Below are 133,632 nucleotides of genomic sequence, written 5' to 3' on the forward strand. Positions count from 1 at the left end.
AGTGAACCTCCTTGAGTCAGTTTACAAAGGAAAACAAAATAAAATGAGAAAGGAGTTGAAAAATGTTAATTAAAAAAACATTAAATACCTTCTAAGAGCTGTACAAAAACAAAAAAAAGGATTAGTTGCCTCAAATGATTTATTTATTCAATATTTATGCCACTTTTCTTCAGTTCTCAGTTAAGGCCTCGGGGTATAATAACAATATCCAAAGAACAACCCCATGTTTAAAAGTCTGGATAAAAAGAAATGTTTTGGCCTGGTGAGACTCAACGTGAAAGGCATTCCACAGGTTTTGTGGCCACCCACATCATCTTAATTGGTGGGGCCCAAAGTGACCCTCGGCATTGATTATGGCCGAGAGCAGATAGGCAGGTCATAGAGACCTCTGGGCACAGGGGTGAGATTTTCCCTGTATCGAGCCTCTTACCCTCTCTTGCTTTCAATATATATTAGTTTAGCAAATATAAAGACAGTTTGAGGTTGAGGATAGTAGATACAGGGAGAAGAAGAGTCAGCTGGAATGATAAGACCGTAGCCAAAGTGGTAACTCCCATGGTCTGCTTCAAGCACTGCCAGAGAAAGAATACCATGGCCGTTTCCACACTACTTACCTTCATCCAGAATGCTGCAGAATGTTGCGAAAAAAATGCAGAAGATCTTCTCACACGAGTTTTGCGCGATGTTGTGCAAAACTCACGCGAGAAGATGCTATCTTCTGTGTTTTTTTCACGACATTCCGCAGTGTTCCGGATGAAGGTAAGTAGTGTGGAAATGGCCCAGTAAGAAGTTTTCAGTTCCGTACATCAAGGAGAGTGTAGCAAACACACTGTGATTCTCCCAGCTCTTATCCCATGACAGCTTGTTCAGAAGTCATGTCGCCATTCCTGACTGGTCATAGAGAATTCTGGGCACAGTCGTGAGATTTCCCGTGTCCAGCACCTTACCTTCTCTTGCTTTCAATATATATTAGTTTAGCAAATATAAAGACAATTCGAGGTTGAGGGTGGTAGATACAGGGAGAAGAGTGAGCTGGAATGATAAGATCATAGCCAAAATGGTAACTCCCATAGTCTATTTCAAGCACTGCCAGAGAAAGAATACCAGTAAGAAGTTTTCAGTTCCATACATCAAGGAGAGTGTAGCAAACACACTGTGAGATTCTCCCTGCTCTTATCTCACCACAGCTTGTTCAGTCGTTGTGTCATCAATCCTGGCTGGCACCAGAGGGGTGTCCTAAGCCTCTGAAAAAGAGAGTGGGGTGGGTTAACATCACCCAATCATCCCTCACTGCTCTCTTGGATAGGTTCTGACCTCTGTGCATCCTCGCCAGACATCTTTCTCTCCTCCCCAGCTTGTTAGTGGACTTCCTTTTTATCCTTTCACCACTCCCAGCCTCCAATTCCAGCAGTCTTGATGTCCAAGCTGCCTTAGACAGCCCTGATTGAGCCCTGATTGAGCTTCCAGCTGATATCATCCAGCCTGCTCCTTCTCCTTGTCCATCTGGTTGCATTCTGCCTACTTCTCCCTGTTGTCTGTAACAGCACTGGTCTGATCCTCTCCCATGTATTTTCATTTTCTTTTCCTCTGCATACTTAGAACACCCAGAATTTGCAAAGCCTCCATGGACTGCTGCCTTCAGCTTCCAGTTAAGATTAACAAAAATGGCTAGTCCCGAAAGCTAAGCACACAAGTAGGCGAGAACCGCCCAGGACTACAAAACAATCAGTTGTTATACTAACATACCATGTAAACAATGTGTATGCCAATAAATACAAGAAATATGATAACAGTGCTTTCTTTAGACCTTTAAAGTCATATTGGACAAAATGTTCAGTAGCTTAGAAAACTGCTTTTCGTATATGATATTAAGTACCACAATTACAGCTGTAACATACAAGTCTCACACAAGGAGACCTCGGGAGTGCAAGGTAAGTCCAGAAAGGTTCATACAATTTTTGTAACTTTAGTAGCAAGTTTATAATGATGGCTCTTTGCTGTTTACTTCACTGCAGATGGAGTAGGTGCAGATCCAAAGTGTGCCCAGAGCTGGGGTCAACAAAATTCTCCACAGCTTTTCATCTGAGAAGACTTCCTCAGGGGCAACAACCTAATTCACCATCCTCATTTCTAGTTTTTCTTGCAACTTTGCCAACACCTGGAAGCGACGCCAGAAAGAATAAATAAGAACCCCAAACTGCTGTTGTTAAATCTGAAATTAGAAGAGATTCCCAGGCAACAAAGAACTTTATTATTCTATATGACAACAGCGGCAAGAATTTTATATGCTCAGAAATGGAAGACGCAAGAAGTACCATCTATCGAAAGTTGGATCCAAAAATTGCTGTACATGGCAGAAATGGACAAAATGACGAGAAAGTTGAGAGAACAGAATCCAGAAGAATTTTTTAATGGCTGGGGGAAGTTAAAACAGTATTTGGAAAAGAAGTGGGACGTAAAGGGAGAATTATGGTTGTTAGATAACTATTAAGTTTACAGAAAGGAAGAGATATTGATCTTTACAAGAGAAGAGAGGAAATAAGTTAGAAATATAATGTAATTGATAGTTTGATGTTTGGTTTTGCTTAATTTAATATATATTATCTATCTTAGTAGCGTATTAAGACAGTTAAGAATAGAGAAGGAGATATAAGTAGTAGGTCTAGACAGTGGGTTGAAAAACTGTTGGAAGTCTTAGATTAAGGGGGGAAAGGGTGGGAGAATATGGAAAAGAGGGTTTCAATTGAAAATCTGTAATATTAACTTTTACTCACCCAATAAAAATTTCTCTAAAAAAAAGAAAAGAAAGGGGGATTATGCCTGTGCATGTCTGTGGGGTGCGTGCACTGTGGGGTGCGTGCACTGTGAGTGCTCAGTGGGGTCCATGTCATTGGGGCTGTAGGGCTGCTGGGGGGGTAAATGGAAAGAGGTTTATGCCTGTAGCCGTGGATGCCACATTCCAGCTGTGAGAGTCTGTATTTTCCCACAACAGGAACCAATGGAGAGTGGCTGGCTAGTTACTGTAGGGATGGTTATTTGGAGGATGGGTGGTTCTGCTTCGGTGTGTAGTGTAGCTGGACTGTGACTGCACTACCGAATCCATGTGTTTCTGCTGTGTGTGGGGGTCTTCCCCACAGTAGAAAAAAAATGGTGTGGTGGGAGAACCCTGACATTTGGGGAGGGCATGGTAGGACAGGTAGGAGCAGGTCCCCTAACACTGGGTGCATTTTGCCTGCAAAATGCCACCTCAAGCCACCTAGAAAGCTCCCTTGTTTTTCCCCTTAGGGAATAATGGAGAGTGGAGGAGGATAGGGACACCTTCTTTAGGAGGCCATAAAATGGCCCCTCAAAGTGCAATCTCCCTGGAACTTGGGAGAGGATGGGAAGAGAGGTAGCAGCAGGTCCCCTGAAAATTGGGTGCCTTTTCTTGCAAAATGCCACCCCAAGCCACCCAGAAAGACATTTTAAACTGTGAAACTGAATCAACTTGCCTACTCAATGCTGATATTATAAATCTTTCAGCAGCAGTTGCTTTCTCACAGGAAGGACCTGAATGTTTGAATATATAACCTCACTCAGTGGTAGACCACGCTTTATTGCTGTTCAGTACTGGTAAAGGTGATTTGTCAGCCAGGTACTTTGTGGCATCACTCACCAGGAGGCCCAAGCTCCTGGAGAGATCCCCTCCCCATCTCACCTCTACACCACAGACTAACATTTCCACATTGTGGACAGCCAAGTTGGGCCTCTCTATATCGCCCCCAGTGGGAAGAGCCCGTGTGAAAACGGCCAGTTCAGTGACTTATTTTTGTTTTTTAATACAATTGTCAGTGAGGGTCATAAAACACTTAGGTTATATGTTACCAGCGGTGTTCCTCGTAGAATTCTACACTGTCATCTGTATATTGAGCTTGAATCTCAACTTTGAGTAGATGGATTTCAGTAAAAGAGTGCTGAGATCTTAAGTTCTCCACTGTCGATTTCAGCAGTCTCTACCTCAGAGCACCCTGAGAATTTTAAGTTTTGAATATTCATCTGACTTCTTCAGATTCTATGTCAAATCAGTCTATCCCAGGTTGCAATCTTATTACACTTGTCTTAATAATGAAATTCCAATCCCTCTGCTAATTGACATGCACTACTAGTTTCTGATGTATATTCCATGTAGCTCATTGAGTTAAAAGAGTACAGTCAGCCATTCATTAGGGAACACAGCAGCAGCATATGAGTTTCTGGACCAGTTGCAAATAAATATTCTTCTTTCTTTAATTTTTTCCCATTTCTCTTCAAAGAAAAAAATAGTAGTTAAAAGAAAAAAAATGTTAGCTGAGTTCACATATATTGCAAGAGGGTGGCAAAAGCGTATCCGTTTACTAAACATAGCCTGTGTGAACCACAGTCCAGATGGCTTATAGTGTATTGTGTGCATTATCTTGTTTGTACTGTGTTGCTTTCAAATGAGCACGAAGGCATTTTTACAGAGGGAATAAAGTTATAGAAAACTGAATTGGTCAGGTCGGCATTTCCACGTAAGGAACAGGGTTGTCATCTGTTGCTCCATTTGCTGTATATATTATCCTGTTTGTACTGCCTCGGTTTTAGAATTTTTCATAACTAATTGCTGCATTGTTTATGGCATGGCATAAACTGTTTTCTTTACTCCATTGTTCATTTTAAATTTGTAATCTGATATTGTAAAATTGTTAAACTTCATTAAATGCTTCCTGTTGATGTTTGCTGTTGGATTCCTTTGACCAACAAGTGTGCATGCTGTTATCCCAAATCGCATCACTCAATAAAGACGTGGTTCAAATAAAAGAAGTGCCATAAATATGCTTTTGATGTCTGACTTGCTTCCTTAAAACATGAGTTTTATATATTTTCTTTATGCTATTGTTCATTATGCTATTGTTCATTATAACTTGGTAATTTGCTATTGAAAATTTTTTAAAACTTTATTAAATGCTTCCTGTTAATGTTTTCTGTTGAATTCCTTTGACCAACAAGTATGCATGTTCTTATCCCAAATTGCATCATTCAATAAAGACATGGTTCAAAGAAAAGAAGTGCCATAAATGTACTTTTGATGTCTGACTTTAATGCTTAAATATGAATTATCATCAGGACCTACTGTCCCTAGTTGACCTGGGTTTGGTGCCTTTCCCTCACTGTTACCTGAATTGGTCTCCTTGCGAGTAATAGAGAGTGGGGGAATTAGCAGCAAGGAAGATGGCTATGTGAGAGGCTACAGGATCTTTTTTACCCAATTTTATGGGGTGCCTTCCAAGATAGCAAATGAGACAAGATAGCAAACGAGTTTTTATTGAGGAGGTAAAACACACACACAGGAGTAATTAATAAAATGATTACACAGAGAGAAAGAGTCCTAAGAAGCTAGTCAGAAGTTGGAATAGAGTGAGGAAGGGCAAAGTATATCTACCTATCCTGAAGAGTAGTCCAGTCCATGGGGGAAGTAAGCAGCTTCAAACACCAGCATACTCAGCCATGAGAGCAAGAGGCTTGGAGCAACCTCAAGGAAGCAGCACTTCGGATCCAATAAGTGTGCACAGAGAGTGAGTCTTAGGGAAGAGGCCCTAAGGCAGCAGCATCCTGGAAACAGGGGTCCTGGAAGCATGCACAATTTGAATGGGGCAAGGGCACTACTCTTATAGGGTAAAACGTGCCATGAGATGGGATAGCCCAACTAGCTGTTGGAACAAAGACTCCAATGGTCAGTTCCTGGGAGTAACAAAAGGTTTCATGACCTTGATAGCTAGCTGCCAGGGCACATGAAAGAGAATGTAAAATCTCTCTTGGAGCTGCACAAAGGGGCAGTTTGTTAATGAAATCCATCAGAGCTAAGTTGATTAATTTAGTTGTGGATGTACCTTCCCAGGAATGAAGTATAAATATTTATCAACGCCAGTTGATTTTCTCCTCGATCATGGACAGGAGATCTCATCATGGAAGGACGGAAAGGAATGTGTTAAGTGAGGTGACTCTGGGAGACCTTTGTTGCTCTGGATTCCTTTTGGGGGCTGGGGAGACTGTAAACTAATCACCGCTGGTACCTCCGCATTTACATGCGGCCATCCATTTATGCCTGGGTCTCCCAGGCGGGACTCAGCAACTGCTAGCTGGAATTCCCGTGGCTGCAATCCAAACTGCCATTTTAATCCAGGGGTCTTGTGATTTTATATCACAGGTAGCCATGTTAAATGACTATTAAAAGAAGGCGGAGGCTGGGTCAACTGCTTACATTACCTCCAAGATCTCTGCCTTCATTCATTTCATTCACAAAGCTGAAGTTGGTTCCCAGTTCCTTATTCACAGTTCCTAGTTCCTTATTCTCAAAGCCAAACAAATATATTAGAGGAAATTGAAAAGCTCTGTACCCCAAAATAAACAATGTAGGAGCACATATCATACACCTCCATATTCAGTGGACTCTACCCTCTAAGGGGACCTATACTGAGTACTCTTACAAAACCCACTTCTTGTGTCACCAGCTTCAAAGTAGGGTGTCCCCAGAACAAATCAATAAGCAAAAGGGGGGCTGCACCCCCCCCCAAATCTTTGGATCACCCCAAGTAAAACAGCCCAGCAGTCCAGAGAATGTCCCATACTTAAGGACATGTGCTGGTGCTGATCCAAAAACTGGTTCTGGATCTGAGACTTCCTATTTCACCTGCTCCCCAGAAGGGTGTATTGGGAATTGCTATGAATAAGGAACTCAGAAAGATTCAAGTCCTCTACCCCCCAAAACAATCTTTGGATCACCCCAAATCACACAGCCCAGCAGTCCAGAGACTGTGCCTACAAGAGGATATGTGCTGGTGCTGATCCAAATACTGGTTCTGGAGCTAAGACCTCCTATTTTGCCTACCTCCCAGAAGCACATGCTCCTGGCATGTGAGTGATGACTTCACTTCTGGGGGTTAAGTCAAAATTGGCCCACAGGAGTGTTCTCACAGCCAGTGCAATGATGTCACCCCCGAAAGTGATGTCATCACCCCCTCCCCTGAGCATGCCCATCATGCATGTTCTCAGGGTACCTGCCAATGGCAAATGACCTCTGCAGGGCTTGCCACTTCCTACCAATCACTGTTGGATAAATGAGCAAGGATGCAAACCCCTGAAAGTTTACCCACCACTGGTGGGCACTTGAGAAATCTAAATACAAGCTGCTGGAAGGCAGGCCAAATAGGAGGTCTTAGCTCCAGAACTAATGTTTGGATTGGCACCAGCACATGTCCTCTTATAGCGCACAGTCTGTCATGGCCCAGTCTGAGAGTGAGGTCTCCTCTGGAGGAGAGGAGCCTCGTGTAGCAAGGACTCCTCAGGAGAAGAGGAGCCCTGTGTAGCCAGCCCTAGCCCTGATTCAGCAGAAGCCAGCAATCAGGAGCAACAGCTGCTGGCTGATCAGAGCTTACAGCCAGCAGCTGAGGCACCAGCACCCTCTAGCTCCAATACTACAGAGGAAGCTCAGCCAGGGACTTCTACAGGTGCAGCACAGCCAAGAGCCTCCACCCCCCCCCAGGTTCACCCATGCCCAAGGAACGCCGCAGGCAGCGCCAGAGACTGGAACTGCAGGAGAGACGGCTCAGTGCTCACCTCTTGAGCCAACGCCAGCTGCTGGAGAGTGACGATGAGTAGTGGCAGGATAGAGCCCCAGCAGCTGGCTGAAAACCACACCTGGCTATAAGAGCCAGTCTGGAGGAACTGCTGGGCATGGAAGCAATGTGTCTACTGCCTGCAACCATGCCGTGGTCTGTGAACCTTGCCTGTGCCTGCTTTTGGACCTGACACTATTGGTGACTGACCTTGGACTGTGTCTGACCTTGCTCTTGGACTCTGGACTCACTCCTGGCTTTATCTTGTGCTCTGACCACCGGTTTGACTTGGCTTTTGCTCTTGGAAATCCCCTTTGACTTTGGCCTTAAGGTTTGGATTTGAACCACCCTGCTTGGGCTGGCCCAGCCTGTGACACAGTCTCTGGACTGCTGTGCTTGTATTATTACTCAAATAGGTGGCTTCCTAATCAATTGGGAAATTTAGCTTTAAAAGATACAAGTGAGAGGTTGTCACTGGGATTCTCCACCTATGTTTACAGGGATTATTCCTTTAGAGAACTCTCATGGAAAGGTTTTTTTTATTGAAGAGACATAAAATGGCAAGTGTTCAGAAATCACACTCAGCAAACATACAAGGCTAATTAAGAAAATGAGATAGGAAAGGGTGAGAAAGCAGTTTATGATTAGTAATAATTAGTCTTGAAAATAGAGGTTCATGGAGATAGCAGGAAAACAACCATTGTTTCATTAACAGCACAAACAGATCTGGAGGTATATGGCACACACAGCACTTGGCTGGGGAGCCCAGTTATAGGGTGAAATGCTCCCTGGGACAAGTTGACATCTCTGCTCCAAAAACAATGGCTTAATGGCTGTCTCTGAAGGTGGACAATGGAGTTGGAAGAGACTTCCTGAAGTGGACTATAGGAGCAAAAGGAGCTTGATGACCCTTTGAACACCAGATGAAAAAAGCTACCAGGTTTGCTAAATAGTTTGGGTGTCACTTGGTATGTTGTAGAAGCGATTCCACGCATTGGGTGTTGCTTGATTTTAATAAATGTTTCATTTAATTTAGAGTAAAAGATCAGATGGTTTGTAACAACAAAGAATGTGCAAGCTAAACTGAGTGGAAAGCCTTACACAGAAATTTCCCTGTGTGTTTTCTAATCCATAGATGGAGTCAGCCAGTAAAAGATGGTTATCTCACAAAAAGTGTAAAGGGGTGGGGAGTAGGCAGCTGTTTCAGGAAAAGGCTATCATCATTCCAATCAATCTGTGGAGAGATGATGGACTGCATCTCAAAGCATGCTGTGAAGCCCATGGGTGTGATCACTGGGGGAAACCACATGTTGAGCTGTCGCTGCTCCTTAATAAAAGGCTCAGATGGCTTTTAGTCATTAAGAGAAACTGAGGCAAATGGCTAGCATGGCAACTTGTCTACGTTACCCAGGCAAGGTGGTGATAGTGACTGGTGGCACCAGAGGCATCGGCCTGGCCATCATGAGAGAATTTGGTGAGCATGGAGAGAACTGGTTATGGATGGAGGAATGGGCAATTTCTACCAGAAGGTGCTAGGGTGAAGCCAAACAGGAAGACTATGATGAATGGCTCCCTAATTATCCAATCTGGCATGGAGAGAAATTGGGAGGGAGGAAAATGTGTTTTTTATACCCTAAGAGGCACTTGTGTCTGTACTGTGAGCACAATAAAGACTCACTGGAACCTTATGGCATAAGGCCTTGTGGAGTAGAGACTATTTGCTATAAATAGTTGTTTTTGTTGATGTAAAAGCTATCATTTGCTTTTTACATGTTCCTGAAGTGATTTGTTGCATTAAAAACAGCTGAAAAGAACTATCCTTATCCACCATGGTTCAAATTCTAGGAAGAGCAGGGCGGAGACTGGAGGAGGATGGTTTCTGTTTTAATAGCAGGTGATGCTACACCTCCTGAATAGCAACCTCGAGTAAAGCTCTTGAAGCCCAGCCAGCCAGAATGCAAGGTGATGATCATACTTCTGGATCCCTTGTCTGACACTCAGACTGTGAGCCTGTGGCTGAAGAATTGGGTGCCCATATTTCAGGAGTAAGAGTGGCATTTTTTTCTGGCTGGGCCTCAGTGTTGGGGTAGGCTTGACTTGTTGAATGCCTGCTTCTGAGGCTGCAATTAATTTTCATTGGGGGAACGGCAGCCATACTGGTTTAAATAGGATGAGCAGATGCAAAAGGAGACCCAACCCCTACTCTTTTAGACGGTCTAGAAGAGGGTTCCCCACCATCAAGGTGCAGTTGAAAGAGATCTGTTATCCTTATGCCCTCTTTGACAGTTCCTGAGGATATTTGGTTGGCTAGAGAAGGAAAGAGGATGCTAACCTGGGTGGCCCTTTAGAATGGTTGAATAGGGTCATTTTGATATTTTATTTATTTCATTAATAGCCCAGTTTTTCTCCCAAATTGGGACATAAAATGGTTTACAACATTCTCCCCTTTTCCATTTTATTCTTACAACACCAACCCTGTGAGGCTGAGAGTGTGGGACTAACCCAAGGTCAACATGCAAGCTTCCATAGCAGAGTGGGGATTTCAGCCTGCCCATCACAAATGTAACATGGATGACAGGATTTTCCCATCCCATCATCTGAAACACAAGACATTGCAATGGACAGTTCGTAAATTCAACTGAGAGCCGGTGAGATGTGATTAGAGCTTGACTAGGTTCCAGGAGAGCTGTGTCCCAATTCCCTCTCTTCCATGGATGTTTGCTGGGTGATCTTGGGGCAGTCACATTATTTCAGCCTAAGCTACCTAAGAGAGTTCTTATTGTAAAGAAGAAATGGAGAAAAGGAGAATGATGTAAGTTGCTTTGGGACAAACACTAACACCCCAGGGGAAACGCCAGGTATTAATGAAATAAATGAATAAACTGTAAGTCACTGTGTACAAATATCTAACCATCTGAAGAAAAATGGGGCTAGAACAGTTCTGTCCACCTTCCTTTTGCTATCCAACATTGCTATTTGTTCAACTCCCAGGATGATTCCTTGTCTTTGTGTGCGTGTGCATGCATGCTTGGCTTTTCCTCCTGCCGCTGTTGAAGTGTTGTTCATGATCGCTAATGAAAGATCCTGTCCCTCAGGCATGGGTTTTGGTTGGTTGTCAGGGGAAAGTAAGAAAGTCTCTTGATTAATTTTTTCTGGAAGTTCTATCTGGAAAGGATGCTGCTGAAAAAAAATGTATTCTAATAAAAGGCAATTTAAAAGGTAGAGCTCTGTATGTGCATATTTTTTTCCTAAGAAAACTTGTTTATCAGCCTATAATACAAATTAAGGATATTTGCACTGATGAATACGCAAGGTGGCATTTTATTCCACCGTAATGAAATTTACTTTGTACTCACAACATTTTTTTAAATAAAGGCAGCTGAGGGATGACTTTACAGGCCACTCTAGCCTGTTTCAAGTCTCAAAGTTTAGTCCTAGAGCATATTCTTGGTTGCCTTATTGAAATGTCAGCTAACAGAAGAATGAGTAAGTCAGACTCAGTTTGGTGCAGTGGTTAAGAGTAGAGATGGGCATGATCTGAAATATGAACCAAAATTAAGCACAAACCAGGCCAGTTCATGGTTCGCAAACCTCGGTTCATCAGATCCCATTTCTGATGAACCACCACAAACTTTAGGCCGGTTCGTTTGGTTCGTTTTTTGGTTCGTGACTGCAGACAGCCTGGTGCCAATCAATAAGTTTCCTAGGCAACAGGGGATGGACTTCCTGCAGACTTTCTGATGGCCTGGAAGTGACCTTCTGCTGAGCCAGAAGTGGCGATTTTCTGACCTGGGTGTGACATTTTCACGAACCAAATGAACTGGATCATGAACCAGGGGCAGGTTCGTGAAAGTTCGTGATTTGTGAAATTTGACAAACCACGAACCACATGGTTTGGTTTTTTCCCGGTTCGTACCCATCTCTAGTTAAGAGTGCAGGACTCTAATCTGGAGATCTGGGTTTGATTCCCCACTCCTCTACTTGAAGTCAGCAGGGTAACTTTGGGTCTGTGACAGCTTCTAGGAGCTCTCTCAGCCCTAACGACCTCACAGGGTGTTTGGTTCTGGGGATAATAACATACTTTGTAAACTGCTCTGAGTGGGCGTTAAGTTGTCCTGAAGGGCAGTATATGAATCAAACGTTATTGTTGTTAAAGGAAATGTGCCCCACACAACCAGCAGGACATTGGGAGAGCCTTCTATTCTCTTTATTGGAGACAGTCTAGTGGTTTGTTTGTGGTGAGAAGTTTTGCCTCTGGAAGGTTGCCCTTCCTGAAACACTTCCACAGGCAAAGTGTTTGTGAGTTTCTTTGAAGACTTAAATGGTACAAAAGGCAGCAACTGAGTCTTATAAACAAACAAAGAAATCTAGTGATATACATCTCTGTGTCTGCCAAGCATCTGAGTTTTGTCTTGCATTCCTTTCTCCCCTTGCCCTTCAGTTCGCCAAGGCGCCAATGTGGTCTTCTGTTCACGAGCATGTGGAGGTGAGTCAAGAGCCACTTTCCTTTCCTCCCATGACAGGTTCCCCTTATTTGCTTAAAAAATGACACCTCTATAGTTAAACATCTTGAGGCAGCCTACAAAGGAAAACTAATTAAAATCAGAAAGGCACACAGAACTGATAGTTAAAATGCAATAAAAACCCAGGAAGATCATTACGAAAACATAAAATGAGGGTTACTTACCTAAAATGTTTTATTGATTCAATTTTTATATAGCTTCTCTTCAGTTAAGATCTCAATTAAGACCTCAGGCTAGAAGCTGACTATAATAACAATATCCAAAGGAAAAAACCTGGTTTAAAAGTCGAAGTAAAAAGAAATGTTTTGGGCCTGGTGAGGCTCAAGGGGAAAGGCATTCCACATGGTCCGGTGGCCACCTGAAGCAAGGCTTCAGGAGAGGATCTTAACTGGGGAAACGTGCAGCTCTTCAAGGACCCTGGCTCCCAGCCATTTATGGTCTTGGAGGTAAGAAATGACCTTCTGCTTTGCTTGTGGCCTGGAACTGACAGGGAGCTAGTAGAGATCTCTGGGCACGGGAGTGAGATGATCCGTGTACCCAGCCCCTTACTCTCTCCTGCTTCCAATATATATTAGGTTAGCAAATATAAAGAAAATACAAGGTTGAGAAAAGTAGTTACAAGGAGGAGAGGAAGCTGGAATGATAAGATTGGGGCCAAAGTGGGAACTCTCGTCTTCTCCTTCAAGTACTGCAAAAGAAAGAATACTGGTAAGAAATTTTAAATTTCTTTCATCAAGGAGAATGTTGCAAACACACCAAGAGAAATATGCAGATGACGGGAGGTAGGATTGTCAGACATTTTCTGGCATCTGTATACTCATCCGTCATTAAGTCGTTTCCCCCTATTTAGTAGGCAACAGGAAACAGAATCTGTTCCCCCAAGGAGCTTCCACCTTTCCAAATAGACAGTATTTATTTAATTTTGCAGCACTTCTAGTCTACCTTTCTCTAAAAAGAGAAAGCAATCAAGCAGGGGGGGGGGGACAGGTACACATTTAGCAAATATGCTTGTGTGTATTTGGAGTTTTGGCACAGTTGGAAAAACAGACCCAGGGATAAATCAAAGGCTATGAAAAAAGGGGGGGAAAGGCATTGCAGATTTATTCCACTGGCAACTGTTCTGTTCTATCTCCTTGCAGCGGAAAGGGGACAAGCAATTCAGAGGGAGCTGCAGGATTCTGGGTGCCCAGGAGAGGCGTTCTACCAAGTCTGTGATGTCACCAATGAGGCAGACATTCAGGTAGGTTAAAATTGGGTAAACACTGGTGCTTCTTTGGGGGTTCTTCAGCATTTCCTAGAAATGTTATTTCATATCTGTACCCAAAACCATTCTCCTTATGGTTGTCTGAATAGGTTGTGACAGAGTTGCTTTTCCTCTTCATTTATGCTCTTCTTTCATATATTCCTTGTCCCCTTCTGAGTCACATATCTCTCCTCTGCTGAAGGCCTTGTATGGAGTCCCAATTCCTCCATGAAGGTTAAACTTCTAGTCCTCACTGTCATACATTATCCTTCCCTTGACTGGTGCAAGAGGTTTCTGGAGTCTGACAATGGGTTGGGCACAGCAGTTGAACACAAACATTGCCTCTATGACTGTGGACCCTGTCAGGTTTGAGGCAGGTCACACAGTTCAGAGTTCCTCATCAACCAAATACCTGAGCACCCCCTTCCCAAAGCCGCAGCTTGCTTTGCCCCCCACCCTTCATATGCACCCTCTTCTTTAGTTGCTGGGTTACACCTCCCAACCTCTGCCACCATTCACCTGGCTGATGGAGGGGGGAAACCAGGGGAAATAAGCCCAAGAGCTCCGGAGCTCTTCCTTGTCGTGCAGGAAATGATGTCATTCCTGGAGCAACAAGGAAGAGCTCTGGAATGCTTTCATTCTTTGTACTCACATGAAGTATGTTCCCCCTGAGTGCCTCCTCTCGGGCCCCCACCCCCCATCCCCAGGTTGAGCCCCAAGAGATCTGGCAATCCTATTGGTCACTCCTCTCCTCCCCTCCCATTTGCTACCCATCCTTCTCTGTCTCCCAGGCTTCAAAAAGTTTTGGCCAAGGGTAGTTCCAATTGTTTCTTGCAATTGAATGACAGAATCATCAATACTGTACTTATCCTTGCCTGATTTCTCTTTATCCTCTTTTCCTACAGAGGCTGATTTTGGTAACTATAGAACGTTACGGATGCCTGGACTGCCTGGTGAACAATGCTGCAGATGGTGAGTGATTTTCAAACTGTTGGGCTCAGGGAAGAATTTGGGATGGATGAATCTGGGCACAAGTGTATTCCTTGACTATTCCAGTTCACAGATTTCATCTGTTCGAAGAAGAGAAGAAGATCCTGCAGAAGGCAGGAAGCTCTAACTAGATTGGGCAATAAGAGTGTATCTTCTTTCTAAAAGGGTTTTTGCTTGCCTGTCTGCAGAATAATATATTTAGGCAGAAGGCTTTAGCTCTTCTCTTTGCAACCACTTCTTAGCCATGATAATCAAAAGAAACCTCCATATTTCTTTTTTAAAAAAGATTACTTCCCAAACAAACAAACATGAAAACCATAAACATATTCTGCTGCCGGGGATCTGTTCTCTTGCTCTTTCTGGACCTTTCCTCTGTGAAACTCACTTCTTTTTTATATCCACTTGATCCTCTTCTAAACAGTTGAAACTGGAACGATAGATGATGTGACTGCCGAAGACTTCCGCAACATGATGGAAGTCAATGTTGTGAGCTGTTTGTTAACATCAAAGGTGAGCGATTCTAATGTATAACTACTTTTCCTCTTCCCTGGGGCTTAACCTGGGGGCATATATATAAAAAAGTGAAATAGAGAAACCCCTGGAGTGGAATACGTATTAGTGGTGCAATGCTTTACCTGCCTTAGTCAGTTCTCTGGTGCCCAAATCAGAATGACAGGAGTAGGGCCAAGACTGTACAACTGAGGACTTGCTTTGCACCCTGAGCATTCACTCTCACCATCTCCAGCTGCAAGAATGTTCACTTGTTGTGCTGGAAAGGGTCTTTCCCAATCAGCACTTTTAAAGTAGGAGGATTAATGTTCTGACTCCAATATATGACATCTTTATAAGTTTCTCTTTTGAGATCAGGCATGCTGTTTCTCCTCATATTTTGTATACAGTACTCTCTGCCCTACTTACGAGAAACAAGAGGAAACATCATCAACATTGGCAGTCTCCGAGGTGTTATCGGAGGGAAGAATCTTTTGTCATATAACACGAGCAAGGTAATCCGATTCCTGACCCAAGGATGTTTTTGAACATTTCTGCTCCTGTGCCTTTAATCGCAACTTGATTGGCAGCTGAATGTTTTCACAGCATGGTGGTGGACACTTTCACGGACTTTGAATAGCTCCACCTGCTGGCTCTTGTAAATTAAGTCGCGACAAAAGTCACCAGAGGAAGCCAGGTTCAGATTTTTCAAGTCAGTTGGCAATTCTCATACATGAGGCTAAATCCAGTCTGTAAACAGTCAAGGTTTTATGGAATATACAATGTAATATACATTTGTCTTCTTTTCACTAACAGGCTGAGAAAAGCTTAATTAAACCTCAAAAGTAAAAACATTGTACGTCTTTCACCCTTACCTACAAACCCCAAGTTGGGTTGCCAACCATTTGAGAATAAAAATGGCATGTGTCTTCTAACATACGCTTAATAGGAATGTCATTTACTAAGTGATGTCATTTACATCCATCCTATGAACAGTTTGGTGCCTGAAGTAATTCAGATCAGGCCCCACTAACTTGTCCAGATGGAACAGACCTTTGAGGAGGTGGTGATGCTGAAAGTCAATGCTGACAGATGAAGAGGTCTGGCCCTATACCCTGGATCGTCTCCTCACTAGGTTGCCAACAGGCCTTGAGAAAAGTGCCCTGTCCCAAGAAAAGCTTAGTAGCTGCTTGGATTGTAGACATGATCACAAAAAACTTCTTATGCTCATCAGACTCTAGTTAATGGCATAAAAGAAGGCCAAGCCATTTCTGGTCAGTTGGCAACCCTCCTTTTGTGCCTTTATCTTGCAGGGTGCTGTGATCGCAATGACCAAAGCCCTGGCCATAGACGAGAGCAAATACGGAGTGCGAGTCAACAGGTAAAAATAATTATCCATACAGGATCTCCATAGTGCTCATTGCAGTGTGCAGAGGAATATCAGGAAAGAAGGACAGGTCCTCCATATCCCAGTGCCAGAAGCTAGCTAGCTAAGAGAGAGAATGAATATAAGATGATAAGGAACGGAAAATGGGAATTGGCATTCTTTGAATGCATCCAGACAATTTGAATGGAATCAATTTCTGGAGAAGGTATAATTAGTACAAATCCCCACATTTCCTTTCTCTTTTAAATATTGTTCTTTATGAAAGAGAAACGCAAAGCATAGATCTGGTGCCAACTATAACTTCTGCAATTACAACTTAAGAAATTAATCCCATTGTTCTCAGACCTGGTTTTCCTTAAAGCGGTGTTTAGGAAGAGTCTCTAAAGATGAGTGTTCATATCAAACCATGTGACATCACCAAAGCACCAAAACTACTGCACCAACAGATAGAGAATGTGGGAGGTTGTCTTCCTACTAAACGGGTCTCTCCCAGGGCCGAATCCACATTACCTTCGCGCGTCCCGGTGTTGCGCTAAATGTCCGCGAAACACCCGGAAGTATAGAGTCTTTCAAGCGCGATTTCAGAAATCGCGCTTGAAAGACGCTATACTTCCGGGTGTTTTGCGGACATTTAGCGCCGCGCGGAGGTAATGTGGATTCGGCGTGCAGAAAAGTACAGCTTTGTAAATCAACTAAAACAAAAAGAATCTGGGGGGTGAGGGGAGGAATTCAAGCTTCAGTGACATCCAAATCTGCTCCATGAAGCCCAGAAAGTAAAAAAGCAGCAGTTAAAGGAGAAAAAGTAGTGGGAGGTGGGGACGGGGAGAAATCAACCTGCCTAAGAGCTTCCAAAATCCCGAGGAGGAGATTTGGTGAAGCTGATAACAGCCCTCCAGTGATTTCTTGAACGCCTGCATATTGTGTAGCAAACTATCTGTACGTTTTAAATAATTGATTTACATTACTTCCACTACTTTTTCTTGTGCCATAACCAAAGGATTTCTTAATTATCCATGGGCTGCGATTGCAGAGGCTGCATTCCATTCTGTATTTTTCTGGGATGTATAAAGGAATAATCATGCATATGATTGTAGGGTGCATCAATCCATGTAGTGAGTTAAACTGTAAGATGGAACTTAATGTCCTTCTAGAAATTTTAATTCCAAAGCATTTTGAATTCTAGCCTCTCACCAGGTAATATCTGGACTCCTATGTGGGAAAAGTATGCAAGTCAGAACATGGATCCAAAGGCAACAATTCGGGAAGCCGAATGTCATCAGGTAAGTGTGTTGCAGAAAAAACAGGAGCAATGGGGCTGCCCATCTGATTCTGCCATCCTTAGGGTGTGGCCTGCAGTTACCCCTGAATGACAACTACAGAGATCAGTGCCCAGGAGAATATGACAACTCTGCATGTTAGTGGAAGCAGAAGTCCTAGAGTGCCTGGTTACAGAGGGTGGATGCTCAGACTTCTATTTGTCCTATGGCAGCAGCATCCTTGCTGAGCCCCCTCCCCAGGCACTGTCTCCTGATCTCCCAAATCAGAACTGGCAACCCTAGCTCTACCATGGCCTCTACCCAGATGGCCCAGACTTGTCCAGTCTCAAAAACTAACAATGCAAAGAGAATCACAAGAGTCAGTACCCAAACAATATATTCTAAGGAAATAAAGTACTTACAAAATCAATTGTTTGTTATTATTTCACACATACACAAATTGCCTTCAATATATTATAGTACACGCAATCATCCACCTTCAGACCTGTACATAAAGTGCTGCATCCAGTACAATTGATGAAAATTCCTATGAACAATCATTTGACATCATTTAAAGTGCTATTCAAAACAACTTATAATGATGGTGATAGAATACATAAAGTTCATAAAGTTCATAGGATCATTGCCAAGTACAGATCAGAGTGTGCAGGATGGAATAAACCATCTGACGGGCAGACTGGTTCGCTATATAGGTCCCGTTTCCATTCTTTATCAAAGATGGTTAAAGAGCCGACGTTAATTGCACCATTCCAGAAACATCCTATTCAAACACTAATAACCCAGACGTCAGGTAGTGCTCCTAAGGAACGCAGCCTTCCTTAGGAGCACTACCTGACATCCGGGTTATTAGTGTTTGAATAGGATGTTTCTCAGCTCTTTAACCATCTTTGATAAAGAATGGAAACGGGACCTATATAGCGAACCGGTCTGCCCATCAGATGGTTTATTCCATCCTGCACACTCTGATCTGTACTTGGCAATGACCCTATGAACTTTATGTATTAATGTAATAATAAATAAATAAATAAATAATGTAATAAATGAATATTCTATCACCATCATTATAAATCGTTTTGAATAGCACTTTAAATGATGTCAAATGATTGTTCATAGGAATTTTCATCAATTGTACTGGATGCACTAGCACTTTATGTACAGGTCTGAAGGTGGATGATGCTGTGTACTATAATATATTGAAGGCGATTTGTGTATGTATGAAATAATAACAAACAATTGATTTTGTAAGTGCTTTATTAGTACTTTTTTCATTAGGACATCACAATATATTGTTTGGTTACAATCTCAAAAACTAAGCTGGGACAGCTCTGGTTTGTACTAGGATGGGAAATCACCAAGTAAATCTAGAGTTTCTACCCAGAGGCAGGTAATGGCATATGGCATAACCCTCTGAACATCTCTTTCCCTGAAAACCCTACAAGGTCACCGTAAGCCAGTTGTGGCTTGATAGCAAAAAAAAAAAAAAGTTCTCCCACATGTAAGATGGTAATAGAAGGTCAAGCTTTGAATACACTGCTAAAAAAATTAGTCAGAATTTGGCATCAGAGGAACCTAATTCTACTGCTAATAAATCCCACCTTGCTGAGATTCAGCTCATGATCTAATCTCACATTAGAAGAGTATAGAACTCTACCTTTCTCTTCTTTTGTACTTATAGCTTCTTGGACGTTTTGGGACCCCAGAAGAAGTGGCCTTGGGCGTCCTGTACCTGGCTGCTGATGGAACTTTCTGTACTGGTTTCAACCTCGTGATCAGTGGTGGAGCGGAAGTTGGCTTTGGGACAAAGGACGTGGTGGATCCTCAGCCTGGCAAAAGTGTGCGTGGGAGCTTTCAAGGTCCCACTAGGAAGCCTTAAAGCTGTAAAGAGGGTGGGGATAAGAGCTAACAGTCCAGCTGTCATTTATTCAAAGTCATCCGTCCAAGAAGAATTGCTTCAAAGAGTCGTTGCATCATGAAGCTGTAGCAAAAGGGGATAAAAAGTGAGAGACTCACGAGTCAGTGTGGTGTAGAGGTTAGAGTCAGACTAGGAAGGTCTGGAATAAAAGATGGCAGCCCCATCTTGGATTCAGCTTCAACTGGCCCAAACTCTGATACTCTAAGCAGAAGCTCAGCTGTGGAATGTCCCTTCTCTAATTAGGCTTTATTTTGTCAGATGCATGCTCCCAAGGACAACGGGACCGTGAAATGGTTGAACTTCATTAAATGCTTCCTGTTGATGTTTTCTATTGAATTCCTTTGACTATCAACTGTGTGTGTTCTTATCCCAAATCCCATCATACAATAAAGAAAAGAAGTGCTATAAATATGCTGTCACTTTGATGCTTACGCATGAGTTTTCATCAAGATTTGCCCTTTCTAGTTGAGCTGGGAAGGCGTGGAACAATCTATCAAGAAAGCTGAAAGAATGAAATCTCTTTTTTTCAAAAAAGAGGGAGATCAAAGTAGAAGAGCTTACAAACATAGGATGGAGGGTAAATGTCCATTTTGAAGGTATTACTGAGTTTTGGGGAGGGGATTACATGGAAAACATTAAGTCAGGATGAGTAACCCTACAAATGAAGAGATGGCACAACAAGCCTGCGGTATAATTGCACAATTCATTCTAATTCTGTAATTAGAATATCAATTCTCTCTTCTTCCAATTCAAGAATGTCCATGTTTATCAAAGTCTTTCTCTAGAAGACTTAGAGCAGTGGTGCCCAACATTTTTGCGTATGAGACCCCTTTCTAATCTCAACAAATTTCCTAGACCACCCACATGATAGCAGTAGACAGTTCTATTACTATCCACTGATTGAGAAAACCATTGACAAAAAGATGAAAATTACAGTTCTTAGAGCACATATGGATTTCCCAACCCCTTGCAACAACTCCATAGCCCCTCTGGTGTCTTCAGCCCCCCACATCGGAACCACTGCCTTAAAAAAAGGCCTTGTCAGACATTCCATCCACAGGTGGTTCCCTTTTCATTAAAGAGTACAGTTTTTAAAGAATCACTCTGCTGATGTGATTCATACCTTTAAAGAAGGCTTTACAATGGACATCTGCACAATTCCACTGTGTTTCCTGGCGCCCACATTTTTCTTTCCAAAACAAGGAATCAGTCCTGATTTTCTCCACCTCATTGGAGCAGGAGAGGCCTCAGGACACTTAAACAACACTAACAACCTCATTTGTGCAACGGGGCTCAAGTCTTGGACAGAGTGGCCTCTGGAGCTCCAGGAATGGTCACTGCAGACCCTATGGTGCCCCCAGAAATCACACAATTGCACATTCAAAAGCAGTACATCCTGATTAATGTGATATTATTTAACTCCATGTGATGAAAACCTTCAGCTGCTCTTTCTGCACATTAAGTCTTTATTCAGGGGGTGGGATATTTTTTTCCAGTCTTATTGGTAACCTTTAAAAAAGCACCGATAGATTCCTCATGACATCATCTGATTTTCCTTTTTCTGGTTGCTTTGATGGAAGTGTGGAGGGGGAGGTATGATTTCTGCATTCCTCACCCTCATCCATGCTATTCCCCAACGCAACTGCTGGCAGGCTTTTTTAAAAGTATTGGTTGTATATTAATTATTTTTATTATTTTATATTTTGCAAAACAACCGAAAATAACAAGAAGATAAGACAAAACGGGGGAAAGCTTCCATCCAAACTGGCTATTATTTATATATATTAATTGAATCCATTTCTAAATAATAATTCTGTAAAATAACTATTCAGTACCTTCATCAACACTTACTTAATTGCTAAGTTTTGGTAGTAGGTATATGGCCATACCATCTCTTATAGATCAGAGGGGGGTGTCTTTTCTTCTTCCTCTTGATCCACAGTTTCTCCACTAGCACTGCCACCACCCCAACTGAAACAGGTTCTTCCCTTTACAAAGTCTTCGAGCAAGCTGGTGAACCACTGAACATGTACAGAGTTCTAGCACATGACTGAACAAGCTGCACATATGTGAGGCCTAACAAAACTTATCTTAGCCAAGAAAGGTCTTTAAGTATAAAAGCCTACAGAATATAGACAGCATATAGGATGGGGAAAATAGAACTGGGGCAAGGTTTGCAGCCATAAAAAGGAAATGAAACAAGTTGCTACAGTCTATCTACCACATTAAAGGTTCCCACAGAGTAATCTTGTTAATTACTATTTATTTATTATTGTTGTTGTTGTTGTTGTTGTTGTTGTTGTCATTTATAATCTGCCTTTATCACTGAGACTCAAGGAAGATTACATAGTGTGAAATTAGCACAGTCAATATCAAGGATATTTCCATAAACAATGCCATAGGGAAAATAAAGGCAAGTTTATAAAGATGTAACATTAGCAAAAAAAAAATGCTGAAACAGAGCATAAGCAATTCTAGGACTGAGATTGGACAACACAGAACTAGCCAGAAGGATCATATTTAAAGCAACAGACAGGATGTAAGGCAATATAGTGTGAAGTCTATGGTACCTAATTTTTTTACTGAAGCCTTCCTTCTGCGCTCCCAGGGGCGAGGCTGAGATGTGGACTGCTGTGAGATATTGCTTCCTGGGCTGGATCCGAATGTCACTCACAGAGGATTATGGGGGGGGGGGAGGAAGCAGACATGCTTGGTCGGTCATCGTGCCTGCAAGAGAAAGACACATGTGGGCTTTGCCCCGTCCATGGCCAAGGCAAAGCCTGCACTCCAACATCTGAGAAGATGCACATAGTAGAGAGCGGCAGCGGCAGGAACCGGCTGATGTGAGACCCTCTGGTGAGGATGTGAACTGCCTTGGGGTGCTTTTACCTTTAAGGGAGAGAATGAGCAGGTAGTTACGAACACTTGGTCAAGAGTAGTTTCCTGGGCAACTGCCTCTGGGGCAGGCAGGGGCTGCTGCCACCATCCTCTCCCCCACCACGGCTAGTGGTCAGGTGAGTTTAGGTGATGGGACAGCCAGCACAAATCAGCTGGCTTAGCCACTGCCCCATCTCCTTCTTACCAGTAAGTACTATCTCTCCCCTTACTGAGATGGAACTTCAGAGTCAGATAACCTGCAAGGAAACATGAGTGGTTATTGTTAGTAGCTATTGTTTGCTCTTCTTCCCTTCAGCAAGCGCAAAGTCCCCAAAGTGCACCCAGTGCCTGCCACCATGGGCACCCTCTCTCCCGCCTCGCGTTCAAACTGCCCATGGCACACAGCAAACAGACAGAGCTTCCAGCCATGTGCTCACTTACCTGAGAGTGCGGGGGGGGGGGCTGGCCAGATGTTTTATAGGGTGCATTTGCGGGTGATTGGGTGCGGGGAGGAGGGCTCATCCATGCCAGGAGCACACGCTGATTGGTCCCCATGATAGTTCCCATCCTATGCTCCTTTTGGCCATGGGGGCAGGGCAGGGAGCTCTGATAGGGGGCTGAGTTTTCGCCATTCCATGGGAGCCTATGGGATACACCTTGTTCTTTCGTGGCGTAGCTCTTTTGCGCCACTGTGGGCATTCCTGCTTCTGGAAGGGCTTAGGGAGCAAACTAACTCCGGCCCCACCCTGCTCCCCGCCCCGTCCTGTGCTGACTTGGGGCTCTATGCCGCTTTTCCACTGCCGCCCAACCACCTCTTGCTTGCTGCGGCGCCAGCCTGCCAGCGGTGCTGCGCCTTGTGCCACCACCAACAGAAGGGCATTTACGCTCATGTAAGAGCCAGTTCCGCCATCGCAAGCCTTAGTTCGGTTCCTATTCACTTTCCCTGCACCCCTTAGGACTGCACTGCCCTATTAATATTCACTAAATTCGCATCCTCTTTTTAACCTATATACCTTTTTTCTTCTAAACTTAAGTAAACTAGGATTCTTAACTCAAATATTTTCTCCTTCTCCTTAATATATTTTTAAAAAGAAAGTAAATTGATTGGTTATTTATAGATCTAAATATCATTTATATTGTTTGGAATTTTAAAAATAAAACCTTTGAATCTAATATGTTGCTTGATGGTGTGATAATTATGTATTTTTTATAAAATTAACTGTATAGTAAGCAAATGAGAAGTCTATATCAAATATTTATAGGAAGGAGACCAAAGAGATGACACAGAATGTCAACATGTCTGAAGGAAAAGAAAAAGGAGCATGTAGTAACGACACGAGACAGGATCTGGATGCAAAGTCTGTCCCTCCAAAGATGGAGGCGAGAGTTTTATTAGTTTGTATTCAGGAAGTCCCGGATGCCCAAATATGGTTATAGCAACAGTTACAAGTTACACATTCCATTCTCAGCCAACTAAGCAAAATATGCTGTGATCAGACTTTTGTCTTATCTAGGAAGTATAACGGAAAGAAAGGTACATCATGAGCCTCTGAGCATAGGAGAATGTTACTTAGAGTGTATGGGAATGTTGTGCTCTGTGAATGGTGAGAGACTTATTGTTACACATTTAAACTACTCCCTGAGTCTTCCCGTGTGGCATGCCAACTGACCAGGAGATCAGGAACGTAGAAATGTAAAGAGCAATTAATGGAGGCTGTGTGGCATGCCTACTCCGGCCTACAGGAGCACAGAGAATTAGATGAGGAATTAGATTTCTCAGCCCTCATGGAAAAAATCTGAGAGACTTTGGTGATACAATTGCAAATTATTACTTCTCAAATTAAAGAGTCAACAGAATGTACTCAAGAATGAATCAAGCAAGCTGAAAAAAGTACTTATGATAAGATTAAAAAAGACATTTCAACCCTAAAACAATATTTTAGAGAAGGTACTAGCAGAAGTTCAAAAGAAAGTTCAACAAAACTCACCGGAGATTGCCAAAATTAAAGTCCAGCATAAAGATTTAGAATTGCATCAAGCAGTCTTATTTCAACAGTTGGAGGTGGCAAATCAAAAGACTGAAACTTTATAGACACAGAGTAGAATTTGCAATCCTTGATTCACATTTATCCCAGAAAATTTTGGGAAGACAAATATTGCAGACACTCTCTCTACGGTGCTACAAGACCATTTTATGACTGAAGCAGACTTTCCAGATATCGCTCAAACAGTCAACTCAAAATTTGTATTCAAAAATAGAAAACCCAGAGATATATTAGTTAAATTTACCCACAAGAGAACAAGAGACTTTATACTGAACAAACAGAGAAATCTCCACTTAACGTTCTGGGGACAGAACAGTTGAGGGGCATTGGTTGCTCCCATCGCATCCAGTGGTCCTTCCAGTCTCCCCTATGGTCTCCAATGAGCAGCGCTGGCAGTTGTTGTGGCACCCGCCCCCACTTGCCTCCACATAGCTGCCTCTCCTGGACCTTGGGGGACTGATCCTGGCTGCTGGGTCCCTCTTCACTCTTTGCAACCTTTCTGATCCCACTTTTCAGGAAGAGGGAACCTGTTTCTCACAGCTTGGAGGCAGATTTGCAAGCGCACGGAACTGCAACCACCTTATTGGAAATGGGGGTTGGACTGGCACGAGGGTGGGTGCCTTGTCTGCACATTCAGTGTTACCTCTGCCTTGCCCTGACAAGGATACCTGCTCCCTGATGGGGGGGGGTGTTGGTGGGCAGTGGAGATCATGGCCTCTCCATTGGCACATTCTCCCCTTCTCCATTTTACTCTTACAACACCAACCTTGTGAAGTAGGCTAGGCTGAGAGTGTGTAACTGGCCCAAGGTCACCCAGTAAGCTTCCGTGGCAGAGTGGAGATTTGAGCCTGGGGTCTCCCAGAGCCTTGTCTAAACAGTAGAGATGGGCACGAACCACACAAAAAAGAACCACTAGGTTCATGGTTTGTGGGTTTTCACAAACCAGGAACCACAAACTGACACAGAACTGGGGCCAGTTACGAACCAGTTCGTGGTTCGTGGTTCATAGGGTTTAAATGCCCCAGGGAAATGGCCATGTAAACTGTCCCTTTACGACCAAAATGAACCAGTAGACCAGTTCATGGAAGTTTGTGGAAAGGAACTTCCACGAACCACAGGTTCGCGAACCACAAACTGGCCAGGTTCATGTGGGTTTTTTTGGTCGTAATTGGATTCGTGCCCATCTCTAAACACTACCCCATGCTGGGTTATGTTCTGTGGGGCTAAGGGAAGCGTCAAGTCCCATTGACTGGGAAAAAAGCAGGATAGAAATCTTTTAAATCAATAATGGTATGCAAAAAATGTCATCCTCTGTACTGCCATTAACAGTTTCTCTAGAATACATCTCTCATCACAGATTAATCACTGGAAGAGCATAGCTTATGTGTAAAGTGCAAGGAAAGAAGGCAGGGGACTGTTGCTGCAGCCTTCTCCCTGGTATAAATAATGCCCTGGCCCTTTAATATGACCTGAATGGACAGTATTTGCCAGGTAATGTTATTCATCTCCATGCTGGGAAAATCTTTAGGTGCCCATTTTTACATATTAAGCTTCTATTAAAGTGATTGGACATTTTTCACCAGGCCTGATGCCAGGCCTAGATGGGAGGGGATACAGCAACGGTATCTCGTGTGTCTTAACCAGTACATGCGTTGAAAACGTTCCCCATGTGAGAAAACATTAATTCCTGCCTCCCTTCCCCTGGAACAAATGAGAACTTCTTTTGTCTTTCAAATCCAGTTTGTGTCTCTTCTGCCACCCCTTCTCAGTTCATTGCTGTGACCGGACTGGGGAATTTTAATTTCCTTCTAATGATCCAGGCTACTGTCAAGAGCAGAAGATCTTATTTCCAGCGTCATCTAACACGGCATAGCCATTGGCAAGCACCTGTGAACCCTAACTCCCAGGATGGTCGACTGTGTGTGCGTGTGTGCATGCTTGGCTTTTCCTCCCACCAGTGGTGAGGTGTTCTTGATGAGGACTGGTGAAAGATTTGGGTGGTTGTAATGTAAGGAAGACTCTTCATTTTTTTCTCTAGGATAGTTCTACCTGGGAAGGATATATATAAAAGGCAATTTGCAAAGTAGAATGAAGTTTATACTCCCAACATATACTCCCATCATGTTCTTGTTTGCATGATAGAAAGAAATCAGCTGACAGAACAATGAGGAAATGAAATGTACCCCCCACATAAGCAACAAAGCTTTGGGGAGGGCCTTCTCTTTATTGGAGACACTCTGGTGGTTGGTTTGTGGTTAGAAGATCTGCCTGTGGAAGGTTGCCTGTCCTGAGACAGAAAATACCTCTTCCACCCACAAAGTGTTTGTTGGTTTTTTTGAAGACTTAAAAGGTTGGAATGACAGGAATTGAATCGTGTAAACAAACAAATCTCATGATGTACATCTCTGTGTGTGCATGTGTGTGTGCCAAGCCTCTGAATTTTGTCTTGTGCTCTGTTCTCTCCTTTTCTTCAGTTTGCCAAGGTGCCAATGTGGTCTTCTGTTCTCGAACATGTGGAGGTGAGTCAAGAAGACCCGCTTGACTCACCTCTCAAGACAGGTTCCCCTTGTTTGCTTAAAAATGCCACCTCTACAGTGAACCTCCTTGAGTCAATTTACAAAGGAAAACAAAATAAAATGAGAAAGGCACTGAAAAATGTTAATTAAAAAACTTTAAATACCTTCTAAGAGCTGTACAAAAACAAAAAAAAGGATTAGTTGCCTCAAATGATTTATTTATTCAATATTCATACCACTTCTCTTCAGTTCTCGGTTAAGGCCTCAGGGTATAATAACAATATCCAAAGAACAACCCCATGTTTAAAAGTCTGGATAAAAAGAAATGTTTTGGCCTGGTGAGACTCAACGTGAAAGGCATTCCACAGGTTTTGTGGTCACCCACATCATCTTAACTGGTGGGGCCCAAAGTGACCCTCGGCATTGATTATGGCCAAGAGCAGATAGGCAGGTCATAGAGAGCTCTGGGCACAGGGGTGAGATTTTCCCTGTATCGAGCCTCTTACCCTCTCTTGCTTTCAATATATATTAGTTTAGCAAATATAAAGACAGTTCGAGGTTGAGGATAGTAGATACAGGGAGAAGAAGAGTCAGCTGGAATGATAAGACCGTAGCCAAAGTGGTAACTCCCATAGTCTGCTTCAAGCACTGCCAGAGAAAGAATACCATGGCCGTTTCCACACTACTTACCTTCATCCGGAACGCTGCGGAACATCGCAAAAAAAACATGGAAGATAGTGTCTTCTTACACGAGTTTTGCGTGATGTTGTGCAAAACTCACGCGAGAAGATGCTATCTTCTGTGGTTTTTTCGCGACATTCCACAGTGTTCCGGATGAAGGTAAGTAGTGTGGAAATGGCCCAGTAAGAAGTTTTCAGTTCCATACATCAAGGAGAGTGTAGCAAACGCACTGTGAGATTCTCCCGGCTCTTATCCCATGACAGCTTGTTCAGCCGTCATGTCTCCAATCCTGACTGACACCAGAAGGGCCTCCTAAGATTCTGAAAAAGAGTGTGGAGTGGGTTAACGTCACCCAATATTCCCTCACTGCTCTCTTGGATAGGTTCTGACCTCTGTGCATCCTCGCCAGACATCTTTCTTTCCTCCCCAGCTTGTTAGTGGACTTCCCTTTTATTCTCTCACCACTCCCAGCCTCCAACCCGCAGCAATCTTGATGCCCGGGCAGCTCTAGACAGCCCTGATTAAACCCTGATTGAGCCTCCAGCTGATGGCATCCAACCTGCTCCTTCTCCTTGTCCTCCTGATGCATCCCACCTGCCTCTCCCTGTCGTCTGCCTGACTGCTGTGGTGCTACTGCTCATGGAATCGCTCTGTGGCCAGCTACCCTCTCCATCTGACCCACACCACAAAGCGTCTGGTCAGTCTGGGCCTCTAGGGCTCCCCCTGTCTCCACCTCCACCCTGAGGCAGAGGGCCTATCAGCTTTGCTGACTGCTGCTCCCTTTCCCTTCTCAGCCATGGGTCTTGCCCAGTGCCGCAGCTGTGGAACGGATGGCCATGAGGACCCTGCAGCTGCTGGGCAGCCCACTGGGATTCTCACTGTCACTGCTGCCTTCGCCAACATACCCTCAGCTCCACCGAGCACTCTGGCCTCTCCACCTACCCCCACGGCCTCCTCAATGTTCTTGGGCACTGCTGCCTCTGAGAGAGTCATGAGTCAACAATGACTTGATAACCCAAAAAAGTTCTAGCACATGTAAGATGGTCATAATAAGTAGGGCTGTGAATATACTGGTGGGAAAAAAATGAAAGTCAGAATTCCCCACCAAGGAAACCTAAATTTTATAGCTATTAAATCATACCCTGCTGAGATTCAGCTCAGGATTTAATCTCACATTAGATGAGTATAGAATTCTATATTTCTCTTCTTTTGTATGCTTATAGCTTATGGGACATTTTGGGACCCCAGAAATAGTGACATTGGGTGTCCTGTACCTTGCTGCTGATGGAATTTTCTGCACTGGTCTAATCTTGTGCTCGGTGGTAAATTGGAAATTGGCTTTGGGAAGAAGGACGAGGTGGATCCTCCTGAGGCTGGTCCAAGTGCAAGTGGGAACTCTGAAGACTCCTCTAGGAAGGTTTAAAGCTGTAAAGAGGGATGGGGATAAGAGCTAAGAGTCCAGCTGACCTTTATTCAAAGTCATCCTTCTAAGAAGAAGTGCTCTGGAAAGGTGTTGCATCATGATGCTGTAGCAAAAGGGGTTAAAAAGTGAGAGACCTCGCTGTCAGGCAAAGGTGAATGTCTGCAAACTTCCCTTGAAGTTTTCACAGGAAAATATTTGGAGAGACATGGTTTTACAGCCAGTTGTTTGGCCTCTAATGCCAAGGTGCCACACTTTGGTATAGAATTTTCCTTATTTAAACTACAAACTCTAAACAGTAACATAAAAGCTATAAACAAAAATCACAGAGGATAAGAAAAACACAAGGTTCTAAAAAGGCACCACACTTTGAAGAAGATACCAGATTTGCTAACTTGCAAACATATTCAATTGCACCCTTAAATCATAGTTAATCAGGTCAGGCTGATTGTGTACTTTAGCAAAATAGGAAAGAGTCCAGTAGCACCTTTAACCAAGTTTATAGTAGCATGCTTGCATCTGAAGAAGAGAGCTGTGGCTCTTGAAAGCTTATGCTACAATAAAGTTGGTTAGTCTTAAAGGTGCTACTGGACTCTTTCCTATTTTGTTGCTACATACTAATGTGGCTAACTCCTCTGGATCTGTATACTTTTGGGTTGCGATTGGATTTTGCAGCTAAACCAGTTTACACTTTGCATTGGATGGAATGCTGAACACTGGAACTCACGTAGAAATGTCATCAATTCCTTGAGTTGAGTCCTTCAAATAGCTCTAACTGCCATTAATTGGCTGACAAGGACGTCAACAGTTAAGAGGGTGCTTTTGACTTTCAAACAAGCTACTCTCCCCTTAATATTGTTAAAAATGAAAACTTTTCTACTGTCCCATCAAATCACTCCCATTCGGGTGTTTTGTGATATGACTGTTCAGCTGCATATTCCCGCTAAGGACTGTGAACCTAAATTATATGACAACGTTTTAAACTGTGAAACTGAATCAACTTGCCTACTCAATGCTGATATTATGAATCTTTCAGCAGCAGTCACTGACTCACAGGAAGGGCATGAACATTTGAATATATAACCCCACTCAGTGACAGACCACGCTTTATCGCTGTTCAGTACTAGTAAACATGATTTATTGGCCAGGTACCCTGAGGCATCACTCACCAGCAGGCTCAAACTTTAGGAGATCCCCCCATCTCACTTCAGCACCACGGACTAACATCTCCATGCTGTGGACAGCCAAGTTGGGCCTCTACATGTCGCCCCACTGGGAAGAGCCCATCCAAAAATGCCCAGTTCGGTGACTTATTTTTGTTTTTAATACGATTGTCAATGAGAGTCATAAAAGGTTACATTTTACTGTGCTGTGCTCATCACAGAATTTAACACTGTCATTTGTATATTGAGGGATTCCGAACTTTGAGCAAATGGATTTCAGAAAAGAAGGCTGAGATCTTAAGTTCTCCACTGTCAGTTTCAGCCAGTCTCTACCTCAGAGCACCCTGAGAATGTTAAGTGTTGAACAGTCATGTATCTTCTTCAGATTCTATGCCAAATCAAACCAGGTTGTAATTTTATCACAAGTGTCTTTAGTAATACAGTTCCTATTTCCCTGCTAATCTGCATGTACTAATAGTAATTGCTGTATATTCCATGTACCCCATTGTTTTAAAAGCCATTCATTAGGGAACACAGCAGCAGCATATGAGTTTTTGGACCGGCTGCAAATAAACATTCTTCTTTCTTTACTTTTTCCCCATTTCTCTTCAAGGAGAAAAATAGTAGTTAAAAGAAAAAAAATGTTAGCTGAGTTCACAAATATTGCAAGAGGGTGACAAAAGCGTATCCATTTACTAAACATAGCCTGTGTGAACCACAGTCCAGATGGCTTATAGTGTATTGTGTGCATTATCTTGTTTGTACTGTGTTGCTTTCAAATGAGCACGAAGGCATTTTTACAGAGGGAATAAAGTTATAGAAAACTGAATTGGTCAGGTCGGCATTTCCACGTAAGGAACAGGGTTGTCATCTGTTGCTCCATTTGCTGTATATATTATCCTGTTTGTACTGCCTCGGTTTTAGAATTTTTCATAGCTAATTGCTGCATTGTTTATGGCATGGCATAAACTGTTTTCTTTACTCCATTGTTCATTTTAAATTTGTAATCTGATATTGTAAAATTGTTAAACTTCATTAAATGCTTCCTGTTGATGTTTGCTGTTGGATTCCTTTGACCAACAAGTGTGCATGCTGTTATCCCAAATCGCATCACTCAATAAAGACGTGGTTCAAATAAAAGAAGTGCCATAAATATGCTTTTGATGTCTGACTTGCTTCCTTAAAACATGAGTTTTCATCAGGACCTACTGTCTGTAGTTGACCTGGGTTTGGTGCCCTCTCAGCTTCCTTTCCCTCACCTCCAAGATCTCTGCCTGCATTAGTTTGCTTCACAAAGCTGAAGTGGGTTCACAGTTCCCAGCTCCTTATTTGCAGTTCCTAGTTCCTTATTCGCAAAGCCAAACAAAAATATCAGAGGAAATTGAAAAGCTCTTCACCCCAAAATAAAGATTGTAGGAGCACATATCATACACCTCCATATTCAGCGGTGTCTGCCCTCTAAGGGAACCTATTCTAGGTCCTCCTTCAAAGTCCAGTTCTTGAGTTAACAGTCTCAATGTAGGGTGCCCCCAGAATAAATCAATAAGCAGAAAGGGGGGTAGCTGCACCCCAAAATAATCTTTGGATTTCCCCAAATCACACAAACCAGTAACCCAGAGAATGTGCCCTACAAAAGGACATGTGCTGGTGCTGATCCAAACACTGGTTCTGGAGCTAAGACCTCCTATTTGGCCTTCCTCTCAAAAGCTCATGCTTGTATTGGGAATTGCTGTGAATAAGGAACTGGGAATGGTAAAAGCCCTCTGCACCTCAAAACAATCTTTGGATAACCCCAAATCACACAGCCGGGAAGTCCTGAGAATGTCTCCTACAAGAGGACACGTGCTAGTGCTGATCCAAACAGTGTTTCTAGAGCTAAGACCTCCTATTTGGCCTGCATCCTAGAAGTGTGCACTCCTGGCACATATGCAATGACTTAACTTCTGAGAGTGATGTTAAAATCAGCCCCAAATGAACCAACGGAGCATTTGCATGGCCGGTGTGATGGCGTCAACCCCCGGAAGTGATGTTGTCACGCCCCCCTGGAGTGTACTCATTGTGCATCTTCTCAGGTTACCCGCTAGTGGTATGCAACCTCTGAGGGGCTTGCTACCTCCTGCCAATTACTGTTGGGTCGGCAAGCAACAAGGTAACACCCCAAAAGGTTTCCCACCACTGGTGGGCACCTGAGAACCCTAAATACAGGCTGCTGAAAGGCAGGCCAAAAAGGAGATCTTCGCTCAAGAACTAATGTTTGGATTGGTACCAGAAACATGTCCTCTTGTAGGGCATAGTCTCTGGACTGTCCTACTTGTTTTGTTACCCAAATAGTGGTTTCCTAATCAATTGAGGAATTTAGTTTTAAAAGATACAAGTGAGAGGTGGTAACTGGGATTCTCCACCTACGTTTACAGGGATTATTCCCTTATAGAACTCTCAAATAAGCCAGGCAGATATCCAACCAGAAAGATTTTTTTCTTGAAGAGAAATAAAATGGTAAGTTTACAGAAATCACACTCAGCAAACATACAAGGCTAACTATGAAAATCAGGGAGGAAAAGGAGAGAAAGCAGTTTATGAAGAGCAATAATTACAGTCTTGATGACAGAGGTTCATGAAGACAGCAGCAAAACTACCAGCATTTCATGAAGAGAAGAAGCCCAAATGGATTTGTATGTGTGTGGTGGGTCCCAAGTAGACATGGGCATGGAACAAAACAAAAAAAAACACGAACCACGAACTACAGAACTGGATCAGTTACAAACCAGTTTGTGGTTCATGGTTTGTGGTGTTTAAATGCCCCTTTCTAGCCTTAACAGCAGCAGGGGAAGGGGCAATTAACAGTTTAAAGGGCCCTTTCCTGCCTTGCAAGCAGCAGGTCCCTTTAAACTATCAGCTGGCAGGTGGCAGGGGGGGATCCCTGGTCCCAGCCCCAGCCCCACACTTACCTTGTCTTGCAGCGCAGTCATTCCTCTCCTCCCAGGAGGGGTGGGAAGGCCGTTTTTGGCCTCTTCTGTTGTCCTGGGGGCCTGCAGGGCCCTTAAAGGGGCAGTTTAAATGGCAATTTCCCTGGGGAAATGGCTATTTAAACTGCCCCTGTAAATACAACCCAACGAACCAGCATGGAAAGGAGTTTCCATGAACCCTGGTTTGCGAACCCCGAACTGGCCTGGTTTGTGGGGTTTTTTGGGTCGTATTTAGGTTTGTGCCCATCTCTAGTCCCAAGATGCACACACACACAGAGCACATGGCTGGGAGCCCAGTTACAGGGTAAAATGCTCCCTGGGGCAACCTGACATCTCTGCTCCAAAAACAATGGCTTAATGGCTGTCTCCAGAGGTGGACAATGGAGTTGGGAGAGGCTTCCTAAGGTGGACTATAGGAGTGAAAGGTGCTTGGTGACCCTTTGAGCACCAGATGAAAAAAAGCTACCAGGCTTGCTAAATAGCTTGGGTGTCACTTGGTATGTTGTAGAAGTGGTTCCATGCATTGGGTGTTGCTTGATTTTCATAAATATTTAATTTATAGTAAAAGATCAGATGGTGTGTAACAATAAAAAATAATATGGAAGCTAGACTGAGTGGAAAGCCTTACACGGACATTTCCTTGTGTGTTTTCTGATCCATAGATGAAGACAGCCAATAAAAGATGGTTATCTCAAAAAGGTGTAAAGGCGTAGGGAGTAGGCAGCTGTGCCAGGAAAAGGCTATCAGCATTCCAATCAATCTGTGGAGAGATGAAGGACCACATCTCAAAGCATGCTGTGAAGCCCATGGGTGTGATCATTGGGAGAAACCACGTGTTAAGCTGTTGCTGCTCCTTAATAAAAGGCTCAGATGGCTTTTAGTCATTAAGAGAAACTGAGGCAAACAGCTAGCATGGCAACTTGTCTGCGTTACCCGGGCAAGGTAGTGATTGTGACTGGTGGCACCGGTGGCATTGGCCTCGCCAGCGTGAGAGAATTTGGTGAGCATGGAGAGGACTGGGTCTGGATGGAGGAGTGGGCAATTTTGCCAGCAGGTGCTAGGGTCAAGCCAGCCACAAAGACAGGGAAGGCTTGCTCCCTAAATATCCAATCTGGAGGGGAGAGAAATTGGGAGGGAGGGAAATGTGCTATTTCTATCCTGAGAGGCACTTGTGTCTGTCCTGCAAGCACAAAAATGACTCATTGGAACCAGCAGCAGTGCCAGGGTTTTTGGCACCTGCAGCCAGCTGGTGGGCCGGGCGCCTGTGCGCGTGCACACAGACACATGCACTGGCCTGCATAATGTCACGTGTGATGTCATCATGGGTGCGCGTGCGCCGCCAGCCCGATCGCTGCAGTGGGCAGCTGGGACGGCACGCGGGCGGCTTCCGAGCTCTCCTGCTCGGTTGCCCTGTGCCGCCGCAGACTCCTGCCCGCAGCTGCTGCCAGACGCATGTGCTGGTGGCGGTGGTGGCAGTGTGGGGTGGGAGGGCCAGGAGGCTGCAGCTCCGTGGCATGTGCTCCTGCCCACCAGGCCTCCTCGGGTGCCCCCTCCGGCACCCCGCGCTCCGAGGCCACTGCCTACCTGGCCTCAATGGGCGCGCCGCCCCAGATTGGAACCTTGTGGCATACGGCCTGTGGACTGGAGACTTGTTAGCCTTTGACATACTTGATGTAAAAGCTGTAATTTACTTTGGGTATATTCCAGAAGTGATTCCTTGCATTGAAAACAGGTTCCAAGAACTATGTCTTTCTGCTGTGGTTTAAAAAGTGGGAAGGGGAGGGAAGAGACTGGAGGTGGCATTGTTTCTGATTTAATAGCAGGAGAAGCTACACCTCCTGAATATCAACCTTGAGTAAAGCTCTTGAAGCCCAGCCTGTCAGAATGCAAGGTGATAATTGTACTTCTGGATCTATTGTCTGACACTTTGACTGTGAGCCTGTGGCTGGAGAATCAGGTACCCATGTTTCAGGAGTAAGAGTGGCAGTTTTTTCTGGCTGGGTCTCAGTGTTGGGGTAGGCTTGACCTGTTGAATGCCTGCTTCTGAGGCTGCAACTAATTTTCCAAGGGGGTATGACAGTTGTGGTTTAAATAGGATTAGCAGATGTAAAAAGAGACCCAACCCCTAATATTTTAGACGGTGTAGAAGAGGTTTCCCCACCACCGAGGTTCCGTTGGAAGAGATCTGTTATCCTTATGCCCTCTTTGACGGTTCCTGAGTATATTTGGTTGGCCAATAAAGGAAAGAGGATGAGACAAAAAGGAAGAAAAAGGAGGTAGGGGGAACCCCCACAAGCTTAACCCAAACAAGCAGGGGGGAAATATAGAGGGGTCAAGTTAAAACCTGAAATGTAAAATATTCCTAAAGAGTATTTATTATGAATGTGAACAAAATATAGGTAAAAAACAAGTTTAAAACATAAGGCCTGAATGACAGTCTACATGCATATGCTAAGAATTGCTAAAACGATTTCCATACACAGATGATACAGTTCAATGACCAACACAAGGACAGACCATAAGCGTTTTGGCCCTAAGGCCTTCCTTAGTGGTCAAACACACTCACACATTCAGAAACCAATACAGATGCTTTATCTAAAACTCCTTCTGAGGAGCAATCTCTGCGGGCTGGGGAAATTGACAAAGCCTCCTGATCTGTCTTTCAAAACTCAGCTTGCCGGCTAACATTGCAACTCCCTGCCCATCCTTGTGTAATTCATCTCTTGTAGTTTAGCTCTCATTCTTATAAACAAACAAATAAATCTAGTTCTGTACATTTCTCTGGGTCAGCCAAGCATCTGAGTTTTGTCTTGTGTTCCTTTCTCCCCTTCTCTTCAGTTCGCCAAGGTGCCAAGGTGGTCTTCTGTTCACAAGCATGTGGAGGTGAGTCAAGAGCCACTTTCCTCATCCCCCCGGAAAGGTTCCCTGTATTTGCTTTAAAAATGCCACCTCAACAGTGAAACCTCTTCAGGTTACAAAGTAAAACTAAATCAAATCAGAAAGGCACACCGAATTTATTTAAAAAACAATAAAAACCCTGCAAGGTCATCACAAAAACATAAAACGAGGGTAGTTGCCTAACATGATTTATTTATTTTATGTATCCAATATTTATACTGCTTCTCTTCAGTTAACATCTCACTTAAGACTTCACACTAGAAACTGACTATAGTAACAATATCCCAAGAACGACCTCTGGTTTAGAAGTCCAAGTAAAAAGAAATGTTTTGACCTGGTGAGGCTCAAGGCGAAAGGCATTCCACAGATCTGGTGGCCACCCATATCATCCCTGAAGGCACGGAGAGCAAGGCTTCAGGAGAGCATCTTAACAGGAGGGCTGGACAATATGGGAGGAGGTGACCCTTCAAGGACCCCATTTATGGCCTTGGAGGTAAAAACCAACACTCTGCATTTACTGTGGCCAGGAACAGATAGGCGGCTAGTGGAGAACTCTGGGCACAGGGGGGAGATGATCCCTGTATCCAGCCCCTTACTCTCTCATGCTTCTAACATATATATTAGATTAGCAAATATACAGAAAATATGAGGTTGAGGTTAGTAGATACAGGGAGGAGAGTGAGCTGGAATGATAAGGTCGGAGCCAAAGTGGGAACTCCCATCTTCTGCTTCAAGCACTACAAGAGAAGGAATACCGGTAAAAAGTTCCGTTCATCAAGGAGAGTATAACAAACATACCAAGAGAAATATGCAGATGATGGAAGGTAGGAGTGCCAGACATTTTCTGCCATCTGGATACTCATCTGTCATCCCGTCGTTTCTCCTTGTTCAGTAGGCAACAGGAGACAGAATCTGTTCCCCCAAGGAGCTTCCACCTTTCCAAATAGACAGTAAGCAATCAAGCGGGGGGGGGGGGGGACAGGTATTCTCAACACATTTAGCAAATATGCTTGTGTGTATTTGGAGTTTTAGCACAGTTGGAAAACCAGATCCAGGGATAAATCAAAGGCTATGAAAAAAAGAAAAAGGATTGCAGATTTATTCCACTGGCAACTGTTCTGTTCTATCTCCTTGCAGCGGAAAGGGGACAAGCAATTCAGAGGGAGCTGCAGGATTCTGGGTGCCCAGGCGAGGCGTTCTACCAAGTCTGTGATGTCACCAATGAGGCAGACATACAGGTAGGCTAAGATTGGGTACACAGTGGTGCTTCTTTGGGGGTTCTTCAGCATTTCCCAGAAATGTTTTTTCATGTCTGTACCAAAACCATTATCCTTATTCTAATTCTCAGTTGTCTGAATGGATTGGGAGTGGCAGTATTCTTCTGGGCCTTTCCTCTTGATTTATGCTCCTCTTTCATACATTCTCTGTCACCGGCTGAGTCCTACATCTCTCCTCTGCTGAAGGGCTTGCATGGGGTCCTACTTGATTCCTCCATCAACTTGGAACTTCTAGTCCTCACTGTCATACATTATCCTTCCCTTGACTGATGCAAGAGGTTTCTAGACTCTGACAATGGGCTGGGCACAGCAGTTGAGCACAAACATTGCCTCTATGACTGTGGACCCTGTCAGGTTGGAGGCAGGTCACACAGTTCAGAGTTCCTCGTCAACCAAATACCTGAGCACCCCCTTCCCAAAGCCGCAGCTTGCTTTGCCCCCCACCCTTCATATGCACCCTCTTCTTTAGTTGCTGGGTTACACCTCCCAACCTCTGCCCTCTGCCACCATTCACCTGGCTTATGGAGGGGGGAAACCGCAGGAAATAAGACCAGGAGCTCTGGAGCTCTTTCTTGTTGTGCAGGGAATTATGTCATTTCGGGTGCAACTTGGAAGAGCTCTGGAGCACTCGCATTATTTGTGCTCATACAAGGTTCCCCCTGAGTGCCTCCCCCAACCCTCCCCCATCCCCAAGCTGGGCTCCAGGGTGGGGGGGAGGTGGATCTGGCAATCCTATTGGTCGCTCCTCATCTCCCTTCCTATTTGCTACCCATTCTTTGTTTCCCACGCTTCAAAGAAGTTTGGACAAGAGTAGTTCCAATTGTTTCTTGCACTGAATCACAGGACTATAAATACTGTTGTTATCCTTGCCCTGATTTCTCTTTATCCACTTTTCCTGCAGAGGCTCATTTTGGTAACTATAGAACGTTATGGATGCCTGGACTGCCTGGTGAACACTGCTGCAGATGGTGAGTGATTTTCAAACTGTTGGGCTCAGGGAAGAATTTGGGATGGATGAATCTGGGAGCAAGTGTATTCCTTGACTATTCCAGTTCTTGGATTTCATTTATTCAAAGAGGAGGAGAAGAAGATTCTGCAGGGGGCAGCAAGCTATAGCTAGACTAGGTAATAAGGGTATGTCTTCTTTCTAAAGGGTTTGTTTCTTCTCTGCCTGCAGAATTATATTTTTAGGCAGAAAGCTTTAGCTCTTCTCTTTGTTACCACCATTTTGTTAATACTAGGGGTTTGCGCTTCGGGTTTCCGATTCAGGTAAAATACCCAAATTAGACCCAATCTGTAAAGATTCAGGATTCCCAAATTGAAGCCAGCATGGTGGCCCCAGTTGGGAAATCCTGAATCAAAGATTCCCCAAAGCATTTAGATTGCTTCGGGGCCTGAGTTTAAAGGGCCCTTTCCCTGCCGCTTGCAAGTGGCAGGTCCCTTTAAACTTCAGCTGGCAGGCTGCCCTTTCCCAACACCCTCAACCCCCAGCCCCAGTTCCCCACCTCCACACCCCACTTACCTTGGCCCTGCTGCTGAGGTGGTGGAGGTGGTTGGCTGCCCAGCAGACGTGCTGGGGTGGCAGCAGCGGCAGTGGCTCTGGCCTTTCCCACCACCCTGCAGGTCCTTCTCGGTCTGTGGGCCCAGAGGAAGTGGTGCAACAGCAGCAGTGGTGGCAACTCCAGCCCTCCTCACCACCCTGTGGGGCTATGCAATGGCAGAGGAGGCAAAGAAGGCCCTTCCTGCCCCTCAAATGGCTGCCACAGTGGCCATTTGAGGGGCAGGAATGGCAGGAGGCAGCGGCTCCAGCCTTCCCTTCCACCGTGCGAGCCGCTGCGGGCCCAGAGAAGGAGGTACAGTGGTGGCGGCAGTGTTTCCGGCCCTCCTCACTGCCCTGCGCGGCCGTCTAGTGGTGGAGGAGGCAACAAAAGCCCTTCCTGCCCCTCAAATGGCCACCGTGTTGATCCAGAGGAGGTGGTGCGGTGGTGGCAGCAGGCCCTCCGTGCCACCCTGCAGGGCCACGCAGTGGCAGAGGTGGTGGTTCTAGCCCTCCCTACCACCCACCTGGTCACGGTGGGACGGGTTGGCTTGAACAGCTCTGGCATTCCCTGCCCGGCCAGTTAAGTGGGGTGTAGGGGATAGAGTGCTAAATGGGGGGTGAGGGGTGGGGGTGCGGGGAGAAAGCCTCCCCCAGAATCACTTTTGTATGCTCTGAATCTTTTCGGAGCATACCAAAGCGATCCAAATACCCAAATCCGAAGCAGCTTGCTGCTTCAGGTTTTGGGTATTCCTGAATTTTTTTCTCGCTTCGGGTAAACCTGAAGTGGGAAACCCAAATAGTTACTACCCTATCCAGTTTATTAATTTTCTATCCAGTCTATGAATGAAACTAATAAAGTTTTAATAAAGTATTTGTTCCTCTTCATTGGTTCAATGTCCTGGCCACTGCGTACACACTCTGCCAATACTAATAAAGTTTCAGGTAGCTGTGTACAGAGAAACTAAAGGAATCACAGTATCCTATTGTTTCTAACAATTTATATAAAGCTCTTGGAATTCCCTTCCCTGTGGCACAATGTCTCCCACACTAACACTTTCTTTAAAAAAAATAGTATCTTCTTTTAAAGAATAATTAAGTTGTGAATGTCTTCCAACATGTAGTGAGGGCCATTAGTTCAATTGGAGGATTAGACTGCTTCATGGAGGATGGATCCATTAAAGCATGATGATGAAACAAAACCTCCATATTTCTTTTGTTAAAAGTATTACTTCCCAAACAAACAAACAAACATGAAAACCATCAACATATTCTGGGACTGGGGATCTGTTCTCTTGCTCTTATTGGATCTTGCCTCGGAAAAACTCACTTCTCTTTTATATCCACTTGATCCTTTTCCAAACAGGTGAAACTGGAACAATAGATGATGTGACTGCCGAAGACTTCCGCAACCACATGGAAATCAACGTTGTGAGCTGTTTGTTAACCTCAAAGGTGAGCGATTCTAATGTATAACCACTTTTCCTCTTCCCTGGGGCTTAACTGGGGGCATATATATAAAAAAGTGAAATAGAGAAACCCCTGGAGTGGAATACGTATTAGTGGTGCAATGCTTTACCTGCCTTCAGTTCTCTGGTGCCCAAATCAGAATGACAGGAGTAGGGCCAAGACTGTACAACTGAGGACTTGCTTTGTACCCTGAGCATTCACTCTCACCATCTCCAGCTGCAAGAATGTTCACTTGTTGTGCTGCAAAGGGTCTTTCCCAATCAGCACTTTTAAAGTAGGAGGATTAATGTTCTGACTCCAATATATGACATCTTTATAAGTTTCTCTTTTGAGATCAGGCATACTGTTTCTCCTCATATTTTGTGTACAGTACGCACTGCCCTACTTACGGGAAACAAGAGGAAACATCATCAACATTGGCAGTCTTCGTGCTGTCATCGGAGGGAAGAATGTTTTGTCCTATGCATCAAGCAAGGTAATCCGATTCCTGACCCAAGGATAGCAGATTGATTGATAGCAGGTTGATTGACAGATGAATGTTTTCACAGTATGGAAGTAGACACTCTCATGGGCTTTGAAAAGCTCCACCTGCTGGCTCTTGTAAATTAAATTGCTACGAAAGTCACCAGAGGAAGCCAGGTTCAGATTTTTCAAGTCAGTTGGCAATTCTCATACATGAGGCTAAATCCAGTCTGTAAACAGTCAAGGTTTTATGGAATGTACATTTGTCTTCTTTTCACTAACAGGCTGAGAAAAGCTCAATTAAACCTCAAAAGTGAAACCATCGTACATCTTTCACCCTTACCTGCAAACCTCAAGTTGGGTTGCCAACCATTTGAGAATAAAAATGACACGTCTCTTTTAACATACACTTAATAGGAATGTTATTTACATTACATTACATTCACAAAGTGATGTCATTTACATCCGTACTATGAAAAGTTTTGTCCAGATGGAACAGGCTTTTATGGGGGTCGTGATGACAGATGCTGAAAGTCAATGCTGACAGATGAGGAGGTCTGGCCCTATACCCTGGATCGTCTCCTCACTAGGTTGCCAACAGGCCTTGAGAAAAGCGCCCTGTCCCAAGGAAAGCTCAGTAGCCACTTGGATTGTAGACATTATCACAAAAACTTCTTATGCTCATCAGACTGTAGTCAAAGGCATAAAAGAAGACCAAGTCATTTCTGCTCAGTTGGCGACCTTATTTGTGCCTTTATCTTGCAGGGTGCTGTGATCGCAATGACCAAAGCCCTGGCCATAGACGAGAGCAAATACGGAGTGCGAGTCAACTGGTAAAAATAATTATCCATACAGGTTGCCCGTAGTGCACATTGTGATGTGTGGAGGAATATCAAGAAAGAAAGACAGGTCCTCCATATCCCAGTGCTAGAATCTTAAAATCCAGGTTTTTTGCTAGAGAGAGAGAGAGAGAGAGAGAGAGAGAGAGAGAGAGAGAGATTGTAAGGAATGGTAAATGGGAATTGGCATTCTCTGAGTGCATCCAAATGATTTGGATGGAATCAATATCTAGAGAAGGTATAATTAGTACAAAGTCTCCACATTTCTCGTTCTTTATGAAAGAGAAACACAAGGAATAGATTTGGCACAAAATATGATAACTTCTACAATTACAATTTAAAAAATTAATCCCATTGTTTTCAAACCTGGTTTTCCTTAAAGCTGTGTTTAGGAAGAGTCTTTAAAGATGAGTGTTCATATCAAACCATGTGACAACACCAAAGCACCAAAACTACTGCACCATGTGGGAGGTTGTCTTCCTACTAAACGGGTCTCTCCCAGGTGTTGCACCAATATAGATAAAAGCACATGACAATAATCAATACTGAGCAATACTAGGCCAAATTCTTGATGAACTTTTAAACTTTGCATGAACTGTCTGTGTGTTTTTTTTTTCTATGTGTTAGGCAATTCTAACAGGTGTACTTTCATCCTTTGACAGTCAATTAAAATAGTGGACTCTATCGAGATTAATGTTCCTCTATCAGAGATTCAACCAACGATGATCTCTCAACTTAACTTTTCCTGACACTTCTCAGAGATTTATAGTTTTGTTTATAAGTTTGAGTATGGCGTAATTTTTTACTAATTGGAAGGTTGTACAATAGAAACTATGAATATTCAGTGAAGCATCAGACCAATCATTGTTTGTTTGTGCTATCATGTGAATAGACCTTAAATATGGTGAGGTATAAAATTGCAAACACAGATAGAATGGTAGAGCTCTGATGGCAAAGTAGAAGCTTAGTTTCAGACATGGGCAAAAGCTCGTTACACAGGTGTGCAGAAAAGTACAGCTTTGTAAATCAACTAAACAAAAAAGAAGAAACTGGGGGGTGAGGGGTGGGATTCAAGCTTCAGTGACATCCAAATCTGCTCCATGAAGCCCAGAATGTAAAAAGCAGCTGAGAGTCAGATAAAGGAGAAAAAGTAGTGGGGGGAGAGATCAACCTGCCTCGGAGCTTCCAGAATCCCGGAGGAGGAGATTTGGTGAAGCCGATAACAGCCCTCCAGTGATTTCTTGAACGCCTGCACATTGTGTAGCAAACTATCCATACTTTTTAAATAATTGATTTAAGTTACCGCCACTACTTTTTCTTGTGCCATAACCCAATGATTTCTTAATTCTGCATGACCTGAGATTTCAGAGGCTGAGTTCCCTTCCGTATTTTCCTGGGATGTATGAAGGAATAATTATGCATAAGATTATAGGGTGAATCAATTCATATATAGTATTAAATTGTAAGATGGAACTTAATGTCTTTCTAGAAATATGGAAGACACTTCTTTAAAACTCATTCATTTGGAAATATGTTTCTTGATATTACATGATACCCCTGCCCTTCTTGTTTTAATTCCGAAGCATTTTGAATTCCAGCCTCTCACCAGGTAATATCTGGATTCCTTTGTGGGAAAAGTATGCCAGTCAGAGCCCCGATCCAGAGGCAACAATCCGGGAAGCCGAATGTCATCAGGCAAGTGCATTGCAGGGAAAACAGGAGCGAGGGGACAGTCCTTCTGATTCTGCCATCCTTAGGGTGGGGGCAGAAGTTCTCCCTGAATGGTAACTATAGAGACCAGGAGAATATTGCAGCTCTGCATGTCAGTGGAAGCAGAAGTCCTAAAGAGGCTGGCTACAGAGGGTGGATCCTCTTGGACTTCTGTTTCTCCTATAGAAGAAGCATCCCTGCTGAACTCCCTCCCCAGGCACTGTCTCCTGATCTCCCAAACCACAACTAGCAACCTTAGCTCTACCATGGCCTCTACTCAGATGGCCCAGACTTAGCCAATCTCAAAAGCTAAGTTGGGACAGCTCTGGTTTGAACTAGGATGGGAAATTATCAAGTATATCTAGAGTTTCTACCCAGAGGCATGTACTAGCAAACCCCTCTGAACATCTCTTTCCTTGAAAACCCTGCAAGGTCACCATAAGTCAGTTGTGGCCAGGGCCGGTGCCACTATTGAGGTGGTGAGGCGGGCGCCACGGGCACTGGAGTGCCAGAGGGGGTGCCGGGGGTGGAGGTGCATGCCATGCAGCTGGTGTGCCTGGCCCACAGATGCTGCAGCCAGCCAGCCTTGTGCTGCTGCTGACGCCAACGCCGACGCCACATGCCCCCGGCCAGGTGCAGCAGCTGCAGGCCAGGCACGGCAGGCGTCTGGGGTGGTGTGCGGAGTGCGGGCAGCTGCCATGCTCCATCCCAGCCACCCGGCAGCCAATGGGGCCGGCTTGCTGCATGATGATGTCATCACGCGGTGATGTCATCACGCAATCCGGGGGAGCACGTGCACGCGTGCATGTGCATGTAGGGGTGGCCACAAGTGCCAGAAACCCTGGCGCTGCCCCTGATTATGGCTTGATAGCAAAAAAAATGTTCTACCACATGTAAGATGGTAATAATAATAATACACTGGTAAAAAAAATTTTAAAGTCAAAATTCGGCAACAAGGAAGATCTAATTCTACTGCTAATAAATCCCATTCATGATCTAACCTCACATTAGATGAGTATAGAACTCTACCTTTCTCTTCTTTTGCACTTATAGCTTCTGGGACGTATTGGGACCGCGGAAGAGGCAGCCTTGGGTGTCCTGTACCTGGCTGCTGATGGAACTTTCTGTACTGGTTTCAACCTTGTGATCAGTGGTGGAGCGGAAGTTGGCTTTGGGACAAAGGAAGTGATGGATCCTCAGCCTGGCAAAAGTGTGCGTGGGAGCTTTCAAGGTCCCACTAGGAAGCTTTAAAGCTGTAAAGAGGGTGGGGATAAGAGCTAACAGTCCAGCTGTCATTTATTCAAAGTCATCCATCCAAGAAGAATTGCTTCAAAGAGTTGTTGCATCATGAAGCTGTAGCAAAAGGGGATAAAATGTGAGAAACTCGTGAGTCAGTGTGTGGACAGGTTCGTGTCAGACTAGAAAGGTCCAGAATGAAAGACAGCAATACCATCAGCAAGTGGATTGAGTGGAAGGCAAGTGAACAGGGAGAAATACACTTGCTGTTCAAGTGTCATTCGTCACTTGTAGCTTGGCCCTCAGACTCTGATATTGTAAGCAGGTGCTGAGCCTTGGAATGTCCCTTCTGTAATTAGGCTTCAGTTTGTCAGATGCATGCGCCCAAGGAGAACAAGACCATGAAATGGTTGAACTTCGTTAAATGCTTCCTGTCGATGTTTTCTGTTGAATTCCTTTGACTATCAACTGTGTGTGTTCTTATCCCAAATCCCATCATACAATAAAGAAAAGAAGTGCTATAAATATGCTGTCGCTGTTTGACTTTGATGCTTAGCCATGCATTCTCATCAAAAACTACCCTCCATAGCTGAGCTGGGAAGGTGTGGAACAATCTATCAAGAACGCTGAAAGAATGAAAGTTCTTTTTTTAAAAAAATGGAGATCAAAGTAGAAGAGCTTGCAAACATAGGATGGAGGGTAAATGTACTTTGCTTGCTTGCCCATTTTGAAGGTGTTTCTGAGTTTTGGGGTGAGGATTGCATGGAAAATATTAAGTTGGGATGAGTAACCCTACAAATGAAGAGATGGCACAACAAGCCTGTGATGTAATTGCGCAATTCATTCTAATTCCATAATTAGAATATCAATTCTCTCTTCTTCCAATTCAAGAATGTCCAAGTTTATCAAAATCTTTCTCTAGAAGACTTAGAGGTGCAAGCACCAAGTCATTACTGACCCATGGGGGGACGTCGCATCACGTTTTCTTGGCAGACTTTTTATGGGGTGGTTTGCCGTTGCCTTCCCCAGTCATCTACACTTAACCCCCAGGAACATGGGTACTCATTTTACCAACCTCAAAAAGATGGAAGGCTGAGGGCCAAGCTACACATGACGAATGACACTTGAACAGCAAGTGTATTTCTCCCTGTTCACTTGCCCTCCACTCAATCCACTTGCTGTTCAAGTGTCATTCGTCATGTGTAGCTTGGCCCTGAGTCAACCCTGAGCCAGCTACCCGAACCCGGCTTCCACCAGGATCAAATTCAGGTTGTGAGTAGAGCTTGGGATGCAGTACTGCAGCTTACCACTCTGCGCCATGGGGCTCTTTCGAATATGAGACCCCTTTTTAATCTCAACAAATATCCTAGACCTCCCATATGATAGCAGTAGACAGTTCTATTACTATCCACTGATTGGAAAAAAAAAACGTTGACAAAAAGATAAAAATGACAGTTCTTTTCTCCTCCTCATTGGAGCAGGAGAGGTCTCAGGACACTGAGACAACACTCACAACCTCATTTGCGCAACAGGGCTCAAGTCTTGGACAGGGTGGCCTCTGGAGCTCCAGGTTAGAGCAACACAGACCCTATGGCACCCCTAGGAATCACACAATTGCACTTTCAAAAGAGGCTAATCCTGATTAATGGGATGTTATTTAATTAATTCCATGTGGCAAAAATCTTCAGCTGCTCTTTTCTGCATGTTAAGCCTTTATTCAAGGGTTAGGAATTTTCCCCCCAGGCTTCTTGGCAACCTTAGTAAAAGAACTGATGACTTCCTCGTGACATTATCATCTGGTTGTCCTTTTTCTGGCTGCTTTGGTGAAAGCATGGAGGGGAAGGCATGGATTTCTGCACTCCCTACCCACAGCCAATGCTATTCCCTCTCCCATTCCCCAACTCTTGGCAGGCTTTTTTAAAAGTATTGGTTGTATATTAATTGTTTTTATTATTTTATATTTTACAAAACAACAAAAAACAAGAAGATAAGACAAAGGGGGAAACAGCTTCCATCCAAACTGGCTATTATTTATATATATTAATTGAATCCATTTCTAAATAATAATTCTGTAAAATAACTATTCAATACCTTCATCAACACTTACTTAATTGCTAAGTTTTGGTTGTAGGTATATGGCCATACCATCTCTTATAGATCAGAGGGGGGTGTCTTTTCTTCTTCCTCTTGATCCACAGTTTCTCCACTAGCACTGCCACCACCCCAACTGAAACAGGTCCTTCCCTTTACAAGGTTTTTGAGCAAGCTGGTGAACCACTGAGCATGTACAGAGTTCTAGTACATAACTGAACAAGCTGCACATATCTGAGATCTAACAGAACTTATCATAACCAAGAAAGGTCTTTAGCTAGAAGAGCCTACAGAATATAGGCAGTATACAGGATGGGGAAAATAGATCTGGGACAAGGTTTGCCGCCACAAAAAGGAAATGAAACAGGAAGCTACAGTCTAACTACAACATTAAGGGTTACCACAGAGTAACCTTGTTAATTATTATTTATTATTATTTATGTCATTTATGGTCTGCCTTTATCACTGATACTCAAGGTGGATTACATAGTGTGAAATTTGTATCATCAATATCAAGGGCATTTTAATAAACAATGCCATTGGATAAATAAATGCAAGTTGATAAAGATATAACATTAGCAAAAATCCAATATATAGTTGAAGAAATACTGAAACAGAGCATAAGCAATTCTAGGACTGACATTGGACAACAAAGAACTAAGGACGTAAGGCAATATAGCGGTGGTGAATTCTATAGTACCTAACTTTTTAGTGAAGTATCTTTTGAGAGCACCTCCCTACAATACAGCCCTTCCTGGAATGGGCTTCTAGTGCCTGGTTGGGAAAGCAAGTCCACCAGTCAGATCCTCTGACTCCAGAACTTCACCTTCTCTTCCCAAAGTGGGGGGAAAGAATTCCCTCCCCCAAATCCAGACCCTTTCCCAGCCTCCATAACTAACTGGCTCTCATATCACGTTCTCTTCGTCTTACACGTCTCTCGTTTTATGATAGTACCAAAAGGCTAGAACAACACACAATTATTAATCCCACGTTGTCAATTACCCAAACATCCGAAGGAGTAGTGTCAGCTTGAGCAAAGGCATTTCATTGCCCCGCTCCTCCTGGCTCTGCAGGCAAACTCACAGCTTGATTATGGAAAGGCAAATCAGAGGCTGTTTTGACATTAAAACGCCTGGTCACAAAATCCTCCCCATAAGCTGGAAAATGGGGCAGAAATACTTCCAGAGAGTTCTGCCTACAGTTGCAGATTCAGCTCACCGAAGACGAGTTCAATCTGGCAGCCATGGGAGGAGTGAGGGACAGCGTAGCCAATGGCCAGGTCATGATCCCCGTGGGCCAGCGAGTTCGACACGGGCATGGGCTGCTGGCCCAGCCAGGGTCAGACAGCGATGCCCCAAGCCCGCCCACTAGAGCCACCCCATGCCAGGGGCACCGTGGGCCAACGCAGCCAGGAAGGACTATGGAAAGGCAGAAGGAGTCCCTCAAAAGCAGCTGGGGGGATGGAGGGAGCTCAGTCACTCAGCTGGATGCTGGACAAGCAGGGAGCCGGTGAGCACAAAACAGCGGGTCAGGCCCCGGCACCCTCAGTCAGAGGGCCCGGCCAGGCAACATCGGCAGGGAGGGTGGCCAATCTTCCAAATGCATCACTGGGGCTGCCCCCAGCCACAGCCCACCCCACCCCCCTAATGAGAGGAGAGGAAGGGGGGCACTGGGGCAGGGCCAGCCTGGACAAGAAGTTTCTCTAACCTGCCAATCCTGCCAAGATTCTCTAACCTGCCAATCCTGAAGTGTCTCCAGCCAGTCCCGTTCGATCACTGCCCAAATGGCAGCCAGGGGAGATTTTCTATGCTGGTTGCAGATCCCTCAGGTCCCGTCCCCATCCAACCCCGAGGAGGGGAGCCCCACCATGGCTTCTGGGGTCAGGAGAAGTTACCAAGGACCGGGACCACTCCCGTCCAATGTCCAGCCACATCCCCCTCCCCACCACACTGTGCAGGCCTCCTCGCCTCCATCCTTCCCACCTGCGGGCAGGTGGGCCAGCCATCGGGCCCCCACAGGCATGCCCACAACTGACCATTGACACCTAACCCCCCTCCCCCACTGGTGGATGGCTTATCAGATGCCAGAAACACCATCCCTTGTAGAGTGTGGGCCCAATGCAACCCAACTTGCCCACTCGGGACCCTGACCCTGACCCTGCCAACCACCATCACTACGGGTGTCAGTTTATGGAATTCAAGTTACTCTGATTTCATCTCCCACCCCTTGCTGCAAAAAATCCAAGGTCTCTTGAGTCAAAAGATTCTTTATTGAAAGATTATATTCAAAGTACAGGTGTCCATAATTAATCCAAAGGCATGAAAGCTTCTGGCTGGCCATGAAGCTTTGTTGAGAATGACGTGTTAGTTACATGTTGCAATATATCAAAACTTCCTGCTATTCTCCTCCCCCCACTGCCCATCTACAATGGATGCCTGGGAAGGCTTGAGATAGACTCCTCCAAGGCCATCATCTTCTGCTGGTAGATAAGGCCTTGCGGGGAACACAGCTGGCTCTCTGTGAACCTGCGAACAAGTAACACTGGAAAACTACAGAATGAGAAAGCATCAGAAAGCAATATGGCGTTACTGTGGCTACTCCTGACAATGGGGGAGGTGGAGGGCCACCCCACATCCTCTGGCTGGGGCCCCCCTGAAGCAACATAGGGCATCCGGCCACAGGCGCATATGGAGCCTTTTGCGCCCTACCCCCTGGACGGTTGGCACTCGTTGAAATGTGCATGTGGTCATCTCCGGCCCAACCCCCGCACTCTAAGACAAACAACCAAGAGTCGAGCTGTAAAGCAACACTTTTATTGGTCTTCGTTAGGAGGGGGTGTATGTTCACGCATCTTGACGCTGTTCATCGACCAAGTGGGCGGGGGTTTCCCATCACAAATGGAATACGGAAGACAGGATTTTCCCACCTCTTCCCATAATTTAAAACTCAATACAATAGACAGTTTGTACATTCAAATGAGAGCTGGTGAAATGTGGTTAGTGTTTTTGAGTAGGATCCAGGAGATCCACGTTCAAATCCCCACTCTTCCATGGGCATTTGCTGGATGATCTGGGGGCAGTCACACTCTTTCAGCCTAACCTACCTCACAGAGGTACGAATGAAGTCAATGAATAAATTGTAAGTCATTGTGTACAGAAATCAAACCAGCTGAAGAAAAATGGGGTCTAGAACAGTTCTGGCCTCCTCCTTTTTGCTACCCAGACATTGTTGTTTGCTAATCTCCCAGGATGATCTGCTGTGTAAGTGTGTGCATGTGTGCATGCTTGGCTTTTCCTCCCACCAGTGCTGAGGCATTCTTGATGAGCACTGATGAAAGATACTGTCCCTCAGGCATGGTTTTGGGATGTGTCAGGTTAAAATTAGGAAGGCTCTAGAATTCTTTTTTCTAGGATAGAAGTTCTACCTCAGAAGGATGCTGTTGATGAACATTATTCTACTGTATATAAATTCCAATTTAAAAAGTAGAGCTCTGTATACACACATTTTTTAAAAAAAAAGTTAATTCTCAGAACCAAGAAAACTTGTTTACCTGTCAATAACACAAATTAAGGCCATTTGCACTGATGATTCTGCAACGTGGTGTTTTATGTCACCATAATGAAATTTACTTTGTACTCCCAACATATTTTGTGAAATGAAAAGGAGGGGTGACTTTACAGGTTACTCAAACTGTTTCAAGTCTCAGTGTTGTACCCTGGAGCATGTTCTTGGTTGTATGATTGAAAGAAATCAGCTGACAGAACAATAAGAAAATGAAATGTACCCCCCCCACACACATAAGCAACAGAGCTTGGGGGGGGGGCGCTTCTCTTCATCGGAGACACTCTGGTGGTTTGTTTTGGGTGAGAAGATCTGCCTGTGGACAGTTGCCCCTCCTGAGATCGAAAACAACTCTTCCACCAGCAAAGAGCTTGTGGATTTCTTTGAAGACTTAAATGGTGGGAAAGGTAGGAAGTGAATCTTGTAAACAAATAAATAAATATAGTGATGTGCATCTGTGGGTGTGTGCCAAACCTCTGTGTTTTGTCCTGCGTTCGTTTCTCCCCTTCCCTTCAGTTCGCCAAGGGGCCAATGTGGTTTTCTGTTCACAAGCATCTGAAGGCGAGTCATGAGCTGCGGCTTTCCTCACCCTCCATGACTGGTTCTCTTTATCCGCTTAAAAATGCCACCTCTACAGTAAACCTCCTTGAGGCAGCTTTAAAAAAGGAAATATAAGAAAGTTCCATAAAAGTGTTTTTTAAAAAAACATTAGAAACCCTGCAAGATGGTTACAAAAACATAATACAAGGATTAGTTTCCTCAAATGATTTACTTATCCAATTTTTATACTGATTCTTTTCAGTTAAGGCCTCAGGCTAGAAACTATAGTAATAATGACAAAAAGAACAACCCCCTTATCCAAAAGTCCAAATACAAAGAAATGTTTTGGCCTGGTGAGGCTCAAGGTAAAAGGAATTCAACAGGTTTGATGGCCACCCACATCATCCGTGTAGGGACAGAGAGCAACACTTCAGAAGAGCATCTTAACTGGGGGGGCTGGACAATATAGGAGAAGGTGCCCCTTCAAGGACCCCATTTATGGCCTTAGAGGTATGAACCAACCCTCTGTATAGATTGTGGCCAGGAACAGATATGCAGCAAGCAGAGAACTTTGGGCACAGGTATGAGAGGATCCCTGTACCCAGCCCGTTACTCTCTCCTGCTTCCAGTATATATTAAGTTAGCAAATATAAAGAAAATACAAGGTTGAGAGTAATAGATACAAGGAGGAGAGTAAGCTGGAATAAGATCGGGGCCAAAGTGGCAACTCCCATCTTCTGCTTCAAGCACCGCACGAGAAGAATATTGGTAAGAAATTTTAAATTTCATTCATCGAGGAGAGTGTTGCAAACACACCAAGAGAAATATGCAGATGATGGAAAGTAGAATGGTCAGACCTTTTATGGCATCTGTATACTCATCAGTCATTGAATTCATTCTTTCCCCCTGTTCTAGTAGGCAACAGGAGAAAGAACCTGCTTCCCCCTTCCAAACAGATGGTATTTGTTTATTTTCACAGCATTTTTTTTTACCATTTCTTGGAGAAAAGAACCAAGAAATACTCTCAATACATTTAGCAAATGTGCCTGTGAGTATTTGAAGCTTGGGCACAGTTGGAAAAACAGATCCTGTATCTGGCTGCTGATGGAACTTTCTGCACTGGTTTCGACCTTGTGCTCAGTGTTGGAGAGGAAGTTGGCTTTGGGAAGAAGAACAAGGTGGATCCTGAGCCTGGCCCAAGTGGGAGTGGGAGCTCCCAGGACTCCTCTAGGCAGTAATGAAGCTGCAAAGCAAGGTGGGGATAAAATCTAAGAGTCCAGCTGTCATTTATTCAAAGTCATCCTTCCAAAAAAGCAGTGCTCAAAAAAAGCGTGGAATCATGATGGTGTAGTAAAAGGGAATAAAAAATGAGAGTCTAGAGAGTCACTCTGATGCAGAGGTTAGTGTCAGACTAGGACTACTCAGCAATTAAATTTACATTGGGTGGGCCACAGTTACTCAGATTAAGTTTCTACCACCTGGAGATGATGTGAACAGAAAGGAGAGAACCATGTATATCGTGTAAAGCTTTTTTTTTTTTATTTGAGGCAAGGATAAAAATAGTCCTTTAGAAACACACCAGTTCAGACATGCCACACTGATAAAGAAGGATCTGATATGTTCATTCTTGCAGGTAGGTTTGCAAGGTTTGTTTAATCCCTTTGACTAACAACTGTTGTGTGTTCTTATCCCAAATCTCATCATCCAATAAAGACATGGCTCAATGAGCAGAAGTGCCATAAATGTTTTTACTGTCTAGTTTTGATACATGTATGTTAGTTTGTAACAGAGCTACCCTTCCTAGTTGAGCAAGATTAGGTGCCCTTTCAGCTTGCTTTCCCTCACCTCCAAGCTCTCTGCCTGAATTAGATTGCTTCTCCCCTTTCACCTCCTTTCAGATTGTTTTTGGGCAAATTGTGCTTGCTTGCTGGTGAAGGAGCAGCGGTTTTGCATATCCTTCAAAAGTCGGGCTTCTGACCAGAGCAGTGGTGGAGTTGGTGTATATCTCCTCATCCCAAAATACCACCAAGCAATCCAGCTGTTGAACCAAGGATGAAAATGTAATCCTTCACCACCATCAAAATAGGTTCAGTCGGAACTTTGAGGGAAGAACTGAGATGCTTTGAAAGATTTTCTTCAAAATATCAAGTCAGTCTGAGGTTCTCAAATATGTCTGGAACCAAAACGTCGAGCAACAAGAAAAGAGAATAAAATAAATATTAAAATTCATTACACAGTACACAGATTCGTAAGATTAAAATCACTGTGTATAAAAACTTTAAAAAACTCAGAACATGGTATACACCAATCACAGCAAATCACAATATATTTACACAAACATATTGACCAAAAGACCAAACACGTTTTGGCCCTGGGGGCCTTCTTCAGTGGTCAAAAATTATTTTCGTACATGCATAAAATGACAGCTATATCAGTATAAAAATATTTTTGTCAGGTTTGAATATGAATCTTTAGAAAAGTGGAGCTCCAAATCCTAGTCACAAATCAATTATGCTTAGACTGAAGAGCCACACTTATCAAAGATGACAACAAAGGGCAAGCATTCTGTCCTGGGCCTTAGTTAAATTCCAGGTGTCTCTGATTTGCACAGGAACTCACACTGGGAATTCAAGAGAGGGCCTTTCTGAAGTTAGTAAGGAAAGATACTCACATAGATCCTTCTAGGGTTGCCAACTGCGAGCTGGAAAATTCCTGGAGATTTGGGGGTGGGGCCTGGAGGGGGCAGAGTTTGGGGAGGGACCTCAGTGAGGTGTAATTCCATAGACTCCAGCCTCCCAAGCAGCCATTTTCTCCAGGAGAACTGATTTCTGTAGGTTGGATAGCAGTCATAGTTCTGGGAGATGTCCGGGCCCCACTTGGAGGTCGGAAACCTTAAACCAGCTATGGAACGCAGACTCTTCTTCAAGCAGAGCGCTGGCGCGCCAAAGGACTACATCTCCCAGCATTCTGCGAGATACGGACCTTGCAAACCACATGCTGCGTGCGGCTGCTACTTTCCTGCAAAACCAGCTGGATTTCGGTCCTTGGGAGGCGGCTGCGAGGCTAACTGCAGATATGGCCGCTGGGCTGCGCTACTCGGGCAAGGTTGCCGTCGTTACCGGGGGCACCAGCGGCATCGGTTTGGCCATCGTGAAAGAATTTGGTGAGGCTGGGAACTGACGGGGCGGGGGCGGAAAGCAAGTCAGGGGGTTCGAGCCTGCGGAGGAAGCACCAGCCCTGCTCGGGAAGGCTTGCTTCCTTTCTGCCAACGGCGATGTGTGGGGCGGGGAGGGCAAAAGTGGGGAGAAAGCAGAAAAGGCTGGACGCTCTGGCCGTTTCCAAGGAGTCCTGTGGCCCCTTGCATGCAGCGCCAGGAAGTGGGCGCAAAGAGATGCCTCAGAAAAGGGCTAAGGACTACCTATTCTTCGACTATTACCGTCTGTTGCTGGAAGCTGATCCTACAAGGTAGTTTCTCTGCTGTTTAATGTGTCAGGCTTAGAATTGCTTGTGCTGTTTCGGGGTTTCTTCAACTCTGTATTGGATTTCTGCTGGTTTTAAGTCTTTGCATTTATGTATCCTATTTCACTGTATTAATGGAAAGGACTTTGAAATTAACTGCGCTGCCTCAAGCTGTGCAAAATCAAAAAGAGTCCACTAGCACCTTTAAGACTAACCAATTTTATTGTAGCATAAGCTTTCGAGAATCAAGCTACTGGACTCTTTTTGATTTTGCTACCACAGACTAACACGGCTAACTCCTCAGCATCAAGCTGTGCAATCTGCCTTGATTCTCAGTAAGAAAAGCAGACTATAAATAACGTGAATAATAAAGTAATTTGTGTGTGGTTTCAGCGTTTGTTGTTAAAAGCCCACTGAATCAGATGAGTTATTAATTTGTGACTGGACTAATAACGCATCCGGAGGGGAATGACCTTCTAGCCACTGCCCCGGTGGACAGAGGTCCAGGGATCATTGGGCGACCGCCCCCTCCCTCCCCCCCCCCCCCGGGAGAGCACCATTTCCAGGGAAAGAGCAGCCGAGCCCACGGGTAAGAAAGCTTGCAGCTGCGGAGGACTTATTGGCTTCCTTGCAGCCTTCTTTCCTCCAGCGCCATCAGAAAGAATTCTGCTCAGTTGCCTGTGTATAGCAGGGGGAAAGTAGATTTTAAGAGAAACAATAAATCATGAAGAAATATGAAGAAGGGAGTTTTGACACTTGAAAGCTCATATCCTGGAAATCGAGTTGTTCTTTAAGGTGCTACCGGACTTGAATCTTCCTATTCTGGAGACCAGCATGGCTACTCACCGGAATAAATTGTGTAATATGTAAAATGTGGGAACCAAAATTCTAAATTCTTTTTGCATTTCTCCCCGCCCCCCCCCAGTTCTCCAAGGAGCCAGGGTGGTCTTTTGTGCCCCGGGATCTGAAGGTGAGTCTGGAGAACATGTCTTCGCCCCATGCCAGAAAGTTGGGCTGTGAATCAGCACTCTACTAGTTCAAATCCCACCACTGCCATTAGCTTAGTAGGTGGCCTTGGGTAATCGGCTCCTCTCAGCCATGGCTCCCCAGCTATGTTGTGGGGGTATTAATAACACTAACTTTGTTCACCGCTCCAGGTGGGGCACTAATGTATCTAGAATAGCAGTATATAAATGCAGTTATATCGTTCACTTCTCAATCTCACTAAATAGTTCTGTATGAAAGGAAATAGGAAGTTTGGACAGTAGAGGGCAGTACACACCAGGGGAAAGAACTGTAGGACAGTAACAAGCAGAAAATGGAAAGGGTGAAGCTTGCCCCAGAGATGCCTTGAGGGGGAAGCTGCACCTGATGAATAGCTGCTTAATGCAGCTGTTGAAGGCACAAAAGGCCAGCTAGAAAAAGGAGCCAGTCCCAGTTGTGTATTCACTGTAGAATAAAATATACTGCACTTTTTCTCTCTTCCCACCCCAAGTTTATCACTGAGTAGGAAAAATACGTGCGTGAGATGGTAGTGCTTAGGAGAACCTACTGTCTAAGGCTAGTCAGGTGGCAAACCAGGAAAGGGCCTCCCTGGTCTTGGCCCCAAAATTATGGAATTCCCTTCCTAAGGAGATTCAGCTGCCCCCTTCTATTGCTGACTTCTGCCAGCAGGGGGAGACTTTTGGTTTTGTCTGGCAGTCTCACTAATCTTTCCTCCTGCTCATGAGTTTATGTTTTTTGTTATTTACAAAACACTTAAAAAAAAATCTTGCCAAAATGATTCTTTTTAACCTCCTTCAAAACAAATCCCTTGTGTGCCAATTTAAAACATTTTAAAATGTTTTAATTCGTTTTTAAACTTTTAAAGGGCTTTTTTATTGTGCAGAAGAAGGCACTGATATTCCTTTTCACCATAAAAACACAGAAAGGTCTGAGGACTTCCAGTTTCCAGTGATCAGGGTGGTAGTGTTTTGTTGTGCTTTCCAAAGATTTGCATCTTTTATTATTCCTTTTATTTATCTCTTTGGACCAGCTCCAGTGGACTGTTTTATTTTGTTTCAAGATAGCTGCTCAGCAGGCTCAAGTTTCTTCTCTTGGAGATGTTTTTTCTAGTTTTTTTTTAAATGTCTATTTTGATAAGATGTGGAGTGCGTTTTGATTGACTTGGTTTTGAAACAGAAACAGCTGGGATATGGGCAGCGACAGAGTTTTTTCCCTGTGCTTTATAGTTGTTGGTTTTATATGCATTTTATTATTTTCTTCTTTATTAATTATTTACTTAAGTATTATCATCTTTTGTTTTTGAGCAGAGCTTATCTGGCTGGCTGAGAAGGGCATTATCAAGCTCTCCGCTCTATTAGTATGATTGTTATTGTTATTATTATCATCATCATCAGTTTACAGATTTTGGGTTTTTGGGTGGCATTGTTTTGTCATTCTCCCTGAAGATAAAATTGTAGACTGTATATTATTTTTTTTCTATTATAAAGTAGAAGTCAGCTGGCTCGGCTGGCTGAAAAAGACACTCTATGAGTCTTTATTTTTCCTGTACAGGAGTTCTGTTAGAAATAGAACACGAAATTGGTTATTATCACCAAAAAAAACCCCACAGAAAACCTAAACAAGTGCCTTTAAAAAGTAATCATTTGTATGCCAAAAGCAGTTCAAATTCATTTTTTAAAACTGCATTCTCTTGTAATATAAAAGTTTAATTTTAAAACTATGCTTTTAAAATCTCATGTTTATGTTGTGCAAAAGTGCTACTGCATTTCTGTGGAAAAACAACACAAATAAAATGTTTTGTGTTTGGAGAAGCCAATTTATTTGTTTTTTAAAGATATATTTCTAAATATTGAAGGAATACCTTTGTTTCCTTGCACGGTATCCATTATCAAATTTCTGAAATTCTCTTTTCTTGCCCGAATTAAAAAATAAAACCCAAGGAATGACAAAACCCTTAATAGTAATATAGTAGAACTGGAGAGTCTGTTCTTCTCTAGCACGAAGCATTCCTGCAGTCTGGTGACTTTGTCTAGTGATAGTAGTAGTGGAGTGTGGTGCTCACACAGAGGCAATGTCTGGTCCATCATCACGCTTACGTCTGCTTGCCCCCCTCCCCGCCTTGTTCTAGGCCAGGGAGTTCAACAAGGATGCAGCTGTTTGCTTCTATCCAACAGGATTCAATAGCAGAGCAAACCTGGTTGAGTGGGCTTTTCTACTCTCCCCTGCAGTTGCAGCCCCTGAGACCCCTGAAATGTCGTTCATGGAGATCAGCAGATATACCTCCCCCCCACACCCACACACATGAAAGAAGGGACTTTTGTCTTCAGAACAAAGTGGTAGTATATAATTTCTCTAATGAGAAATAAATTTATTTTGCCTAACTTTCAAAGTAGCTACCAAATCAGTGGAAATATATCCTTGTATAATTAGCAGAGTTTAAGTGTGTCCTCCTCCCTCAATTTGCTTGGATCTTTTGCTCTCCTGAGTCCTCCATTTTCACTCCGTGATGAATTCAAACTGCCCAAAGCACAGCCTGACTTTTGACTTCCCTTCCGGAAGATGCATGCTATGTTCGTTATGCATGATTACTCTTTGCGTTAAGACCAGCAGATGTTTATCGCTCTGTTTTTCCCAAGACCTTGCAGTGTATCAGTTAATAACTGCCTGTTGTTATAACAGATTATTTTTTAACTTGTTACTATATCCCTTTTTGAAAGTTCCAGTGGCCTAAAAACCAGTTGGTTGCTAAGCAACATTTTGATTTAGTGGCTGGTAATATGCTGGTTGCTTTTTGTGCTGAGAGTTGTAGCCGTGCAAACCGGTACAAGGAGATATAATCCAGGATGGTTGCTGTGTTTACAAAGGCATTAAAGCCGGCGTATGCAGGTTGTGTTGATGGTGTTCATAGTTCCTATTGTGGAGTGATGTTGCTGATTTCTCACGTGGAAAGTTATAAGTGGATAAAACCCAAGCTATTGAGAGTCAGTGTGGTGTAGAGTTTAGAGTGTCAGGGCCAAGCTACAAGTGACGAATGACACAAGTTGGACACTTGTCAGCTTCCCTCAAGTTTTGATGGGGAATGTAGGCATCCTGGTCTTGCAGCTGGGCTCTCTGACTGCTGTCCAATGGACTTCTCAACTGTCACTTGTCCAACATTCCGCCAAGCTGCCTACATTTCCCATCAAAACTTGAGGGAAGCTGACAAGTGTCCAATCTATGTCATTCGTCACTTGTAGTTTGGCCCTCAGATTAGAATTGGGGACACCCAGGTTTGAATCCTCACTCTGCCCTCAATGTGGATGACCTTGGGCCAGTCACATAATCTCAACCAAATTTACCTCACAGGTTTGTTGTGAGGATAAAATGGAGGATGAGAATGACATAAACTTCTTTGGGTGCCCACTGAGAAGAAACACAGGGTATTAATGAAGCAAACATTTAAAAAGAATATATTAATCACCTCTCAGGAATCTAGCAATGGTCTGTGAGATTCAGAAGAAATAGGGGGGAAATCAGAGAAACAGGACTCCTGTATCAAAACATTTAATATTCAACACTTGGCGGGGGTGGGGGGCTGCTGACATGTGAACATCAGTGTGGAAATTTGAGTCTAATCACTAACGTACTTAATTCTGACATTCAGAACTTTCATAATTCAAATTTTTAAAATGCGCTGCATTTGAAATTTCAAAGAGTTGAGATTTGCAAATTGGAGTTTCTAATTTAACTCCTGAATGAGCTTCAGCTGCAGGGCATTTTAAAACCAGAGTTTGCCGCCACAATGCCAGCATGTGGAAATGCCATGAGAGGGAGGCAGAGGAGGGAATAAGTTGAGCAGGCAGATGAAAGGCAGCAGGGGAATCATTTGGAAAAGGTGTCTCCTTCCCTTGTACAAATTACACTGTAATTTGTACAGTCTAGTACAACTTTATATAGGTTGCAAACATACAGTGCAATCCTAAAATGAATTACTCCAGTCTCTGTCCATTGAAATAAATGGGTTTAGAATAACAAGAACATTTGATTTATATACCGCCCTTCAGGACAACTTAACACCCACTCAGAGTGGTTTACAAAGTATGTTGTTATTATCCCCACAACAACAATCACCCTGTGAGGTGGGTGGGGCTGAGAGAGCTCCTAGAAGCTGTGACTGACCCAAGGTCACCCAACTAGCTTCAAGTGGAGGAGTGGGGAATCAAACACGGTTCTCCAGATTAGAGTCCTGCGCTCTTATCCACTACACCCAACTAGAGTAACTCTTCTTAGGATTGCATTGATTGATAGGTCCCTGCCTCCATGGAGCTTAGAATCTAAAATCAAAAATGAAAACAACAGAGGGTGGAATGAATGTCAGCAAATGCTCTTACGTGTACTTAGGACTTGAAAGGAAGGTTAAGGGATAAGCCAAAGGCCACCCAGAAAAGGTGGGCTTGGAGGCTTTGTTCTGCTTGCAACTGCTCCGTTCTATCCCCCTGCAGAAGAAAGGGGACGAGCAATTCAGAAGGAGCTGCAAGATTCTGGGAGTCCGGGGAAAGGTTACTTCCTGGTCTGTGATGTCCGCAATGAGGTGGACATTAAGGTAGGCTAGAATTGGAGTAACGACTCTGCTTCTTTGGGTTTTTTTCTTCAGGCTCTCCCGATATACCTTCTTTCTGCTCTGTATCCATTGCTAAAACAATTTTTCTGTCTTCCTCCTCTTTCTTCTCTAGACAGTTGGGTCCACCCTTTGGTGGGCTGTTCATTTTTCTGAAGGCAACTGTTGAGTAGATTCACCATCTTTCTTAGCCTTTTTTGTTGTTGTTACACCTGTGCTTAAATCCCTGCTTTGGATTTCTTCTTCAAAATTCTAGTTCTCATTGTTAAAATTGCCAGTCATGTGATTGCTGGGATCAACGCCAGCATAATAACAGCTTGATACTTAACCTCTTAAAGAAGGTGCCTGAGCCCCATCCACCTGTAAGCTAAACTGTTCCTTCCCTATCACACTTTCATATGGACCATTTCTTTTTTTGGCCCTCTGTTCACTTTGTACAGCCTCCTCAGCTATCCTTCTGTCTCTCATGCTGCTCCGATTGGATGGAATATCCCCAGCCCAGATAGTTCCAATGGTGGCTACTTGCAAGTTTGGAATCGCAGGATTCTCTGGTCTGGCATTATTCCTGCCCTGTCTTATCTCTCTCTCTATTGCTGTGTCTGCAGGCATTGATTCTGGCGACTATAGAATGCTACGGACGCCTGGACTGCCTAGTGAACAATGCTGGAGGGCGTGAGTTATTGCCAAAATTACTGCGCTCTGGGAAGAATTGGGATGTGTATGGTGGGGGGGAATTTCTTGTTTAATTAAAAGGCAAATTCATCACTGAAGAAATAAATTGGAGGATTATAATCTAACAATATTAATAAGATATATATTGTTAAATTTTTAATTCATTCATCTATACTCTGCTTTTCTTCCCTCTGGGGACCCAAAACAGCTTACATTGTTCTCTCTTTTTTATCCCCACAACAACCCTGTGAGGTATGTTAGGCTGACAGAGAATGATTGGCCCAAGCAAGCTTCCATGGCAGAGTGGGGATTCGAACCTGAGTGTTTCAGATCCAAGACTGACACTCTAACCACTACACCACATGGTTTTATGTGAGAAACAGTGCAGTGTAGTGGTTAGTGTCAGATCGGAATGTGGAATCCCCACTCTGCCATGGAGGCTTGCTGGGTGACCTTGGGCCAATCTCTATCCCTCAACCTAACCTACCTCACAGGGTTGTTGTGGGGATAAATGGAGTAGAGGAGAACAATGTAATAATAATGTAAATAAATGTGTTAGTTTAGAGTTTTCAGTGACCTTCACACATGTTATTTCAGTAATTCTCACAACACTCTTGTAAGTTAGGCTCATCCCATGTTGTGGATGAAGACGGTGAAGCTGAATTATTGGCTTCCCTAAGGCTGCTAAGGACCCAAGTAAATGTGCCAGCGGACAATCCATGATCAGATCTCTTGTTATTATTTTTCAAAAGTTCATAGAACCTGGATACATGTGGGGAAGATGCAAATCTCCCTGGGGCTCCAGCGGTGATAGAGGGGTTTAACCCTCTCCCTGCCCCCTGTTTAAATCTCCCCTCTCATGGAGTTGCTTGCTCTGAGAAATGCATTCAGGTAACATATATGAGGGGGGGCATAAATTAAATCAGAAAACTAGTCCAGGGGAAATGGTTAAATAAGTACTCCTTCCTGCAGGTCCTGGGTGATTGCCTAGGGTTTCAGAGCTGGAGGGGCACCAGTGAGCCCTGTGCTGCACGCCCCCCCCCCCCACACACACAGGTGGCAAACAAAAGAGGCAGCCCCAGGAGTCAGAGCCAGAAAGCGGAGTGAATGAACCACAACCCGGGCTGGAGGCAACTACAATGCCAAGGAAACAATTTCTCACTCCTAATAGTTGCCAAATAAATCTAATTTAAATATAAAGTGACACAGTGCATATATATAAATAATTCATATTGATGAGGAACACAGAGAGTCCTTCTGCACAAGTGCAAAAGAGCAAACACACAGGGTCTCCGGGGAAGAAGAGCTTGAACAAATATCAATATTTTCTCCCAAGGAGGACCTTATACTCAGGGGGTGCAACTGCTGATCCCTGGGTCCCTGCCCAACAGTGAACTGGCAATTTAAACCATGTGTTTATCAATACACCTGGAAGGAAAACACCTGTGAAAAAGGAAATAACAATTTACATGATTGGACACTTTATCTTTCTGCAGAACGACTCTTGACTTTCTTCATGACGCTGTAAAATATTTATGGAACGTTCTGACTGTTATCTTTGTACTAGTCTGTATGAGAAGCTTTGACAACCTGAGATATGAATCATTTATATATATATGCACTGTGTCACTTTATATTTAAATTAGATTTATTTGGCAACTATTACGAGTGAGAAATTGTTTCCTTGACATTGTAGTTGCCTCCAGCCCAGGCTGCAGTTCATCCACTCTGCTTTCTCTACCCCCCACCCCAGGTGGGGCTGACAGCTGCTTCCTGGCAGTGCATCTTGCTGAGTGCCAAGGTGAGCTTAGGAGGGCGAGCAGTGGCTTCTTGCCACTCCTTGCTTTGAAGGAAAGGGGGAGCTGTTGCTTACCCACCTAAAGACTTAGGAACCCAAAGTCCTTAGGCCAGCCCTGCCGTCCTGCAGCATCATTGAACTGAGTTGATTTGGGATCCTCTACAGCAGTTAATTTTTAATTTATAAAAATAAAATCATGGAAGATTTGATCATGGATTTCTCACCAGTGGGCCTAATTTGCACTTTTAGTGAGATCACAACGGTGGCTAAATTTCAGCTTCAGACTTCTGGTTGATAGTGAGGTCGCTTAGCAGCTATGTCACACTTGCCTTGAGAACCTTTGTAACCCGCCCTCTTTTACCTCCATGAGGAAACAGGTTCTTTAAAAAAACCCTTTCAAATCCATCAACAGAATCTCTCCTGTTGCTCTTTGAGGATTTTGCTTCTGTGAAATGCTCTTCCTTTTTTATGATCACTCAGTCCTCTTGTTGAACAGATCCTCCTGACCAAACAATAGATGACGTGAGTGCTCAAGAGTTCCGTAGCCTCATGGATCTCAATGTGGTGAGCTGTTTCTTAGCATCAAAGGTGAGTGACTCTACCGTTATGAACAGGTCTTCTGTTCCCTGAATCAGCAGGAAAAAAATGGAATGTTCCTGGTATACCATTCTGAGGGTGGAAAGTCCTCAGCAGTGACAGATAATCCTTTGTAACTCAAATCAGTACTACGGGCCTGCTTTACATGCAGGCAGTCTCTGTTTCAGTCCTGGCACATCTAGTTGAAACACAGAGTGTTGGGAAGAGCATCAGTCCATCATGAAACTTGGGTCCCCAACCTTGTTGAACCTGTGGGCAAGTTTCAAATTTAAGGACACTGGGCGCCATACCAAATGGGCTGCCATGGGGGAAGATGGATAGGCTATAAGCCCTGAAGCCTGTCTGGAAAAGGCAGGGCTAGCAAGGTAGTTTCTACAGGGCTCTGGGTCCAATGACAAAACATTGAGGGATGAAACAAAATGTTAAGAGGTTTCAAGCCAAGCATTCTCCTTTGATGGAGGCAACTGCTTCCAAAAAGAGTGTTTCCTGCCAAGACAAACATCTGAGCTCATCTGCATTTGCTCTTGTTGTGACAAAGGTTAGCTGACTTAAACACACACACACACACACACAGATATGAAAACGGCCAGCCCTAGCAATTGAACAAACACTTTTATTGTGATAGATGTCAAGGAAATGGGACTATTTGGCCTCCACCATTAGAAGGGAAAGATGAATAGGTTCTAAGGTCACCAGCTATAAGCTCTGAATTCTGTCTGGAAAAGGAAGGACGAGCAACTGGAGGTAGTGAGACCTTCAGCTGGGCTAACAGCTCAAGCCTGTCCTTCCCAAAGAAGAAGGGAGGGATGATGCTGGGAAAACAAGTAGCAGGTCTTCAGGTCTGGATAGTTACTTTTTCTCCTTTTGCTTATTTCTTATAAACAAACCCTTTGCGAGCTGATATCTCCTACCTCCTCTTCGTTGCGATTTTGAGTAGAATATATATTAGTTGAATAAACTTTTGTTAAAGGATGCAAGAGACTGCCTCTGAATTCTTACCAGCTAGCTGGAGGCTGCTTGAGCAAGCTACGTATAGATGTCCCAAGGTGTCTAGTGTAGTTTTGGGGAGGCCGGAAATCTTTGGGTGGTGGCATAACCCTGGACCCCCCTTAAAGTCTCAGGAGGGAGAAAAGGGGGAATTCCAACAAGGAGGGATTGGATTCCTCTTGAACACACGTCCCCGGGCATCTCTCAGCTGCCGCTCGCTGTCTTAGAGCAAGTGATAGCTCTTACTCTGATGAAGGGAAGCCAGAACTGGCTATTTGATCTGCAGAGGAGAAGCTTTGAGGAAGAAGCAAGTGGGCACCGGAAATACATCGGTGGGTACCTTGTTGGGCATCACTGGAGAAGGCTGTTCTGGATAAGACACACTAATGGTCAGTGCAAAGTTGCTTGATACGTTTTGAGGAGCCAAGCAGACTTTCTCCTTCTCTGTCAACAGTTTGCATTGCCCTACCTACGGGAAACGAGAGGGAACATTATCAACATTGCCAGTCTTGTGGGTAGTATTGGGCAAAAGTATGCTGTGCCGTATGTGGCCACCAAGGTAAGCCTGAGCCAATGACATGAGCCCCCATTTCACCCTATTCTCAGACTTGAGGTTTATTTACTTCTGCTCCTCTGCTTTAAATAGCATCTGGAGGAGGTGAAGCTAGCAAAAGTCAATGTGGAATCTGCAGAAAACTTTTACTAAAGGAACATTTGCTTCCTTCTGCATTCAGCACTATCAACATTTGCACGTTGCATGAATAGTCTGAGAGGAGCTTAAAGAAGTGTTTAACTTTTATGGATAAAAACACCCATGATCTCCCAGGGCTCCTTGGGTGAATCCTTCCCCTAGTGCCCCAGGAGGTAGACATGATAAATTGGAATAGGTGGGGTCTGTCTTACTTTGGCTTTAGTGCAAAGAAGAAATCCCCCCTATCTCATGCACAAAAACCGCTGCTTGCCACCCTCTGCTGGGTTAAAGAGCAGCAAGACAAATGTACTGTGGAGGAGACTCAAGATGGGTATCTGGTGGAAGACTGCCAGCATCCAGTCTCTAACACTCTACTCCACTTAAAGTGAGCTTCTGGAGACAAAACGACACGCTGTGCTGGAAATCTGTAGTTAGATCCCTTGGTGTGTACATTTTAGCCTTAAAAAGCAGCTGTGGAGGGCAGCCAAATGGGGATCAAACTGGAGCTGCTGTGGAAGGGGGCGTTAACTCCCCCCATGCCATTTCTCTGTTCAAGCCCCCCCCCCAATACTATCAATATTTAGTTAGACATTTATGCCGTTTATTTCCCCCGTTGGGGACCCAAAGTCGATTTCAACATCCTCCTCCCTTTTTCTTCACAACAGCAGACCTGTGAGTCTTGATGATTTTAGATATTTTTATGGTTGTACTTAAGAGCAGGTGCACGGGCCCGAGTAGTAGGATATATTTTTTTAAAAAATACATTAATGTATTTGAATGGAAATACATTTTAAAAAAGTACAGATGGGACCTGTGGCAGCCCCAAGTCTCTGCCTGATACAGGCCAAATCGCTGGTTTCTCCCAACCCCCCGAGAGGTTTCTGCTCCTCTTTTGTACCTGCTACCAATGAAGCTGAAGTTGGTTCCCAGTTCCTTATTTGCAGTTCCTAGTTCCTTATTCGCAGAGCAAAACACAAATATTGGGGGAAATTGAACAGCTTTGAACCCCAAAATAAAGACTGTAGGAGCACATATCGCACACCTCCATATTCAGCGGACTCTGCCCTCTAAGTGGACATATGCTGAGTCCTCCTACAAAGCCCAGTTCTTGAGTTAACAGCTTCAAAGTAGGGTAAGAGATACAAGCCCTCTGTACTCCCACACAGTCTTGGATGGCCCCAGATCACACAGCCCTGCACTCACTAGACTGTGGAACTAGGAACTGTGAACAAGGAACTGGGAACCAACTTCAGCTTCATCCGCTATCACCACTTGGTCTTTGTGGGCATTGCCCATGGGGAGTCTCCCTGCTCCCCTGTGCAGGCTTGCCACCCTGAGGCCTTGCCTTGTGCCCAGTCTTCTGCTACCCAGTGCTTGGTTATTGCTGAGACTGCTTGCAGAACTTGTGCACCGCCGGAGGACCCTACAAATAAAAAGCATTCTCAAATCTCCACAGGGTCAGAGGCAGAAAACAAGCAGCCTATTAGTGCAGTTGCCGACTTATTTTTACTGGCCCTAGCTGTTGTGCTTTTGGTGACTGCCGGGTTTGCAGATGGAAGCAGAGGAGAATGTTGATCCACAAACCATGAAGGGCTTCCTCTGCTGATTTCTTGATACGTCAATGCAAAAATGAACCTGGTCTCTTTGGCTCGGTTAGCAAACTGACCTGTCACCCGTTCGTCTCGCAGGGTGCTGTTACTGCAATGACCAAGGCCATGGCTATAGATGAGAGCAAATACGGAGTTCGAGTCAACAGGTAAACTTAATTATTATCCATACAGAACCAGCAGCGCACATGGTGGTTTTCAGAGGAACATCAAGAAATAAACAGGCCCCCGTATCAAGCTTACAGCCTGAATTTCAAAAGAAAGAGAAGTGGGAGTTTATCCTAAAAATAGCAAGGAAGATACTGCTCTTCAAATCTCATTCATTTTGGGACATAGTCACAATATATAAATAGATTTGCTCTGTCTTTTGTCATTCTCTTTGCTCTTTGCTCCTGCCACTTTTATTCAATTGCTCCACCCATTTGAATTCTAGCATCTCACCTGGGAATATCTGGACGCCTTTGTGGGAAAACTTAGCAAGCCAGACAGCCAATTTGGACGCAGCAATCCAGGAAGGCAGCAATGCTCAGGCAAGTGCATTTTGGGAAACCAAGAATGGGGTCATTAGGGTAGTAAGATGCAGTGCATACCGGGTGATAACATGGTGGACTGCATATGGTTCTACATGTATGACCTCTGGTATCTGTTATGCAAATGCAGACTATCTGCATACAAGTGGTATTTTGCATAAATTACTTATGTTAAACATATGGAAGACTACGCACAGAGCACTGATGCCTCACCAATTGACCACTGGATGGCCTTCTTAGTCAGTGCTGCTACCTAGCTTCTCAGAACTCAGCCACTTATCTTGCACCCTTAAGGACTAGAAACTTGTAGTCTGATAAAGATAATCCAAAAGAGCAGTAACCATATTCACAAGATACAAGTATAAACATCTCTCCTCTTGCAGCTCCTGGGACGGTTTGGGACCTCAGCAGAAGTGGCGGCGGCTGCTCTCTACCTTGCTGCTGATGGCACCTTCTGCACTGGGATTGATCTTGTGCTCAGCGGTGGCGCTGAACTTGGCTATGCAAAGAAGAACCTGGCAGATCCCAGTTTGGCCTGCGAAGGCTAGTGGATTAGAGCTTGGAGCCAGCTGAGACTTCTTGAGGAAGTGAACGAACAGGGGTGGGTAGAAGAATTAGATCTGCGGCTTACGCTTCATTTTTGAAAGCCTGGCTAAAACCTTCCCTTTTGTGGCAGGTCTTCATTTTGCTAATTCTCTGTAAACCTGAAAGCCGCAGCCGTCCACAAGCCCCTTTTTTAAAAAAAGTCTCTGTATGTGGATTGTGGTGCCACCTGCAGGTCCTTGTGTGGACAGCGCTCTGCTGCTTGTTGCTTTGAATGGAATTTGGAGTGCTCTCTATTTTGTCGACAGGCCTCCTATTTTGTGACTGAGGTTTTTAACATGTCATGAAGCACTCGGAGAGGAGGTATTCATATGGAGCAGCAGGAAACAAATATTTTAATAATAGGTGGAATCATTTAATAAAAAGGCGGGATAATCCTAAATTATCCTTCCAAGGAGACGAGCCCCCATCAGTGTTTGTACGTCATAGCAAAATGATAGACAGCCCTGCAGCCTTTGGGCGACATACATTTAAAAAGGCTTGCAGTGCTGCAAACAAGAGTGGACTGGCCTCTGAGCTTACCAGGAAAGTTCCTGGCAGGCTGCAGCCCTGGAAGACCACAGGGAAGTCAGGAGCAGGCAGAGCTGAGTGGCCTTTGGTTGAACTGGCACCCGTTGCTGTCATCACGGCCACTTGAATCTGAGCCAAGCAGTCCCCATGTTGCTGTCACCCCACAGGAGCGACTTGGCGCTGCTTGCCCCGAGGCTGATTGAATGTCCCTGTCTGCTCCTGGTGGTGAATGCTCTTTGAGCTTTGTTTTTCAGTATGTGGAGAGCATGCAGATGAACCCAGTGCTGAAGCATGGGACACCCACTGGTGGGCCACTCTACCGCTGCCGCCTCCTCTTCCTTTTTGTCCCTTTGTCGGTGGGGGGACAGCTGGTTGCCCGAGACAGGCTGCTTCTGTCTCAAGCAACTTAAGGCAAAAGGAAACGTAAGGAAATTATTTATGAGAGTAGGTAAAAGTTCCTGACAGAAAATAATGCTTCCTATACATAAATGCATTTCTGACACTTTTATAGATGGTGAAATGCACATCAACTCCTTGGCTTGGCAACAGGATTTTAGGGGCTTCTGCTGGTAATGAGGAGATGACCAATTTTCCATTCATTTCTTGGAAGCCCCTCCCCTCCTTGAAATTAAGTAGCCCCACCTAGCATAGAAGGCTGGCTATATCTTGGTATGGGACGCTTCTATTCCGAGCAGGAAGAGGGAGAAGAGGATGGTGCAGAGAGGCAGGTGTGAGCAGTGAAATGTTCTGCTGCCAGATGAGGTGGAGGTTTTTTCCCCTGCTCGATTGCCAGCCCCCTGAAATCAGTGTGCTTAGAAGAGTGTAACTCCACTTAGGATCGCCCTGTTAAAGACTCCCTGCCTTGGATCCAATGGAGCATTTCTTCAGATGGAAGAATTTCCACCCACAGAGAGTGACTTTTTTACTTCCCTCCTGCTGTATCCCCCAGCCCCCCACCCCAATGCCGCTCAGGTGTTATTTTGCCCAGTGATAGAACTGGGGGGGGGAATAGTCACCCACCCCCAATTCCCATTGTCATATGGTCAGCAGTGCATGGGTTTGTTTTGAGAATGTAAGCAGATTATGTGTATATGCGCTGTGAAACACCAAACTGGTATAGGTCTGAAATGGGTTCCTTAATACAACGTGAGATTTCCCTGTCTGCGGGATGGAACAAACACGAGCTACATGTACTTAGGTGTCTCATTAGGATTCAAAAGTTAACCTGAACGTTTTCCTTGTATCACTTCTCACCATCATGTGGCCTTAAGCTAGAAGCAGGGTGAGGCTCGTGCTGCATACTGTTAGCCTTCCGTGTATGTTTTGTTCTCTTGCCATAAGAACTGGCATAGTGTAGAGGCTGGAATGCTAACTAGGGAGGCCTGGGTTCAAATCACTGTTCGGCCCTGAAGCCTAAGCCATCTTTGCTCTCTCAGCCTATCCTACCTTACAGAGTTGTTGTGAAGATAAAATAGGAAGAGGGAAACCAGGTATGGCATCCTTAACTTCTTGGAGGAAGGATGTTGGGGGGGGGGGAAATGTAAACGATAAGCATGGGAACCTTTCAGATGTGAGCTGGCCTTCCTAGCTGACAAATCCTTGGCTTGCGGGAGGGCCACGGTCAAGGTTAGGGGATATTCCCTTGTAAACTTCCATTCCTACCCCAGAGGCAGTTGTACTGCTGGCAGGTAGCCAGATCATTGCTCAGCAGGTCCCGTGGTAATAGACTGGCTATGCAATAAATCAATTGCTCCTCTACCTCTTTTAAGGGCTGAATTTCAAGTTGTAACTGGAGGTGAATTACCTAATACTCTGGAACAATATATTAACTTGTCACTGTCCAGCTGCATACCACTCATCACAGTATGGCAGATGCAGTGACGGAAGAAAACTGCTTGTTGAACTTCTCCCTGCCATAGCAGGAGAAAGGAACAGCCCTCTTGAAAATCTGTCCGTGTAGTTGTGTATATGGAGAAAATCTGTAAGGATGTCATCAGATTCTTCTTACTGGATTCCAAAAGTAATGAGCCCCAAATGCTCCCTTCCCCATCACTTTGGGAAAGGAGAATTCGTGTATGCCCCTACTGCGGTCTGCCTCCCTCTTTGTAGCAGAGTAAGCCCCAGGCTTTGTGTCTCAAGATACAACCCACCTGTGCAGCTAGGCCTGCCAGCAACTGTGTGTAGCAATTAGCACACTACAGGAGTCATTTGGAATCTGGCCTCCTCTCTGGCAGGATCAGGGTTGCGGGACTTGTAAATATAAAAAAATTCTAGGGGGCACACAGAGCTGGATAAGTCAGAGTGTAGTGTAGTAGAGCATTTGACTAAGACCTGGGTTCAAATCCCTGCTTGGATGACTTCAGGTTAGTCATTCAGCCTAACCTCCTTCACAGGGTTGATGTGAGAACCAGGTGTGGTGGCAGGGGAAAACCAAGTCCACCAATGAGCTCCTTGGAGAAGGGAAGGGGCAAACATGTATGGTAGACTTGCTTTCAACATTGGGCCTGAGTCTGAGTGACAGGAGGAGTCCCAGAGAGAATCTCTTATCTGAGCCCTCGTCGTGGTTTTTGGCAGCTCTAGGCAGGAGCTGTCAGTAGCCAATCCATTCACTCTGCCTTGGCTGCTTTGTGAGTTTCACAGTCTGCCTCTCCCCCAGAAATAGTCCCCCTTATAACAACAGAAAAAGTTACCTCATCTCCTCTGCGCCCCCCCCCCCCCATAAGCACATAATTAATTCTTTCCAGATCTTGCTTCTCCTTGGGGAAATGTTACAGGATTAAATGAAATTGAGCACTGTGTTAAGTGTAATGTAGAACCACAGACGTAATTCTGTTAACTGGCATGCATTAATCCCCATGTAAAGAGACCCTCATATGGAAGCAGCCTGGGTGTTTTCTCTCTTTCTACCTCATCCACACAACCACTGGGAAGAATGTAACAACTCGTAAGCTGTCAGTTTTTTTAAAAAAAGATCTGTTTATTGATTTCTTTCAACTGTATAAAAAGACAATAGACTGTGCATCCATAGTCTTGCATCATTTAAAAAAATAATCCAAGTATTTTCAGAATTCAATTTAGCTTTGGCATCTTTCTCCTGCTCATCCTCACACCAACCTAGCAAGGTAGTTCAGTTTTAGCATGTCACGGGTAGGCAAGTGAAGTTGAGATTCAGCAGTCATCTGTTCAAGACTGTGGTTAACCAAGTAGAACAATGATACTAGTAAAATGTTACATTTTCTTTACGCTCAAATTTCCTTCTGTTTGTTTTTTTAATTGCTGGTTTATATATTTTAATTTTTTTGCTGCGTTGATGGCCCTAATTAAATAAAATACAGCTTTTGCATAGATTGTTTCAGTATTATTTACATCTACAACCTGCCTGAAGGTATAGGTCAGAATAATTCATTGTTTTTACAGGAGGAGGAGGAGACAGTTGAAGCCCAACAGCGCCATGCTGAAAATCAACCTTTTCATTCACATTTGTACAGGGACTGAATCCAGAATCATTTAAACTCATAGCTCATGCTTTGACTATTACACCACACCAACTTTAAACAAAGATTTACTCACTGACTCATCACAACATGAACGTGTCTGTCAGTGAAGATTTTTGACAGAGGCACTTCTCTTGAGTGTCTCTGCTACAGTTAGGCAATGGGTGGTCTGATCTCTCGTGGTCCCCTAATCGTTGAACTCTCTCCCTACTTAGCTCTTTCTGGCATCTAGTGTAGTCCATGTGGTTCACCTGTGTTTTTATTACACACAGGGACTACCACTTTCTAAAATACATTATTTTATGGCTGGTTTTATCAGTGCTGCTTTTATGTTGAGTGTTCACTGGCTTTATTGACTATAGCTGCTATTTTTAAATTACTCAATACAACTAAAAAAACAACAGCCCAGGATTGGAATCTTTTCAACAAATTCAGTTTGGCAGGTGATCCCAAAACGGTGGTTTTCTTTCTCCTGGACATCTGAGCATGCTTTTGGAACTTTTGTAATTTGATCATTCCAGATTGTGTTAGTTTGGAGCAGCAAAATGAAACGGCAATCCAGTGGCGCCTTAGTGCCAAAATGTATTCCAGTTTGAGTTTTCATGAGCCAGAGCTCTGGCACAAAAGTTTAATACTGCAATAAATTTTGTTAGACTGGAGCCAGTGAGTTCTTAATGTATTTTAAATTTGAGGCGTCTTTTGGCCACTGTAGCTAAGCCACGTAACGATTTGTTAGAGAATGTCCTTTACCTACTGTTGGAGCTGATTTTAACTGAGCTCTTTATGTCCCCCCCCCCCAACACACACACACTGTTACATGCCCCAAGCTTTGAGAGGCTATTAATTTAAATCAACAGTACACACCTAGATGACGAAGAAAATGTTTGTGCATGTTCTTGCACTCTTCCCTATTGGCTAACTCCCTGTGCCCCCTTCCGGCAGCTCTGTATGCTATGAGAGGGAATCAGTCAGACTCTAGTGCTTGTTTGAGATAGGATATCATACTAATTCCACCTCTGCCATTGGCTGCATTAGAGGGTGTGTATGGAGCAGGGTGGGTATGATTGGCTGCATACTCCCTCTCCCCACTCCCGTACTAAAAAAATATCCTGCTAGGCTGAATAATACCTTCCACCCTCTCTCACACCCCCAAGCACTCCCCTCTGGTTCCTGCCCCCTTTACCAGCACGTCTAACGCATTGCTTATCCTGCTTTTCCTTGTTGCCATTAAGCCTGCCTGCTTCTCTCTACAGGGAATGACGGTTTCAGGTAGATAGCCGTGTTGGGCTGCAGTAGAACAGCAGGCTTTGAGTCCAGTGGCACCTTTAGAGACCAACATGATTTTCAGGGTAAAAGCTTCTGAAGTATCTGAAGAAGGGAGCTCTCGAAAGCACATGCCCTGAAAATCTTGTTGGTCTCTAAATTGCCTCTGGACTCAAATCCTGCTATAGGGAATGGGTATTTCTATCTTGCCCTTTTTTCCCCACGGGATCTGCAAAGTGCTAGATTAGATGGACTCTTGGTTTGACCCAATAAGACAGTTTATTCATGAAACTGTGAGGAAGAAGGACAATGTCTGACCGGCATATTTGTACCCGTCTGATCATAAAACGAGACACGCTCTAACACCTCACACTAGTCTGTACGTTATTCCTGAAGTCCTAATCAGTGGAGGGAGAGAGTCTCTTTTCCATTAAGCATATGCTCAAAGGCGCTGCATTTTTTCCCCCAAACCACAGTGGATGACTTAAAACAGATTTCTGGGCCGTGTCCTAATTTAAATAGTAAGCCTTATTGATTAGGAAAAGCAGCCTGGAGGCAAAGGGAGGAGTGGTCAGAGGCGGGCCGGGGGCGGAACTTTTCTGCCACGGCTCCTGCGGACCCCGCCCGGTCCCATTAGACAGCAGCACCATTAACGGCATGGCAGCTACGGTTGGAGTCCCGCGGGCAATTGGGCGGGTAAGTTGGGGAGAGGAATGAGGAGTCGTTCGTCCTACCTGCCTACCCCTATGGTAATAGAAAAGGGAGGGGGCTACTACCCTGCCGGAGCAGAGGTAACGGTGGGCTCGGTCCCTTCTCAAATTGCTCCGGGCGGAAACGTGACCCACTCCTTTGAAAGTCACTGCCCCTTCCTCAAATCCTTGCTAAATGCCCGCTCCTAATTTCTGGGCACATTCCACAAAACAGACGCTCGCAGCTCTCAGATCCTTGTAGGGGTGTTACTTGACCTCTCTCCATTACCTCCAAAGAACCTCCCTTCGTCCAAAGAGGAAACCTCCCAGCTGTCTGCCATCCCAAAGACTCCCCTTCCCTCAATCTAGCGTTGCCAATTCTGGGTTCGGAAATTCCTGGAGACTTGGGGAAGAAATTTAGGATGGGGGATATTGGTGAGGTATAATGCTATACAGCCCACCCTCAAAAACGGCCATTTTCTCCAGGGGGCATGATCTTTGTAATCTGGAGATCATTTGTAATCCCAGGAGCTCTCCAGGTCTCATCTGGAGACTGTCAACCCAGCACCACCCCTTTGTTAAACCATCCCCCTCCCCCCTCAATAGAGCACAGTCTGAAAAAGACTGACATCAATAATACCATTGGGCTATTTTCACTCTGCCTAGAATCAACAAACTCGCTATCCTTAATTTCAGAAAGAGGCATGACCCAGCTAGCTGCCTCCCTCAGCTAAGGAAATTTCCACCAGCTTACTTCACTTAAAATACTATATATGAACAGAATCCCGTAAAGGGACACCCCTGCTGAGCTGTGAAACAATCCATGTCTCAAAACACATTTCTTCCTCCATAGAAATCCTTCAGCCTTGATAAAAATTCATACACCTCAATCCTTTTCCTAGGGTCTGGGAGATTCTGGGTTTGAACCCCCAGTCTGGCAGAGAAGCTTGTTGGGTGACCTTGGGTTAATCATGCAGTCTCAGCCTAACCTACCTCACAGGGTTGTTGTGCGGATAAAATGGAGGAGACTGATATAAGCTGCTTTGGGTCCCCATTAGGGAAAAGAGCAAGTTATAAATGCTGTAAATAAATAAAATTTGGATTAAAAAAATTGTACAGCTCGGTCCTTTTCTTCATCCAGAGATCACTCCTTTTTCCCCTCTCTGTGTGTTCCTGAAGCAGTCTCAAAATAGAAGCTTCATTTTATCTAGTTCTAATATTTTTTCTAAGAAATGAACACACAGCTGTCTAACATCCACTTTATGGTGACCAGAAAAAGGTGCCTTTTGTTAAGCTCCCCCAAGGCACCTTGTATAGAACCTTCATTCTGAGCCTGTAGAATCCACCCTGCCCCTGTATCATTGGTGAATTTCTTGACTGGCTGTCTTAATTGTGAGCTTACCTCTAGCTTTTCTGTCCCACCCCCTTTGCAGTGTACATCTGCTTACTTTATTTACATTGGCACGATAGTCTCACCTTGAACACCGTGTTCTTTTCCGCTTCTTTTCCTCCCCTTGACTTTCTGACATATGTCTTGAGAGAACTGCAACTTCCTGATAAATTTTGCTAACTGTGTTTAGAGGCCTGGGTTGGGTTTCTGCTGGATAAGAGAGATTCAAAGCATTACTGTTTGCCAGGGAGGAGAAGAGGAGGGCTGTAAAGGCATTCAAAATCCTGAAAGGCCAAGAATTCCTGCTGTCGACCCAGCAGCAGGAAATAGCCTCTTCTGGTTATTACGAAATTCAACTCAAGTTTGGCTTTTCTCCAAAGATGTGCACTCCACACCCAGGAAACATAAATGCTCTGTAAAAAAACTATGTGTTGCATTCTAGATCATTAGTTTTTGGCTGGTGGATTGTGAGCTACAGTTAGATCATGGTCTGACCTAAAGTGAGTCACAATCGGAGCACTGCAGCTATTTAGTTGGTTTAGCATTCCCAAGAGAAAAGAGACAATAAGGAGAAGTAGTGGCATACATAGTAAAATATTCAAATGGGTCTCATATTACAGGTTGGGTCTGAAGATGGATCCCTTGTCTGAAAATGTTTAAGCTCTAATGCTCTGTATTATGTCTGCTAGAAATCTTTGCATAAATCTGTTTATTTTCTGTTTGTTTAGATGTGCGGAACTGCCCTGTGCCACTAGTCTGTGTGGCCGTTTTGTCGACTGTGACTGGCAGTAGTTTTCTAAGACGTCACATAGAGCAAGATCTTTGTCAATACCTGAGATCCTATAACTGATGGTGCTGGGGACTGAACCTTAATTGACAATATCACCTGATGGGGCAGGATCAACCCTGCTCCCAGGCTGTATTTTAAGTTTTTCAGGTGCTCAATTTTAGGAAGGTATGGTGTATTAACAGGAGACTTGGTATTATCTTCCCCTGTAGCTTGATTTGGGTGTTTCAGGAATCAGTGAGATAATATGGCTGTTGTCAATGGAAGAGTGTTCCTATGACCAAAGATGCGCTAAGGGGCTAGCATCCATTTTGATGACTAGTTTCCATTGGCATCTAATAAGTTCTGCAAAGGAAAGCATCCCCAAGAAGTGGCTCCTCATGCCCCCACCCCCAGTCATCATACTATTGTACATCAGTTAGATTTGCCTTTGACCAAACACCCATATGGGGGCCACTGTAAAGTAGACCCTGTGGTTGTTGCTTCTATGTGGCATGTGACATGCCATATGGAAAAAGGGGGAATAAAGAGGTAAACTGTCAAGAATGTAACCAGGGGCACAAAAAATCCAGCTTTAAAACATGCTAATAACTGTAAATAAAATAATTGCATGCTATTGTCACAATCTATTTAGAATAAAAATTATAAGAATATACCAAAGATCTTAGATGGAGAACCACAAGTAGCTGAGCACCCCACCAATATGCATGGGAATAGCTCTGCTGAAAATCCCTTTCACAAGAAGTATTTTCTATTTAATTGTAATTGTTCTTTGCACTTGCTTTTTATTCCTGTAATCTGCTTTGGGAGCCATTTACAGAGAGAAAAATGGAGTAAGAAACCCTGGAAATCAAATATACCCATAACAGATGCAGCCCATAACTAAAAATAGATACTTCCAAATGTGCTGAATAATTCCTGTAAGACATAAGCGCAATCCTAAAACACTTTCCTGGGAGTAATTCCCACTGAGTAGACCTGAGTTGGATTCTGAACAGATCTTCTTTGGATAGCTGTCTTGGAGCAGCCCTTCCTTTCTTTCTGTGTCACTTTTTTCATGGGAAAAAGATATTTGTCATTAGAATTTAATATATCCAGTATGTTAGGACTGTATGAAATGCCTTCATACAGAAAGAAAAAAATGATTATTGAGTTCACATACTAAGCACAGCCCTCCTTCTGCACCACAGCTGAGCAGATCCTGGAAATATCCCCCACTGCTACTGGATGGTGTGAAGGGTCCTTTCCCTACGCCCCAGCCAAGCTATCAGCTGAGCCTGGTGGACAGGAGACGTATTAACAGGTTATGTGTTCATTAAATCTGCAGGCCTAACAAGACAAAAAGAGCAGGGCCGATTCCAGACGGCCCTCCGCATCGCGAAACGTCGCGCGTCGTCATGCAGAAAACGCGAAACATCGCGTTTATCGCGAAATATCGCGTGCGAAATATCGCGAAATATCGCGTGCAGAAAACGCGAAATATCGTGAAATATCGCATTTTCTCGCATGAGTTTTGCGCGACGTCGCGCAAAACTCGCGCGAGAAAACGCGATATTTCGCATTTTCTGTGCGACGACACGCGACGTTTCGCGATGCGGAGGGCCATCTGGAATCGGCTCAGATCTTGCACTGAAGTCAGTGGCCCTATCAATGGAGTTGTGGGACAGATCCCTAGTACTGAAATTACTCCCAGTCCTAGCAGGGTTACATTTTCACTGGCCTTGGAAGAAAGGGGACCTGACTGATCATTCCAGCCATGGGAATGTTGTATGGTTGATGTGGCCCCTGTCCATGCAGGCAGCCCAGGATAAATGCCTCTGTTGTCCCCCTGTTAAAAAAAGATCCTGAATGAGAGGGCCACCCGTTAATCGGCTGCCGTGATTCTTAGTTGGGAGAAATGGATCATCAGGAAGAAACGGATGCCTGTTTGTTCCACCAATATCATGTGTCCTGGCCCTTTAAACAGGAATGGCAAATTCTTTGTTTATAAGAAAAAAATTGGCAAAAACAAAGCTAGCTTTGAGTGATCGAACTGATGCTAAGGATCTCTCCTTTGAGAAGTCATTAAACACTCCCTCTAGTGCCTGCTGTTAATCCCTGGTTTTCTCTCTAATCCTTCTAATTAGTGGTTAACTCAATGCCCAAAGGATAGAATTTCTCTGCTGTATGCCCTCTGCCACGTGTCTATGGAAGCCTACGCAGCCGGCTTGCGGGAGTCTAACTCAGTCCCAGTATTTTTCTCTCTCCCTTGGAGGATCTTTGAGTTCAGTTTGGGACTCGGCCAGCCTCCTCTCTTTTGCCCTATTGACTCAGGGCCAAGCTAGACATGCAAGTTTTTAAAGAGTTCATTCCCTGCAGCTACACAGCAGCTTTGGGGAGACCGTAAATGGCCACGGAATGCCTCCATGGGGGGAGGATGGGCTCCTCCCTCCCCCCTCAAGCCGTTTCCCCCTGTCAAAATAGCAGGGGGGGGAGGTTTTTTCCCTGTTTTTTTCCTGTTCCACATGTACTATTCTGTGCACATGGAGCAGTAAAAAGGGGAAGAGGACTCCTCCCATGCTGCTATTGTGACACAGGAAAATGGCTTGAGGGAGGAAGGAGGGGCTCCCTTCTCCCGCTGAGGCATTCTGAGGCCATTTGGGCTCTCTTTTATTTTTTAACAGCCATTTACCTTTTAAATACTGTATGGCTGCAGAAACCTGAGTTGGGTCTGGGGCACCCACATCCAGCTCTTTAAAAACCTGCATGTCTAACTTGGCCCTCAGTAACTGAACAATGCCTCCTCTCTGGAGCAGGGAAATTGGAGTGGGGGGGGGAGAGCGAACAAAACCTGGAAACTGAGGGCAAGGCAAAAGGGGATGAATAGGGTTGCCAGCTCCAGGTTGCAAAATTCCTGGAGATTTGGGGGGGCAGGTGAAGCCTGGGGAGGGCAGCGTTTGATGAAGGAGGGACCTCAGCTAATGCCATACAGTCCACCTTCAGAAACTGCCATTTCCTTCAGAGGAACTGAGCTTTATCACCTGGAGATCAGTTGTAATTCCAGGAGATCTCCTGTTACCACCTGGAAGTTGGCTGGGAGACTGTTTCAAGCATGGCAAAGCCAGGCCAAGAGCTACGGATGGGCATCCATAGCTGGATTGCACTCTAGGTCCCTCATCTGTGGGTGCTTCGCATATTATCTGCACCACTTGTGTAATTAGACCACACCTGTAGTTCCCCTGTCTCCCCTTCATTGTAAGGGTTGGGTCCCTGTTCTTTTTTTGAAAAAACAAAAGAGACTCTTTCATATTCTTATCATATTGTTTTTGTCTCCCTATTGGAGAGCAATGCCTTAGGCAAGGGTGGGCATGTTCCTGCCTGTTCGGGCTTTCATTCCAGACACCCATTTACAAGGCAGAAACTGGTTCTGAAGCTGCTAGGCCAAGGGGAGGGGGCTGTGTGTGCTCCAGCTGTAATCAGGTTTACTATGCAGGTATGGAACCTGCCCTGGAATGTCAGAATCTCAGGTTTTGTTTTTTAAAAAACGCATTTCCTGTTCCTTATCGAAAACAAGCCTGAAAATGCCTTTCCCCCCTTCATGTATTGTTGCCTCTGCCCAAAGTATTTATTCCCATTATAGAGTTCCAAATGATCTGAAAAAGTGATTCATGGAACTCTGGAGAGCATGCAAGTATATCTCATTTGTATAATATAGACCAATTAGAATTTATGCTTTAAATGTGCAGCATTTGTATGTCTTTGGCCTATAACATTCATGTAGCTGAGAGAGCATGATAATAAAAAGTGGAAACTTTTAGACAGGGTTCTAGACAGCCATTTGCTTGGTCAGCTACGGTGAATTAAAACGGTGAATTAAGATCGGATTTAAAAGTTGCTGCCTCTTGCACTTATTTTTATGATTTAAACGGAATGTATGTTTTTAATGTAACTAATATATTTAATGGATTTTAATGTGATTTTGATTGTTGCTTGCACGGAGAGTAGGTTATAAATGCAGCAAAATAAAATAAATAAAATAATTTGGCAGTAACCAGACAGGGAAATGGCTATGAACTGGAAGAGAATGGCTTCTTTCATGCGCGGTTGCTATGTGTACATAGGCTAGCGACTTTGTTCTTATATTTGCAAGGCTGCTCACATAAACATCAAATTTAGATTTGTTTTAAAAATGCATACCTTGTATATGGAGCTAGCACTCTTGAATTTGGTGTTGGTCCAGCATACCTGCTATGCTGCCCTATACTGAGTCAGACCATTGATCCATCGACCTCAGTACTGTTTACCTTGACTGGCAGCTGTTCTGTAGGATGATGGGCAAGAACCCTTCCTAACCCTGTTGCCAGAGTTCTTTTCGACAGAGACCTGCTGCATCCTGTCTCCTAAAAGCACACAGAAGATTAATATATGAAGCTGCCTACATCAGAGCCTGTCATTGGACCATATAGGTCAGTAATGTCTACTGTGTTCGACTGCATTTCTTGAGTCCTGTGCAGAGAAGGATCTTGCATGAAGGTGAGGTCCATCAATGGCACCTAGCCATGATGACCAAAGGGACTCTCCATATTCAGAGGAAGCAAAGCTCTGAATACCAGTCCTAGGAGGCAACATTAGGGAAAGGCCTTGGCCTCTGCCTTGTTTGTTGGCCATCCGGGGTAGCTGGCTGGCCACAGTGAAACAGGATGTTGGGATAGATGGACCCCTGGTCTGACTCAGCAGGACTGCTTTTGTATTCCCCAGCAGCTGCTACCCAAAACCTTTTTAGGAGAAATGACAAGGATTAAGCATGCAGCCTTCTGCCTACAAAGCACATGCTCTCGCATCAAGCAATGGTAGACATTCTCCAAATATTTTTCCAGGGTGCCTAAATTCGAATTGTGGACCTCAGCGCTCCACCACTGACCCTTCCTGGTTTTGTATTCACAAACCTGAATCCATATCAGAATCCCTGTTTTGTCCATAAACAGTTGTTGTCTAGTGGAATGTAGATCAGTTTCCCCTTCTTGCACTCTTCAACCCACCTCATTTCTGAGAATGACAAGGCAGCTAATCTTTGTGAAAGGATCTTGAGTTTATTGCTTCCCCTGTCCAGATCTGCAACCCAAAAGGGGCCTCAACTCTGGAGGCCAAATGCCAGCTCCCTTGTGGCCACCAGCCACAAGGTACCATCAGTATTCACCCTCTTACTTTTCCAATAGGGCTGCATATGCTTTACGTGTCCCAAACTTTCTGGTGTTCTTTGCCTCTTGCTCCCCCTGCTGTTAAAAGAGAGTAATGCACCATTTAAAAAAAAAATCTGTCGCTAGATTGCAAAACCACCGTCTCACTCTCTGCCTTTAGACAACAAATGCATGAAGCTGGTCCGTCTAGCACAGTACTGTGTACTTTGTTGGGCAGAGACTGTCCCAGATTACAGGTGCCTTTCCTCACAGGGAGTGTGCTCCAACCCCTTGATCAATTTGGTTGCCCTTTTCTGCACCTCTGCAATGTCCTTTTGGAGATGGAGTGATCTGAACCATACATTACACACTATTCCTGACATGGCTGCACCATAGATCTCCACAAGGGCATTTCTATACTGACGTTTACTTTTCTAACAATTCATAGCGTGGACTCCAGAAAATGAAAAAAAAAAGTGCAAAAGGAAGAATATTTGTATGACTTGAAACGCCAACCATCCTCTACAGAAGCCTGTTTTTCATTAAAGTAAAATCCCAGAGTGCTGACTTCCCACCCTCTTATGCCCATTTACTCCAGTGAACCACGGGCACCCTACTTTGCAGTGCCTTGAGTCCTGGCCTGTTGAAAACTACCCTGGAGGACCCAGGGATCCTTCATCTTTGCTGCTGAACTAACCCTGAAAGTTATTAATAATGCAGGGCTGGCTGTTCGTGCACATCAACGTGGTGTCACGGAACCATCAGTCCACCGGGAGAAACATTTTGCTAGAGCTTAAGCCACCCACCTGTGAAGGAGTTTGCTTGTTGCTTCTCTGCATGATTCCCTGCATTGGACTGGCCTTTGCTGGAGGTGGACTCTTCTACCACATATGTGCATAAGCCAGTTTTCGTCTGGTGTAGCACAGTGGTAAAGAGCCTGAGTAATGAATTGGGCAGACCAAATTAGGCTACTGCTAATTCGCTCAATGGCCTTAGGTAAGCCACTTTCTGCCTCTGCACCCCCCTGGCAGTATGAGGATAATTTTATTGGCCTACTTTACAGGGTAAATATTACAATAAAATGATAACATGAAGGGATTTGAATACACAATATAATATCTTGATTTTGAGCAAAAGTTTGTTTCATTTCTAGGCCAACCTGTAATATCCCCTGCTGGCCATGGGTGAGATTTAGCAGTTTGGCAGGCAGGAAAAGGCTAAAGAACTTCCTCTTCTAGTAGCAGTGCCCAATGAGTCTCAATGAGGAAAGGCACAGATAAGTCCTTTCCTGTTTTTGTGTATTGTCATTGCAAATTCAACAGCATTCCTAGACTCAACCCAAGTCGCTTTTTAGGCTCTTCTTATCTCTGCTGGCACGTTACATGAGCGATGCTGAGATGGGGGTGGAGCTCTCCATAACCAGCAACCAAAGCCCAATTTTCAGGAGTTAGCCAATTCTTTCTTTCTGGTTTTTATCATACCTCCCTATCTCAGAAGACAATCTCCTTTATTCACCATTCTAAATATGATCTGCTTTAAAAGCTCCAAATCCTCTGGTGTTCTAATGCTTCTTTCAAGGCATAGATATCTAGGCTAGATCTTTAGCTGGCTGCCAACCTGATTGATATTGAAACTGGAATCCAGATTCTTCTTAAACTCTGGTCCTTGGTCATACAGCCCCCCCCCCCCCCAGTCAATTTAAGCAATATGTCTTTTTCTGGGTGGGGAGGAAGGAGTACCATTGTAGGGCTGAAAGCCCAGGTTCTCATGGCTCTTAGGAATTCAGTTCTAGCCTTACTGCTTGATGAAGAGTATTGCGTAGTTTTGAAGCCCATATATGCCTACAGACTTTGCATCCTTGGGACTGAATCTCTCCCTCGTTAGCTGACACCCGTGAACTGTGTGATTCTTGGCCAGAGGGGAGGGAAATGAATCATCTCGTTCTCAGGATTCATGCAGACTTACCCCTGTAAAGCTCCCCTCTTTCCTTTGCCTGCAAGAGCTGCAACCTCTCCGCTAGAGCCGCAGAAATCTCCCAGGAGAGTTCTTCTCTGCAGCGGCTCCTGCCTTCTCTTTTCCATTGCAGTCTGCTGTGTGTGACTCAACAGGGGCTGAAGTTCAACCCGTTGGAGATTAAAAAAAAAAAGAAGAAGCGGCAGGGGTTAAAGGTTGGTAGGTATCCGCCTGACGAGAGAATGACCACCTCAGCAAAACCAGAAAGAACGGGTGTTCCCACGCTTGGCTTGTCAATGAGCGGTCTTGTGTTGCTCTTGTGGGAATCTGGCTTGACATGGCAATGAAGCAAGTGCTTTTGAAAACCTTGGAGCTGGTTGGCAGCACAGCAGAGGCACTGAATGCCACACTCTTCCCCCCACCCCAGCCCCATATAAAGGGATCTCTCCGGCTCTGCTCCCAAGACCCGGTTGTGTTTGTGGGTTAAACATTAACAGGGGCTGTTTGCTTAAGGAGAACGGATGACACAGCCAGTAGATTAGCACTTGTCCCTCTTTCTCTGTTTTTTAATTATTCTTGGTTCTTCTCTTGTGGTAACTAAGGGCAACCTCGCAAACAGAGCCATGTTTATTAGCCCAGAGGCACTTCCAGTGGCCCACAAGTATGTGTTCTGTTGCGTTTGTATCTTTCTTCCAAGGAGCGCCTTTTATCCTCACGACAAACCTGCAAAGTGGCTTAAGATCTCCTAGCAAGCTTCTTGCCTGAATGGGAATTTGAACCCAGGGCTCCCCTAGTCTGATATGCTTTATCCCCTGCACTGTGTTGGCTCTGTTATGTTTCAGAACGTGTTGTATGGCCCTCTGACAGAAATAAAGACCAACTGTCTAATTTCTAGAAATGTCTCAACCTGGTTTAATATGGAACTGTTTCTCAGTTTCATATTAAAATTAAGAAACAGGTAATTAATAGTGATGTAGGGTTAATTGTTTCCTCAGGTATGATGGGAAGTATCGTGATGTCTCCAGCTTGCTGAAACTTAAGAGGACTGGAGCTTGTTCAGTGGACTGAGAGACTTTGAGGCCTCTATGTCCACCAGCTTGGGGGTTCCACAGTGGTAGGGTTGCCAGCCTCCAGGTGGTAGCTGGAGATCTGGAATTACAACTGATCTCCAGGCAACAGAGACCAGTTCCCCTGGAGAAAATGGCTGCTCTGGAGGGTGAACTCTGTGGCATTACACGCCATTGAAGCCCCTCCCCAAACCCCAACCTCTCCAGGCTCCACCCCACCTCCCCCACCCCAAATCTCCAGGAATTTCCCAGCCTGGACCTGGCAACCCTAAAGGCTATAAATGTAACTAATTATTAAAATTGCTTTCTGATTGATTAGAAGAATTGCCACTGATTAATAAGAAGTAAAAGAGTTTGGTTAGAAGACGCATGATACAGAAGCCTTCACTTAAACAGTTGTGTCTGGTCAGTGTGTGAGTGGGGCCTCTACATTCTCTGTGATGGCAAAAAGTTAGGATGTAATGCTTAGAAACTACAGAACAAGGCCACCAGGATGTAACATGTATGACAGAGCCTTCTTATCAGTGGCACCAAGGCTGTGGACCGTCCTCGCTTGGGAGGTCCACCTAACTCTAACCCTATTGGCATTTAGTAGCAGGCTGTGGTGCTATATCAGAAAGACTTTGTGGGTTGTCTCATGATTTGTGACAGTTTTGGGGGGGCTTTTGTTTTGCATGAAAGTTTTCTGCTGTGCTTGTTTGTTTGGAGACCCAGGTCGTTAATTGTTATAGATGTTTTTGAAAACCTTGTGAGCTGCTGTACGGAGTAGTCACTTTAAAAGTAACCTGTTTTAATAGTAATAGCCAGTTTGGTGTAGTGGTTAAGAGCACGGGACTCTAATCTGGAGAGCCGGGTTTGATTCCCCACTCCTCCACGAAGCCAGCTGGGTGACCTTGGGCGAGTCACAGTTCTCTGGAGCTCTCTCAGCCCCACCCACCTCACAGGGTGATTGTTGTGGGGTAATAATAACACTTTGTAAACCGCTCTGAGTGGGCATTAAGTTGTCCTGAAGGGCGGTATATAAATCGAATGTTGTTGTTGTTGCTGCTGTTAATAATAATAATAATAATAATAATAATAATAATAATAATAATAATAATACACAAGTGTCATACCTATGGATTCATCTTATCTAGTCACTCACCTTCACCACTGTGGTTGTAGAGCTGACCCAGGAGGGCAAGAAGCAAAAGATTCTCTTCCTTTTCGAGGTAGATTTTCAATGCTGACCCTTTCCTCCTCTTGCTTTCTCAGGTTTTGAAAGGAAGGCCTTGCAAGGCTGTGGTTTCACTTCATGGTCCTCAGAGGTTTCTAAGCACCACATTCAAGGTAAAAAAAAATGCAGACCAATTCTGGGATCAGTACTGAACTAGGAACATGTGACTTAATAATGGGAATTCTGGCTGTCACAGGGGGAGCTTCTAGTCTTCGTGGATGGTTAATTCTCAAAGGAATGGTTGAAACACTATGTGCATGAGGTACAACTAAATCTGAAGATCAGAAGCATGTTCTTGGTATATTTAGCATGTGGCTTTGCTTTGTGAATTCTGGGCACCTTAAAGGGCAGGGAGATGTGGCTCAATAGCAGAACACAGGCTTAGCCATCAAAGTGCCCTGATTTCAGTCTCCTGTTAAAGGACCTCGGCAGGGTTAGGAAGACTGCTGGAGGTCCTGGAGAACTTCCAGTTAGAGCAGACACTATCAAGTGGCCTGGCTTAGTATAACTTTGTGACTCGCAGAGCCCAAAGCGGCCGCATACAGCAGGAGCTCAAGAAAGTCTGAAGTCTACTTGGGACTGCTAAAACAGGCGACACTGACCTAGTCACATGACATGGTGGTTGGATTGCCTTTGGCCTGGTAGGCCACAGGATGTGCAGGCCAGCGAGTTATTATTTGTACAGTGAGCCCTGATTTGTAAGAGTCTCTTGTTTGTGTAAGCAGGGGGTGTTGGAGGTGCTTGAGGCAAAGACTCCTGGGTTCCCTGGAAGAGGGCCCAGAGGCAAGAGCATGCAAGGGCCCACCAGGGTTTGTGCGTTTGTTTCTCTTTATTTTAAATCCTGACTTTAGCAATAGTGGTGAAATCTAAAACAATAGTCTAATTTCCTAAATTTTGCAGAGGAGTAAGGAAACAAGCAAGGAGCCTGTGAGGAATTGGAGGGGGTGATGAAGGCAGTTAGGAACAGGCCACTTTCCCTTTTCCCCTTTAACTGCCGGTCAGTTCTTCCTGGAGCATGCTCAGTTCACATCAGGCTTGTTTTCTTGGGGTGATGGTGAGTTTGCAAATTAATATTTTTCTGTGTGCCTGGAAGTTCTTCAAGTATGTAGTGATCCCTACCTTGTCTGTGGGTGCTTTCCTGATAGGTATGGAGCCCAGCTGCTTTGTTAGATATAGTGATGAAACGGCAGAAACACTTCAGAAGAAAAGGAGTTCTGAGCTTGTTATTACCCAAATGCCGGAAAGAACAAAAACAACAAATTAGCCTAGGGTCTAAAAGAAGTCCATGGGTTGGATCCCAATTCAAAGTGCTAAGTTTGACCTAGGAAGCCCTAAACTGCTCGGCATCGGCGTATCTGAAGGCTCTCCTGCCTAGTGAACCTTTCCACACTTTAGGTCATCCAGCTTTTGAGATCGTCAGAGGCCTTGCTCTGTATTGGAAGTGGCTGACAGAGACAGGGCCTTCTCTGTTGTGGCCCTGCCTCTACATCACCTAACAGAGTCTGTGCAAGATGATGAGTTGCAGGGAGGAAATTTTTTGGATGTCATGATCTCAGAATGTGAGAAGGTTCATATGGTAGCAGATGATCCCTCAGATGTGCTGATCCTAAGCAATGTAAGACTTTTTTATCACTGAAGAGCCACCTTCTCCCCTATGAACCTATCCATCCACTCTGGTCATCTTTGGAGTCCTTGCTTCTGGCTTCCTGAAATTTGAGGCTGGACAGGTGGTAGCCTGAGAAAGAGACTTCTCAGTTGTGAAACCCAAACTTTGGAACTCCCTTCCTGGGCAGATTCATCAGTCCCTCTCTATCACTGTCTTCCACCAGCAGGTGAAGACTTTTTTGTTATGTTTGGCATACGCCCAGTAACTTTTATTAGCCCTCCTCCCTGGTTTTTGTGTTATTTGTGTTTCTGTTGAATTTTATAAATACTTTATTTTATATGTTGTTTTGATATTCACTGCCTTGGGGACCCTATTTTGGGTGGAAAGGCAGCATAGAAATGTTTTAAATAAAATAATTTTTTTTAAAATGTAAAACATCTTGCCTGCCTTACTTCTCTGGACTAGGAAAAAAATTCAGCACTTTGGATTATGATTGGAAACAAAAGCCCCTGAAGATCTTTGAGCACTACTGAAATACATCAAATTCTTCAGTAGGCAGTGAGGTCAATGGTAAATGTGAACTTCTCCCAGAAACCCAAATCTTGCCCTAGTTTCCCTCAGACATCGGAGACTTCCAAAGTTTCCTGAGACATTTTCTCTCCCTGTCAAAAACTGGCCTTTGGTAGTTTGTTTCTTGGCTTTTAAAAACTTTTGGCTTTGGGGCCTAGTTGGGCCGCAGAAGAAAGACCTCTGGAAACTTACTGAAGCTTTGAGTTAGCAGTTCTCAGAGAGATGACTTCTTGTTTTCTAGGCCTCAGATCTTCAGATTGAATTGAGCAGCCATCTCAAGTCCAAGCCAGACCCTGGGAAGTTGGTCTTCGGCAAACATTTCACCGATCACATGCTCACCATAGAATGGACGCAGGAAAAAGGCTGGGGGAAACCTAACATCAAGCCCTTTCAAAACCTCTCTCTGCACCCAGCCTCTTCGGCCTTACACTACTCAGTACAGGTAACTGATTCTTGATTAAAGACTTTGAGCAGGTGAAGGAATACTGGGTGAAATGCACTCAGGATGTTGGAGGGAATACACCTCTGCAGGCATGGGAATATCTTTGAGCTACTGATCCTAAGGAAAGTATTGTAGATCTGGGAAAGGTGGAAGAAGAAACCAGCCAAAATGTGACAGAGGAGTTGGAGTGCCTTCATTGCAAGAGAAGACCCAGGAGTTTGGATCTGCTTAAAACTGGTTGCTTTCCATTAAATTTTGCTATCTCAATCAGTATGTCAATTCTGATCTACAATATTGTTTAAACAGATTATAAATTCAATATGTGGCATATTTCGTATGGGACTGCACAAAGATATACAGAACCCACTTCTGTCCCCCATTTTCTGTGCCCCTTTCCCCATCTCTTCCCCTCTTACTGTTCTTCCTTGCGGGGGCGGGGGGAGAGGTTTGGTGGTCTGTCTGGTTGCTATGGCAACAATGGCACAGGAAGTCTCCCAAGATGACTTCATGAGACACTGGGTGCCATTTTGGGTTGCCATAGCAACCAAATAGTTAACAAGGCCTGCAGCTGACCAGGTAGTACAGTGCACACAACCGAGCCTAGGCAGCTGGTTCTTGGCTGAGCGAGGCTCCCGCAGCACAATGGTCCAGTTGCTAAGGCAAAGTAAAATGGTTGCCGAAGTCTTGTGAGACTTCAGGCGCTATTTCAATTGCCTTTGCAACCTTTTCAGTCCACAGACCACAGGAACCCCTTTGGGGACGATCTCCCAATTTGGAGGGGAAGAGGGGAAGTTTTTCTGCATCCTAGAAGGGCAGATTTGCAGCTTGGGGAGAGGCATCATTTCGGAATTAGATATATAGTGATGAATGTGTTTAAAGACACAGATGCAGTTTTGGCAAATTATTTTTAAAAAGCAGCTTTGAAAAAGAAATCGTCACCCTCTCCCCTTCCAGAGGCATCCACCTCTCAGCTTTGTCAATGGCGCAGAGCTGCCTTCAGCCATGACTGCTAAATGGAGCCTCCAAGTTCAGAGGTAGTGTACCTCTGAGTACCAGCTTCTAGGGGCAACTGCAGAGAAGGTCTGTCTCTTCCATGCCTTGCTTGCATGCTTCCCAAAGACAGCTGGTTAACAGCTGTGGGAAACAGGACAGTGGATGAGACGGATCTTTGCTCTGATCCAGCTGGGCTCCTTTTGTTGGGGTCCCAGTATGGAACATCCTTTTTCTCCCCATTTAGCTCTTTGAAGGGATGAAGGCTTTCCGGGGCCTGGATAAGCGCATCCACCTTTTTCGTCCTATGCTGAACATGGAACGCATGTTCCGTACCGCTCTCCGTGCTTGCCTGCCCGTGAGTATACTTCTAACCTCCTCTTTGTTTCCCTTTTGCCTGATGAGCAAGCTAAAGCTTACTTGTGTTTAAATTCTGCTTCCTCCAAGAGGGGCGTGGATGTGTCACGTTCAAAGGCACTTCCCCCTTTGTGTGGCATTGTAATGTGTCCCCTTTCTCTGCTCAGGCTGTGAGCAGATTTGACTGATTTTTGCAGGGAGAGAGGAGCGTGATAAAGTCTGGCAAGGAGAAGAGATTGTAAAGAAAAGGGGTCTTTGTGTCATATGGCAGCTAGGTCCTTTAGGTTCTCTGGGATAGGGGAGAATTTTTCATGGCATGGGGAGATAAGTCCAGCAGTCTTTATCTTCAGGGCTCTTTGGGTGGGGAGTGTGGTGTGGGGAAGAATGCTGGCTTTGAGGCACTTGGTATCTCAAGGAGCATCGCTCATCTTGCTGGGCCTCTGTTCCTCTCCCCTGCACAGCCCTTTGACAAGTCCGAGTTACTTGAATGCATCCGGCAGCTCATCCACGTGGACCAAGACTGGGTCCCCCACTCAGACTCGGCCAGCCTCTACATCCGCCCCACCTTCATCGGCACAGAGGTGAGTACTTCCACTCTGGAAGGAGCCAGTGCAGTAGACTAGCTAGACCAGAACTAGGGAGATCTCAGGTTCTAATCTTTCCTTAGCCATGAACCTCTCTGAGTAGCCTGGAACCAGTTGCTGTGTCTCAGCTTAACCCACATCCCAGAGATAACTCAGCAGATTACATAATATGAAATTAGTACGGTCAGTATCTAGGACATTTCAATAAACAATGCTATAGGGTAAATAATGCAAGCTTACAAAGGCATAACGTTAGCAACAATCTGATACAGTTGAAGAAATGTTGAAACAGAGCATAAGCTATTCTAAGACTTGACATTAGGCAACACAGAACTACCCAGTAGGGTCATACTTGAAGCACATAGGAGCACATACTTAAAGCAACAGACAGGACGTAAGGCAACATGGTAGTGAAGTCTGTGGCCCCAAACTCACTAGTGAAGCATCTCTTTGAGACCACCTCCCTACAATACAGCCCTCCGGTCTGAGTCATGAGGATAAAATTGGGACTGGGGAAGGCCATATAAGATGATCACGGATGGAGGCTTTGTCATATATTTCCTCACTCTTTGTTGGTGAGCATTGGGAACAGAGCTTTGCCTGTCAGGGGACTCTTGACAGTGACGCACTCTCTCCACATGAGTCCCCCTGGCACTAGGCTGCTTGAGATGTAGGCACTGGTAAAAACATTTCTCTTTCCCCAGGCCTTTTTGCGGATTGTGAGGTGTTCCATTGCTTATGATGATGGTTAGTGTTTCTTTGTTTTGCCTCACTTTTGACATCAGTTCCCACAATATGGTTTGGGATTCTGCCCCTGCTGTTGAAGTCTCTCAATATTAACATTCCTCATTAAACTTTGGAGGGGGTGGGGAGTTGAGAACCATAAAGATGATTATTAATACTGAAGTTTTTGTGTAGCTGCCCTCTGTATTGGAGCGGAGAGAGCCCTCAAGTCAGAGTTGAATTATAGCGACCCCTCATGGGGTTTACATGGTGAGAGACTAACAGAGGTGGTTTGCCATTGCTTGCTTCTGCAACCCTGGTCTTCATTGGACGTCTCCCATCCAATTATTAACCAAGGCCGACCATGCTTAGTTTCTGAGATGTGATGAAATTAGGCTCACCTGGGCTATCTAGGTCAGGATGCTTTTGGTATTAGGACCACTCATTCTTTCCTGCTTATGATACCTCTTTTCCACAGAAACCATTGTTTTCTCTCTAGCTCCTTCCCTCTTACAATATTTCACTGTCCTTCCATTGGAAAGCCATTTTGTAACGTAAAATCTGGCAATCATAAAGGTGGCTTTTAAAAAAAGAAAACTCTCATTCTGTGGCTTCCCTTGCCCATCTTCCATCTTGTTTCCAAAAGCTCACACTTCCACTTTGAAATGTCCTATTTATAAGAGAGAGAGAGAGAGAGAGAGATGAACCCTGATTCCTAGCTTTGTGTTTCCCGTGTCCACCTTCCCAAGTCCAGTACCTTTGATTCTAGTGCAGTTTGATTTCATATTACACTTTTCTCCTTCCACAGCCTTCCTTGGGGGTTGCCAGGTCAACTTATGCTTTGCTGTATGTGATCCTGGGGCCGGTGGGCCCATATTTTGCCACTGGCAGCTTCAACCCCGTCTCTCTCCTGGCTGATCCTGGCTTTGTCCGAGCCTGGATGGGTGGCGTTGGTGACTGCAAGTTGGGTGGGTGAGTAAGAATTTAACCCCCCCCCCCCAACCCTTTGACAGTCGTCTCTGCTCCTTAAAGGTGCTTTTATCTGATTGGAATCTGACCTGTTCTCTGGTCACCTTTAGCAACTACGGTCCCACCATTTATGTGCAGAATGAGGCCGCCAAGGAGGGCTGCCAGCAGGTCTTGTGGCTCTATGGGGAGGACCACCAGCTGACCGAAGTTGGGACTATGAACATCTTCATGTTCTGGAAGGACCAGCAGGGAGGTGAGTGGTTTGACCTCTGAGGGTTATTGTTGGCGCCGGCGTCAAAAATGTGTGGCTGAAATACTCTTTGAATCAAAATGGGTGGAAGCTTCATTTTAAAAATTAAAATGGAAGCTGAAGTTCTCAGGACTCTTAAGTCTGCATGCACGTTCTTTATTTATTTTATTTATATTTCAATTTATATACCGCCCATCCCCAGGGGCTCTGGTCGGTGAACAGTTAAAATCGATAAAAACAAGAACTAAAATCAATATACAAACAATGAAACAAATTAATTCTGCTCTGTTTCTGCACTCCCACGTCACTGCATGCATGTAACTGCCGTCCCTACTTCCAGATCTGGAGCTGGTTACCCCTCCGCTGAATGGGATCATCTTGCCTGGCGTGACCCGGCACAGCCTTCTAGATCTGGCACGGAAATGGGTGAGCATAGAAGGGGCAAGAGGATCTTGACAAAACTGAAATAAACCGAAGGAGAAGCAAGGGGGGGAGGGGGGAGGTTCGGGGGGGGGGTTGGGATGTACTCCAACATTCTTTTATCTGGAAATTTTGCAGGAAAAATGGGACTTGTTTCCTTTTGTCCTTGCCTTTTTTAACCCCTGCACACCTTGAGAGCTTTAACAGGGAAATTTTTAAAACCGGCACAAAGCAGCAGATCAATACAAAACGTAAAATAAAAAGTGAGAAGCAGAAAGAGATGTCATGAGCATAATGAAAACAAAACATATTCTTCAAAATATTGAATTTATTTTGTCCTGCCAATTTATTTTTCAGTCTCTACAGTAATGGAGTTAAGGGAAGCCTTATGGGGAAATCACACATTTATTGTGTGATCTTAGGCACATTAACATTAAAGGCTTAAAACTAATCAGTAGTCTCAAGATGTAGGGAGGTTATTTGGGGCTACCATCGGTGGAGTTTTCATGAGCTTGGATCTCTTTCTGCTCAGGGGGAATTCAGAGTTTCAGAGAAGGTGATCACAATGGCCGACCTCATCAAAGGCCTGGAGGAGAAAAGGGTCAAGGAGGTGTTTGGCTCCGGCACGGCCTGCGTCGTTTGTCCCGTCAACAGAATCCTGTACCGAGGCAAAGTGAGTTGTCACCCGGACCCAATTCTTGCCCGTTTGGTCTTCCCCAAACACCTTGTTCTATCCCAATCCTACAATGCATTTCTCTGCCTCCCCTCAGAATTACCACATCCCCACGATGGAAAATGGCCCGGAGATCGCTAAGCGGTTTTTGAAGGAGCTGACAGATATTCAGGTAAATCCAGAAGAGGCAAGAAATGGATTTTAAGGGTCAAAGCACACATAATGTGGGAGATCCACACAACTGGATCCCCTAGTGCACTATCGAGCCACAAACAGCTGCTGCTTTTGTTTGTGCGCGCGCGCGCGCGCGCGTGTGTGTGTGTGTGTGTTGGGGGGGGGTGCTGATATGTGTTGGGACCACCACATTGAGGAAAGGGGGGGCATAACTCTGGTGCCATTTTTCTTATTAAAAATTTCCTCCCCCTATGCAGAGGGGAAAATGTTGGCACGTATTCATTGTCATACATCATATCACATGTACTGTGACTTAAAGCAGCCGTAGGGCAGATCATTTTTTATTAGGGATATTGTGTTTGGGCGGAGATTTAAAACAAACCCCAACACTATGTCCTCAGTTCATTTGCCCTCCGCTCTCCCCGGCCCCCCAATCTTCTGCTGTGACTGCTTTTTATGGCTCAATTAGGTGTCGGGTATGATTTGGCCACGAGGGGGGGGGCAGTTGAGGGGACATAGTCTGTGAATTTCCTGTTTGGCCACAAGAGGGCAGCAAACCCCTGAAATATAGCTTGTATTTCATATTCTTTGCCTGAAGATTGAGTTTTGTACTTTGATTTACCCTGGAAGAATGAAAGAGAGAGAATCATTGCTGCCTTTGAGTGGACTTCAGCTCAGACCAGCAGTATTTCTTTCCCTTGTTGTCCCTTTCTCTAGGATGGTCTTTGTTCAGGCATGCGTGGTGTCCTCAGTAGATGACTTTAGTTGCATGTGTGAACTACCAATACTGGAAAGAGTGGAGGTATTTGAGATGTCATGTAAGTTCTGTATTTGGTAGTCAGTTCACATGCATAAATTGCATATGCTTCAGTCATCAACTGGGGGACAAGCATGTATGAACCAGCCCTGACAGAGTTAGAGGACATCAGGAAAATACTGCACACTGGAGGTGGGGGAATTGCATGTCGTTGTTACCCCTTTTGCTCTTCCGCTTTCCTCTGTATTGGCTTCCTTCTTATTTTGTCCCATTTTTCGTATCACATCCATCTGCAAAAACTCAACCCAGTCATATGTCTTTCGAACAGATGTTTTAAGAACGTGAAGGTGTGATAAAATTTAAAGCCAAAGCACGCTTCTTAAGGCAGTTTGCTCAGTTGAAGGGGTCTAGATCTGTGATCGACCACCTGCTTTACATGCATAAGAATATCTGTTTAGTCCCTGGCATCTTCAGATCCTTGATAGCAGGAGCTGGAAAAGACCTTGCAAAGCAGCTGACAGTAAGAGGCTCAACAGCAATGAGCTTGATGAGGTCTGATTCAGTATAAGACAGGTTCCTATGTTGTTCATAGCATGCATCCAGGAAGAATGCACGATCACGTTGAAGGTTGTTCTTTAGGCTAAACATGGTTCCACAAATGATACAAACCTGAAATTATCCAGTAGACAAGAGCAAGAGTCAGTAGCACCTACAAGACTGACAAAAAATTGTGGTAGGGTATGAGCTTTCGTGAGCCACAGCTCACGTCTTCAGATACACCTAGAAAGTGAGTCTGTCCTTCTCCAGGAGGGCTTTTTTAGTCAGGCAATAGGGCTGTGCTGGAAGGAAATGGTTCAGAGAGATTCTCTGGTAAAGGGGCAGGGACTGCAGACTATACTACTGGGTACTGTCTGCGGATGGTAGTTTCTACATAATTTAATAGGTCACATCAAATTACTTCTGTTTTATTTCGGCAACGTTTCATCTCTGTATTCCTATATTTGAATTCTGCGCTCCTTTTCAAATTTCTGCTGTGCATCCCCTATTGTATTCCAGTATTTAAATGTGATGCTTCTTTCCAAATTTCTTCTGTGCATGCTGTATGATATTGTTTATTGGTTGTCTCAGCTATTGATCGCATGGACTTACACTGCGTAATCCACCTTGGGCCTCAGTGAGAAAGGGGGACTACAAACAAATGAATAAATAACCTGTAAATGAGCGTAATAACTATATGTGGGCGTCTTTGCAAAGTCACACCATCAGCCCAGCTAGGAAAGCCTTGTGAACTCCGGCTCCTGGTTTTGCCAGTTTTCCAGCCTCAAACATGCTCTCTGACTGTATCTTTCTCTTCCTCCACAGTACGGCCGTGTTGCTAGTGACTGGGTCCAGCCCGTCTGATGCAGGCTGAGCAGCCCCCACCAGATGCCTGTTCCACCCCCCACCCCCCTCTGGCCTCTCTGTTACTTTGGTTCTATTTATAATACAGTTCTGTATCTTCACCTGGTTCGCCTTTCGACCCTTCGGAGTCTGGAGTGGTTGGCTGCTTTTTTAAGAACCATGATCTCTCACGTTACCTACGGAGGCCGCTTATGGTTCCGAAACACTCCACATAGGGGAGATCCAAGGTTTCAAAGAACTTCGGTGCCAGCCTTTGTGCGTTGGGAAGGAAGACTCGGACTGAAATGCTCTCTTCTTTCTCTTCTCTCGGCTCCCAAATTCAGCCGCTTCCTTCTTTTCAAGTGCAATATGGAGAGGGAGAAAAAAAGTTTGTGTGTGCGTGTGTGTGCATTTTAAAGCACTTGGAAGTCGCAAACACCCCCATCCCTAGATTAGTGCAGAAACAAATTTAGACATTCGCAATCTAAACAAAAAACATTCTTTAAAATTTCCGTTTGGGTGTTGGAACATTTGGTGCTAAAATTTGAACTTCTTTACCTGTTTCCTTATGCCTGGAGCCCTGAATTTTGCCACCCAGAATTCAAGGGGGTCTGCCTAATTTCTGTTTCAGAACTGTATCCGTGCTAGCTTTGTTAATTAAGCATCATCTGTGCTCAAGGTAGAGAACTAGTTTGGAGTCCAAACTTTTGTGCCAGGTTTTGCTTTTGACTCCAGAAACTATTTAAAATTTAAAACCATTACTTGCACCCATTTCTGATCTCTCTCTATGCCTCTGCAAGCAAAACAAAGATGATGGTTCAGGGAATCATTGGAATGTTGCTTCTGAAGGGTGATGTGGCTTATTGGGAAAAGTAGCTAGATGTCCACCAGAGCTGCAGTTCGCATGTCTCATGCAGTGTGTTCTGAATTAGTGCACTTGTAGGAGTTTATGACACTGCGTGTACTACTTATGAAGTTGCCTTATGCCGCGTCGCACGACTGGTTCGTCTTGCTCAGTATTGTCTACTCTGACTGGTAAGAGGCTGTCTGGAGTCTCGGGCAAAGGATTTCCCCCCCCCATCATCTGCAACCAGTGATCTAGGGACTTAGCTTCTGCAGGCAAAGCAAATGGTGTTATCATTGAGCCCCAGAAGTTCCAGGCCTAAACAAGATCCTTGTTGCCTTTCATAGGCCAGGGAGAGCTCAAGAGACACAAGATGTTTTTATTGGCCAGGGGGGAGGGGAGTGCTGTTTTTCAGGGTTCACAGTTCTTACAAAACAGGTCCTGAAATATGTTCGGTTAAATGTTAATTTTTGGTATTATTTCAAAAACCCTTTGGGTCAGATCCAAACAGCTTTTATGTGGGTGAAAAAGGGAGGAGAGCGATCCCCTTTGACCATCCCCAAAAGGCTCTTCTTGGTATCCTGCAGCCTGCCTAGACAAAAGCCACATAGAAGGGAGGCTGTAATAAGGAGGGGAATTGGGTAAGATGGAGTGAAGAAGCCGGGTGGAGCCCATCCTTTGCTTTGATAGCAGATGAGAACTGTGGGCTCCCGCTGGTGTCAAAAGAAGTCCACTCTGATCCTTCTTTAGTTGTGTACTATAAACCATTAGCATTTGCACAAAAGTGGTTGCCAATATGGAATGTGGATTGATTTTCAAAATGCATGCCCCATTGAAGCTGCGAAACGTGGTGGGGGCAGTGTATGTACTCTGGAATGTGACTTTCTTAGTGGCACGTAAGTAAATTCATTCTTTCCACTCTGTGTAAATAACTTGTGGAACTCACTGCCGTGGGATGTCGGGGCGGCTGCTAGCTTAGGTGGTTTCAAAAGAGGCTTAGGCGAATTCCTGGAGGATAGCTCCGTCAGTGTTTATGAGCCATGCTGGCTCAGCGGAGCCTCCGCGTTCAGTGCTGGGAGCAAGGGGGTACAATAGCAAGGAGAGGCTTTGGCCTCTGGGCGCCTCCTTGCAGCCTCCTGGAGCATCTGTTTGGCCACATGGGAAACAGGATGCTGGACTCAGTGGATCCCGCAGGGCTGTTCTTGCTTGCACATGCACCTGATTTATGACCGTGGATCCTAATTCTAACGCGTAATAAACCTACAAATAACCTTTAAGGTGTACAGATCTCCGTTGCTGGATCAGGACATTAGTGCTTTTAATTCAGCCAGTGCCAAGCACAGCTGCTCTCATGAGTTCCAAGAAACCTTGTAAATAATTGGTAGCCTGATGTTAGAAATGCAAACCTTTGGGGAGAGGAAAAAATGCCAAGAATGGACACATCTAAAGTGAAGGTTTGTTTATGATGGGCGCTTTGTGTGTGTATCTTTGTTTGTTTTGACCAAGATAAACTAGCCTTTTGGACTTGGCATCTGAAAAGAAATAGGGATGTTTTTGACATCACAGTCATTTTGGATGTTTGCCTAAAAAGGCTGAATTTCCGAAACTGGCACACTGCAGGATGAATGATGGCTTCTTTAAAACTGACAGCCGTTGGATTTTGGTTGCTCAGTACTGTTCATTGGACAAGATTTCAGGTGAGAAATATTGAGTACGAAATGCAGTTAATAAACCCGCCTTCAGTTGTTCCCAAATGACTGAAGTGTACTTTCTCCTGAATTAAAATTGGAGGATCACTTCACTCTTAAACCTGAAGTGTTTGGTTTTTGAGTGTACAAAAAGTACCTGTCCTCCATAGACTGCCATTTCAGGCAAGAGCAGTAACTCAGAGGTGCAACAGACAGCCTCTTCTGACTAAGAGTAGTTCTGTTGCATCTCAACACTGAGCGTGACCTAATGCATCCCATGTGGCAAAGGGGCAGAATTACCAGTCTGGGAATGCCTGGCCTCCTTTGAAGTCTGAGAGTCTTTCTACACAAGATACCCGGGTGCATGTTTGGTCCTGCAAGGTTCCCTGGATAGTGTTGTCTTACAAAGAACCACCTCTTGATGTGATTCTCTGCCACGGAGAAGAGCAGTGGGGAGGGGGGGAATTCTCTCTCTTAAAAAACTGCCCTGGATTTCCTGGCTCCTCTTACATCACCCCTGAGTTCCCGGAGGAAAATCTGAACTGAGGCTTTCTGCAAGAGAGAGAGAATCCCCACCACCACTCTTCTCCCTGGAGGAGAATAGCATTGAGCAACTGTTCTTTGTAAGACTACACTACCCAGGGAACCTTACAGGACTCAACACATGAAGAACATGTGGTCTGGCATCTCATGTAGAGACTCTGAGATGAAAAAGAGTTCTGCATAACTTGAAAACAGAACATTAGTCTATTTTGGTTATCCTGATGGGCATAAGAACTTTACACATTTTAAAATCTTTTTTGAAATCTTAGCTACATTGCTGGAAACTTTGACAGATTGGAAAAATCTGTCAAAGATAACTTGAAGAGGGGGGAAAACTTCTATGAAATAAACCGACAAAAATGTTTGGGATAGCTTAAAAGGCAATTGGAATAGATGTAGGGCTATATTTTCATACTCAAGAAGCCTGTGGGCTTGTATATCTCAAATATCAGGTCCTCGAGCCTTTTAGCAATCCTCTTTTTCAATCTAGGGGAGGAGGGATTTGAAAGTAATGATGAGTAAATACTCCTCTGCTCAAATTGTATTTGGGTTGTTAATTACATGCTTCCTCTGCGAACAATAAAAAATCCCTTCTTTTAGAGTTCTAAATTGACTCATAATGTTTTAGTGCCTGCACATTCTCTTGCCGCCACTTGGAAATCACAGGGCAGGGCAGGCAGCAGCATGTTGCTGAAACAACATGTGTGATCCTTCCACAACGAGGATTAGATGGCAAGGCTGTCAAAAGAGCCCAGTCATTGTTCTGTGAATTACAACATCCTTTAAAAACGAAACACATTTCACCCATTTCAGTCACTGGGGAGGAAAGGACCTTTCTGATTGCACAACCCAGTCAGAGAGTGAAGTAGGTGAGTTCTGAGACATGCGAATGGCTCCTAGTCTTGGATGCTGGTCTGAGGAAAGCCAGTGGCCAAGAGTCCAAATGGGCCATCAGCTCAGAACAGAGTTTCATGATCGGGGAGCAAATATTATAAGCCGTGGCAATTTGTGTCGCAAGCCTATTATTTGTGGACTACATCAGCATCAAAAGCAGAGGCAATATTACATTTAGAAACGTCCATGGAAGTGGGATTCAGATATGCAAAGAACAAATTGTGAAAATAATATATAGTTAGTTTCTCTCTGTATGTGTTCTATAGAACGGGAAGAAATCCTGTTCAGGTATAGTTAACAGATTCAAGAGAATTAAATGTACTGGAAATGAATTCTAAGAAATTCTCCATGAAGAGTGTTTAAAAACTGTAAAATAAAATGAGGACTGTGTAAATGAGGGGGAGAACAGCAACGCGAGTGCAAGGTCAAAGTAGGGAACTAGGAATGTAAGTAAGTGACTTTACTGCTTACAGCCATCAGCCTTCACAATAGAATGTGTACGTACAAACAAGTGAGAAGTTGCCTTGCATTAAAAAACCAAAGAGGTCTTTCCAAGGAAGCAGAGCAGTTCGTTCATTTTCCTAACTTAGGTGGTTTCTCCATACAATTTACACCTCTGGGCTGTAGTTGCTGTAGCTTTCTCTGGCTGCAACCACCATGAATGCCCACTCTGTACATCTGTACAGAGTGGGCACTCTGTACATCTGAATGCCCACTCTGTACATCTGTACATGGTATGATCAGACTAGATAACCTCCTCAGGGTCATGACCCGGATAGCCCAGGTAAGCCTGATCTCGTCAGATCTCAGAAGCTGAGCAGGATCAGCCTTGGTTAGTAATTAGATGGGAGACCTCCAACTAAGGCCAGGGTTGCAGAGGCAGGCAATAGCAAACCATCTCTGAGAGTCTCTTGCCATGAAAACCCCACCAGGAGTCGCCATAAATCAACTCCGAGGGCATTCTCCACACCCTCCATAGGAACCAGCAATGCAAAGTTGGCGCCCTCTGTTTTAGAGGCCATTATAAAAGGAACAGCCTTAACTTTTGCTGAAAAGGCACACACATGATGATGATTATCCTATGAAATGACAATGTCTAAGAACAAAAGCCTTTGAAGAGGGCCACCCAAAGTGCAGGCTTTCCTCAGAACTCTCTTTGATTATGGTTGTTGTGGGTTTTCAGGGCTGTATTGCTGTGGTCTTGGCATTGTAGTTCCTGACGTTTCGCCAGCAGCTGTGGCTGGCATCTTCAGAGGTGTAGCACCAAAAGACACGAGATCTCTCAGTGTCACAGTGTGGAAAAGATGTTGGCAGGTCATTTGTATCTACTCAGGAGGGGTGGGGTTGAGCTGAGTCATCCTGTAAGAGTTTCCCAGGGTGTGGAATGCTAATGGCGGGAGGCTTCACTGTATCCTGAGGAGGTTCTTTTGCATATGGATTGGTGCTTGATGTGCTAATCTTCTCTGCAGGGCTATTGTTGAGTATAGAGTATTTTGTTAGCCTGGTGTTTTTCAGAACTGGAAACCATGCTCTGTTCATTCTTAAGGTTTCTTCTTTCCTGTTGAAGTTTTGCTTATGCTTGTGAATTTCAATGGCTTCCCTGTGCAGTCTGACAAAGTAGTTGGAAGTGTTGTCCAGTATTTTGGTGTCCTGGAATAAGATACTGTGCCCTGTTTGAGTTAGGCTATGTTCAGCCACTGCTGATTTTTCAGGTTGTCCAAGTCTGCAGTGTCTTTCATGTTCTTTTATTCTTGTCTGGATGCTACGCTTTGTGGTCCCGATGTAAACTTGTCCACAGCTGCAGGGTATACGGTATACTCCTGCAGAGGTGAGGGGGTCTCTACTGTCTTTTGCTGATCGTAGCATCTGTTGTATTTTTCGGGTGGGTCTGAATACTGCTTGAAGGTTATGCTTTTTCATAAGCTTTCCCATCTGATCAGTAATTTCTTTGATATATGGCAAAAACACTTTTCCTGTAGGAGACTGTTTTTCCTTGGTTGTTTGATTCATCCTGGGTTTGATTGCTCTTCGGATTTCATTTCTGGAGTAGCCATTTGCCTGAAGTGCATGGTTTAGAGGATTAATTTCCTCATTGAGAAAGTGCGGCTCACATATCCGTCTTGCACAATCCACTAATGTTTTCATTATGCCTCTTTTCTGTCGGGGGTGGTGATTGGAGTTTTTGTGTAAGTACCGATCAGTGTGAGTTGGTTTCCTGTAGACCTTGTGACCGAACTGAGAGTTTGCTTTGCAAATGACCAAGGTATCCAGAAATGGGAGTTTTCCCTCGATTTCTTTCTCCATTGTGAATTGTATGTTCAGGTGGATGTTGTTGAGATGATTCAAAAACCCCATCAATTCTTCCTCTCCATGGCTCCAAATGATAAATGTATCATCCACAAACCGGAACCATACACTAGGTTTGTGGGGTGCTGATTCTAGAGCTGTTTTTTCAAAATGTTCCATGTAGAAGTTTGCTATAACTGGGCTGAGAGGGCTCCTCATGGGCTGAGAGGGCTCCCCATGGCCACCCCCATCCATCTGTTCATAGAATTCGTTATCCCATTGGAAGTAACTGGTTGTCAGACAATGATGGAATAAGGCTGTTACATCCTCTGGGAAAATCTGATTAATAAGTGCAATAGTGTCTTTTTCTGGAACCTTGGTAAACAGGGATACAACATCAAAACTGACAAGTATGTCTACTCTATACTCGACAATAGCCCTGCAGAGAAGATTAGCACATCAAGCACCAATCCATATGCAAAAGAACCTCCTCAGGATACAGTGAAGCCTCCCGCCATTAGCATTCCACACCCTGGGAAACTCTTACAGGATGACTCAGCTCAATCCCACCCCTCCTGAGTAGATACAAATGACCTGCCAACATCTTTTCCACACTGTGACACTGAGAGATCTCTGTCTTTTGGTGCTACACCTCTGAAGATGCCAGCCACAGCTGCTGGCGAAACGTCAGGAACTACAATGCCAAGACCACGGCAATACAGCCCGGAAAACCCACAACAACCATCGTTCTCCGACCATGAAAGCCTTCGACAATACATCTCTTTGCCTACCTTGAATATTTATAAGGGACAGGGGAATGTATCAGTCCTAGATCTTAAGGTTCCTTATCTGCCATATGTGTAGAACACCAAGTTTATTTGAACTGACCAGGAGAGACTGGTCTTAAGTTGCACATTTGGCCTTCGGGGGGGAGGGGGGGCAGGGTTGGAAAGACATCAGCCACACTTGGAGGGTTTTGCTTGTAAGTGCCTTCCTAAAAGGGAAGGTTCTGCTTGGAAAATATGACCCCTGCCCAGGGGTATATTATTCATAAGGCTGAAGCCTGGGGGCCCGTCAATTTTTTTTTGCTGAGGCACTACCCACATAAATTACAATTAATTGATTCTCTTATATAACCTCTATTAATAAGATAATTAACTGCTTCCTTATTGAAGTGAAACAAATTGTCTCTTACATTAAAACAATTATCCATAAATTATATATTTTAACAAATAATACACATTTTATTCACTTAAAATATTACAGTATTGAACAATTATACCCCCAAAATGTGCTTTCCTGAAGAGTTCCACTCACACACAATAAAAATATTTTTAAAATTGTGAATAGAATTCTTCAGGAGACCCTCAAAATGGATATAGGGCTATGTACTGCGGTCTAGTACCTACCGTACCAGGGTCAGGCTGTCACCTGTAGTGGGGTGAAAGACTGAAGTGATGGAGGGGCCTGACATACCTGAAAGCCTAGGGCCATGGGTTAATATGGCCCTGCCCCTGCCAGGATGTGTCCCATTGCAAGCCATGAGCTGGTGCACTTAAAGTGATTAGGCGCTGTGATTTGGCAGGTCCCTGCTTTGAATTTTGCCTCTACTACAAAATCAGTGGTTAAGGGTTAAAATGTTTTTTTTTCTGTTCAGATGCCCCTTCAGAAGAGCATATGATTTATGTCTACAGTTCTTGGTCCCAATAAGCAATGCAGGTGTTGGTGCTCCAATCTCCAGTAGACACTGGAGTTTTTAATCCAGCCATGGCCAAGAACAGCAGCATTTGCGAGTTCCAAGAAACCCTGTAAATAATTGGTGGTTAATGTTAGAAAGTCAAAGTTTTGAGTGGGAGAGAGAGAGAAATGCCAAGAATTGGACCTATCTACAGTTAAGAGTTTGTTTATAAAGAACACTTTGTGTACTCAAGAAAATCCAGTAATGGGGCCATATCTAATTTAGGTATTTATTCATAAAGCTCCCAAACCCTTAATGTGTCAAAGGTCATTTTTTTTCCTCTGATAAAGTCACATTGCTGTGAAACCTACCTGAGGGTTGCAAATACTTAAGAGGCATTAATTAGCTATTGCTCAGCACACTGGATAGAAACCTTTGACTTTGCGGGCTTTTTCCCTTTATGGGTTTAAAGCACAAATAGATTGTAAATGATTACAGGGTTGGAGAAATAATTTTTAAAGCGAGTGCTTTCTTCATTGCCTCAGAAGTGCTCATCTGGAAGGAGGCAACTTCCTCCTTGAACTGCCTACCTAAAAAGTTGGTACGTTTTCTCAGGCCCTGCGGCTTCTGGCCTCCATTTTGTTTTTCTGTGAGGCACGACCATAGCTCAATGGACCAAGAATGTGTCATGTATGCCTGAGGCGCTCAGGTCAGTTCTTTGTATCTCCATTTGAAAGGTGCTGCATAAAAGACCTTTCAAATTCCTGGAGAGCTGCTGCCCCTCAGAGAAAACAATTTGGAGCTATGAGGACCAACAGACAAAATAGAAAACCATTTCATAGGCACTTCTGATGGTTCTGTAGATGGGTATCTATGCACACAGAATCTAGAAGAAAGAAGAATCTAGAGAAAGAGGTTGGGAAATTCCTGGAGATTTGGAGATGGAGACTAGAAAGGAGGAAGTTTGAGGAGGGGAAGGACCTCAGCAAGGTATAATGCCATAGAGTCCACCCTCTAAGGCAGCCATTTACTCCAGGGGAACTGATCTCTGGGTCTTGGAGATCAGTTGGAATTCCAGATCTCCAGCCACCACCAGGAGGGTGGCAACCTTGGAAAGAGGTGCACTGGGGATGAACTACCTCAGGGTCTCGCAAGGCCAAAGGCCTCCAGTATACTGGTTCATATTGTCTGAGGTGAGTGGCCAAACAAGATTTTGCCTGTCTGACCTTCACCTTTGACCTTGAATGCAGAGGCTTAAAAAGTGGACCAGGAAGCCTATTTGCTTAGCTACCTGGGCACCCCCAAGTTATGGTATTATGGGAGACCAAAAAAAAGTCTATGTATGCACTTTGTCCGCCCCATGGATAATGCTGTAAACCTCTATCGTGTCTCTACTCTGCCCTGAGGTTCACTGCGCGACCTTAAGCCCATCATGCTCTCTCAACCTTGCTTCTCACAGGGTTGTTTTGAGGATAAAATGTGGAAAGAAGAACCATGTACAACAACCCGAGCTTCCGGAAGGAAGCATGAGATGAAAAATTCACACATCAGAGAAATTCCCCCAGATACAAGTTTCTCATGACCCCCGTCTAAGGACAACCACCGGGATCTTTGGCACCGGTAAGATTACAGGGACTCCCGGGGGCAGAATTTGAGGTATCGCACCATTTAAAATGTAACCATGCTAGTCAAACAGCAACTGAGCAGAACTGGCTCTAGGGAATAATGCGAGTCACCTCAGGTAGCAAATTTTAGGCACCATGAAAGAGTAGCTGTTGTTCAGTGAATTGTTATATTTTTACTAGGATTTTTCTCCCGGTGTCACCAAAATATCTTCTGCAGGCTCTAAAACTGGGGGGTTCACCTTTCCCCTGCCTCCTTGTCTTTAATAAAGTCACCTCATGGAGCCTGGGAAGGTAAAAGCTTTTTTTATTAAACCAAATGGGACTTTTCCAGGTGGGTCTTTGTGTTGTGACCTTTGCATGAGGAAAAATTAACCACTGCTTCCGAGCAGACCATGCAGGCTGAGGTAGAGGTCATACACGTGCCCTGGTGTTTGGACCACTTTTTCTCTGCTTGAGGACCTCATGAATGAGAGAAACTTGGGCTTATTGCTTGCAGTGCCGAGAGCCACACGTCACAAGATGGCAGGGGAGTCATCAACAGATCCCTTGCTAATTTTTAAAATTTAAATGGCAGACATGTGGGAGAGTTTTTTTTCTTTACTCTTTCCCCCCTCATCTTCATTGCCATCCCTTTCCCCTGGAGCAACAAATGACAGGTTGCTCTGAGGGGGAAAAGGTACAGGAGCTCCATGTATTCATTTTTCCATGGAGCTCAGGGTAACATGCATGGTTATCTATCCTGCTTCACCATTTTGTCTTTTACAGCAACTCTATGAGATGGGTTGATGCTGAGAGAAGCTGACAGGCCCAGTGAGCTTCATGATGCTGTGGGAAGTTGAACCCAGGTTGCCTGAGTCCTAATCTAACAACTGCACCGTACTGGTACAGTCCCACCTCCACCCATGGACTTAAAGTCACTGATATTTGGTCATTTTCCCCATTTGTAAAATGAAGATCTGTGAAATCTCCTTCCATATTGTCATTTGCAGACCAAATGTAACGGGCACTTGAAAACCTTGGAGAATACTCACTGAAGATGCCCTGTTTTTGTAAAATGAAGATCTGTGAAATCTGTGAAATCTCCTTCCATATTGTCATTTGCAGACCAAATGTAACGGGCACTTGAAAACCTTGGAGAATACTCACTGAAGATGCCCTGTTTTTGTAAAATGAAGATCTGTGAAATCTGTGAAATCTCCTTCCATATTGTCATTTGCAGACCAAATGTAACGGGCACTTGAAAACCTTGGAGAATACTCACTGAAGATGCCCTGTTTTTGCATCCCCGCAAATGGAGAAGTAAGATTGGACAAGGGATGGTGCAGAATCTTAATTTGCTTTGTCCCAAGCCCTTGAACCTGCTTGCTGAAAGCAACTTATCTGTGCCCTGTTCTTCTCAAAGGATCACTCAAAATATGCCTTCTGAAGGAAGTTTTTTAGAGAGTGTTTTCGAGGACCAAACAATACATGGGAAGATCTGTTGGGGAGGGGGGGCGTGTGAATTGGAAGGAAGTAGTGTGGGAGGGAAGCAGTCCTACACCAGCTTCTCAATGGCTGTTTCCACACGGCTTACCTTTTGCCGGAACACAGCATCTTCATGCGCGAAATCAAGCCAGGAAGATGCTGTTATCGTGCGATTTTGCGCAAGAACATGCTGTGTTCCAGCAAAAGGTAATCTGTGTGGAAACGGCCAATAGTGGCCAGAATGGAGGGGTTGCTGTTATCCTTTATGATATCCTTCAATTTCTCAGACTTCCAGTACAATCTACAGCTGGCATTGACTGTATACTCCTTTCACTGGGAACCAGAGATAGATATTCTGCATGTTTACTGATTGCCCAGCTCCCCTATGGGTACCCTTTCTGAGTTGGATGAGGTGATCTCAGATGTGGTCTGGAAACACAAAGACTGACTGTTCTAGGGTGCTTCATCCATGCTAAATGCTCTATTTCAGGGCCAGCCCAGGGATTTATAGCTTCCCTGTCAGCCCTGGGCCTCTCTCAGTGACAGGCCCCACATAGGAAATTGTCCACACTTTGGACAATATTTTGCACTGTGCCTTTGAAGGAAGGTCTTGTTTCAGGGTTAGAGATGTATCATGAACCATCGTCTGACTGCTATCTATTGAAGGCCCTGACACCCTTCAAAAAGGGGGGGGGGCTGTTAAAATGGTTCACCCATAAAGGCTCATGGACCCTTCTAGATTCCAACATGCTCTACTGAGGCTGCTGTAATAATACAAGGCGTCTGGCAAGGTGCACTCAATCAACTGCTCAACCAACAGCACCTGCCAGTAATATTTAGATGGTATTTCAAATAATCATGAAAATAGAATACAATTAGTGTAAGAAATTAGCTACCATTTTAAAGTGCTCAGTGCCAAACAATTCATTAATACAATGATTACAATTTATACAGTCATTACAGTACAAGTATTACAAATACAAAATATAAGTATTGACCACGTCCCTGTAAGGTAGTCCAACAGGAGGGAAAACTTCTTTTGTTACAAGCTTAAAGATTGTTTGTTCTTAACATCAAGTCCTGAAGGTTCCCTTGTAAATGTGGAGTGATGTTCCAATCATGCAGTCTATGGTGGACACAGAAGACAACCCATTGGGGCTGGTAGTCGTTGTATGACTGAAATTAACAAGGTTCGTTTTTCTCTCTTCTTCCAAACAGGTGGATATCAAGGAAGGACGGAGGGCCCACTAGGGGCTCTCCCAGCCCTACAAGTTGCCAGCTTGAACATTCAGCTTGTTTCACGGCTCATTACATTTCCTCAGGGGCCAGTCTTGTTACCACCAATGCAAAGCCACAATCAATCAGGAAAAGGTTCACGTGCTGTATTCAGCGCACATTAAGGCGGTCTACTGAGGTTGTGGCAGGAGCTTGGGATGGGAGCTGCTCTAAGACAGTGACAATATTGCCTCTCTCCAAACCTTGGCGCGGAAGCCAGCCCCGTGGTCTACCACAGAGATGGGTGACTAAAGAGGGCTTGAAGATGTCTAGAAAGATGCTGGCAGAAAACTCACTCTGAAACTGGTGCAGCATGCTACAAAGCAGCAATGAGAGCAGCAAAGAAAAGTGATTTCTCTGCAGCCATTGCATCAGCTAATTCATGACCATCCTGATTGTTCAAGGTATCTCAACGTCTTCTGATTCCTAGATCTGAACCTTTACAGTCTCAGGACCAGACAATTAGCTGTGATGCCTTTGCAAAGCTTTTTGCTAATAAAATAGCGTGGATAATCTCTGACCTGGATGCCAGCTGTAATACAGGTGAAGTGGAAGAAATGTACGGACCAATTTGAACCAGTTACCATGATGGTTATTGACAAGATCCTGCCATCTGTGAAGTCCTCCACCTGTGCACTGGATCCTTGCCCATTTTGGCTGTTAACATCATGTAAGGACCACATGAATGAACTGTTGAGGTCTGTCATAAATCAGTCAGTAACTCAGGGCACCTTCCCTCAGCTACTCAAACAGGCGGTTATCAACCAGCTACTTAAAAAAAATAAAATCCCTAGACAAAAATGATGTGGCCAATTACTGCCTAGTTTCTAAATTGCCCTTTCTGGGCAAAGCAATGGAGAGAGCAGTAGCTGACTAGCTCTAGGTCTTCTTGGATAACTCCGGTGCTTTGGACCCTTTCCTGTATGGATTCAGGCCAGGCTATGGGACGGACATGGCTCTGGTGGCTTGAGTTGATGACTGGTGCCTGAATGGAGACAAAGGTCATGCTTCTTTGTTGCTCCTCCTGGATCTATCTGCATCCTTTGATACAGTAGACCATGACATCTTGTTGAGGCATTTGGAGGCAGAAGTGGATATCAAGGGATGTGCCTTGGACTAGTTTAAATAGTTTCTCATGGAATGGGTTGCTGCTGGAGACCAGGGCCGTTTCCACACGGCTTACCTGTGCTCGTAACGTCCCGGCAGATCGCGCAAAAAACACGGAAGATCGCGTTTTCTCCCGTGAGATTTGCACGATGTCACGCGATGTCGCACAAATCTCGCATGAGGAAATACGATCTTCTGCGTTTTTTGTGTGATCTACCGGGACGTTACGAGCACAGGTAAGCCATGTGGAAACAGCCCAGCTGTCTCCAGAGTGGGAGTTATCTTGCGGCACAATCTTATCCATTTTATTCAACCTCTTTGTAAAGGCTTTAGGAGAACTCATTCAAAGCTATGGAACTAGATGCCATCGTTATGCAGATAGCACCCAGCTCTATATCTCACTACCCAAATTGCTGTGGGATGCAGTAGAGATCTTGGGTCGCAACCTGACAGCTGTGATCAAATAGTAGAATGCAATCAAATTGAAACTGAACTTAGACAAGACAGAAGTTTTGCTGCTTGGGAAGGTAGGGAACTTAGAGGACATTGCACTCCCCACTTCCGATGGTGTTCATCTGACCCTTGCAGACTCAGTCAAGAGCCTAGAGGTTATACTGTATCCAGCACTACTGCTAGGAAAACAAATCAAAGCAGCTGCAAAAAATGCTTTCCAGTCTATCCTCTAAGATGGCCCCCTACTTCGACATAGCCAGTCTGGCCACCTGGAGGGCCACACTGCCATGCCGGGCCTTCCCGCCACCATGGTGGCCTCCTCGGGGCCTCCGGTGGGCTGCAACACCACACCGGGTTTTCCCACTTCTGTGGTGGCCTCCTCATGGCTCCAAGGCAAGCCATGTTGCTGAAGACTCACTTTTTATCTCCATGGAGCGGCCTGTGGTAGGGTTGCCATTCCCCCACCGGGGGAATGGGGGATCCCCCATGCCCACTTACATGGCTGGTTGGAGGGTGCGCTCCCCCCCCCCGAGCAGGGAGCGCACTCCCACGCCACGAGAGCAGGTAGCGGCAGTGGAAGCAGCAAGAGCAGGCTCTCACTGCAAGTGTGGCCGCTCGCTCTCGCTGCCATCGCTACCACTGGCTCTCGCCGCTGCTGCTGCCTCTTGCCGCTGCAGCCCCTGTGCGCCAAATGAAAGCAAGTGGACTGGCAGGTGAGCGAGAGGGTGGGCAGGCGGGCAGTGACAGCAACAAGGGCTCCATTTGACACGGGGGCGCCCTTTGACCTCGCGTGATGATGTCACTCACGGAAGTGACGTCAGCACATGAGCTAGGGTAAGTGCTGGCTTCCAAACCCCCTCCGGAAGACTACATGGACCTGGGGATCCCCTATCGAGGGACTCCAGGTCCCTGGCAACCCTAGCCTGCGGGTGGGATAAAAAGTGAGTCATCACTAATATGGCTTGCTTTTATATAGTAGGTTGATCAGTTTCAGCATTTCTTCAACTCTGTATTGGATTTCTCCCGGTTTTAAAGTCTCTGCAAATCTACATGTATATACCCTATTACATTGTTTATCAAAATGCCTTTGATTGTACTTACTCACACTGTGTTATCTGTGTTGAGTCTCGGTGAGAAAAGTGAACTATAAATAATGTAAACAAATAATAATAAACAAATAAATGATTAAGCACTTTGCAAATGTACAGATGTTGTTTAAATGATAAACTATACTCGATGTTTAGAAAAACTACTACCCCAGTTAATGTTTCTACAGTTTGCCCTTTCTCCAAGAAACTAAGTTAGACTCATAGGAGCTCTGTGAGTTAGTGTAGAGGGTGGGGGGGCAGTGTGTGATTTACCACATGGTCACCCCTCAAGAATCCAAGTGGGGAGTGTATCTTGGTATCTCCCAGATATATGCTGAATTGTAACCACTAAAGTTTATCTTGGAGTGTCTTTGAAGATCTGTGCATTACGTACATGTGTGGGTGGGGGCCTTTTCAGGCAACAGGACATGTGCCACACATGTCCCTCCCCCAAGTAAACATGAGGTCTGTCTTTTTGTTAAGATTCATGTAAACAAGCCAGGCACCTGCTCAAGTGGTTTTACGTCCTCTTTGGGATAAAATTTGTCAACCTAACCCCCCTCTTCCTGTTTGTTTGAGGATAGGACTGGAATTGAAATGTTTTCCAAGATGGAAATGCTCATATTTGGCCATATGGACACTGCAGTTTGAGGGATGTTTCATGTAAGGTTTGTGCACGTGTGTGAGAGAGGGACAGGGGCTGAGGTCCATTTTTGTCACCTTACCAGAAGGCAACACAGAATAGAGCTGTAGTCCCTGGAAGGATCTCAAACCCTTTCCACCCTGTTTTTATCGTTACCTCCAAGGAGCTCATACATAGTTCTCCCCGCCACCAATTTATATGTTTACAACTACCCTGTGAATTAAGTTAGCATAAAGGTTGGGTGAAAAATTGTGCCCAGTCCTAGCCCAAACCTCTCATTCATTCATTCATTCATTCATTCATTCATTCATTCAACTTATACCCCACACTTCCAGCAAGCAGGCTCAGGGTGGCTTCCAACAATATATTAATAAATACATTAAAAACATTAAAACCACTTAATCCAGATAAAAAATTCAGGCACCACTGATCAAACCAGGCCACTATAAAATCACTGCAAGCCACAGGCACCACCATGGTGTAAATCTGGGCAGCTGCAAAAGGACGGCAAGACGGTCAGAAAGGGGGGACACAAAGCTGGCCCCTAATCAAAGGCCTGGCAGAACATCTCCATCTTGCAGGCCCTGTGGAACTGTAATAGGTCCCACATGGCCTGGATCTCTGGTAGGAGAGTGTTCCACCAGGCTGGGGCCAGGGCAGAAAAGGCCCTGGCCCTAGTCAAGGCCAGCTGAATGTCCCTCGGGCTGGGGACCACCAGGAGCTGCTTATCTGCAGAGGGCGAGGCCCTGCAGGGGACATAATGGGAGAGGCGGTCCTGCAGGTATGCACAAAGGGCTTTGTGTACGAAGTCCACAAAGGGCTTTGAATACTAGAGCCAATACTTTGAACTGGATCCCGAACTCAACTGACATAACATGGTAGATGTACACCCTAAATGGCATCTCCATGAGGATGCATGCTGCTGCATTTTGGACCTGTTGTAACTTCTGGGTCAAGCCCACAGGCAGCCCAGCATACAGTGAGTTACAGTAGTCTAGTCTAGAGGTGACCGTTGCATGGATCACCAAAGCCACGTCCTGGGACGAGAGGTAGGGTGCCAGTTGCCTGACCTGCCGAAGGTGGAAAAATGCAGATCTGGCTGCGGCTGCAACCTGGGCCTCCATAGAAAGTGTGGCATCCAGGAGCACACCCAGGCTCTTCACTGCCAAAGAAGGTAATTGCACTCTACCAAGGGCTGGGGGCCAGATTCCCAATTCCATCGTCCCACAACCCAGATACAGAACCTCCATCTTCAGGGGATTCAACTTCAGGTGGCTCTGACACAACCAGGGCTTTTTTTCAGCTGGAACGCGGTGGAACGGAGTTCCGGAACCTCTTGAAAATGGTCACATGGCTGGTGGCCCCGCCCCCTGATCTCCAGACAGAGGGGAGTTTAGATTGCCCTCCGTGCCACTGGAGGGCTGGAGCAGCACAGAGGGCAATCTAAACTCCCCTCTGTCTGGAGATCAGGGGGCGGGGCCACCAGCCATGTGACCATTTTCTCCGAGGGCAACCCACTGAGTTCCACCACCTCTTTTCCCAGAAAAAAAGCCCTGGACACAATCATTTCATCACGGCATCCAGTCAACTGGCCAAGGAGTCCGGAGCAGTGAGCAGAACCACAAGTGACAAAAGGCACAGATTGGACACTTGTCAGCTTCCCTCAAGTTTTGATGGGAAATGTAGGCATCCTAGTCTTGCAGCTTGGCTCTCCGACTGCTGTCCAATGGACTTTTCAACTGTCACTTGTCCAACATTCCGCCAAGCTGCCTACATTTCCCATCAAAACTTGAGGGAAGCTGACAAGTATCCAATCTGTGCCTTTTGTCACTTGTGGTTCTGCTCAGCATCTAATTGGCCATCCATCAACAGATAGAGCTGGGTGTCATCAGTATATTGGTGACAACCCAGCCCAAAGCTACAAACCAACTCGGCATGGGGGCGTATATAGAAGTTAAATAACATCGGGGAAAGAATTGCCCCCTGAGGGACACCACACACCAAAGGATGGCAGGCGGACATCTGTTCCCCTAGCGCAACCCTCTGTCCCTGCCCGTGGAGAAGAGCTCAGCCATTGCAGGCTGTCCCACGAATTCCCACAGCGGTGAGGCAATGAGTAAAAAGTTCATGATCGACTGTGTCAAACGCCGCTTTAAGATCCAAAAGTCTTGCTGCTCCCTTAGCTCTCAGCCCTGCCCGCATATGTGTGGGACTAGCAATGCTCAAACAAGATCTGAAACACTTTTAAGAACTCTGCAAAAATGCGAGTTAGAAATGTTCTAAAAATAAAATGAATCTAGTTTAACTTCAAACCACAGTGGCATCTATGGAGTTCCTGTTAAAACTGTTTTATATCTTCTCTCAGCTATCCTCACAACCACTCAGTGAGGTAATTTTACAGAGGACATACCTTCTTGGGGACAAGTCCAGACAGATTCTTCTCTTGAGTGTGGAGTCTGACTTTTAAAGTCAATCTCTGAGGATAGGGGTGGTGTACTGGAAACTTCTTTTCAGTTTTTGTAGTAGAAAACTTAGAAATTTGCGGGAGTGCTGGAAAAATAAACCCTATGAAAAAAATTCCTACTAAATGCTTTTTAATGCAAGGTTTTACTCACTATGAATGTGTAGCAAGAAGATTTTTGTGTAAGCCAATCTACTGCTTTGGAGCATAACAAGTACGGGGCATTTCATTTCCACTTCCCCCACTCTTTCCTCTTTCCCTTCCCTGAAAGCCCCTATAGCCTCTCCCTTTTCTTGCTTCCTTCCCACCCACCCACCAGCCAACCTACCTTTATCCCCACTCCCACCCCCACCCCCTGCATCTTCTGCTTTCCCACCTTCTCTCCCCTGGTAGCCTCTGGCCAGGGAAACTATGGCTGAGTTATGTGGTGCTGACCACTGAGCCAGGCCCAGATGCATGATGGGAAACCACAAGGACTTGTGGGGGCATGCTTGCCAAGCCCCCACAGGTGACAGGGGATCCCCTGCTGCCAGCAGGCACTTTCCCCCACTGCTCAGATGGCCGGTGGGAGGTGGGGAATGGTGGGAAGCAGGAGGGCAAGACTGGCAGTGCCCCAGTGCTCTGATGCCTGTCACCCCTTTGTACCCAGAACTGACATCAGTGCATCTCTGGGGGACAAGGGGGAGGGGGGGAGATACTCTGGTGTTTGGACTGAATTTCGCCCAAATACCGGAGCACTCCAGGCATCCATCGGTGATCGCTGGTGTCACTTCTGGGCACACGAGGAGTGGCATCAGCACATTGCTGGTTACATAATGATGTCACTGGTGACGGTGAGCCCTCACCTTTTAAGTCCCCTGATCTCCTGTGGGAGGCACCTCATTTTCCCTTGTATCTTAGGGTTCCCAGGTCCCTATACGCTCCCCACAGGAGTTGGGGGACCTGGGACTTACCTTGTGTAATTCCCTCATGTGTGCATGCTCCCGGACAAGTATGATGATGTCACTTCTGGGAAGTGATGTCATCACTCTGGCTGCAAGCATGCTCCTGTGCTTCATGTGGGGCTAATTCTGGCCCATTTGGGGCTAAAATTGGCCCCAACGACGCACAGGAGCATGCCTGTGACTGGCGCAATGATGTCATTTTAGAAAGTAACATCGTCGCACCTGCCAGAAGCGCACCCAGTGCACGCTTTCCCAAGTTGCCTGCTGCCTATTGTATCTCCCTTCAAACACCATTTCCTCTTCCTTCCTTCTAGCAAACCCCATATGCTCACTCTTACCAACCCCCTGCTTCCTTCTCTCTCTTTCAGGACTGTTTCGGCCTCCTGGTCCACTCCCATTCTCCCATCCATGGTTTTGCTTTATGGAAACCAAAAGCCTTGGATATCGTTGTGCCTGGCATTCTTAAAGCTGCAGGCATTCTTATTTTGGTGGGGTTTAATGTTGAAATATATATATTTTTAAGATTTCAGATTTTTCTATTGCCCTGCAACTTCCTTTAAGTTTGTAGAGAAATCCCCCTCCCATCTGTCTATTTTGTGGCTCTGTTAATCGTATCCTTTACCTACCCCCCCCCCCCCGCTTTAAGCCTATGTTAAGAGCAAAGGATGATGAGGATGAGATCTAAAATTGCTAGGTTTATGACAGAATGATTATTATGCAGCTAGGTTGACCAAGTTCCATCTAGGAACCCTGTGCCTGAGTAATGATCCCACCTCCAAGTAAGGCCTGAAGATCTCCCAGAGTTACCATTATGGATATAATTTATCCATAGTTTGTTGCCCACTGGCACGTGAGTCACCAGTGGGAGGAAGTATGGGGGAAGAAGCACACACCAGCATCACAGTGGCACAATCACATTGCTTCTGGTAAAACCCAATATAGACAGTCTAGTAGTTTACAAAAAATCTATGATAAAACCATAGAGTTTTTGGAAGTGATGGAACATCTAAAGATATCACTTCCAGTTTTTACCAGAATTAGCATTGGTGCGCCAATGTGATGCGGATGCATAAAGCAGCCTAACCCTAACCCAGTTTCTCTCCGTTGTTACCAGCTGCTGCCTAGCAACCCTGATTACAACTGATATGCACACTATTAAGATAAATTTCCCTGGAGAAAATGGCTGCTTTGGAGGGTGGACTCTGTAGCATTATAGTCTGATGAGATCCCTCTCCTCCCCTCAGGCTGCCCTTCCCAGGATCCTCCCCCAAATCTCCACGAATTTCCAAACCCAGAGTTGGCAACCCTAGCTAGTGTTGAGTCCTGCCATCCAAGCACCCAGCAAACAGGGTTGGCAGGTCCCCTTACGCTCCCAGTGGGAAGCAGGGACCCGGCACTTACCTGGAGATGTTTTCATTGCTGGTGTGCTGCGTGTGCCTGCACTGCCACCAGCACAATGACATCACTTCCAGAGTGACATCATTGTGCCTGGCAGCAGGCATGCTTCACAGGGGCCAATTTGGGCCCCTGAGAAGCGCGGGAGCATGCCTGCCAGCAGGCACAATGACCTCACTTCAGGAAGAGACATCATCGTGCCCAGCGGGAGCACACTCGCTGCGTGCTGGCCTGGGAGGTTTCTTGCAGCAGGGGGCAGAGGGTGGGAGTGGGGGATCCCCTGCCTCCACCGAGGGACCTGGCAGCCCTACCGGCAAAACCAACATTTGCTCTGGCACAGTCAGTTGAAGGGCTGGCGTCGCACTGTAATCTAGCCCCTGTTCTCAGAGCTGTGTGCGTGGGGCAGAGCCCAGTGGCTTAGCCTGCTGCAAAGCCTGGGTCCTTTTCTACTGTGTTGAGCAATGAATATTTGGAAGAAGAGACGGGTGCCCTGTGGCCTGGTTGTTGTGCCCTGGTTTGTTATCATGATATCACCGCTGCTCTAGACCAGTCCAAGCTGGAAAATGGCCCTCTGTTTTTGGAGATTCACAGGGACTTTGCCTGGTAGCAAGGGAACTGTGCCAATGCAAACATTGGGAGGGGGGTGTCTTTAAATCACTAGCCCTTTCACTCACCCTGATGCAATCGCCCTTCAGTTTACAGTAGCTCACTGGCATTTCCTGGAGGCGTTAGCATGCTTTTTTGGGGGAAGTACTACTTCGGGGAAAAGTGACTTGCAAGTTTTCCTTTCCCAGAGCTCATCAATAAGGAATCTGCAAAATCAGAGTGAAAAGCACAGACCTTTGAAGTAGAGAGAAAGGCTGACTGGGGGCAGGCAAAACCCCAAAGGTGACAAATACAAAATTTACATACAATCCAATTGTAACCGTTACTTTCCAGCAAGAGAGGTCGGGCAGTGGAGTTTAAGCATGCCAGGGATAACCCCCCCCACACACACACACACACACCATCCTGATGGGGTGAAGGTCTGAGTGAGTGGCAAGAGCAAAGCACTCAGCTCATAATCAGGACAGGGTACTCTTTCCTTTAATAATCATGTACTGTAACACCAGATGCTCCAAGTCTCAAATTCAGAATCAAACTGCTTATGCCATTGTAGATCCATGATCCAATCATTCAATGTGCAATTTAGTGGCTAAAAGCAGCCATGGGAGGGGGACATGGATTTGGGGTAACATTAGAGAATGTGGGTTTACCTCTTCCCCCATACTACTTCCCTGATCGAAATTTCCCCTCTTGAAAATGCTTTAAAATTTGGTAGGAAAAAAGACAGGCACAATGTGGATATCGATCTTTTTCTCTGTGGAGGAGGTAATTTTTGACGGGGGGAAATGGTGTGTAGGGGGAAAGTTAGCCTGCTATTTAGCCAGCATCAAAGGCTCTGTCCATATCAGCCTCTCTTGTGATTGGTTATTACAGCTTAATCACACATTGGCAGCACCAATCATGGATCACTAATATGATGGGCCAAAGCATCATCTGACAGGAGCATACCTTCCAACATTTCATGGATTAAAATAGGGAATGCTTGCAACATCTTTGCTAAGGGACACTATCCCATCCTGCTCCCCTCCCTACACACTGGGAGAGAGGCTGCACCCTGCATACTCTGGGCTGCATTTTAGGATTGTTAAGTGGAATTCTCTTAATTCCTCTTTGTCAAATTTCTCCCTAAAATCCAGCAATCCTTTTCTGTTCCTCTTTTTAGGAATCTGAGTCAGTTTTAAATCAATTCCCCTTCCATGAAGAGAAAGATTAGATTTCGATCTCTATGACGTAATGCATTTATTAATTTATATACTATGAGCAAAGTTGAAAAAGTAAGGACAAGGTAAGCCATTAAACAATTTAACACAAGCCAGAACTTGTCTGAACATATCCTTTCTGCATTAGACTGTTTTACCCTTTGTATCGTGTTACAGTGGCACAAAAATAGACAGAAATCCATATTATCACATGGTGAAAAATACTCAAAGATAAATTAATCAGAAACCAAAGAGGATTCCTTTATCAAAAGAGGAAAGGAGAATTAGAGGAACCAGTTGCTGTGTCTAAAAAAGAAAATTTTGGAAAAAGAAATCCCCCCCTCCGCCCATAACAATCCTACTCTGTCCATTGACTGTTACATGCCTGACTTCCATTGATTTAAAAGCAAAGAGGCAATCACCAGAGGGACAAATATTTAGAAGCTGAGAGTGATGCTTTAGTGGGGAAAAGGGGCCGTCCCTCCCCCACAGAAGCACTGGGCCTAAAGGCTGAAGCAAGAGGGAGAGATTCTTGAAGAGGAAAAGAAGAGACGCTGCATAAGTCTGGAAGTCTGGTTTTAAAGCAAACGTGAGAATTAGCGGTAATCACCCAGTGCTCAGGGAGGGAAATGAATCTGGTACAGGCTCAGAGGCACCCCGCTTTTCATTCTTGCATCAGGTGCTCCCAGGCTGTTTTGAAGCCCCGGAAACCAGTTCCTGCATCGTATTTATTTCCACTATTATTAATTGCCTGTGATTTGGGGCAAGTGTTCCTGGTTCAGAAATCCCTGCGTCAGGGACTCTGTGATGGGTTCAGTAGTTATTTCCTAGAAATAAAAATTTCCTAGCAGCTTCTGGGTGTTTGTGTGTGATGGATGACGATTATTCAGTCCTTTCCCCCTCTTTGGCTTCAAGGCATAAATATTTAGAGGCAGGGTGACACTTCAGCGGAAAAGGAGGGAACTCCCCTCCCCAAACAAGCATTGACCCTAAAGGCTGAAGCAAGAGGAGTAGATTCTGGGAGAGGAAAGAGCAGATACTGCGCTTAAGAAGCAAAATGGGTTTAGGAGAGAATCTTCAAAGAACAAAGGTGGGAAAGAGGAACCCAAGTGTCTGGTTTCCAGCTGTCCTCTCCAGACCAAATAGGCCCCTTATTGCTGCGCACCCACATTTAATTAAGAGAAGTTTGCTACTTTTAAGCAATTGTCCCTGCTTACATAGTCGCCCTGCCTGTTCACATTTTGCTGTGAACACACAACACATACATCTCCCATAGATGTGTGTACCTCTGTTTGTAAGAAAGGGCCAACATGCGTCCACTTTACATCTGGAGCTAGGAACCGATACCAGGATAAATGTGGGGTTTGGATCATACATTCAGCTGTACATGCATTGAATACAACAGTAGAATTACTCAGTGTTAATGTTGCCAACCTCCAGGTAGGACCTGGAGATCTCCCAGTATTGCAATTGATCTCCAGGCTACTGAGATGAGTTCCCCTGGAGAAAATGGCAGCTTCAAGGGTGGACCATAACCCTGCTGAGCACCACAACCCTGAGCTTTCTCTACTCTCCAACTTCTCTGTCCACCCCAAATCTCCAGGCATTTCTTAACCCAGAATTGGCTATCCAACTCAATGTACTACACACGTTTTTTAAAAATTGTGTGTACACGGATTGTATGTGCTTTTCCAGTCAAAAGCTCTGTGCCTGCTGCCTGTTCCAAACACAAATCCAATCAGCACAGCTCGCCTCATCATTGCAGGCAGATAGCAGTACAACGGGTGTATTTTTTTTGCAAATACTCATTAGCCATGCCATATCCTAAACTTACTTTCTCTCTTTTCTACAGTCCAGAACACATCTTCCCCAGTTATCTCCAATCACTCCTAATAACAATAACTCCCCTCCTCCTATGGCAGTCATCACATCCTTTGTTCGGAATCAGGGGTTCTAGTCCTACCACTGTTACAGTCAAGGGGGGAATGAAGTTTTTGTCCAGGATTATGTCCAGAAGGGTCCAGATCTGTTGGGAAGTGAGCTTTCTTCCCACTTCCCCACACTATCATGCTGCATTACTGCATCTCCTGTGGTTTTTCCATTTTTTTATCCAGTCTTTTCTGAGTGAGGAGTGAAGCAAAGCCTGGATGGGGACCACATGAGAGCTCAGAAGCCATTATAGAGTGCCTAAATAATTCAAACATCCAAAATGGCTGCCACAGACAGTTTCACTATGGAACTGGTGGTGACTTGGTGGACAAAAAGTGGGCAAGGAGGAAAGGCAGGAAGGCTGGTGAGTGAAGCAAAAGTAGAGGGAAGAAGGAAAAAAGAGCAAAGGTGGGGAAATTGGGGCTGAGGAGGGAAGGGACCAGAGAAAGGGGAGAAGCTTTGAGGAGGAGGAGGAGGAGGAGGATGGAAGAAATGGAGTGAATGCTGGGGAAAACTGAGACAAGTAGGAGGGAGAGAAGGAAAGCAACGAGAAGAGGCTTTTGAGGCTTCCAGGGGCACAGAATATTGAAAACTGGGAGGGGGAGCCAGATAAAAGTAGGTAACTAGGTTGGAGGTAGGTTTGCCAGTCTCCTTTTTGGTGAGTCTCCAAGTGGTGGCTGGAGATCTCCCGGAATTACAACTGATCCCCAGCTGACAGAGATCAGTTCCCCTGGAGAAAATGGCTGCTTTGGAGGGTGGACTCTATGGCATTATACCCAGCTGAGGCTCCTCCTTTCCCCAAGGCCCACCCTCTCCAGGTTCCACCCCCAAAATCTTCAGGAATTTCCCAGCCCAGAGCTGGCAACCCTAGTTGGAGGAGAGAAGGAAGCAGGGGAGAGAGAGATGCTGCAGGGGGTGTGAGATGGATAGAAGGAAACCAAAGATAATGTGGAAAGGAGGGCCAATGGGATGCGCACACGCGCACACACGCGCGCGCACACGCACGTGCGCACAAAAGTTGTTGTGGGCTTCCTTCTTTTCATATAGCAGATGGAGGGCTGGGGTAAAAAAGTGTCCCCTAGTGAGAACATAGAGAAGATGGTGCATGAACTGGCAACTTTTTAGTTTTAATATAGCTCCCATTCATAGCTATTGCCTGCTAATAAAGTCCCCCTTCCAATTTCTCCCTTCTATGGTCCGAAATCCAACCAAGTCATCTTACATTAGAACATTGCCTAGAATAGAAAGCCTCCCCCAAATATCTCATGTCTTGAGGGCTTTCTGAGCTTTCTCCTACAGATGACTCAGTAGTACGTTCTACATTCTTCTGAAATCTGGCAGTCGGGACCATATCACAAGACCACCATTTTCCTGTTCTGGCTGGTACATGGTTACCCACACAAATCGTTAATCTCCAATGTAGTGTTTGCATACTCTCCAAGGTGAAAACATAACACAGTTCTCCATGTGACGCCGTCTCCTGTCTCTGAAGTCACTAGGATGCCAAGAGTGCGAGATCAGCCCGTTCCCCAACAGGCAGGCCCAGTAAAATCAGAGATTTTCCAAGCAAGAGCAACCTGCTGGAACAAAGGAAGCATGGTCCGTTGCTTAGAGGGCATGAGCCAAGGGAGTTCAAAACTGGGTTCCAAACTTTTTCTGAACTGAGGAAGCTTTCCTTAAAATCAAGGGTGCCTAGCTCCCAGAAACCTCTAGTCTAGCCTAGAAGCCTCTTTTCCAGTTTCTGATATCTTCAGGGTAATGCTTTAGACTAGGGTTGCTGGTCTCCTGGTGAGGGATCCCCTGCTCCCAGCCTCTGCCCCGTGCCATGACTCACATGGCCAGTGGGGGGAGGACATTGGAATAGGCCTCCTGGGGCATCCTCCCGCCATGGCTCAACGACACCCCTCCCAGGAGTGACATCATAGTGCAGGTCCCAGGAGTGTTCCTGCACTTTGCACCAGGCAATTCGGGCCTGAAATTGGCCAATTCATCAACCCAGTGTGAAGCTGAGTGCCAGTTCCCTCTAGGATTGCCAGTCCCCCCGCTGGGGGGTGGGGGATTCCCCACTGCCAACCTCCACACCCTGCCCCTGCTTACCTGGCCGGTGGGAGGAAAGGCAGGGGAAGATGCCTCCTCGGGAGCACTCTGGGTGGCGCAGCATGCTCTCGCGTGCTACAGTATGCCAGTTTCAGCCCGAATCAGGCTGATTTGGCCCACTGTGGAGCACAGAAGCATTCCAGGGCCCATCACGCTGCCCCAGCAGCGCTCTTGCACTCTGCAGCAACCCGAATCCAGCCCAATTTGAGTGGAATCGGGCTCTTGCGGTGCACAGGAGCAATGCAGGGCCCGTTGTGCTGCCCCAGCAGCACTACCACGCTCTGCAGCTGCCCAATTCGGGCTGAATCAGACTGCTGCGGAGTGTAGGAGCACTCCAAGGCCCGTCACGCTACTCCTGGGAGCTTGATTCGGCACACTGCAGAGCGCGAAAATAATCCCGGGGGTGGCATGTGGCATGCACGATAACGTCACTTCCCGGAATTGACATCATCACACAGGGCGGGAGCACATGCGCACGCAAAGCACGCACGAGGGAAGCCCTAAGATTCTCAATAGGGGATGTAATGCAACATCACCTGAGTGATTGGTTCACTGCACCATAGGATTTTTAAAAAGCAGGCCTTTAAAATGGGGGTCTAGAGTGGAGTATTGGATCTGCTGCTTTTTTGTCTATATCTTTATAAATAAAACAAATAGTGCAAGAATACCACAGACTTCCTGTGCGCTACCTTCTCTGAAGAGAATCAAACCAAGGAGGGCTGTGCTCTAAGGCTACAGTGATCCATGCAACGGTCACCTCCAGGCTAGATTACTGTAACTCACTCTACGCTGGGCTACCCCTGGGCCTGATCCGGAAACTACAACTGGTCCAGAATGCGGCGGCACAGGTCCTGACTGGTATACCTTACCAGTCACACATCACACCTGTCCTGCGCCAGCTGCACTGGCTTCCAGTTGAATTCCGAATCAGGTTCAAAGTGTTGGTTCTTACCTTTAAAGCCCTGAGTGGGTTGGCACCGGCATATCTTCGGGACCGCCTCTCCCTGTACGTTCCCCGGAGATCGCTCCGATCAGCGAATAAATATTTACTTGTGGTCCCCGGCCCTAAGGAAGCCCGCCTCGCTTCAACCAGGGCCAGGGCCTTTTCAGTCCTGGCCCCAGCCTGGTGGAACGCTCTGTCAATGGAAACCCAGGCCCAGCGGGACATATTATCGTTCCGCCGGGCCTGTAAGACAGAGCTGTTCCGCCAGGCGTTTGGTGATTGAAGGGGGCGGTGCCATGTCGGCCTCCCACCTTTGGGGTGGGGAAGGTTCTCCCCACCACTGCACCTTGTTAATTTGTTTTATTATTTGTATATTGATTTTAGTTTTGTTTTTATCAATTTTAACTGTTCACCGCCCAGAGCCCCTGGGATGGGCGGTATATAAATTGAATAAATAAATAATAAATAAATAAATAAATGTTCAGAGAATGGCTTTGGTGAATAAACAGGGACTGTCGACATACTACCGTGTGTCTACTGGGTAGGTTCCGTCAGTGTAATCTGATATGTCATGTTTAATTTCTCTACGCTTTGTTTCAGCTCTATATTGGATTTCTGCTGTATTCAGATGTCTGCAATCCATACCCTGTTGCACTGTTTATTGATTGAATGTCTCCGCCATCGATTGTATTGACTTACATTGTGCAATCCTTCTTGAGTCTCAGTGAGAAAGGCGAACAATATCAATCAATCAATAAATGGTGACTTCTGGAAATTCTCACCACTCGGAGAAGTAGGGTGCACGTAACTATATTATTAACAACCGTCATCCTCATGCAACACAAAATATTCCATCATTTCATTTAAGGTCTTTGTAATTAATTTTCCCTTATGCTCAGCTTTCATGTATTTTGTACACACTCCTTCCTAAAGCTTTCTCTTGTCACATGGCAAGTGTTTGTTTAAGGAAGATGGACAGTCTATGCAGGCAAACATTTCTGCTCTTGAAAAATATCTGTTCTCGTTTAACATACACTTTTCTGACGTTAACAGAAACACAACAACACAGAGACATTTGGCCTTGGTGAGAGGGTGATGCAAGTCTCTGCTGATACTGAAGACGTTGTTAGGTCTCTATGATGTTCTTTGAAGCATCATCAGTTTAGGAGAAAAGCTGGCCAGGATCTTAGCCTCCTCTCCTTTATTCTGCTAGGCCTCCTCACAGAGCACTCAGAAGACCTCCTGTTTCCTAGTTTTGTAGCACAAGGCCGGCAACTGTGGAGAGACTTACTGGGGAGAGGGGCTTGCTTAACCATAGAGTTTTGCTCAAATGCTAGAACACCCCCAACAATCTGCTGATGTCATGTCCGGCCACACGGGGACTAACATTAGTGCGTTAGGATGCTGATTTTTCTCCCGCCACCCAGTTGAGTGAGCCTGGCTCAGCACATTGCTTCACAGTACTAATTTCTAGCAGTGCAGAACAGCACAGCACAATCAGCTGCTTGCGCATGCACATTCCCACACAGACTGATTAAGTTCACTTCCCACCCAACCCCACCTTTTCTGTGCTGCTGCTGCAATTTGTAGGCATTAGTTTAAATAGACAGTTAAGACAGTCACAGATCATATAAATCAGTCATAAACAAAAACGGTGTGTTTGTATTATAAATCTCCTTCTGGTGTTAGCGGAAGCCAGGGTTTCCCAACCAGGGTTCCATGGAAACTGTAGTTCCACAGGACATTGTCTAGGGTTCTGCGAGAAATTGTGGCATAAATAAATAAAAATTTTGAAATACCGCAGAAAATTCCAACTATCCCTCGAAATATCACAGTTATTAAGGTTATATTTAGTTGTATTGCATCTGTGTTTGTTTCGTATTGTTACAGAGCACTGACAATACAAAAGACAACAGTTTAGCACGAACTGAATTGTGCTTCCTGCCGTCAACTTTTTCTGGCTTGTAAACGTTGCCTCAGGATTTGAAAAATTAATTTAGGGGTTCTTTTATGGAAAAATAGTTGGTAAACACTGGTCTAAGTAGTCCTTAAAGTATGTTTAGACTGCCAGAAGCTTTGTACATGCATGGTGCCTTAGTGTCCATGTGCATACATTTACATGCAGGAGTGCTGGGGATGGTGCGTCTAATCTCCAGCACTCCATGGGTAGGGTGTTCAGGTATGAGCACTAGGATATTACAAGCTTTTGGGAAATGCTTCATTTGGGAAGGCATGCCTTGGCAATGCACTGTTTTGGGGTGAAGACAGGGCAGATTTATGATCAGCAATAGATTCACCCTCTGATTTCCACCCGGGGATCTCAACCCAGAGTCCCGTCTCCTTCCCATTGCTGTCATCATGAACTCAGATATTTCACGACCACCAGTGCAGAAATGTTTGTGTTCTGCGGAAGTTGCTAAAGTAGGTTAACGCTCAACCGCCGCCTCCATTCCAATAAAAAAATTCCTGAATTGCATCACTGCACACGAGATCCAACAGGAAATGGATTGTGCCGTCAATACTGGTGTGTGGTACTGACAGAAGAGGCAGATGCACCCCAGACGGGTACGTGGGGGCTGGTTTATAGTGAGATTACGCCAGAAAGTCCCCAGGGAACAGCATGTTCTCCTAAGGATGAGGGGAATTGCCCAGCCAGTCCCAGCATTTGGCCCTAGGCAATTTGTTGCAAATTCACACCTTTCTTTCCTCTGCTTTCTTATAGATCAGATTCCAGGAAACCAAGCCAAACTGGCCTATAATTCATCTGACCCTTGTACAGTAACTCTTAAAAGACATCATTTCCAGACCCTCCAGCATATCAAAGAGGTAAATCAGTTAATTAGGTAAGATAAATCATACCCATTCACTAAGGCCGGTTTGGATAAGTCCCCCCTTTCCGTGCCTTTCCACCAGTTTGAAGAGGTTGTAAAGTGTTTATTGAGTCTGTTCATATCTGCTGGAAGACTTGATTAGAGCCAGCATCATATAGTGATTAGAGTGTCAGATTAAGATCTGGGAGACCCAGGTTCAAATCCCCAGTATGCCATGGAAATCTGCTGGGTGACCTTGAGCCGGTCACACACACTCTACCTAACCTACTTCACTGAGTTGTTGTGGGGGGGGGGGGATAGAGGACAGAATGATGTAAGCCACTTTGGGTCACCCCAGTTGAGGAGACGGTATTTGAATTTCTCAACTAACTAATTAACTTAGGGACATAGGGTTGCCAGCTCCAAGTTGGGGGGGGGGGGGGCGGAATTAAATCACATATATAGTCAGGGCTTTTTTTCCAGGAAAAGTGGTGGTGGAACTCAGTGGGTTGCCTTCGGACAAAATGGTCACATGGCAGGTGGCCCTGCCCCCTGATCTCCAGACAGAGGGGAGTTTAGATTGCCCTCCATGCCGCTCAATGGCGCGTAGGGCAATCTAAACTCCCCTCTGTCTGGAGATCAGGGGGCGGGGCCACCAGCCATGTGACCATTTTCAAGAGGTTCCGGAACTCCGTTCCCCCGCGTTCCCCCTGAAAAAAAGCCCTGTATAGTGCTCTAGAGTTATGAGGTTAAAGTTATGCCTACTTTACAGATGGGAACTAAATTCTGCTAATGACTTGGCTGAGGCTGTGTGGAAAGCCCATGACAGACTAGACCCCCTCCTGTGCAGACCTACCCAGAAACTGAGGCCATCTTCAGATGACTTAAAGTTAATAGGCTTAGTTCTGCTTCATGTTTGTTTAATTTATGCTGCTGTTGAAATCAATAGAGAGGAGTTAGTAGAGGTGAGAAGGAAATCCTAGGGGACATTTGAACCTGGGCTGTTTCCACACTACTTACCTTCATCCGGAACGCCACAGATTTTTTTTTTGCGACGTCCCGCAGCGTTCCAGATGAAGGTAAGTAGTGTGGAAACGGCCCTGTACTGCCCATATTTGAACTCTGTGCACCCAACTGCAAAAGTGAGTCAGGTGCTGATTAGCAGAGACAGGGCTTTCTCAGAGGTGGCACCCTGTGCGATGCAGTGTCGCTGCAACCCAGGTGGAGGTGCAAAATACCATCAAGTCACAGCTGACTTATGGTGACCACCCTCCCTAGGGTTTTCAAGCCAAGAAAAGTTTGGAGGTGGTTTGCCATTGCCTGCCTCTGTGTAGCAACCTTGGACTTCCTTGGTGGTCTCCCATACAAGTACTAACCCTGCTTAGCTTCTGAGATCAGATGAGATTGGGCTAGCCTGGGCCATCCTAGCCAGGGGACAACTTGGGTATTTATGTAAAATAGACAGTTTCTCGAGGTGGGTGTTCAGTTTGCACTCTGTGAATCCTTGGACTTATTCCTTGCCTAGGGAAGCAGCACATATTCAATAGAGGCTATCAGACATCTTCCACAGACTTTTTTTTTTTTTTTAGCTGATGATTTTCCACTAGGTAAAGCAGGGTGATGGTGTGTTGGCTTTATCTCTGCACCTTATGACACACAGACGTAGATGTGCCTGGAGAGACACACAGAAGCACCTTCAATGAGATCAGTACAGCTGGTGGGATAGGAGAGACCTCGAAAGAAGAACACTAAGAGAAGACAGCAAAAGAAATCTGAAAGCTTTAAGAGTAGTCTGCCTACCTCTTTACCATTATATGGAGTAAGTTTTAGACCCAAGGAGAGAAGATTGTGTTTAATGTTCATTTTATTTTCCTTTGCTGTGACATCATTAGTCAATATTTGTATGCTTTTGATTTTTGCACACAAGGACTTCTTATTCAGATGGATGTTAGAGGGGCCTCTGCAACCCCCCAAAGCTTACCTTCTCTCATGCTTGCCAAGTTAACAAAAGAGAAGCTGGGGAGATGCCTACCTGCGTGTAAATACCTCTAAGAAATGAGATCCTCTAAGGGTTCTTTCCTGTTGCCGTGGTGGTTCATAGAAGGATTGTGATTCTTAATCTGGAGGTTTTCAAGTGGGTAGCCATGCTGGTCTGCAGTAGAAGAGCAAGAGTTGAGTCCAGCAGGCACCTTAAAGACCCACAAGATTTTCAGGGCATGAGCTTTCGAGAGTCAAAGCTCCCTTCAGATATCTGGACTCAAATCTTGCTGCTTAATCCAGAGAGGAGAGACTTAAGAGAATAGAAGAGAGAGTCTGGTTACCAGACAAATATACCTCTAGCTACACACCTGCTGGTGGTAACTAAAAGGAATCCTGACTGGGATGCATGAGGTAGAATAAAGCTGGAGACACGAATCCTCTACCAACAAAATAGATCCAAAATTCCCATGGTACAAACAGATGCTTTTGGGGCCCATTTACCATAACCCAGTTGTAGATTACCCTCACCCTTGAAACTCCACCGAATGCTTTTTCTGTTAGAATGTCGGTGCCAAGTTAAAACGTTTCCCTTCCTTCAGGCTTTCAACGAAAATGTTATCTCCTCTTTCAGTTGCTCTATTAATCCTGCCTATTCCCCCACCTGTTTGATGCTTTTATGAGCTGCTTTTACATCCTAAAGACTTCTTTACATTGTTAGTCTTATTCATATAGATTGGGCAAGATTTATTTCGAGGCTGGGAGGGAAGAATTAGTTTTACTTAAAGGTAAAGGTAGTCCCCTGTGCAAGCACCGAGTCATTACTGACCCATAGGGGGACATCGCATCACGGCGTTTTCTTGGCAGACTTTTGTTAAGGGGTGGTTTGTCATTCCCCAGTCATCTACACTTTACCCCCAGGAAACTGGGTACTCATTTTACCAACCTCGGAAGGATGGAAGGCTGAGTCAACCTTGAGCCAGCTACTTGAACCTGGCTTCTGCCAGGATTGAACTCAGGTCGCGAGCAGAGCTTGGGCTGCAGTACTGCCACTTACCACTCTGCGCCACGGGGCTCTTAACTAAGTTTTAACTTAAAACTTAACTAAGTTTTACTTAGTTGCTTGTAATGTTTTTTTAGTTTAAATTTGTGTTAATTTGATTTTTCTTCTTCTAAGTTGTCTTAAGGAAGTGTTAGGAGAGGCAAGAGATAAGTGCACTAAACACACAGAGAGTGTCTCTTCACAAGACATCTTACACAGGGACGCTCAAGAGAAAGATCTTACACTTGTTCTCCCATTGTGGATGTACATGCACTGCTAGGGAGACAGAGTACACTTGAATACAAGACCACACAGAAAGTAACTCACTTGATCGTCGCTGTGTAAAAATCTTGTACACAGAGAGACCCAACTAGGGGTGCTCTCCCTGGAGGAAGGGAGGGTGTACGTGCTGGGACCAGATGAAGAAGGTAAGGTCAGTGAGGAGGACAGCTGCAGTGTCAGCTCAGCTGGATGAGAGAAGAGCAAGAGGGAACAAGGAGTGTGCGTGATGGACAGGAGTGGACAAGAGTCTTGACAGATGAGTTCACAAGATCTGCTTCATGACTAAGAGGTCTGAGGTTCTGGGTCCTGGCTGAACACTTTCCTTATTTGAACTATGCAAGTGAGGGCCTGTGCTCATGCTTCCTCTTCTCCCCAACCCCCCAGGTGTGCTTTAAAAAAAAAGTTGTAAACCTGAACATGTGAAGCAAGAGACAAGCAAGTACTTGGAGCAAGCCTCTAGTGCATGTGCCCTGATCAGAGGACCAGGATTGCAAACTTCACAATAACGTCCGGACTGCTGAAGTCCCTAAGCACACACACAATCGTGGCAGGCTGAATGGTGTGAGAGCTTGACTGGATGGAGAGAAAGAGAGATGACTGGATGGGCAGGAAGGAGAGGTGGAGCGATGGGCTCTCCCCATAGGGACAGGTGAGATTTGTGCAGGTGGACAGGTGCTTGGATGCCTTGCACCTGCGTGGATGTTGCACGTGTGGGAAAGCAGACAGGAGTTGAGGGGACCGTGCTTGACAGAGGTGAGTGTGTGAAGGATGCCAGCCCGTTCAGTCCATCCTCCCTCCCTCTCCCTTCTGCTTCCCCCCTCCTCTCCCTCTCTCCTGTATTTCCTGGGTTGCATCACCCTTTCCTGTCGGCAGCATGAAAGCAGCTGCGGAATGATAATATTTAGACTTTGGCATCCTCATGACCCCGCAATGGGGGTAACAGTGGCGATAGGCACACCATGATTCATGCTCGGGGCCCAGAGAGTGCAGGGAAGGGGAGGAGGGTTTGGGCTGATCTAAAACCAAGGGGAAGGGCATCCACCTCTGGATGTGTGTATATATATCACCCTGCCGGCTGCTTGGGAGGAAACTTGGGAGAGTGAGACCAGAGGACAACAGACAAAGAGGAAAAGGTCTCCTCCTCCGGCTTTGCTTTGAGCATTTCCATTGATTTTCTCGTTGGTGTTTCTTTCTAAAAACACCAAAGACTTCTTGATTCGAAGACTCAGTTCCGGAGGAACACCTGGGTTCCTATTGGTGATTGGCGGGTTAGAGAGAGTGACGAGTCCTCGAAGGCTGAAGCTGGTGGGGGCAGGTTCTTCCAAGCTGCAAGTCCAAGGCAGAGCACCAGAACTCGTAGGTTCTCCCTTTAGCCAACGCTATCGTCTTGCTATCTTACGGTCCTTGTCTTCAGCTGGACCTACACGAGCCATGCTGGCTATTTCCACCTCTCTCCAAAACGAGTGGTGCCTCCTTTTCATTAGCCTGATTTTCTGGGCTACCTTGGCCCCTATGGCCTCAGCCTTCCCCCTTCCCAATTCCAGCCCCCTTTATCAGTTTGAGGGACAAGTCCGCCTTCGCCACCTCTACACAGCGGATGAGCAAACACATCTCTTTCTGGAGATCTTGCAGGACGGACAAGTGCGTGGCTCCAGACACCAGAACGCTTTCAGTGAGTATTTGGAAAGGGAATGGGAGAGAGGAGCTGGAGGCTATTGTGGCTGGGGTGCAGGACACCTGGGTTCCTGGGAAGGAAACTGGCTATTAGAAAGGAGGATGCAGAAATCCACAGATCAGTTCCCATTCTCAGTTCAACTGGAGAAGCCAGAAACCCGGGTTCTTAAGAAAAAGGAATGAGATCTAGTAAGTTACAAGGTGGACCTGGAAGCCAAGATCCCTGAATTCAATGGTCAGTTTGGAGGAACTTGAACTTCTAGGCATTCTGAAAGCAGAAGAGGGCCTATTTGCGTTATTAAGGGAAATGCAGGAAACTGGACCTTCAGAAGAGAAGAGCAGGTGGCAGAATATTCTGGAGAGCAAATAAGGGGCAACAGATTTAACAAGGAGACTGGAGTGAAGGGTTCCAACAAGATAATGTCTATTAGGAATGATACATGCAGTTGTGGCAGGAGCAGGGACCTTGTTTGCTCCTGTTCTCTATTTGGACTGCTCAACAAGAGCTGGCTTGTAAGGACGGCGTGCCTGTGGCTTGTTGCATGGATGCAGCCAATGAGAACCAGTGCAGGAAAGAACTGAGCATGTGGTCATGTGTGAACACTTGGATGTTTTGGGGGGGGAAAGTTCTAACAGGCTGCCAGGGTTCCTAGATAGTGATCAGCTATCAAACACAGGAATTAGGACTCCTGGATTCTTGAAAAGAGGAAACTGGGAAGAGAGGAAATGGGAAGGGATTGGTCTTTAGCTAGTGGGTAAGAACCCCTTGAGTGGTTCATGATGATGGCGCCTCCCATCTTTTTTTTCTTTTTCTTTTTGGTCTAAGTTTTTGTAAGAAGAGAGAGAGAGAAGAGATGGGAGCTGGATTTAAGAGTCAGCACAATACCTTTAATGATTTGGGGGAAAGGAGATATTTTCAGTAAATGGGTGAGGACAGAAGGGTCCTGATTTTGCTCTTCTGATTCCTCCCCCTGATTCTTCTTTCCTCACCCTCTTCTCTGATGGTTTTTTCTCCCCAGGTTTGCTGGAGATCAAAGCTGTAAAGCCAGGGATCATTCGCATGCAGGGCGCAAAAACCTCTCTGTTCCTCTGCATGACATCCAATGGACATCTCTATGGTTCGGTAAGTTTAGCCTCCCAGTTGTTGTGATTGTGGGGAGGGGGGTGGGTTGGGATAGAGGAAACACATGAAATAATCCACATTCTTATAGCTCAGATAAGAACAGTGTTCCTCCAGCACAGGACATCAGAGACTTCTTGGTCACAATTGGGGCCCAGTGGATTAGCTGAAACGTTCAGGAGAGAATGCCTGGATCCTGTTACAGGAGAAGGCGTTCTAGTGAGCAATGGGACCGATCTCCTAAATGATCCTGGGAAGGGAAGGAAGTCTGTGGGGGAACAGGCGGAGCACAGTGGCTAGCAGAATGAGCTGTGTCCCTTTGGATTTTATGCTCAAGAATCAAAGAGGAGGATTGCTGGCCTAATTAATGAAGTTGTCATCTCACTCGTGGTTCTTCTTCCTCAGGAACATTATTCAGAGGAGTCCTGCAACTTCCGTGAGAAAGTTCTTCACGACGGCTACAATCTCTACTACTCAGAACATTATGATATTCCTGTCAGCCTCAGCTCAACAGGGACCCTATCACGGAATCGCCAGCTACCCCCATTCTCCCAGTTCCTGCCCTTGGTCAATCGGGTCCCCCTTGATCCTGTGTTTGTAGACTACAACTTCTATGAACAGGAGCTCGACATTGAGTCTGCTGACCCCTTGAGTATGATGGGACAAGCCCCTGGTTTCATGAGCCCCAGTTACGTCTTCTGATGGCCAAGAACCCCTAGATTCTTCAGGAGGGGCATGCGGTTGACTTTTTAAAAAAGTGGTTGACTTTTAAAGGAAGGTTTTTTCGGAGCTTGGATGCTCAAGTTGTCTTGTAGTAAAAGTGTGATGAAGCGATTCAAAGTCAGGACAGGGGTGGAGTGAGACAGCTTTATTTACTGTACTTGACATTAATGATTGACATCGTTGATGTATTCCTTGGACTTCCGATTCCCAAAACTGTGGGATGATGCGTGTAAATGATATACTTGAGGGAAACGAAAGGAATACTCCCCATCAACGAAGGCAATTTTTTTATTTCATTGGACTGAATTCTTTGCTTTTCGATCTTCTGTTGATGTTAATTGTGCCAGCCTTTTATTTGTATTTTCTATCTATTTAAATAACTTATTTATTATTTGCTTATTTATTGAAGGAGGCTGTAGACTGTAAGAAAACATGGGAGGCTGAATGAGAAAACTTTATGCCAAAAATAATTTATGTATGGTTATTTATACAGAAACGTGTGTATATTATTTTTGCATATTTATGTCTAATTCCGGAAAGGAAATCACTATTAAACCTATTTTAAGCCTGAAGTATAGATATACCTTTTGCCTGGAGCTATTTATTACACTTTTTATCCTTTGCTTTCTTCAAGGAGATCAGGGTAATATGCACAGTTATCCCCGCTTCTCTTTTACCCACCCTGTGAGGTAAGTTAGGTTGAGAGAGGGAGAATGATTGACCAAAGATCAGCCAGGTTTACTAAACCATACTGGCTGTCCCTCTGAAGCTGTTGGTAAACACACTGTAGTTGTTTCCCCTCAAGAAACAAATAAAAAACTAAGACACAGTTATGTGATTCACCAGTCCAAGAGATTGGTGTTAAAGTTGGATTCTAAAGCCCAGGGCTTTTTTTCAGGGGGAACGTGGGGGAACGGAGTTCCGGAACCTCTTGAAAATGGTCACATGGCTGGTGGCCCCGCCCCCTGATCTCCAGACAAAGGGGAGTTTAGATTGCCCTCCGCGCTGCTGAGCAGCGCGGAGGGCAATCTAAACTCCCCTTTGTCTGGAGATCAGGGGGCGGGGCCACCAGCCATGTGACCATTTTCTCTGAGTTCCGCCACCTCTTTTCCCAGAAAAAAGCCCTGCCAAAGCCCAATTCATAAATTAGTTTAGGGGTATGGTAGATCTTGAATATTAAATTGGGAGTAGGTTGCCATCCCATGTAGGAAATGGCTGCTGTGAAGAACTCTCAGATAGTTTTAATAGATGACCCTTTTTAAGGGGAAGGTGGTTGCTGCATTTTATCAATAAAAATGTAAACACAATGTTATCAGCCACCACAACTTTAAAAGTATTAATCTTTAATAAAACCCACATTTTGGGGGGAAGCCTTAATTCTGTGACGCTGCTAAGTCAGACCAGGTTCCCACCGAGCTCAGTTTTGCCTACTTGGCAGCTCCTTCAAGGTCTCAGCCAGAAAAGGCCTTTTCCAAGCACTCGAGTTTGTTTAGCTGCAGGTGCCAACGACTGTACTCAAGCCCTTCTGCATGCAGTGAGCCGTGGCCCCCTCCCCAGGTTTTAAAGCCCACCTAGACAACTGAAAAAAATTATTCCTAAGTAGTTTCAATGACAATGAACTCATTTGATTCTCATGCTTACCCCTACCTCTACCTTCTTCCTTCCCTCTCTCTCTTCATGCAAAATTTTCAATTGTCGTTTCCTCAGGGTAGGGATCTTTGCCGTACTCAGTAAAGTACGTTGGTAGTGCTGAATATATAAACAATACCGTATTTCCTAGAAAGTTTTCTCTCATTTTGTTTGAATTGTCTCATAGTGTCCAAAGTATGAGTGAGATACATTTAACACTGGGAGGGAGATAAATTTCCTTTTTTTAATGACCAAAGTGGTGTGTACAAAAGTAAATAAATAAAACGCTCAAGCAATCTAAGAAGTTCGTTTTACCCTGGTGTTAAAAGCTCAGTAGCAGTAGCCATTTGGGTTTTCTGTTCCAGAGCTATACTGCCACCATGAAGAAAGCCCTGCTTAGAAATCTCATAGATCTTAGTTATTTCACAAGTAGATGGAAGGAACCCCAAACAGAGCCTCCTCATCTGAGGCATGTATGAAAGAAGGGGTCCTCCAAGGTATCCTGGGCCCAGACCATTGAGACC

The 133,632-nt window shown here is 45.0% G+C and overlaps 4 protein-coding genes across 5 annotated transcripts; all 4 read left to right on the plus strand.

Annotated features, from left to right (window-relative positions):
• The first annotated feature begins 8,999 nt into the window (after positions 1–8,999).
• On the plus strand, positions 9,000–28,559 carry LOC129339517 (17-beta-hydroxysteroid dehydrogenase 14-like). Its single transcript, XM_054994098.1, has 11 exons — positions 9,000–9,087; positions 12,055–12,099; positions 13,276–13,376; positions 14,285–14,351; positions 14,791–14,879; positions 15,269–15,373; positions 16,172–16,239; positions 17,429–17,525; positions 19,198–19,354; positions 26,831–26,875; positions 28,348–28,559. The coding sequence occupies exons 1-11, from the start codon at positions 9,000–9,002 to the stop codon at positions 28,557–28,559; spliced, it is 1,074 nt and encodes a 357-aa protein (XP_054850073.1).
• Positions 28,560–34,014: 5,455 nt separating this feature from the next.
• LOC129339518 (uncharacterized) lies at positions 34,015–67,505 on the plus strand. The gene is made up of 18 exons (XM_054994099.1): positions 34,015–34,102; positions 35,941–35,985; positions 37,138–37,238; positions 38,179–38,245; positions 40,181–40,269; positions 40,655–40,759; positions 41,512–41,579; positions 43,184–43,280; positions 44,349–44,507; positions 53,523–53,886; positions 55,108–55,152; positions 59,669–59,769; positions 60,390–60,456; positions 62,751–62,842; positions 64,293–64,397; positions 66,218–66,285; positions 66,570–66,666; positions 67,050–67,505. The coding sequence occupies exons 1-18, from the start codon at positions 34,015–34,017 to the stop codon at positions 67,212–67,214; spliced, it is 1,923 nt and encodes a 640-aa protein (XP_054850074.1). The 3' UTR covers positions 67,215–67,505.
• A 5,665-nt stretch (positions 67,506–73,170) lies between these two features.
• LOC129338558 (branched-chain-amino-acid aminotransferase, cytosolic-like) lies at positions 73,171–96,805 on the plus strand. 2 transcript variants are annotated; one of them, XM_054992878.1, is made up of 11 exons: positions 73,171–73,232; positions 84,833–84,907; positions 87,212–87,412; positions 88,650–88,760; positions 89,221–89,340; positions 90,875–91,038; positions 91,146–91,288; positions 91,626–91,711; positions 92,238–92,378; positions 92,476–92,550; positions 94,672–96,805. In XM_054992878.1, exons 1-11 carry the CDS (start codon positions 73,194–73,196, stop codon positions 94,708–94,710), a joined length of 1,194 nt encoding a protein of 397 aa, XP_054848853.1. In that variant the 5' UTR covers positions 73,171–73,193; the 3' UTR covers positions 94,711–96,805. The 2 variants fall into 2 exon arrangements, with proteins under 2 accessions (XP_054848853.1, XP_054848854.1); XM_054992879.1 differs by lacking the exon at positions 73,171–73,232 and adding an exon at positions 82,653–82,730.
• Positions 96,806–129,058: 32,253 nt separating this feature from the next.
• FGF21 (fibroblast growth factor 21) lies at positions 129,059–132,229 on the plus strand. Its single transcript, XM_054994864.1, has 3 exons — positions 129,059–129,634; positions 130,656–130,759; positions 131,162–132,229. The coding sequence occupies exons 1-3, from the start codon at positions 129,394–129,396 to the stop codon at positions 131,456–131,458; spliced, it is 642 nt and encodes a 213-aa protein (XP_054850839.1). The 5' UTR covers positions 129,059–129,393; the 3' UTR covers positions 131,459–132,229.
• Positions 132,230–133,632: the final 1,403 nt, after the last annotated feature.

Source organism: Eublepharis macularius, chromosome 12, assembly GCF_028583425.1.
Source record: "Eublepharis macularius isolate TG4126 chromosome 12, MPM_Emac_v1.0, whole genome shotgun sequence".
NCBI lineage: Eukaryota > Metazoa > Chordata > Lepidosauria > Squamata > Eublepharidae > Eublepharis > Eublepharis macularius.

Excerpts from the sequence above, each read along its gene's own strand:
- LOC129339517 (XM_054994098.1), top strand. The coding sequence starts at position 9,000 with ATGGCAACTTGTCTACGTTACCCAGGCAAGGTGGTGATAGTGACTGGT. Across the intron at positions 13,377-14,284 it reads CCAATGAGGCAGACATTCAG|AGGCTGATTTTGGTAACTAT; the intron begins GTAGGTTAAAAT and ends CTTTTCCTACAG. Across the intron at positions 26,876-28,347 it reads CTGTTCTCGAACATGTGGAG|CCATGGGTCTTGCCCAGTGC; the intron begins GTGAGTCAAGAA and ends TTCCCTTCTCAG.
- LOC129339518 (XM_054994099.1), top strand. The coding sequence starts at position 34,015 with ATGGCAACTTGTCTGCGTTACCCGGGCAAGGTAGTGATTGTGACTGGT. Across the intron at positions 38,246-40,180 it reads GGTGAACACTGCTGCAGATG|GTGAAACTGGAACAATAGAT; the intron begins GTGAGTGATTTT and ends TTTTCCAAACAG. Across the intron at positions 44,508-53,522 it reads ATCCTCAGCCTGGCAAAAGT|GCAGCCATTTTCTCCAGGAG; the intron begins GTGCGTGGGAGC and ends CCAGCCTCCCAA.
- LOC129338558 (XM_054992878.1), top strand. The coding sequence starts at position 73,194 with ATGGCAGCTACGGTTGGAGTCCCGCGGGCAATTGGGCGG. Across the intron at positions 91,289-91,625 it reads CTGGAAGGACCAGCAGGGAG|ATCTGGAGCTGGTTACCCCT; the intron begins GTGAGTGGTTTG and ends CCCTACTTCCAG. Across the intron at positions 91,712-92,237 it reads TAGATCTGGCACGGAAATGG|GGGGAATTCAGAGTTTCAGA; the intron begins GTGAGCATAGAA and ends CTTTCTGCTCAG.
- FGF21 (XM_054994864.1), top strand. The coding sequence starts at position 129,394 with ATGCTGGCTATTTCCACCTCTCTCCAAAACGAGTGGTGCCTCCTTTTC. Across the intron at positions 129,635-130,655 it reads CAGACACCAGAACGCTTTCA|GTTTGCTGGAGATCAAAGCT; the intron begins GTGAGTATTTGG and ends TTTTCTCCCCAG. Across the intron at positions 130,760-131,161 it reads ATGGACATCTCTATGGTTCG|GAACATTATTCAGAGGAGTC; the intron begins GTAAGTTTAGCC and ends CTTCTTCCTCAG.